The sequence below is a fragment of the Delphinus delphis genome, chromosome 13 (genome assembly GCF_949987515.2).
Source record: "Delphinus delphis chromosome 13, mDelDel1.2, whole genome shotgun sequence".
Classification (NCBI taxonomy): domain Eukaryota; kingdom Metazoa; phylum Chordata; class Mammalia; order Artiodactyla; family Delphinidae; genus Delphinus; species Delphinus delphis.
Window position 1 is genome coordinate 62,051,324 of NC_082695.1, and position 144,179 is coordinate 62,195,502.

At 41.0% G+C, this 144,179-nt stretch overlaps 3 protein-coding genes across 4 annotated transcripts; 1 reads left to right on the forward strand and 2 right to left on the reverse strand.

Moving 5' to 3' along the window:
* Positions 1 to 756: 756 nt before the first annotated feature.
* Positions 757 to 81,738, reverse strand: PSTPIP2 (proline-serine-threonine phosphatase interacting protein 2). Of its 2 annotated transcripts, none has more exons than XM_060028987.1 (14): positions 81,655 to 81,738; positions 30,935 to 31,035; positions 25,811 to 25,888; positions 21,490 to 21,524; positions 19,965 to 20,071; positions 15,185 to 15,247; positions 8,258 to 8,356; positions 7,631 to 7,676; positions 6,748 to 6,827; positions 4,383 to 4,481; positions 3,336 to 3,432; positions 3,136 to 3,217; positions 1,865 to 1,899; positions 757 to 814 (listed from the first exon to the last, which is right to left on the reverse strand). In XM_060028987.1, exons 1-14 carry the CDS (start codon positions 81,685 to 81,687, stop codon positions 765 to 767), a joined length of 1,005 nt encoding a protein of 334 aa, XP_059884970.1. In that variant the 5' UTR covers positions 81,688 to 81,738; the 3' UTR covers positions 757 to 764. The 2 variants fall into 2 exon arrangements, with proteins under 2 accessions (XP_059884970.1, XP_059884969.1); XM_060028986.1 differs by lacking the exon at positions 81,655 to 81,738 and adding an exon at positions 57,169 to 57,352.
* An 11,621-nt stretch (positions 81,739 to 93,359) lies between these two features.
* Positions 93,360 to 102,027, reverse strand: ATP5F1A (ATP synthase F1 subunit alpha). The gene is made up of 12 exons (XM_060028988.1): positions 101,886 to 102,027; positions 100,293 to 100,371; positions 98,856 to 99,025; positions 96,867 to 97,040; positions 96,613 to 96,779; positions 96,259 to 96,407; positions 95,788 to 95,939; positions 95,455 to 95,679; positions 94,841 to 94,948; positions 94,588 to 94,732; positions 93,709 to 93,859; positions 93,360 to 93,569 (listed from the first exon to the last, which is right to left on the reverse strand). Exons 1-12 carry the CDS (start codon positions 101,943 to 101,945, stop codon positions 93,488 to 93,490), a joined length of 1,662 nt encoding a protein of 553 aa, XP_059884971.1. The 5' UTR covers positions 101,946 to 102,027; the 3' UTR covers positions 93,360 to 93,487.
* Positions 102,028 to 104,571: 2,544 nt separating this feature from the next.
* HAUS1 (HAUS augmin like complex subunit 1) lies at positions 104,572 to 120,331 on the forward strand. The gene is made up of 9 exons (XM_060029539.1): positions 104,572 to 104,638; positions 105,428 to 105,602; positions 114,668 to 114,803; positions 116,174 to 116,308; positions 117,148 to 117,271; positions 117,667 to 117,732; positions 118,523 to 118,594; positions 119,049 to 119,096; positions 120,097 to 120,331. Exons 1-9 carry the CDS (start codon positions 104,609 to 104,611, stop codon positions 120,145 to 120,147), a joined length of 837 nt encoding a protein of 278 aa, XP_059885522.1. The 5' UTR covers positions 104,572 to 104,608; the 3' UTR covers positions 120,148 to 120,331.
* Positions 120,332 to 144,179: the final 23,848 nt, after the last annotated feature.

Genomic DNA, 144,179 nt, shown 5'->3' on the forward strand with positions numbered 1-144,179 from the left:
AGAGAAGGAAGAAAGTGGGGAGGGATGAAGGGAAAAGAGAGGAGGAACAGGTGGGGAGGAATGAGAAAGAGAGAAAGGAAGGGAGGAAGAAAGGAAGGGAGGGAAAGGAAGGGAGGGAGGGAGGGAAGGAAGAAGAGAGAGAGGAAAAAAGGAAGGTAAAAAATAAAAATAAACTCTTGGAGCTGCTGATGCCCCACCACATAGCCATCACTGCATGGTGTTCTGGAGAGCAGGTTCTACCTTTGAACACCACGTCACTTGATTTCCCACGTTCTTGCTCTACCTCCAAAATGAGCCGGGCCTCTTTCCATGAGAAAGAGAGAGGCTTATGAAATGAAGCAGACGTGATGACTGGCTGTAAAGACTACAATTTGTTTGTTGGTCAGAAAGGTATATATAGTTAGAGGATGAGGTTTTTTACGTCTTCAATATCCACTATCTTTTGCAGCAAAGTTCCTTAAATATTATAAACACACTTCTTAAGCAATTTGAAGACTTACATGCAAATGTAAATCATACTTTCTGATTATTTCTGTCTAATCAAGAAAACCATGGCTTCTGTCCTAACAGCTAATTGGCCGTAAGTCACAAAGTGGGTGGTTTTAGAGGAGTGCAGGCAAGTAATGTTTGATGTGCCCACTTCCAAGCACTGGCATTGTTTGCCTGCAGTGATGTTATAAAGAAGCTTCAAAGACTTCAAAAATACAATCACCAGTCTAAACACAACTTGATTCTGTGAAGATGAAAGGTTCTTACCATTGATGTTACTGATAGATCAAACTGTAGTTATCAGGCAAAGAATAATCAGGGTCATCTGCAAAGGGCAAAACACAGAGCAACATTAGTTAACATTTTTTCATGATAATATATTAGCCCTTTTCAAATCAAGGCATCCCACTCAGAGTCTGGTGACTGCCATTTTGTAAGAAGAAAATATATCTGGCAACAAAACCTACAAATAATAGTCATAACTACAAGTCAGAAAACATATTGGAAATCCCTATTATGATTTCTTTGCCATTTTTCAACCATGCCCAGATAGCAGTCCCCACAGTAAAATCACCTTCAAAAATGGACAAAAGTAAGTCCCACAGTACCAAGTGGTAATTATAAGGTAATAAGAAATCAATTAACTTAAATCCTTATCTAGTTCAAAGATGTAATTTCAGCCACTAAATTTTTCAGTCACTAAATTTTTGCCAAGATGCTAAATGCAGCCCAAGATATCTCTTCCCTCTTCCTTTGAACATAGATAGGCATATCTTTCTTTTATTCAAATAATAGGTATTTGTTGAGCACCTACTATGTGCCCAATACTGTGTTATGTTTTGTGACTGATTCAGGAGAAAACAAAGTGCCTGCCCTCAAGGATCTTGTAATTATCCAGGGAATACAAATTAACAAAAAGCACTAAGTGTGTGGTTCTCCCAGAGGTATCATAGGAGTTCAGAGAGAAAAAGAGACCAGGGTGCTCAGTGAAAGATCCAATTATAGGCAGTGTACAAAATACATAATATTAGGTTACATGTTTCCAGACATCTTCTATAAATTACATTTCTGTGTAATCCAAAGGAAACTGTATCCCAGTTTTGCTGTTCTCATGGTCCAAGTTGAAATAATCTCTTAGTAAGAATGCCTTATAAGTTTCTTTTGGTACTTGAGTAGCTGAAATCTCTTAGATAAGCTATAAAATAGACCACGAATTACCAAATTCCACTCTGTGACAAACAGTATTATAGTTTCTAATAATAGGTTCATTCTCTTGGAAATTTGATTCTATTTATTCCCTTCTTTCCTTTTATTTCAAAATTCTAGCTACTCAACCTTAAATAAAAGCTGACCTAAGATTTCAAACAGTCTTTACCTGGTAAACTTTTAGGAATTGGGAGAGGTCTTCTCCTGTAAGAAATGAAAACCAAAATCTTTCAGATAAGTTCTTGTTATTTTTCTAATTTTCTACTTCACTCTACAAACACTGCATGCTAATCAGATGGGGTTTCTGCTCTGGAGGGTTAAGAAAAGTTCAGAGGAAGCAAAAGCTCTGTAGCGCTGACCTCCTGGATCCAGGCTGCAGACGTTACATTATTCTGGGGAGCGGGACGCACAGAGCCCTGCCCCGCAGCCCAGAAATCTCAGTCATGTGGGCAAGAGTTCCTGATCACCTTGATAAAAAAAATGGGAAGTCAAACAGTTCCTACCTTGCTGTCAGGGTTAAAGGAACTAACTCAAAGTTACTGCTTTGAGCAGCGCTTGGCATTCTTAAACAGTGGTGATGAACTTGCACTTCCCCGTCAAACACTCCCTTATCTTTTTAAAAACTGGACTGAAAATTCAACAGCTTAGACTCCGAGGTGACTGTATGTGAAACAGAAGTTTCTCTTCCCTCAGGATCCTTTATATCAAGGCAGCAAACTTTTTCTGTAAAGGGCCAGATAGCAAATGATTTAGGCTTTTCTGGCCACACAGCATTTCTATCTCATCACTACTCAGCTCCAATGAGAAAGCAGCCGTAGACAGAATGGAAACAGATGAGTGCAGTCATCTTCTAACAAAGCTCTACATATGAACACTGATGTTTGCATTTCATGTAATTTTCACATGTCACAAAATAGTATCCTTTCAATTCTTTTCAACCATTTAAAAACATGAAAACTATTCTTAACTTGCAGGCCCTACCAAAACAGGTAGGTCAGATTTGACTCACAGGGGGCCAGAGTTTTCCAACTCTTGCTTTCTACAAGAAAGGTATAGGATTCATGCATGAGTAATAATAATTACACTCAAGCATGATACAATCCCCCTCGAACTATGACTAGTACAACCCATTTAACGTTTGTCCTAAAAATGCTATTGCCAAAAACCTAGCACTCACTAAGCAAATGCAATGGTAGAGATATGTTCTGATTCTAATACGTCCATATTAGAATTGGAACACTAAAAATAAAAATGTTCTTTAGAAGTACTTTTCTTTTCTTTTTTTTTTTTTTGGCCACACTGCGGCATGTGGGATCTTAGTTCCCTGACCAGGGATCGAACCCGCGCCCCCTGCAGTGGAAGAACAAAGTCTTAACCACTGGTCCACCAGGGAAGTCCCCAAAAGTACTTTTCTACATGTGAAAGAAAGCTGGATATTACCTTGCCAAGTCAGACCCTGTAGCCTTTCCTGGTGGGGCAGCATTCTTCTGGGGGCAGTAGAAATTCTCATACATGATGGGTGCTAGGAATGATCAAGACATAAAACATTAAGAGGCTGATGACTTCCATTCTCAATGATCTGTGACAAGAAGGACTAATAGAATTGCTTAATTAACCCCCCACCCTACAGCTCCATTCACCTGGTGGAGTCTGTCCAGTTTTGCGCTGATTCACAAAGTACTCAATGTCCTTCTCAATGCTGCACATTTCTAAACTCTTACGGACTTCTTCATACATCTAACAAAAAGAAGATAAATCAAGGTAGAGGTATATGTCCATAAAAATGGTGACACAGCTTATTAAAATAGGAGGTTTGATGAATGGCTGTTTTCCAAATTTTGCTTTGAAAAGAAAAAAGAAGACATTCCCAAGTCCTGGACTCAAATAAAGGGATTTCTCTGATGCATATCTGCATTTAAATTTTTTTTAAAGATGACAAAAAAATATAGATTTTTTTTTTGTAGCAGCACAGAAACCTTGGTGGAAAGATTTTTTTTTTTTAACTACTGATGGGACAAAGAAAATAGATACCAAGTCCCATGACCAATTCTACACACAAATGCAAAGACAATTGGAGAAAAGTTCTTCCAGTCAATCCTACTTGTTTTCTGGGTGTTTAATTATTCTTCTAAAGTGAATGTCCCATCTAAGCGAGGGTGGCTATTTCTTAGGAAAGAAAGTGGTGATAATTTGATTCATGTCCCCCTGAGACCTGGGAACCCATGACAATTGCTGTGTACAAGTTAAATCTGGATCACTAATGGCCCTGGAACACTGCTGAAGTAAATCCTGAGCCCTGGAGTGACCGTTAGCCCGGGCATGGCTCAGTCTGCTAGTCCTTGGTGCTGTCCTGGAGTGACCTCATTTCAGACCGGAGCAGTCTCTGGGACTCACATTCATTTTGTGACATCTCTGTTTTCCATAAATTAAACTGCATTTGGGTCTCCCTTCTCTGCTCTCCTGCTCTGACCCTTTATTTCTTAGAGAGAAAGTCATAGTGGTAAAGTGAAACAAGAGTCAGGCAGGTTAGGTGTTTATCTGGGTCCATACTCACCGTGTGGACTTGGGCCAGTCACTGTACCTACCTGGGCCTCAAATGAGGGGGGTGAACTAATAAATGTTTATGGTTCCTTCCACTCTAATGAATCTAATATGCAAAGCATCCTCCGTGGATGCCTCTGACTTACGTTATCGCTTGTGACACATTGTTGTGACAGCTGATTCATGTGTAACCACAGTGCATTCCGAAAGAAGTTTATTCGTTCACATTCTTGAGTCTCAAACACCTACAGAAACAAAACTACACGTACATATGCAGAGAAAGGGGCCATTTGTCTAGACTGGCTATGACTTAAGAAACAATTTCAACCTTGAATTATCTGTAAGCTTATTGTCCCATTTAGCGTACTCCCACCCACCGAGGAAGCTCATAAACTCTTACTCAGGCAAAGAATGCAAATGGATTCTAATAACATATTAACACAAATAGGACTGGATATAGTTCTGAAGGTAAGAGGTGATGATGAACCTAAACGTCAATGTTCTAACCTGAATTCCAGCTCACATTTCCAACTGCCTAATGGGCATCTGTACCTGGGCAGCCTGCCAGAGCCTCCAATTCAGAGTTGCCCTCCTTCTCACCCCCTCCCAGAATGAGTGAATTCAACTGGCAAGACGGTCACAATTGTTGAAGCTAGTTGATGAGTACATGGGGGCCCTTGCACTTGTCTTTTATCCTTGTGTATGTTTGAAATTTCCTTAATAAAAAAGTTGTTTAAAAAGTCACTGCCTGAACAATAGTTTTTGGATATAAGCAAATACAACTTATGGAAAATCAAACTATTCTATAAAGTGGATGCTATAGTATTCAACAGTGGATGTTATATATTAATGTATTTTTTAAAGGTTGACTACAAAACTATTACATTTTAAAGCTTCTTATAATGTAAAACTGTATACATATACAAGAGGAGAGAGAATAGCATAATGAATCCCCATGTACCCATCACCAGCTGAAACACTTATCCACTCACAACTGACTGTTTTACCTATTTCCCTACCAATGCACCTACTCCCTGGAGTATTTTGAAGCAAATACACTATTTCATCTATAAATATTTTATTATTCATATACAGTATATAAGTACTACATACGAATATTACATTATTTTTATTATAGACTATTTCACGTAGACAGAATCATAGAGACTGACATTAGGAAGACCCACATACCAACCACCCAGCTTTGTCAAAACTTTTGGCCATATTTGCTTCAGATTCTGTTAAAGCCTCTGTGTGCTTTCTTCAATCTCTACTATGTTCCTCCTCCCCCAGAGATAACCATTATCCTAAATTTTATCATTCTTATGCAGATTTTGACAATATATATGTATCCATAAGATGTATATGATATTGCTTTGCATGTTTTAAAACCATATAAAAATGCTCTTATTTCAGGCTTTTCCATTAGATTGTGGAATTAAGGAAGTAAAGCAGAAAAGAGTGTTTTAGGAGGGACCCACAGTTTCAGGTGCTAAAGACCGGTCAAATAAAATTAGAAACTGCAAAGGCATGCTGGACCTCACACCAAGGGGACCACTGGTTCCTCTGGGAGAACAGCTGCAGGGGAGCAGACCCCAGACACAGCCACTGGGACAGGCAGGACAATGAGGATGTGCAGGCAATTCCCCCAGGAAGCCTGGATGTGAAGAGAAGGGAGAAGCAGCAGTGGCAGGCTTGAAAGCTGGAAGGAGCTGAGGTGTGAATGATAATAAAAGTCCACTGTGAAAGGGAGCTGTGTGCAAGGGGGTGGGGAAAGCCAGCTGGAGGATCCTGAGCCCAGTGGTGGCAGAGCAGCCCTTTACCACTATCACAGGAGAAGGGAGGGTGGTAAAGATCAATAGTTCTCGTGCTTGAATTCACAGCAGAGTCACCTGCAGGACTTATTAACATGGAGACTGCTGCGCCCATGCCGAGGGTTTCTGATTCCAGAGGCCTGGAGTTGGTCTGAGAACCTGCATCTCTGCATCTCTAACAAGATCTGCATCTAACAAGGCAATGATGTTTGTACAGGTCCTGGGACCTCCCTTTGAGAACCACTGGTAAGGAAAATGTGTAGACAGGGTGACAGAAACTTGAGGAAGTTTCCAGGTTGTGTCTTTATTTTCTCTGGGTCATTGTGAGGCATGTGCTGAAAATGAGGGGGGCAATGGTGAAACAAAAGGTGTGAGAATAAAAAACTCTAGGTCAGCTCTCCTGCCATCTGCATTCCTCTGTCACAGAGCAAGTACAGGTGAGGCTCTCGATAGGAAATCAATGAATTAACTGTTAATTGATTCAGCTGCTTCATACCCGTGCGAATCAAACATCAGAGCAAGGCCATGAAGAGAGTGGGACAGCACGGTCAGGATCGGGAAGAAGCAGAAAGACAAGGTTTAGGGGAAAGCATTCCAATTCCTTCCACTCTCCACTTAAATTCCAGATTTCTAATTTGCCCTCAAGTAATTCTACAGAAGTAGAGGAAGGAAGACCCGCCCTTCGGGTTCCAGGTACCTCGCAGGCCTTGATGTGTTCGCTCTGCCACTCTTCACGGACCTTATCCAGAGTGTTGATGTGCAGCATGTACGCCTTGTCTGCAATGGAGGGGAGGGGCCTGGGTCTGGAAACTGGATGGGTGGGGGCTCGCAGACCCATGAAAAGTAAGCAAAGGTGGGCATCACGTTCTTTATAAAGAAAAACCAAGCAATTAGCCAGAAATGCTCCAAGGAAGGAAAAGTGAAAGCTGACAAGGAACCTCAGCCAGGGTTTCCTTCCACCTCTTACCATTTTCAGGAAAATTAAACAAACAATGAGGGGTGCAGAAAAGTGAACTACCAAGTTACTTCAGTTTTGGATTCAGAAACTTAAGCAACCACGGTTGTGAGAGGCTTGTCTCCGGCAAGAAACTGTGGCTGGGAATTAGAAGCCTTTGCAAACGCTTGGTTTGGATTTTAGACTTCAGTGATGACAAGGCCTCACGACTTGGTTGTTTCTTTCACAGCAGAGAAGAGTTATCAGGGCTGAAAAGGGGTTTTAAGATAGATGTTCCCAATAAATCGGAGTGAGCACCTGGTCCAAAGCAGCTGCCACTTGACCCCCCCCTCCCCCCCCCACCCCCACCCTTCAGTCACCTGTCAGGCGGCAAGACCTAAGGCAGCAATGGCCAGAAACCGCTGCCTCACTTGCTTCCTCCCACTCTCCCAGGTTCCCATATACTCCCTTCCCCTCTCTCTTCCTTCCCTGTTTCCCCCTCCGTCCCTTCTCATACCTTGTTAATCCTACTGTATATGTATACATTCACTATTGTATGGTATATAAAACTGCCTTTCTCAGACAGATTTAGGATAACATAAGCCCCACCACAATCCTCCCCCATCCTTGGGAGCAGACCCGTCACCTGAGTCTTCTACTGCAGTCTTTGAAGTTGCCAGTTTCACAAAAAGCTGTGAGGACAAAACAGAAACAAAAACAAACAAACAAAAAAAGAGGTCAGGAATGCTGGGCTAGGCTTCTAAAGGCAAAACAGATTTTAAAGCAATGACTGAGAAGAGACAAGTTGTAGTTCAAGTCTAACCTATATTTCTCTCATGAGTTAGTCATTCAACTTGCCCTCTAATCTTAACACCATTGGAAAATAGCCATCGAGCATCTTGCCCTACATCTTCCTAAAAACATATCCCTCCCTACCTTCTGATTGCTGATGATCTTATATCCAGATTTTATAAAATTAAATTTATAAAACACCCAAGCAGGAGGCAGCCTAGCTATAAAGAATACATGAGCTGAGTTTTGAAAAAAAGATGAAAACATCAGAACCCCCTCCCCTGTGGCTATGCTCCTCTAGCTCTTCCCCGACCCCCAAAATAGGACAAGGGTTTTTCTGGCTCCGAGGACTCTAATTGCCTGAAGGAGGGTATTGCCAGGAGCTCAGAGTGCAAGTCCATTTTTTATTAAGACTATTAATTGGCTTTAGCTTGATATATGTAAATCTCAGATTTTTCAGGCTGTCTGCTCTCCCAGGTACCTTTTCTTGTTGCTTCGGGTTCGCCACATTGGCACTCCGGTGGACAGCCTGCTCTGCTTCATCTTTGTCTCGGCATTTCTGCTCGTAGTTCTTCTTTGCCTTTGTAGTTATGAGCCAAAAGAGGATCAAAACAGATAAGCAGACGGTGACCCTAGCCCCCCACGCCCAGGAGAGAAGAGGGCTCACTGATTAGGGCTCTGATCACCACTAGACTGGGGGCACTCAGAGGACATGCTCTTTCTTGTCTATCTTTGGAAGGTCTCTCCAGCCCTTTTCCAAATCATGTATGTAGTGGTAACCTGATCAAGGAAGTAACGACTCCTATTTGGCAAAAACAAAGTACATGAGCTTTAAAAATTTACTGAAACAAAAGATGGAATTTGAAATAGGCAAAATCAAACACTTATGTAACTATAGGATGTGAATATGTAATATTCATAACCCTCAGAACTTAGATGCAATCACTTGGTCCTGGTAACTATAACTATGTTTCAGTATTCTAACGTGCCTCCTCATAGCATGTGGACAGTGGGGAGGGCATCAATCCCATCATTTCTGTAGCTCAAGGGTAGTCATGTTCCTTCTTGATTTATAGAATTCTGTTTTAGCCAGTTTAAAAGTAGGCCGTGGTCTCTCCTGTGCTACCATTACTATCAGCAGTATGAAAATAGTTCACAAACTACAGTTAGTGAATCAAATAATTTTCTGTTTCAACTCTTGAAGCAAAAACTTAACTTGTTCAAACAAAGCAAAGCTGTGAATCAGTTGGCTAATAAATAAAAATGATACTCCCCCCAAAAAATGCTTGACTAAGAATCAAGACACCTTTGCAGAGATGGTGTGTGCTCATCAAATATCTGACGTGCTTTCCTACATTTCTCAGCATCCCTTGCAGTTCAGTTGGGGTTAACCTTTCAGTAAACAACCTTATAATTCTCTCTGCTACACACACATAGAAACAAAAGTTGATAACTTTTCTTAATTACAAGCACATAAGATATTCATGCAACAATTCTTTTCTTATGCAACAATACACACTTCTCTGTATCAAGCATGAAGCCTGCAGCTGAACACTTTTTAAAAAAATTTTTATTGGAGTATTGTTGATTTACAATGTTGTGTTAGTTTCTGCTGTACAGCAAAGTGAATCAGTTATAAATATACATGTATATCCACTATTTTTTAGATTCTTTTCCCATATAGGTCATTACAGAGTATTGAGTAGAGTTCCCCGTGCCATACAGTAGGTCCTTATTAGTTATCTATTTTATATATAGTAGTATGTGTATGTCAGTCCCAATCTTCCAATTTATCCCTCCCCTCCTCTCCCTGTTGGTAATCATAAGTTTGTTTTCAATATCTGTTAAGTCTGTTTCTGTTTTGTAAATAAGTTCATTTGTGCCCTTTTTTTAGATTCCACATATAAGCAATATCATATATTTGTCTTTCTGTGTCTGACTTACTTCACTCAGTATGACAATCTCTAGGTCCATCCATGTTGCTGCAAATGGCATTATTTAGTTCTTTTTTATGGCTGAGTAATATTCCATTGTATATATGTACCACATCTTTTTTATCCATTCCTCTACTGATGGACATTTGGTTGTTTCCATGTCCTGGCTATTTGTAAATAGTGCTACAATGAGCATTGGGGTGCATGTATCTTTTCAAATTATGGTTTTCTCCAGATATATGCCCAGGAGTGGGATTGCTGGATGATATGGTAGTTCTATTTTTAGTTTTTTAAGGAACCTCCATACATACATTCCCACCAACAGTGTAGGAGGATTCCTTTTTTTCTCCACATCTTCTCCAGCAATTTTTTTTTCTTTTTTTTTTTTTGGTGGGGGGGGTACGCGGGCGTCTCACTGTCATGGCCTCTCCCGTTGTGGAGCACAGGCTCCGGACGCGCAGGCTCAGCGGCCATGGCTCACGGGCCCAGCTGCTCCGCGGCATGTGGGATCTTCCCAGACCGGAGCACGAACTCGTGTCCCCTGCATCGGCAGGCGGGCTCTCAACCACTGCGCCACCAGGGAAGCCCTCTCCAGCATTTATTGTTTGTAGATTTTTTGATGATGGCCATTCTGACTGGTGTGAAGTGATACCTCATTGTAGTTTTGGTTTGCATTTCTCTAATAATTAGTGATGTTGAGCATCTTTTCATGAGCTTTCTGGCCACCTGTATGTCTTCTTCTATTTAGATCTTCTGCCCATTTTATGACTGGGTTGTTTGTTTTTTTTGTTATTGAGCTGTATGAGCTGTTTGGATATTTTGGAGATTAATCCCTTGTTGGTCACTTCATTTGCAAGTATTTTCTCCCATTCTATGGGTTATCTTTTCTTTTTGTTTCTGGTTTCCTTTGCTTTGCTGTAGCTGAACACTTTTAATGGTTGTAAATACACACACATACATATATAAATGCCATAATTTTCTTAACCAACTCTCTACTGGTGGACATTTACCTTATCTCCCATTTTGTATAACATAAAAATACTCTGATTTTTATTTTGGGTAGTGTGAATTTACAGGTCAGATTCCTAGAAGTGTAATTGTTTTCACTAATTCATACTCCTATAAACACGTACGTGAGGGTATATAGCCTCATGCTCTTACCAACACCAAAATAAGACAATGTTTTTAACCTTTTCTAATACTAGAGTTGAGAATGTTGGCATATGCCTTGTTTTATTTGTATTTATTTCATTACTAAGGTGATATGTCATTTCTACTTCATGTCTTTTACCTACTTTTTTTTGGAGCATTCTTCATTTTAATTGATTTTTAAGAGTTCAGTCTATACTAGGAACACTAACTGGTTATAAATTATATAAGTTACTAATATTTTTTCCCATTTGTTATCACGTATAAGATGATATTTTTTTCTTTTGCTCTAAAGCAGTCTTAAATTTTTTTATACTTTTTTTTTTTGACTGCACTGGGTCTTAGTTGCCACACACATGATTTTTTAGTTGCAGCTTGCGAACTCTTAATTGTGGCCTGAGAACTCTTAGTTGTGGCACGTGGGATCTAGTTCCCTGACCAGGGATCAAACCTGGGCCCCCCTGCACTGGGAGTGCTCAGTCTTAGTCACGGGACCACCAGGGAAGTCCCAAAAAGTCTTAAATTTTAATGTCAGTTATCAATCTTTCTCTTTTGTGCATTGTTTTTTTAATATGACATATTAAGCACTTTTTCTCTGTTGTTACATAGTCCTCATAATAATATTTTTAAAGGTTACACAATTTAATCTTTCTCCATTTTTGTCACTAAATCATGTACATTGTAGTTTTCATTATAGGTAGTGAACACGGCAGTGCATTTTGTTTTTCTTATTTTGGATGATTTCCTAAAGATAGAGTCTTAGATTCTTAGTGTAAGATTGATGGGCTATGATCATATTTATGGCTCTAAAAGCATATCGTAAAATATCGTTTTAAAAGGTTATATGGGCTCCAGAGAAAATGGAGCAGATGTACTCTACCTTATTCCTCCACACAAGTATAACTAAAACCCCTGGACAGTCTACATAAAACAAACATAAGATTCTGAAAGGTGGAGAGAAGAAGGCAGATTAGCTGATGTCCTTGATCTCAGAGAGAAACCTAGAAGTGAATGCCCTGGGTTTTCTTTGGGCCTCTTATATCACAGAATGAATGCCAAAGCAGCAGACAACCAAGAAATGCCAGTGGACATAAACAAATAAAAAAAGCCCCAATGAAAACCTCCCCTCTCTAGCCAAAAGACCAGAAAAGGGGCAGCACAGCAGGACAGAAGCCTCCACGTTGTACAGCAGCCAAACACCACATAAAGAAACCATGCCCCCCTCCCGCCCACCACACATCCAGCAAAGGCCAAGTGGGGAGTCTAGACTTCCACCCTCACCAGGCTATAATGCGGTTCCCAACTCCCCTGCTGAGGTGGTATCAGAGAAGGACCAATAGGGGACTGGGACCTTCATCCCCACCAGGAGGTAACAAAGCCCCACAAGCCCCACACACAGAGCTAGTGGAGACTCTGTGGGGAGCCTGGACTTCCACTACCCCCAGCTGGCAGTAATGAGGTACACCCCCTCCCTGCTGCAGTGGTGTCAGAGGAAGTCTAATGGGGATTCAGAACTTTAATCAACCCCCAGTAGTAACAAGGCCACACTGACCCTATGGTGTCAGTGGAGGCCAAGGTGGGGAACCTGGCCTGGAACCCCTCATAGCAGTTATGTGGTGGCACTTCACCTCAGTTGCTCGAGTGGTGTCAGAGGAAGCCAGCTAAAATAGAAGGTTTAAATAAGATCCAGAGTCTTGCAACAGAATACCTAAAATGTCCAAAATCAATTGAATATCACTTATCATACCAAGAACCAGGAGGATCTCAAACTGCATGAATAAAGACCATCCATAGATGTCAACACCAAGAAGACAGAGATGTTACAATTATCTGACAAAGATTTTAAGGCAGCCATCATAAAAATATTCAATAAATATTTGCAAACACACTTGAAACATGAAAAAATAGATAGTCTTAGCAAAGAAAAAGAAAATCTCAGCAAAGAAACAGAAGATATAAACAAGAACCAAATGGAAATTTTAGAACTGAAAAATATACTAAATGAAAGGATGGATGTATGAATGGAAGAGATAGAAGAAAGAATTGGTGAACTGGAAGATAGTACAATAGAATTTACCTGGTCTGAAAAACAGAGAGCAAATAGGCTGAAAAAAAAATGAACAGGACCTCATGAACCTTTGGCACCATAACGAAAGATCTAACATTCATGTCCTTGGACTCCTAGGAGAGAAAGGTGGGCTGAAAAAGTACTTGAAGAAATAATGACTGATGAAAAGAATGAAATAATGCCATTTGCAGCAACATGGATGGACCTAGAGATTGTCATACTAAGTGAAGTAAGTCAGACAGAGAAAGATAAATATTATATGATATCCCTTACATGCGGAATCTAAAAAGAAATGATACAAATGAACTTATTTACAAAACAGAAACAGACTCACAGACTTAGAGAATGAATTTATGGTTACCGGGGGGAAGGATAGTTAGGGAGTTTGGGATCAACATGAACACACTGCTATATTTAAAATGGATAACTGGGACTTCCCTGGTGGTCTAGGGGGTAAGACTCCTCGCTCCCAATGCAGGGGGCCTGGGTTCAATCCCTGGTTGGGGAACTAGATCCCACATGCATGCTGCAACTAAGAGTCCACATGCCACAACTAAAGATCCCGCATGCTGCAATGAAGATTCCACGTGCTGCAACCAAGACCTGGCGCAGCCTAAATAAATAAATATTTTTTAAGAAAATAAAATGGATAACCAACAAGGACCTACTGTATAGCACAGGGAACTCTGCTCAATGTTATGTGGCAGCCTGGATGGGAGGGGAGCTTGGGGAAGAATGGATACATGTATATGTATGGCTGAGTCCCTTTGCTGTACACCTGAAACTATCCCAACATTGTTAATTGGCTATACTCCAATATAAAATAAAAAGTTTAAGAAAAAGAAAGAAAGAATAGCTGAAAACTTTCCAAATTTGGCAAAAGATATAAACCTACAGATTCCAGAAGCTGATCAAACCCCTAACAAGATAAAGCCAAAGAAATCCATGACAAGACACAGAGGTGAACTTCTGAGAACTAAAAAAAGAAAATATCATATCTTAAAGCAGAAATGACACCTTATCCATAAGAGAAAATCAGTTTGAATTACAGCAGCTTTCTTATCCGAAACTATGGAGGCCACGAGGAAGTGGCACAACATTTTTCAAGTACTGAAAGAAAAGAACTGTCAACACACAATCCTATACCCAGTGAAGATATCCTTTAAGAATGAAGAGGAAATCACTAAAGGAAAACTAAGAGTAGTTATCACTAGCAGACCTACCCTGAAGAATGGCTAAAGAAGTTCTCCAAGCAAAAGAAAATTATAAAAGAAGAAACCTTAGAACAGCACAAGAAAAAACACACACCAAGCAAAAAATCCGTAAATACAATAGTCTTCCTTTCTCTTCTGAGTTTTCTAAATTACTTTTGACAGTTGAAGGAAAAATTTTAACACTGTTATGGCTCTAAATGTAGGTAGAGGAAATAGGAAAATTATATTTCAATAAGGCTTTCTCTTTAATTGTGAGAGAGCTTTCCCCAGATTGCTCAAAACATAAAAGTTCTGGGAGTAATCATATATCAACCAACACCATTTCTGCATTACACTGACATCATTCCCTATTTATCAATCGCTTTTCAGGTGCTCTGCATCAAAGAATAAAAAATGCAGAACAGACTGCATACGCCATCAACATTGGTGACATTTTCTTTTTTGACAAAGTTACCAGATATGATGTCATAGTCATAGAATATCATGATGATACTTCTGTACAAAGATGGAGTCACAGATGTTCCAGTAACAAAGTTTCATTTTTAAGAGATTCATGAAAAGCTAGAGTAAGGTCCCCAGCAACTTCTCTTAGTTCTATCTTGTTAAGCATTTTTAAAATAAATTAAAGTAAAGGAGGCTTTTACTATTTGCAGATATCTTAAAACTCAATAAAAATAGGTAAGAAATCAAGATTCAAAACAGTCTTAACAGGGAAGAAGATTCAAAACAGTCTTAACAGGGAAGAAGCTCAAACCCAACAAGATAAAAGACATCATAAAGTATACATGTCCTGGTCTGAAATATTTAAGTTGACTTGCTATACCTTCCCAGGTTGCCAGAAAGATAACATCATTGTATTTCTTCTGTCTGATTTCATCCTCAACCTTTCCAAGGCCTTAAATAGAAAGTCAAACCACCAAAGGCTGTTTTCCCTAAAACACCTCACTAATGTTATTTTCAGGAATATGTTGATACATAGCACAGGATATCAGAAAATATCACCATTACAAAAAAAAAAAAAAAGGCAACATAGTGAGACTCACATCCATGGTTTTCTTGAATTGTAAGCTCTTTTGTTTATGGGCAGCATCCATTATAAGCTCCGTCTGTGCAGAGAGAACAGGCACTATTAATAATCAAAACCAATTGTTAACACCAGCTTATCTTGAGGGCTCAGTGTTCAACGTGGCTTATCTCAATTAGTCCTCACACAACCCAGAGGGTAGATGTGCTATTTATTATTACTCCCATTTCACAAGTAAGGAGACTGCAGCACAGAAAAGCTGAACAATTTGCCCACCTTTGAGCCTGGGTGGCCACTAGCCACTATTGAGAATCACTGATCATCTTAGAGTATCCTCATCAGTAAATCTGGAATCAAGGAACTTAGATTTTAAAACTTTGTTAAAGCACCATTTATATTTTAAAAGGGGTCTTTATTCTGTAAGCCTATGTCAGCACAGTTAAAGACTCAGAAACATTCACTTCTGTGGCATCTGTCAATGGCACGTCCTTCACCAGCAAGGAGCCCAAGCAGTATGAAGGGAAGAAATGCTTGTGGGACAGCTAAAAGAAGCTGTTCCCCTACTCTTTACCCCATCTAATCCAGGAAAGGTAAGCTACTCTTCAAGTTCACTTGGGAGCAACTTTGTTGTGGCTGTGATATTAATACTTTTATTAGTCAAAATAATGGAGCTAATAATAAAAATGTAGCTCTCAGACATAATAGTAGCTCCCATTTATTAAGCACTATTACGTGCTAAGCAACTTTCATGCATCACAACAACTGTGAGCACTCATCCCCATTTTCTTGACAGTAAACTGAGATGGATTAACTCACCCAAGGTAAGACTCTCAACAAGTAGCAGAGTTGGGATTTGGGCACAGCCAGACTCCTGTGCCCTTGTTCCTAATCATTATCCAAAACTATCATTATCCTTATGATAGCTCTTTAAAACCAAAAGGCCAAGAAATGCAATAATTCAAAATGAGCTATGGCATTGCTCTTATACAAAACTATATAATCCAAAATAATGTTGAAAATGATATTAAAAGATTTCTCTTTCTTCTGGAAAACTAAGATTTTGTCTGTTACCATAGCACACAAACATGGATGGATTTTCAAGATATCTGGATGGAAGGTTTGGGATGGTCTCACTTCAAATATGAACTATGTGGAATACACGAAACTCCCTTGGGGGAGCCCCAAGGGCCCCTCAGGGAACAGAACAGCCATCTTCCAGCCCAGATGAAATTGAGGGACCAGGAGGTAGCTAATGGTCCCAAGGAGGCTCCAAGGACATGAGAACAGACAGGGCTCCAACGTGACCCGACAGGGAAAGACTCATGGGCAGCTCCCTGCCATCAAAGACAGGGAGCTGTGTGGCTCACGTGAGCATCTATGTGCCTCTGCCAGGAGGGGCAGGGTTTATTCATAATAATAAACCCTGATTTTCCCAGGCTCCACAGAGCAGATCAATTAGCAACGTCGGTCCATCCGTGGTCCTTTCTACTCCGAATATACACACTGCCATTCTTCCTGTTTGGGAGCTGCTATTAATTTATAGTTTATGGCCCAAGCCAGGCCTCCTTATCTCCAAGTTCTACGTAACACCTGCTTCAAGCACCTCTCGCGTGTCTACAAAGTTCTACTTCACACCATTCTTCTCTCTGCCTTCAAAGATTCCTGGCACTTGTATGTCGGCAGGATCTTAGAAAGCAGCAGTCCAGCTCTCATCTGACAGGTATGATCCCCAGGGCCCATGAGGTGATATTGCTCAAGGCCACTCAGTGACACCCAGTCCAGCTCTGTCTGCTATACCACCTTGATTTAAGTCTCCTCATGTCCATACTCACTTGTAAGGTGGTCTATTCATGGTGACCCCAGAAAGTCACAAGTTCTCTTTCAGGACTCCTTTTTTTTTGACCGCACCATGCAGTACGTGGGATCTTAGTTTCCCAACCAGGGATCAAACCCGTGTCCCCTGCAGTAGAAGTGCAGAGTCTTAACCACTGGACTGCCAGGGAGGTCCCCTCTTTCAGGACTCCTTGGGGGAGTTTTCCTTCTAGGACTCATTCTTTCTGCTTAGACCAACTCCAGTAGAAATTTGATTATGTTTTGTTATCAATAACACAAAATAGTGCAAAAACACAATCCTCTATGCTATCAAGTGGGGAGAAGCAAGAGGGAGGGGAAAAGGAAGAAGAGATTTATAAATGACCCAAGTGACCCTGCAGTAAATTACTGACAGAGCTGCTGAGTGGTCTGTTTGTCTACATACATTCAGACTGTACTCTGAAAACTGGAAGTGAAAACCTGCGTGACCAAAGAGGTTGCCTTTGGAGACTGCTCTCGACACAGGCAGAACATTCTGCTGTGATCGTCCCTATCTTAATATGGGCACCAAAGGAGAGGATGACTGACCACATGCTGCCTTTGTCAGGCTTAGGACGTTCTGGGCTGGGAAGGAACTCCAGCACCTAAAAAGTCAAGCCTCCTGAGAGTGGCTCCGAAGATCCCTCTCTGCCTGCCAACCTCCAGGGGTGAGAGACTCCTCTCTCTCTGCCCTCACCCACACTGCCTTTCACTCTGCTGGCTTTAGCTTCAAGGTCGCTGCCTCCAGAAGGCCTCCCCAGACCTATAAATTAGGTTAAGTGTCCCCACTTCATGTTCAGCTGGCACCTTCACTTCCCTACCTTTTAAGGCTCATCACACTTTGTCATGATTATTGTCACGTCAGTCTCTCTAGCCATGCTCTATGCTGTGTGGGAGAGATGGCCATGGCCGCATTGGTTACCACCCTCAGAAAACAGTAGTTCTGTAAGTGGGTTCACCAAAACTTCTACCAGCCATTCCATCTGTACCTCCCCCGTCCCAGTTTGCTAAAAGAAACTAACTGATGGATTTCCTGGAAATGGCTTAATTTCCAAGAAGTGAGAGACCAGCGCATGCAGGGTTTGACCAGTGAAAATGAGAAGTTAACACTAACACATTTTCTGCAAAAGTTTGCTTTTTTTAAAAAAAAAGGTATCAATACAGAAGTGGAACAACCCAGAGTTCATTGCGACACAAGTAATTACAAATTTATTAATGAACTTCGGACTCTGCAAAGAAAGCTCAGAAGGTGTTTTCCTGCTCTTGAGAGCACACAATATAGGGAATTTGGGTGACAGTGGTGGAAGGAGCCCAGGCGCCTCTGTTGCTTAAGAGAATTCAGAACAGTTCTTCTAGCTGTGAGAACTTGGTCTTTGTAACCTGCTGGGAAGGGAAGTTTCAGAAGCCTTGCAAAATTAACAAAACTCTCCCTGAAATAACTAAGGCAACCGAGGGCACTTAATAATGTGAGGAAATGACCCTCTTCTCCTCTTAGGGGAAATCATGTGTGCAGAGACTCTGGTTGTCTAAGGCATTTTGCTTCTGAAAAATTGTAAATCCTTTGGAGAGGCAGGCAGGGCTGGCAATGTCAGCCAAAAAGAGTTTGACCGTCCAGTAGATGGGTGTAATATACATATTATTTTTGCTCTGAAAAGTACTTTAGGTCAGATGCACCCCCTCAAACCTCATACATGAAGCTTGAGTTTGTGTGAAAACACCTGACATCATGTTCCTTAACTGTTGGTTTCTACCCTTCCTTCCTATAAGAGGTATAGCAGTTAAGAGCGGCTCATGAAATGACAGTATATGTAAGGCAGTCAGGCTCTTAAGATAGTGCCACCCACTCTGAATGCCAAGTGGCCACCAAGGAAGCTGGAATTAGACTCTGATTTAGAACCACAGGCAAAGTTGCTGAGATTGAGGTAGGGGTAGAGCCAGTTGTTTACTGAATACACACTGCAGACTTCCAGACACTAAAGGGCCAAGATGAAGAAAGATGTCCAAAAAGTCCATGCAGAGCTGTATGGAGAGACCTGGGTGGGAATGTTTGGATGCCAAATAGGGAAGAGCTTATCCCCCACGTGAAGTTCATTCCAACCCTGGAGACCAGTCCAGAGGTTGGCAGTCCAGAGGTTAAGACTCTGTGCTTCTGGTGTGGCCAACAAATTTAAATAATTAATTAATTAAATGTAAAAGTTCTGGAAGGGCCCTATCTGGCTGCCAGGCCAACCTGAATGTACAAGTCTTTAAGGAACAAAACAGAAGGAAGTCAGAACAGTGGTCTAGTCTAAGGAACACTTTAATATAAATCTGGACTTCTTTTCTTGATGCCTATAACTTCCCAAATGTTTACCAGTTTTATTAACTCTTGTTCACTCCCATCTCCTTCCATATAATTGGCCAGATTAAACCCTATAAATGAAAAAGAGCCTGTAAACATCTGCTTTGAGGCCAAAAAGACTTGAATTTCCCAGGGCCTCAGTTTCCCTATTTGTAAAATAGGGTGGTTGGACGACATTATGGTCTCCAGGGAGAACATGGGTCCCCTCTACTTCTTATCCTCCCCTTACTGCCTTGTCCAGGAGGAGGAGTGTCGTCTGAGAACCTACCACCTTGGTAGCACATGCTAGACCCTTATGAAGACAGAGGGGTTCCCCTTTCCAGTCATAGTTTAAACAGTGGCAGCAGATATAAAAAGAAGAGGAAAGCAGGCTGGATCCCTGACTCTTACAGCAATTAAAAAAGAAGTGCCCTAACGTGCAAATGGGCACAGAGGCATCACCATCTAGACTGAGTGCCCGTATGGTTCCCAGTAAATAATCTCATAGGTTAAAAGAAGAGTGTGGGTGCTTGAGGGTAGGAAATGGGTCAAGGAGTTTAATGAACAAACAAGCCTGGAATTTTCTGCTGGAAGAATGGCAACATCTTAACACATACGTAAACCCAACCTTTTTTCGCTGTAACTTTTGCTTTTCCCTGAATTCTTCCATCTTCCTGGCCTCTTCTCTTAGAGTCTGTGCAAGCTGAATGTGACTTTGTGCCACACTGTCTATTTCTGCAAAAAGAATTAAAAAAAAAAAAAAGATCTACACATGTCTGATTTCAAACCAAAGAAACTATACAAAAAGTTTAAATACATACAAAACGCTAGGGCAAGTGGTAAAGTTAACCTGCTTCACTTGGTCACCAACATTTATTGAGCCCCTCCATGTGCCCAGCATTGCCCTGGCCACCAAGACCGAGCTGGCAAACCTTTAGCTTAGCTTCCTACCACTAACTGCTACTAACCTAGTGCATGCCCAGGGCCAGGGAGAAGCTCATGGAGCTTGCACGCTAGCACACATTACTAAACCCATTACAATTTCAAACTCGATCCTATTTCTCATTACATGACTCTGAGGTTCTTTCCATCTCTAAAATCTCATGAGCCCATAAGAAATTTATCTCTGGATAGAAAGATTATTGGTGTTTTTCCCTTTATTTTCTTTGTAATAAGCACGGCTTACTTTTTTAATAGAAAAACCGAAATGCTTACCTTTCTTGTTCTAAGAAAACAAACTGAAGATGGCATTAAAGCTAGAAAGACTGACAGATCTGACCTAAGAAAAAATTTTAAACTTGCGTGTGTGTCAAATAACCTTGAACAAGGTTAGAAGGTACATGACAAACTGGAAAAAATATTTGCAATTTATGTAACAAAGGGCTTTCACAAATCAAAATAAATATATATACTCCAGTATTTTTTAAATGGTTAAAAAACATGAAATTTTTAAAAAGATTGGCCAAATAGCCAGTAAACATTTGAAAATGTATTCAGCCTTAAAACTACTGAAAAAACACAAAGCTTTAAAACCCTGAAAACTATCACTTTTTACCTTTCAGTTTGGCAAAATTTTTAAAGTGTAAAAATTCTTGGTATTGGCAAGCATGGGGAAAAACAGCATTGTTGGTGGGGAAAAAATCAGTATCACCTTTCTGGAGGAAATGTGGCATTTTGTAGAATAAAAATATTTTAAATGTAAGAGTGAGACAGATCTGCATGAACTGAAACGGAAAGATGTCTAGAACCACTCAACTAGCTACAGAAACATGTTAAGCACATACTGTGCCACATTAAAGCCCTTAGCTTGGAAGCATGAAGAACAGAAGGACTTAAAGTCTTAAATTCTGAGTAACAGGCCCAGGGAATACTAGAACTGGACAGGACCCCTGGAAGATCAGTGCCAGGGCCTCACCCTGAGTTTGCAGTGTGAGAACCACTGCCCTACGTAAGTCAAATGTACATCATAACGTGCAAGTGTGGACCGTTCTCCAGCTCATTTCAACTCTGAAGGGCTATTCCTCACCTTAGGAGTTGCTCTGATTTTTTTTTTTTCACCCAGTATGAGATTGCTGTTCAAATTAAAACGCACCTTTGACGACAGACACAGAGCTTGCCAAAGACAGCAAATACATTTTTAAAGAATCACTTACGTAGCTTGAAGACGTCAAGGGCCCGCTTCAGGGTGCTTAAAAAAAAAGCACATATATAATTTCGGTTCTGGAAATTGGCTGTATAACCTTATTATAATGCCATTGTGTGTTTCTCCCAGCCCACATCTTAACTGATAGCCTACGGTCTGATCTTTGCCTGGGAGCTTGAGAAGACACCAAAAGATCAAGACTTCTTCAGTCCAGTTTCCTCTCTCTTACCCTTTCAGTCCCAGGCACAAGCATCATAAATGCTTCCCTGTCTACCTGGGTGGAGCCAGATGCCAAAATTCTTCATGCTTCATTTCTCCCAACAATAATATGGGAGTTATGGTCCCTTTCTCATAAGAATACCAGTCATTCTTTAAAGTATGGTAATTAGAAATATGAATACATAAAGGAAGGATTCAAACTGTGGCTCCTGATCACCTCCTTTTACATCCATTCTTCAATCAACACATACTTACTGCACATAAACTATGGGCCAAGGCATTGCAATAGATGTTGGTGATTCAACAGTACAAGACAGATATTGTCCCAGACTTAAGAGTCTTAACAGAGAAGACAGACATTAAACACATCGATTTAGTGTTCCACCGCTGATGAACAAACTACCACCAATTTAGCAGCTTAAAACAAGACACATTTCTTACCTCACAGTTTCTGTGGAGAAGACCAAACTCATTTTTCATACCTTCTCTCCGTCTCCCTGCGCCTTTCCCTCATAACCCATGGCTCCTCCTCCCTTATAGCTCGCCCTTGCCCATGGTTTTAGTTCACCCCCATCCTACACTTCTTTAGTAAGCCTCCTTTTAGGGCTTCCCTGGTGGTGCAGTGGTTGAGAGTCCGCCTGCCAATGCAGGGGGCACAGATTCGTGCCCCGGTCCGGGAAGATCCCACATGCCGCGGAGTGGCTGGGCCCGTGAGCCATGACCGCTGAGCCTGCGCGTCTGGAGCCTGTGCTCCGCAACGGGATAGGCCACAACAGTGAGAGGCTCACTTATCACACACAAAAAAAAAAATTTTTAAAAAAAAGCCTCCTTTTAAGGTGAAGTGGCCCTGGGGATTTTCTTGCTCACTGCCGCTTTCATGGAAGCATATCTCACTGGGCTCACTCCAGCCACTCAAGAAGGAATGGGACTTAGTGAAGTCATGGTCCCCCAGCCCCCAGCCACAACAGCATGGGATCATGGATCATATTCTATATGTATATATGTAGGTGGAAAGTTCTGCTATTTTGCAAACTAATAACCCTTGTATCTTCCAGCTGGCCCCTTCTTTTAGCTACACCTCATTTTTCTCACTCTGTTTATTTGTCCCAAAACAAAGCGTTCTTATTTCTCCCTGCCTTTTCTCACATAAACATTCCCAGTTATTACAAACACACTAAGCAGAAAAACATAACTGCACAGTCTCCATACACTTTATCCATCTTATGATACAATTTTTCAAGGAATGCAATGTACTAGAAAAGTGTCCATATCCAAACAAAGGCACAAGTGGCCCAGAAGGATGAATGAGCCCCACTGGGGAGCAGACTTATGACTGGAATTAGTGAGGGAGAAAGATGGCTATGGCTGCAGATACAACTAGAAGTCTTCCCCATAGTGAGCTGTGGAGTTGGAAAGTGACTTAGAGATAAAGTCTGTTCAGGGTCTAAAATTTTTCTCCTACCCTAAGTGACTGCCTAAAACACCACTAAGATAGAAGCCCCAAACTCCCTTTAGTTTGTCATCAGCTTTGTTGTCCCACACCATCACTTTATTGCTGTTTCCCATGTCCAAAACTGACGACAATCTGAGGATAGAATCTGAACCTTGGGGATGGTGTTCTCTCAACGTCCATGCCCTCTTCTCCCTGGTGTTCTCCTTAACTGTGGGAAAAGAAAATATTCTGCCACCTTTTAATAAGCACTTTGGCCTTAAACCCTAACAGGGCCCATCAGAAAGCCGAAGTCTCTCAAAGTGGTCGATGAGGTGAAAAAATCCTATTTAGTTCCTGGACAAACAAAGTCGTGCACTGTCATCTAGGGCACCTTCCTAAAGATCACCCTGGAGGTGACAAAAACAGAAGTACCTGAATGGCCTTTCACTTCCACCTTGGAAACACAGTCCCCAGGTCTCATATCCTGTTGCACCTTCCTCTCTGAGGAATTCTTAGAAGGAAAACTGACGGGCTTTCGTCACAGAAGAGAATGGCTCTATAGTCTCTTAATGAATTTACCAAGTTTAAGTCAAATGTGCAAGAAATATCACTTTGGATCAGACTCATTCTGCCAAATATATTTTTCAAGAAGTACTATGTGAGAGAATATGGCTATTTTCCATCACATCACCTAAAATTTTTTTGGATATCTTCCCAAATGGCTTATGCTTCTTTATGAATAAACAAGTTTTTGGATCAACTGACCCACTAATCTTCCTTGAAAGTATCTAAACCCTCCTTGAATAACAGTGAAACCTACCTAATACTATGCAATTCTGACCTCGAACATAGAAATGTTTTACATATTCAAAAAAGAAACTAAACCAAGCAGGAAAAGAAATTAATCCTTAAAATTTAAAACAAACAAACTTAACTATATATAAAACTGTTTACATAATCACACAGAAAATAGTATTTTACATGACCTTAGAACACAGTGTTCTTAGAGGGATATAAGGTCAAGAAGAACTGCAAAAAGAACTGCAAAGAAATGTTAAGTTTCATTCAGAAGTTTTATTGTTAGTAGCAGTTTAATATTATTATTTTGAAACATTTTACTATATATTGTCATATAAAGCAAATAATTCTGCTAATATTGTCAGGAACCAAGATTTTTCAGTGCAAGAGGAAATAAATATAAAATGAAAGAAGTTAAGTGAACTGTAAAGTTAATTAGAATTGGAAATATCAATATGAACTCAGGCTTCTAAAATCTGTCCCCTGAAACAGCCTAGAAACAGTGACACCTCTGTGACAATGACCAACTCTAGAACTCAGAGTTTCATCTCTAAATATGATTAATCATGAAAAGAAAACCTGGAGAAATATGTGGAAAAATAGCTGACTCCAGGTTTAAACACCAAAAAACTACATTAAGAAAATATGACAAGTATGAATAATTGTTAAATCTGGGTGATGGATTCACAGCCATTCATTACGTTTGTCTTTTTACTTTTCAGTGTGTTTTAAATTTTTTCATTTAAAACATCAAAAATATATAGAATATAATCAACAAACAAATTCTCCTTGTACTAATTTCCTCTGTCTGAGGGTAACAAGTTTTTAAGGTTTATGTAACTGTTAATATTTTAAATATCTCCCAATGTTTTCCTCCTCCTCAATAATCCAGTACTTTGTAGTCTGGGATAAGTGAGTGTGTGTGTGTGTGTGTGTGTGTGCGTCTTAGGATCAAGAGAAGAGAAGGGGAAGGGCAATGTCTTGTCTGCTCCCTGTACTACCTCTGAGGGGACACAGACCTCAGGGTGTCTCTGCAGCTGTCTACAGCACAGCCAAAGCAGTGTGCATGTCAGCATGAGGTGTGATTACATCTGCAGAGATCTTCAAAGGTCTGCCTAAACAATTTCCCCCTAGTCTCCCTCAGTATGCTATGTTAGAGAAGGAATTTAGAAACTTCCATGTGAGTAGGACTGGCTACATAATTTGTGAGGCCCACTGCAAAATGAAAATGTAGGATCCCTTGTTTATAAATCACTAAGAATTTCAAATAGTGACGGCAAAGAGCATTAAACCAATTACGAAGCCTATCTATGTGTGAGATCCTATACGACTGCCCAGGAAGCCAGCCCTGTATACGAGGGAGTGTGTTCCTAAAGTAGGCACCATGTCTGGCCATCTCTGTATCCTCAGAGTATTCAATGAATGATGGAAGAATAAATAATTGTGGTAAAGAAATCTCACACTGGTGGTGAGAACTATGAAATAGTGCAAAGAGAGTCTCTTGTAGCTATCACAAACTATGGGTGTGTTTTATACACACACACACACACACACACACATATATATACATATAAATAAAACAAGAATACCCTCTCTATTAAACTTCTAGCATAAAATTATGTATAATTCTACCTATAAAAAGTATATATAGGAAAGGTCTTCAAGGAAAATTTAGAAAATATTAATGGGTTATGGCTTCATAATTCATTTCAGCTTTCTTTCTATTTTTCTATATATTTTTCACAACTAGAAATAAAAAAAAATTAAAATTTTTTTTTCACCCAACACACTTCACCCTACTGGCCAGCTCTGCCTGCTGAAGTGCTGGGGGCTCTGAGTGGTATCAGCCAACCTAGAAACCAGAAAGAAATGTGGCACCTACTTGGTCTCAGACTGTCCACATGGCTTCTTCCTAGAGAGGCCGAGCAGATCTTTGCCATATTTCTCTTCAATTGATGCCCTAAAAGGAACATAAAAGAGGGTTATGAGTCCTTCTCAGGGCTGATTCTTATTTCAGACACATGGCACTTCCCTTGAAGGCAAAACTGTACCCTTGACAGTAGAAGCTCAGATATGACACATTTCTCTAAAATGTGAAACTCTCCTCTACAGAACCAGGAGGAACTGTAAAAGAACAGTGGCCTTCATCTCTAAGGTGTTCTTCTCCAGCAAAAAGTCTCTAGCTTGAATATTAAAGCCAGACCAAGCATGGCCCCTTGACCAATACTGGCTAGCACATTACAGAATAATTTTCAAAACTATGATCCATAATTTATATAAATAATCTATATAAATCTATATAGATATAAAACATACCTTTTATAAGTGGAGTAAAAGATATTTCCACGAAACGCTGCAATCCTAAGGCCCACCCCTCCCATCTTCTCTAAGAGTATCCTTTAACCAACCTATAGAGTTCCTCATTCATAGTCAATTCAAATACACAGCTAAACCATACCAAAGAGAGGGGAATTTCAGAATATAAACCCTGAAGTTGGCATGTCTCACAAGAACATCTGCTTGTTACTCGGTGTGGCACAGGTCTGTGTAAAGCACAAAACATCCCTCACTTCCCCCCTTCCCCTAGCCTCATGGCCCTCTGTCACCATCTCCACTTTGTGTCCCAGCCCCAGCCTTATCTAAACCCTTTAAGCTCATCTACCCCACTTTCTTCAAATTAAAAGAAAAAAAGTATATTATGAATACATTCTCACTGCAAAAGATTCACACAACACAAAGTCATATGGAATAAAACACAAAAAGTCCCCCTTCACGCTATCCCCCAATTCCACTCCTCTCCCCAGAGGGAGCCACTGCTAAGCTTGGTATGTACCTTTCCAGTTCTTTTTCTGCATTTACATAACTGTATCTCACAAATACACAACGGTTACATAATTGAGATCATTCTATTATTTGCTGTTCTGTTTTTCACCTAGTAATAAATACATCATATAGATCTTTCCTTATCAGTACATGCTAACCACCGTGTTCATAATATGGAGTTTTCCACAGTTCAGGGTCACCTATTTGTTTTTTCATTACTGCCAAAAAAAGCTAAATGAACATCCTCAGACAGACATTCATGGGCATCTCTGAGAATGTTTCTCTAGGCTAGGACTTCTGAGAAAGTGGATTTACTAGATCAGAGGAATATGTGTTTTAAATTTTGGAAAACAGTGCCAAATCGCCCTCCAAAAAAGCCTTCCCAATTTATATTCCCACCAAAAGTGTGTAAGAGTCCCATTCCCAGAAACCCTCCCCCACACTGGATATTATAATTCCTTTTTAATTATTACCAGTCTTTAGTGACAGACGTTAAAAAAAACTCTCATTTTAATTTGCTTTTCCTTGAGTTCTAGTGTGATTATGCATTTTATATATTTATTGGACATTTGTATATATTCTTCTATGAGTTACCTACTCACATTATCCCAATTTTTTTTTTTTTTTTTCTGTACGCGGGCCTATCACTGTTGTGGCCTCTCCCGTTGTGGAGGACAGGCTCTGGACGCGCAGGCTCAGTGGCCATGGCTCACGGGCCCAGCCGCTCTGCGGCATGTGGGATCCTCCTGGACAGGGGCACGAACCCGCGTCCCCTGCATCGGCAGGTGGACTCTCAACCACTGCGCCACCAGGGAAGCCCTATCGCAACTTTTTAACTGAGTGTTTTGCCTTTTTCCTATTATTTTGTAGAAGTTCTTTATTATGAATATCAATACTTATTCTTACATGTTATAAAGTTTCTCCCACTCTCATCTGTCCTTTCTAAATAATGACCTTATCCATTTTATTAAAATGATACATGCTCATTATTCAAAAATAAGGAAAAAGAAAAATACATAGAAGAAAGCAACAAACTGTCCAAAATTCCACCAACTAAAAATAATTAGTATTAACACCAGGTGATGATTGTAATGGACATTTCTTTATGCAGATATGCAGGCAGGAAGGATGGACAGACAGGCATGAGTAATTTTAAAAGAATGAGACTATATTCTACATGCTATTTAAAAATAAAGTATTAAGCCTGATTTTATTTAAATTTCACAGAAGAAAAGAAAACTGAAAGGAAGCTGAAGGAATTGCTGAATTTCAAATAATTGTTTCTTTGCCACAGGAAAAATTAATTCCTAAAATATCCTTCTAAAGCTAAAAAGGAGTTTATGAAAATAATTAAGGGGATTGAGACATTAAAATATTTTAATGACCTACTTCAGTTTTTGACAGTTTCAGATGTTTGACAGCCCGCCCGTGAAAGGATGAGATGATTAGCACTATCGTACCTCCACCTCCTCCTTGATAATGTTTACATTATTTTTACTTCATTTGTGTCTATAACACACTTTGTTCTCCAATCATAATTCCCCCAGTTGTGTAGTCTTAACTATTTATTAAAATGGATGTGATGCTCACTACCAGTCCTATTACCATAGCTTTTCCATCCCTAAGATTTGTATTTTGGTTCATTTCTTCACTTTGTGATCTTTTGGCTGAATTTCATCACTTTGTGACCTTTTGCCAAAATGGCTCAGAAGGGAGGGCATCAGTATTTCCTGAGTTCTTTCATATTTGAAACCATTTACCTGTGGCCTTCACATTTGAAATTATTATTTTTTACTTTTTATTGAAGTATAGTTGATTTACCAGGTTGTGTTACTTTCAGGCGTACAGCGAAGTGATTCAGTTATACATATACATATATCTATATATGTTATTTTTCAGTTTCTTTTCCATTACAGGTTATTACAAGATATCGAATATAGTTCCCAGTGCTATACAGTAGGTACTTGTTGTTTATCTATTTTATATATAGTAGTGTGTATCTGTTAACCTCACACACCTAATTTATCCTCCCCCCACCTTTCTCCTTTGGTAACCATAATAAGTTTGTTTTCTATGTCTGTGAGTCTGTTTCTGTTTTGTAAATAAGTTTATTTTTATCTTTTCTAGATTCCACCTGTGTTATCATAGGATATTTGTCTTTCTCTGTCTTACTTCACTTAGTATGATAATCTCTAGGTTGATCCATGTTGCCGCAAATGGCACTATTTTATTCTTTTCTACGACTGAGTAGTGTTCCATTGTATATATATGTACCACAGGTTCTTTATCCATTCATCTGTTGATGGACATTTAGGTTGCTTCCATGTCTTGGCTCTTGTAAATAGTGCTGCAATGAACCCTGCCTGGGGTGCATGTATCTTTTCAAATTAGAGTCTTCGTCTCTTCCAGATATATGCTCCAGAATGGGACTGCTGGATCATACGGTAACTCAATTTTTAGTTTTTTGAGGAACCCCCATACTGTTCTCCACAGTGGCTGCACCAATTTACATCCTTACCAACAGTGTAGGAGGGTTCCCTTTTCTCCACACCCTCTCCAACATTTATTATTTGTAGATTTTTTGATGATGGTGTGGCCTTTATATCTGAATGACAACCTCGCTGGTGTAATGAATGTTCTTAAACTTTCCCTCAGAACTCTGCTGAACTTGTTCCATTGGCTTCCGTCATTGAAGAGAAACCCAAGGCCATCCAGATTCCCTGCTGCTCATTCCTATTTCAAAAACTTGGTTCATTTCTTTCCTAGATACTTGAAGTATTCTTTCTTTAACTAAATAACTTAACCAGGATGAATGTTAATGTTGACTCTTAAATAATCATAATCAATATTGATTACTGTGTATCAATGTTTCCTGGTTTATAGTGTGTGTCCTTCAGATCTATTTAGTTCTTCTACATTCCATGAAATTTTTCCTGGATTCTCTCTCTGAATACTTTTATTATTCCCTTTTGGTAAATTTTCTACTTGGGATCAGTTACCCAGATTTTGGAGTGGCTTTGTCTATCTGTTCTTGAGTTTGGGGCCCTGGTTCTTTTGCTCTTTTTGACTTCATATCTTCCTTCCTCCCTCTCTCCCTTCTTCTCTCCCTCCTTTTTTTTGGCCGAGGTAATTTGCACGGCTGTTGCGTCATTTGGGTTTACCTTGCTCCTGGTACTGTGGGCAACCCTATCTACTTGCTCTGAAACCATGCGCGCGAATTCTCTTTTCTGCCCTTCTGATCTTATACAATACCTTCCCCTCACTACCATAGCTTGAGCAAGAATCCTGTGTTTTCTTGGGCCTCTACTCTTGGATTCTATTTCTAAATTTTTTGCCCACTCCTGATAATGTAGAGTGAAACACACCTGAAACTGACTCTAGTTGTAAAAAAGGATGCATTTTGGGCTTCCCTGGTGGCGCAGTGGTTGAGAGTCCGCCTGCTGATGCAGGGGACACGGGTTCGTGTCCCGGTCTGGGAGGATCCCACATGCCGCGGAGCGGCAGGGCCCGTGAGCCATAGCTGCTGAGCCTGCACGTCCAGAGCCTGTGCTCCGCAACGGGAGAGGCCACAACAGTGAGAGGCCTGCGTACTGCAAAAAAAAAGGAAAGGAAGGGAAGAGAAGGGGAGCGGAGGGAATCCTCTAAAGCATGCCAGATCCCCTCAGGCCACCAAGCCCACCACCCTGCGGAGCACCACTACTGGCACCTGCATCTTTCCCACCACCGCAGCTCAGTGGTCTCTGAGCCAGGCTCTGCCTCCCTGTCACTGCACAGGCCCTGCTTGCCGCCCTCCCATAGACACCTGGGTGTTCCTCCACAGACCAAAGCCATCTCTTCCTCGAGTTAAGGGACACTTCAAGATCTCCTCCTCCATGACGCTGGCCCTCCGTTTTTGCCAGTCGTCCCAAGCTCTCCTCTCCCGTGAGGTCTTTCAGTATCATATGTATCACAAAACTTAGTATTTTATTATATTTTGTTTGCTGTTTCATTCATAAATCTTATCTCTTGAACAGCTTCCTAAAAGCTTTAGGACAAAGATATCATTTACTTCTTGGGGATCGTTCCATAACTTTACAACAGAGGGTTTTGCGGACCATTAAAAACAAACAAAACCAGTAAACTGTCCTTGTCTGTGTGGGAGTGTTTTGTCCACCCTCTGTCTTCAGAGAGAAACAACATGTACCTTTCTTTTAAAAAGTCTTCAAACTCTTTGCAGTTCTTGCGGCCATTGTTCAGATGCTGGATGATGGTCTCATAGCCAATGCTGCTGAGGATGTCTGAACTCTGGTGAGAAAAACAACACTGTGTGAGACGGGGAGTGCGGTGACGGCAGCCCCGAGGCCTGAAGCGTGGACAGGGCAGGGCACAGGGAAGCTGGCCATGGGGAGTTGCTGAAACACTTACCTCCAAGGCACATGTGACCAAAAAGGACAAAATAGAAGAAGTTCAGAGTGCATGTAGCTATGGAAGAGTTTTTAAAATTATGAAACCATGGGGCCACGAAACAGGAAGGAAGTGACAGAGGACTGAGAGGCACATGGACGAGGGAGCTGGCTGGGCTTGGGGCCCCTCCCTGGGTCCCCACATGCCCTGATCAGGCCAGGCAGGGAGCAGGAACTGAGCCCCCTTCCAGCCTTCTGCTGAGTGACCCTCTATCCCACGGGGGGAAACTCAGTTACACCACAGGTCCATTTTAACCAGGGATACACAGTGTTCACTGTGTCCTCACACCTGTCACAGAGCTTGACTCTGACATCTCTTCCCAAAGCCAAGAAGCCTGGTGTGAGGGTCGAGGGCACTGTTGAGCCACGCCCCAGCATTGCGAGAGGGAGGCCGGCTTCCCGCTGCAGCAGGAAGCTAAGCCCAGCAGCCAGCAGGCCCCGATGGGCTGGCCCCACTTTGGGGGAAAGGAATTTTTTTAAAATTTTAAGCAGCCATTTATTCCTATTTTATTCTACTACGTGCTCTGGAGTTGGAGGAAGCTGCCTGAGTCTCCCAAAGCAGTAGTCCCGGATGCAGTATATTTTAAAAATCAAAGTGCCCTCAGCTCCCCAAACCAACAAATCAGGAGCTTTAAAGAATACCCCTAAAGTGTCCCCTAATGCGTCTGGTTTCCTGGTTTCTACCCTCCAAATGCATATAATAGGTGGTCTGATCCAGACTCCAGTCCCTTAGGGAGGTTGGTTAGGCTGCCACTGGGTGTGCCCTGGGGAGCTTTGAACTGACCCAGCCCCAGCCTAGCCTCCCTACACTCCATCTGCTGAAGAAGGTTCTTCTGTGCCATTGAGTGGGGGTGGGACCCCCTGAAGATACCTCTCTGCCCAGCCCTGGACACTAGAGAAGCAGGATTTCTCTCTTCCATTTGCTGCCACTCCTCATGGCCTGGCTGAGCAGACAGGGGTCCCAGAGAGACCCAGCAGGACCAAGGCCTGAGGCTGATTTCAACCTCAGAAACTTAACTAGCCATAACTCACACTGCATTTTAAAAAGTGGATTATTATAAGTATAATAAATTTTACACATGGGCATACAAATAAATCTTAGTTAGAAATACATTTAATTCTACGGGTTCTGGTTACTGTTTGAGGATAGATTTCGGCCTCGGGAAGCCTAGAGAAATAGCCTCCACCAAAGCTTCATTTCTCCACCCACCCCCTCCACACACGCCCTTCTGTCTCAGCGGGGTAGGCTTCTAACTGCCCCCCTGAAATGCGGTGCTCAGTGGCAACTCTAAGACGATGCTTACATTATCCCCTCCTGAATCTAAATTCAGTCCCTCCACCCCCGAGGTTTCTGGAAGCCTTTCCTGAGTAGCCCTAATGCTCCCTCTTCTGGACTCTCAGACTGTCCAGCTTCTGAATTTGCTGTTTGCTACCCACCTTGTGAGTAGCCTTGTTGGCCCAACACTACTGCAAGAGCCTGCAGCTTCTCCCAAGTCTCAGACCAGTCCTGCACACACACACACACACATCCAAAACATTTAGCTTAAGATTATGCAAACCAAAGGTCTACAGTAAAATTCTGTGGGATGTAAATGTCTATTGTGTTCCCAGCCAGATGCATTAGAAGAGAATGATGAAAACAAAGGCTCCTGAGTGAATGAACGGGTACAAAGGGTCAATGTCAATATTGGTTTGTGGACGGAAGTGCTTTGATCTTCCCAGAGAAGTACACTTAGGTTCTCTGTTTTTTGATATTCATTTGGAAAAGGTGGTTTCCTTTTTCTTAATTAAGGGTGTGGACACTCTTTGAACTGGGCAGGGAGGGTGGAGCTAGAACAAGATTTCCTGGAAACGAACCAAATCACCAGGCCTCCTCCTGGCCACCAGCCTTGAAAAACCACAACTGCTGCTTCAGAGGAGTGACTGGACTCCAGAGGCAACCAAGAAAGAAAATCTCCAAGAGAAAACAAAGAGTGCCTAAGTCCAAGAGCCAAGAGGCAACAAAGAGTGCCTAAGTCCAAGTGCCAAGAGGCAGGGGATTTGGCCTGGAAACTCCTTCCCACGCTACTCAGAAAGCACTGCTGAGAAGCTCTGACTGGCAGATGCAGAATAAGAGGGCCAAGCAGGAAAGAAAACTGTGTGAGCACCAAGGTGGCACAGCAGATTTGCCACCAAAAATGAGTATGCCAGGGCTTCCCTGGTGGCGCAGTGGTTGAGAGTCCGCCTGCCGATGCAGGGGACACGGGTTCGTGCCCCGGTCCGGGAAGATCCCACATGCCGCGGGGCGGCTGGGCCCGTGAGCCATAGCCGCTGAGCCCGCGCGTCCGGAGCCTGTGCTCCGCAACGGGAGAGGCCACAACAGTGAGAGGCCCGTGTACCGCAAAAAAAAAAAAAAAAAAAAACAGTATGCCAAACACATAACTCCATATCCTGCTTCACAGTAGCCCTGACTTCTGTCCCCTAGTTTTCCCATGCTGGTCTCTCCCCATCCTCCAAATGGGCAGTGTACATTTATACCTCAGGACCATTGCACATGATTTTCCCACAGTGGGAATGGCATTTCCTCCATCTTCACTTAAATCCCACCTCTGTTTCAGGGCCACTTCAAATCCCAAGTCCTCTCTGAAATCCTCCTCAAATAATTTGTCCTACAGTCTCCTCTTCCTCTTCAGAGAACCTGGAGTGTTTAATGACATCTCCTCTCATTTGGTTTTTATTATATATTATTTTGTGTCGTTAGTTAATATCTTTTAAAAATTAGTTAAAGCGTATCTGGATTATACCCAACCTTTATCATCCACAATAGCTCCTACATTAATGGTGCTTAAGAAATGTCTGTTAATTGTATGCCAACTACAGACAAGGTACTAAAAAGTTTACAGAGTCAGCATACGATGGAGTTCCTGTAATCAAAGAGACTATCATTCATTTTGGGAGTCAGTAAAAGACACACACATAAAACAAATGTGTATGCATAAAAAAAAATGAGAGACTAAAACAGAGTATAAAAGTATACAGAGAAAATATATAATGAATGAGGTGGAAAAGAGGAAAATAGGCTAGAGTCATCAGAAAAGAGAAGACGTAAGATTTAAATTGAATCTTTTAAAGTGACTGGAATTCACACGAGAAATCAGAAGACATTTCAAACCAACTGACAGTGAAGAAAACAACACATCAAAATTTATGAGATGCAGAAAAACAGTGCTTTTTCTACAGGGAATTTTCCTCTAGGGAAAATCTTCGTATAGGGAAACTTGTAGCTCCAAATGCTAATATTAGACAAGAAAAAAAGTTTTTAAAATTAACGACCTAAGCTTTCACTTTATGGAACTACAAAAAGAAGAACAAATTTAAATTTGCAGTAACTAGAAGAAAGGAAATAAAAATAGTAGAACACAATGAAATACAATAGAAATGGCCAAACAGGGACTTCCCTGGTGGTCCAGTGGCTAAGGCTTCATGCTCCCAATGCAGGGGGCCCGGGTTCGATCCCTGCTCAGGGAACTTGATCCCACATGACACAACTAAGAGTTCGCATGACACAGCTAAAGATTCCGCATGCCACAACTAAAGATTCCACATACCACAACTAAAGATCTCACATGCTGCAACAAAGATCCCATGTGCCACGACCAAGACCCAGCGCAGCCAAATAAATAAAAATAAATTAATTTTTTTAAAAAAGATAAATGGACAAACAATAAAGAAAATTGATGAAACCAAAAGTTAGTCCCTTGAAAAGCTTAATAAAATCGGAAAACCTATAGCTGGGTTGATCAAAAAACAAGAGAGACAGAAAGAAAAAACACAAATTATCAATGTCCTCAGTCTGACAAAGGACATCTACAGAAACCTAGAGCTAACAACTTAATGGTGAAAAGACTGAATACTTTCCTCCTAACAAGGAGGAAATAAAGCAAGAAAAAGATAAAGAACATACTTGTTGGAAAGGAAATAGTAAAACTGCCTTTATTTTCAGACAACATGATTGTATTCACAGAAATTTACTCCCCAAAATGACTAGAACTAATAAATGTAACAGCATTGCAGGGCACAAAGTCAATACACAGAAATCAATTATATTTCTATATACCAGTAGCAAAATCATTTAAATGGCATTAAGGATATAAAATATTCAGGAATATTAAATATTCAGGATATAAATATTTATTCAGGAATAAAATATTCAGGATATAAAATATTCAGGAATAAATGCTTAAATAAATTCAGGAATAAATGCTTAAACGGTTATACAATACAAGATTTCTTCACTGAAAATTACAATGTTTTGCTGAAAGAAATGAAAATAAAGGTAGACCATGTTTGTCGACTGAAAGAGTAAATATTGTTAAAACATCAATTTTCTCCAAATTGATCTACAGATTCAACACAATCCCATGAAAATCCCAAAAGTCTTTTCTGTAGAAATTTGCCAATTAGCCTAAAATTTATATGGAATTAAAGGACCTAGAACAAACAGTTTTTTTACATACCACCTGACTTCAAAACTTGCAGGGAAGTTATAGTAATCAAAACAGTACAGTACTGATCTGAGGACAGACAAGTAGATCAATGGAACAGAATACAACCTAGGAATAGACTCACATGTCAATTGACTTTCCAAAAGGTGTCAAAGCCACTCAGTGGGAGAAATGACAGTCTTTTCCACAAGTGGTCCTGGGACAACTGCATAAAGCTGGGGAGAGAAGAGTCTTTGCTCACTGCCCCCACTGCACACAAAGCACACACAATTAATGTGCGATGGGTCACAGACTCAGATGCAAAACCAAAATATAAAGTTTTGGTTTATTAGTATAGGCAAGTACCTTTGAGGCCTTGAGGCAGGAAAAGATTTCCTAGAGAGGACACAAAAAATACGAACTGCTAAAGAAAAAACTGAAAAACTGGACTTCATCAAAATTAAAAACCTCTGCTCATCAAAGGAGATTATTAAGAAAATTAAATGGCAAGCCACATGCTGGGAGAAGATATTCACAATACATATGTCTGTCAAAGGACTTGTAACCAGAACATATAAAGAACTTCAAATTAATAAAAATATAAGCAACCCAATAAAAACTGGGCATAATACTTGAACTTCATAAACACTTCATAAAAGATATTTCTTTGGCCAAAAAACTCATGAAAAGTTGCTTAACATGACAGGGAAATTCAAATTAAAGTCACAATGATATCTACTTCATGCCCACTAGAACAGCTGAAATTAAAAAGTCAACACTGAATGTAGGCAAGGATGTTGAACTATCAGAACTCTTATTCTGAGAGTGTGAAAATGGTACAATCATTTTGAAAAAAATGGGAATTTCTCAAAAAGCTAAACATGCACATATCATATGACCCAAAGTTCTACTCCAAAACATTTATCCAAGTGAAAGAAAAACATATGTCCACAAAAAGACCTCTACAAGAAGGTTCATAGGACTTTTACTCACAATAGCCCCAAACTGGAAACAACCCAATGCCTAACAGTCGATGGATGATAAACAATGTGTGGTATATTCATACAATGGAATACTACACAGCAATAAAAAGGAAAGAACTACTGACACTGAAACAACATGGATGAATCTCAAAAACATTATGCTAATGAAAGATGCTAGATGCAAAAAGTACTTACTGCATGATCCCGTTTATATGAAGTTCTAGGACAGGAAAGCAGTTCTAGGACTTACTTCTATGGTAAAAGAAGTAAGAACAGTGACTGCCTGAGTCAGGGGAGAAATTGAGGGTGGACTGGGAAGAGCCATGAGGGAACTTCCTGGAATGATGGAAACACATCCAATCAAGATCTTTCCATAGAGGTGTGAGTTGTACAGGAATATGCAGTTTTCAAAACTCGATCTGTGTGCTTCATCTTATGTAAATTATACCTCAAAAAATTAAAAGCCCAAAAAAAATTGATTAGGAGTCAGAAGAATAATGGGAGGGAGGCAGTCACTAGAAGGAACAGAGGTAGATAAGCCTTGAAAATTGATCCGGTCTTGGAGTCCCGGGTGAGGCAGGGAGATGAAAAAGAAGGAGGGGCAGATCCAACCACACAGCAACCTCCCAAAGACCCAGAATGTAAGGTTTAATAATGCTCAAATTATAAAGAGGTAAATAGCATTCAAGTTTTTTGTTTGTTTGGTTTTTTTTGCATTCAAATTTTAATCAGTGGATTAGTATTTTAATCATAAAGCCACTTAAGGGACTTCCCTGGTGGTCCAGTGGTTAAGAATCCGCCTTTCAATGCAAGGGACGCAGGTTCAATCCCTGGTCAGGGAACTAAGATCCCACATGCCGTGGGGCAACTAAGCCCATGTGCCGCAACTACTGAGCCCGCGCACCACAACTACTGAGCCCACGCACTCTGGAGCCCTCATGCCCGCAGCTAGAGAGAAGGCTGCACACTGCAGCGAAGATCCTGGGTGCCGCAAATAAGACCCAATGCAGCCAAATAAATAAATTAATTGAAAAAAATAAATAAAGCCACTTAAATTTCTTTAAGACAAAAATTTTGCCAGGTCCAGCAATGAGCACATGTGTGCCGCATCCAGGAGATGTGTGATCCAAAGAATAATAAAAACAGTCTTGCTGTGATGCCAGCGGCCAGTCCAGACCAGGTGGTGGTGTGGGTTCAGAGAAGGAAATCTCCGTGGGCTGCCTGGTGGAGGATAACTCCACTGCCGCCAGCTCCCCCAACCCACCCCTAACACTCAGGTCTGGTCTCCCTCAATCCAGGCACATGTACTCCTCCTTCCTGCCCAGCCCTGAGGCTCATGTTGCAGGGGCCTCTGAGAACTTGTTTCCAGAGACCTTTTCTACCATGTGGCCACTAGGCAGAAGGGGAAGGCAGAGGGGAAGCAAAAGATACCTGCAGCCTCCAAAGCCACCATCAGAATTATGGTGCTACCACCAGAGCATCCCCACATCCAGTTCTGTGCTGCACCTCACGTCCATCCTATCATGGCATCTGCTACACGGTTTCAGTTTCTCTAGATGTGGGCTCCAAGGACCACCTGTGCCAGAATCACCCAAGCAGCTTGGTAAACGGGCAGTCCCCCAGTTCTCACCCCAGACCTGCTGATTCTGAACCTTGGGTGGGGGAGTCGCCACTTCTTACACTCTTCCAAGGACTGTAATGCCGTTTGAGAACTGCTGCCATAGAAATTACAAAAGACGATAGAACAATCATGGCTCCTGCCTTGAGGAAAGTAGGATACTTGCATGTGAAACTAGAGAACACAGCAGAATGGGGCAGGAAAGAATGACTGTTAGTAAATGCAAAGGAGAAGAGGCCAGGGAAGACTCTCCATGGTTTGCATTTTATTTTATAACCTCCAATTTTGAGTAAAAAATGCAAATTGGCATTGGTGCCCTTTGGAAGCCGAGAGAGCCCCATTAGAATGGGGAGAAGGCACTGACCTTGCATTACACACAAAGGTTGAGTTTGTTTGAAGACTGGCCATGGGATGTGTTAATGTACTATACTTTGCATTAAAGGACCACAGTATGCTCCATATAAACACAGTGAGACAGGAGCTATTTCCACGTTTACAGCTGGAGAAAATAAGACACAAGGAAAAGGAGTTCTCCTTATCACTTCCTCCAGCCACAATGAAAGATCTGAACTCTCAACCAACAATATTATTCAAATCTCCATTATTTATTAAAAGCTATATGGCAACAGAAGACTTGGGATAAAGACCGAGGACTTCATTTTACCTCCCTCTGTTCTCAACCTTGATCTTTCTTTCCTATCTCTTTTACTAGAAGAGGTAAAACTAAATGGATCAAACTCACCTTGTCTGCAAATATGGATTGACTATTGTTAATTAATATTAATAATTCAGGCCAATATACAGTGAATGTTTGCTGTGTTCCAAATAGCATACCAAGTATTTTGCATGGGACATTTTGTTTAATTCTTGTAACAATCCTATGACGTAAGTATAATTATTATCTTCATTTTACAGGACAAGAAACTGTGGCTCTGTACTCTGAAACCACTCGACCACACAGCTTCTCTTGTTTGAGGATAAGAACCAAATCTAACTTTTTGCCAGTCAGCCTACTTCCCTACAGTTCTAAATGGGACATACGCAGGCTTTAACGCCACACTTGGGTGTGAGCCCTGGTTCTACCACACACAAGCTATGTGACTTGGAGCTAAGTAGCTCAATCCCTCCTTACTAGACTATAAAATGGGGGTATTGGAAGGACCAAATGAGATAATGTACTTTGAGTTTATCAAGTGCTTCACAAACTAAAGGAATTAAGGCAGACACATCAAGATTTTTCAAGACCAGGCCACATAAACAAAAAAGCATATGTGTTTGAACAATACAATTTTTTTTTTCACTGAAAGCAGACAACAGTGAAATAAATGTAGCTGTTAGCTATTCAAAAGTAAGTATGTCGCCATCTGAGGAAGCAGCTGGAAAGGTGTCAGGGATACCTCAGCAAAGGATATGGAAACTGCCATTTTCAGGCATGAAAAACCTAAAGTCAAAGTCATTACAGTGGTTGTGCCCTTAAGCCTTCTCTTAAGCAATAATAATGGATTGTGAAGGCAAGAATAAGACCCCACCCCAGTTCCCATGCCAGCCTTGTTCTACGAGCCCACAGCCCCAGCTCTGTCTAGACTGGATCCACACTTGACATTTTCACATGTCTAAGTGTCCCTCCTGTCAAGTCAGCAGGTCAATTACAAAGGCAACTCTACTCAACTGAAAATACTTTAAGTGAAAGATAAACCGGAGAAAGTGTGCAATGCAAAAACTCCACATAGGGAAAAAAAATGACTAGAAGGATGTGCACCCAAATGTTGAAAGCAATTCTCTTCTTAGCATGCTTCCATATTTTCTACATTTTCTATAATATCCTTACATTGCTTTTATAACCTGAAGTCTTTCTCCCTACGTCCATCCCTTAAAGATGGCAAATTGAAGTCTTGTTTCTCTCTCATCTGTTCCCAGGCCCCACTAAAATAAAAAATGATCCACAGCAACAGCAGAAAATAGGAAAGGGCCCAATGAGGAAGGTGCACATTTGTAGGAATTTCTGTAATATAAAAAATAGATAGGACTAGATGGGCAGGGTCAGAAGCCAGTATTCCAAACTACACAAAACAGAAGAAAGTCCACAAACATTCCCAGCAAAGCCCTAGAAAATCCCAAGCTCAAATCAGCAGGAGCTGAAACTGGAGCAGCCATGGAAATACCGGGAGGGTGTCTGTAGGACACCGAGAACCCAGCCAGTGCCCTGCCCCAGAGCAGCTAACTCTGAATTTTGTACCAGAGCCACAGCTGGTGAGGACTCCACCCTGCAGCAGGCTCCTCGCAAGGGCACAAAGACCAGAACGGCAATGGGGCACTGTCCCTAGGCACCATCAAAGCTTGCACACTAAAAATTGAAGGAAAAAAAGGTTCTGTACCATTATCAAGTCCTGTAAATACCCTTCACTTCCAGGGTAACACCTTTCCCACTTTCTTACTCCAGACAGAGGCAAAAATATCAGAAATTGTCATTATTTTTAGATTATATAATTATCTACTTGGAAACCAGAGATTATCAAGTGAAAAGCTAGGAACTGAATTAAATATTTTTTAAAAAATCAACAGTTTTCTTATATATCAATAATAACCACTTAAAATGTAGTTTAAAACACAAAATCCTATTCATAATGCCAATAAAACCTATAAAATACCTAGGAATAAGCCTTTTTGAAGGAAAAATATAAAACATTACTAAAAAAATACAAAGATCTCAAAACATTTAGAAATATATCCTAGTCCAAGATGGGAAAGTCCAATATTGGAAAGATTCAATTCTCCCCACATAACCTATCAAGTTAAAATAATTTCAATCAAGGGACTTCCCTGGTGGCGCAGTGGTTAAGAATCCGCCTGCCAATGCAGAGGACACAGGTTTGAGCCCTGGTCCAGGAAGATCCCACATGTCACGGAGCAACTAAGCCCGTGCGCCACAACTACTGAGCCCACATGCCACGACTACTGAAGCCCGCGCCCCTAGAGCCTGTGCTCCTCAACAGGAGAAGCCACCACAGTGAGAAGACTGTACACCACAATGAAGAGTAGCCCCCACTCACTGCATCTAGAGATAAGCCCACACACAGCAACGAAGACCCAATGCAGTCGAAAATAAATAAATACATTTCTAAATAACGATAATTTCAGTCAAAATCTTAATGGAATTTCTTTTTAAATTTAAGTTCATTCTAAAACCAACCTAATATGACCCAGCAATCCCACTACTGGGTATATACCCTGAGAAAACCATAATTCAAAGAGTCAGGTACCACAATGTTCATTGCAGCTCTATTTACAATAGCCAGGACATGGAAGCAACCTAAGTGTCCATCAACAGATGAATGGATAAAAAACAAATACCGTATGCTAACACATATATATGGAATCTAAAAGTAAAAAAAAAAAAAGGTTCTGAAGAACCTAGGGGCAGGACAGGTATAAAGACTCAGATGTAGAGAATGGACTTGAGGACACAGGGAGGGGGAAGGGTAAGCTGGGACGAAGTGAGAGCGTGGCATGGACATATATACACTACCAAATGCAAAATAGCTAGTAGTGGGAAGCAGCCACATAGTACAGGGAGATCAGCTTGGTGCTTTGTGACCACCTAGAGGGGTGGGATAGGGAGGGTGGGAGGGAGACGCAAGAGGGAGGAGATATGGGGATATACGTATACATATAGCTGACTCACTTTGTCATACAGCAGGAACAAACACAACATTGTAAAACAATTATACTCCAATAAAGATGTTAAAAAAATAAATAAAGCAAAGAAGAATTTTTTGGGGAAAAAATTTAAAAACAACCTAAAAAGAATAAGTGAATGAAAATAGACCCTAAAATGTTGAAAAGATGAATAAGTGAAGACTTACCCTACCATGCAAAAACGAGTATAAGTAATCAAAAATTTTCAAAGTACTATGTTATGACATTGAGAACTGATAATCAGGTAAGTAAAATACAAACAACAGTCCAGGAATGGCCTTATGTATGTATGGGGATTTAATATATGATAAAGGAAGCATTTACAACCAGAAAGAAAATGATGCCTTGTTCAATAAATATTATTGTAACAATGACTGTTCATTTTGCCAAAAACTAAATATAGAGCCCTTTCTAACACAGCACTCTAAAATAAGTATCTGATGAATTAAAGATCTAAACATGGAAATCACAAACGTGTAAAAAGAAAATATAGAATGTATATATTTTTAAAATATTGAGGTAAGAGATTTTTTTCTAAGTATGACTCCAAACTTAGAAGAAAAGACTAACAGATTAGCCTATTCTGAAAATAGGGTTTACCAAAATTGACACCATTTGAGATAGAAAGCTGAGAAAGGCCAATTTCCTTAGAAGAAACAGAGAAAGTAATCAAGGAGCAGAAAAAAGCAACATAACTGGATGTTTTTACAGGAGAATGGAACTCTACCGAATCTTCAGGAAAAAAAACATATTTCTAAGGTCCATAAATTGATCGGGAATGAAAGACAATGTATTAGTTCACTTTATAAAGCAAGTATAAAACAATACTTAAGCTCGATAGAGTATAAAAAAGAAACTTACTAATATCATTTATGAATATTAATCAAAAAGTACTAAATAAAATATTAGCAAAAATAATCCATTACCACATTAAGAAGAGACTATATCATGACTGAGTGGGACTTATTCCAAGAATGAAAAGTTGGTTGAATATGAGGAAATTTATTAACCTAATAAGTCATTTTAATAAATCAAAAAGAAAAATCATCTGGATAGCTACATGTAAAAGAATAAAATTAGAACATTCTCTAACACCAGATACAAAAATAAACTTAAGATGGATTGAAGACCTAAATGTAAGACTGGAAACTATAAAACTCCTAGAGGAGGGTGGGAGGGAGGGAGACACAAGAGGAAGAGATATGGGGATATATGTATATGTATAGCTGATTCACTTTGTTATAAAGCAGAAACTAACACACCACTGGAAAGCAATCATACTCCAATAAAGATGTTAAAAAAAAAGAAAATAAGAAAAAAAAAAAAAAGAAATACAAGGAAGACAGCAAATGCCAACACCACAATTCTTCCTCAGTAATTTGTCATCTTGTCTGTCATCTTAAAGGGTGCCCTATTATACTGTTCACATGCTGTATATTTGTTAGTCCTACTTTACAGAACATCACAATGGTTCTTTTGTTCTTTTATTATCTTATATATGTATTTGGCATTAAATTTGATATCATGAAAAATATAAAAATAAACAAATGGGACCTAACTTTCCTTTGCATGGCAAAGGAAACCATCAACAAAACCAAAAGACAACCTACTGAATGGGAGAAAATATTTGTAAATGATATGACCAATAAGGGGTCAATATCCAACATATATGAACAGTTCATACAACTCAACATCAAAAAAAAAAAACCCGATTAAAAAATGGGCAGAAGAACTGAATAGACATTTTTCCAAAGAGGAAATGCAGATGGCCTACATGAAAAGATGCTCAACATTGCTAATCATCAGGGAACTGCAAATCAAAACCACAATGAGATATCACCTCACACCTGTCAGAACGGCCATCATCAAAAAGAACACAAATAACAAATGTTGGCAAGGATGTGGAGAAAAGGGAACACTTGTACACTGTTGGTGGGAACACAAATTGGTGCAGCTACTGTGGAAAACAGTATGGAGATTTCTCAAGAAACCAAAAATTGACCCAGCAATTCCACTCCTAGGTATATATATGAAAAAAAACCAAAAACACTAAGTCGAAAAGATACACGCACCCCATTGTTTCTAGCAGCATTATTTACAATTGCCAAGATATGGATGCAACCTAAGTGTCCATCAACAGATGAATGGATAAAGATGATGTGATACACACACACACACACACACACACACACACACACACACACACACACACAACAAAATATTATTCAGCCATAAAAAAGAATGAAAATTTTCCATGTGCAGCAATGTGGATGGACTTGGAGGGCATTATGCTAAGTGAAATAAGTCAGAGAAAGACAAATACTGTATGATATCACTTATACACTTATATGTGGAATCTAAAAAATACAATAAACTAGTTAATATAACAAAAAAGCAGACTCACAGATACAGAGAACAAACTAGTGGTTACCAGTGCGGAGCAGGAACAGGAGAGTGGCAATACGGAGATGGGGGTTGGGAGGTACAAATTATTAGGTATAGAACGGGTTGCAGGGATGTGCTGTGCAGCCCGGGGAATATAGCCAATATTTTTTTTTTCTTTTGCAGTACGCGGGCCTCTCACTGTTGTGGCCTCTCCCGTTGTGGAGCACAGGCTCCGGACACGCAGGCTCAGCGGCCATGGCTCACGGGCCCAGCTGCTCCATGGCATGTGGGATCTTCCCAGACCGGGGCATAAACCTGTGTCCCCTGCATCGGCAGGCGGACTCTCAACCACCACGCCACCAGGGAAGCCCTATAGCCAATATTTTGCAATGGCTATAGATGCAATGTAACCTTTGGGAATTGTGGATAACTATGTTGTGCATCTGTAAATTGTATGGCATTATGCAACATCTATACTTCTAAAAAATAAAATTAAAAAAAAAAGAAAATCATGACTTTCTCCACAGACGTAGACTGAATAATGGACCCCAAAGATACCTAGGTCTTAATCCCTGGACTCCATGAATTTTATCTTTTATGGAAAAAGAGTCTTTGCAGATATGATTAAGTTAAGGATATTGAAATAGGGAGATTATCCTGGATTAGCTGGGTGGGCCCTAAATGCAATCACAAATGTTCTTCTAAGAGACAAGCAGAGGGAGATTTGACACAGAAAAGGAAAAAGCATGTGACCATGGAGGCAAGATTGAGTAATGTGACCACAAGCCAAGAAACCCCAACAGCCACCAGAAGCTGGAAAAGATGAGGAATTGATTCTCTCCTAAAACTTCCAGAGGGAGTGTGGCCCTGCTGACACTTTGATTCCATCTCAGTGAAACTGATTTGGGACTTCTGAACTCCAGGACTGTAAGAGAATACATTTCTGTTGTTTTAAGCCACCAAGTTTGTGGTGATTTGTTACAGCAGTCGCAGGAAAGTAATGTAAGGCCAAAAAAGATTTTGACAGTATTCAACACCCATTTCTGATTTTAAAAGAAAGTCAAGAAAATAGGAATTGATGGTACTCTCTTAAGATGAATATACTGAATATATATTCATGCCCATATCTCCACTACTTTATACTGGAGGTATTAACCAATACAGTTTGAGAAGATAAATCAATTAGAAGCATAAGAGTAGGAAAAGAAATAAAACCATCTTTACTTGCAGATAATATAATACAAATAGAAAGATTCTGTCATTAAAATGTCAGTTCTTAGTTAATTTTAAAACGCAATGCTGGGGAATTTCCTGGTGGTCCAGCGGTTAGCACTCGGCACTTTCATTGCAGGGGCCCTGGTCCGGGAACTAAGAACCCTCGAGCCACGCAGTGCAGCCAAAGAAACACAACATAATATTATCCCAATAAAAATACCAACAAGTAATTTTTTTTTTTTTTTTTTTTGCAGTACACGGGTCTCTCACTGTTGTGGCCTCTCCCATTGCAGAACACAGGCTCCGGACGCACAGGCTCAGCAGCCATGGCTCACAGGCCTAGCCTCTCCGCGGCATGTGGGATCTTCCCAGACCGGGGCACGAACCAGTGTCCCCTGCATCGGCAGGCAGACTCTCAACCACTGTGCCACCAGAGAAGCCCCAACAAGTAATTTTTTACATAGTAAACAAAGTTCACATGGAAAACATAAAAATACAAAAATAGCAAGGAAAAAACTGACAAAAGTTATGAGGGAAGCCAGCCCTACCAGACATTTAAACATATTATAAATGCTATATAATTAAAACAGTGTGGTATTGGTGCATAAATAGCCACACAGACCAGTTGAATGGAATATAAAATCCAGAAATAGACCCAAGTACACAGAGAAATTTAATATATGCTAAAGGTAGCTTCTCACATCACTGGGGCAAAAATGGAATTTTTCATAAGTGGTTCTGGGACAACTGTTAGCCACTTAGAAAATGATAAAAATAGATCCAAACCCCAAACTATATACAAGAAATTCAAAATAGATCAGAGATCTTAATGGAAAAACATGAAACCACACAAGTACTAGAAGTAAACATTCAAAAAGGTTTTCTAATCATAACAAAATCCAACTGCAATAAAAGTTTCATAAATTTTATCACCTACGGAATTCCCTGGCAGTCCAGTGGTTAGGACTACACACGTCCACTGCAGGGGGCATGGGTTTGATCTCTGGACGGGAAACAAAGATCCCGCATGCTGCAGCATGGACCAAAAAAAAAAAAAACTTGATCACCTAAAAAGAAAAACTTTTCATAGTAAAAATAACAATTAAGACACACCTCTTAGATAGCCTCATCCACCAGAGGGCAGACAGCAGAAGCAAGAAGAACTACAATCCTGCAGCCTGTGGAACTAAAACCACATTCACAGAAAGATAAACAAGATGAAAAGGCAGAGGGCTATGTACCAGATGAAGGAACAAGATAAAACCCCAGATACACAACTAAATGAAGCAGAGATAGGCAACCTTCCAGAAAAAGAATTCAGAATAATGATAGTGAAGATGATCCAGGATCTCAGAAAAAGAATGGAGGCAAAGATCGAGAGGATGCAAGAAATGTTTAACAAAGTCCTAGAAGAATGAAAGAACAAACAAACAGAGATGAACAATACAATATCTGAAATGAAACTACACTACAAGGAATCAATAGCAGTATAACTGAGGCAGAAGAATGGATAAGTGAACTGGAAGACAGAATGGTGGAATTCACTGCCATGGAACAGAAAAAAAAAAAAAAATGAAAAGAAATGAAGACAGGGCTTCCCTGGTGGCGCAGTCGTTGAGAGTCTGCCTGCCAATGCAGGGGACGTGGGTTCGTGCCCCGGTCCGGGAAGATGCCACATGCCACGGAGCAGCTGGGCCTGCGAGCCATGGCCACTGAGCCTGCGTGTCCAGAGCCTGTGGTCCGCAATGGGAGAGGCCACAACAGTGAGAGGCCCACGCAAAAAAAAAAAAAGAAATGAAGACAGCCTGAGAGACCTCTGGGACAACATTAAACGCAACAACATTCTCATTATAGAGGTCCCAGAAGGAGAAGAGAGAGAGAAAGGACTAGAGAAAATATTTGAAGAGATTATAGTCGAAAACTTCCCTAACATGGGAAACGAAATAGCCACCCAAGTCCAGGAAGCACAGCAAGTCCCATACAGGATGAACCCAAGGAGAAACACGCTGAGACACATATTAATCAAATTAGCAAAAATGAAAGACAAAGAAAAATTATTGAAAGCAGCAAGGGAAAAATGACAAATAACATACAAGGGAACTCCCATAAGGTTAACAGCTGATTTCTCAGCAGAAACTCTACAAGCCAGAAGGGTGTGGCATGATATACTTAAAGTGATGAAAGGGAAGAACCTACAACCAAGATTACTCTACCCGGCAAGGATCTCATTCACATTTGATAGAGAAATCAAAAGCTTTACAGACAAAAGCAAAAGCTAAGAAAATTCAGCACCACCAAGCCAGCTCTACAACAAATGCTAAAGGAACTTCTCTAAGTGGGAAACACAAGAGAAGAAAAGGACCTACATAAACAAACCCAAAACAATTAAGAAAATGGTCATAGGCACATATATATCAATAATTACCTTAAACGTGAATGGATTAAATGCTCCAACCAAAAGACATAGGCTTGGTGAATGGATACAGAAACAAGACCCATATATATGCTGTCTACAAGGACCCACTTCAGACCTAGGGACACATACAGACTGAAAGTGAGGGGATGGAAAAAGATATTCCATGCAAATGGAAATCAAAAGAAAGCTGGAGTAGCAATACTCATATCAGATAAAATAGACTTTAAAATAAAGAACGTTACAAGAGGCAAGGAAGGACACTACATAATGATCAAGGGATCAATCCAAGAAGAAGATATAACAATTATAAATATATATGCACCCAACATAGGAACACCTCAATACATAAGGCAACTGCTAACAGCTATACAAGAGGAAATTGACAGTAACACAATAATAGTGGGGGATTTTAACACCTCACTTACACCAATGGACAGATCAACCAAAATGAAAATATATAAGGAAACAGAAGCTTTAAATGACACAACAGACCAGATAGATTTAATTGATATTTATAGGACATTCCATCCAAAAACAGATTACACTTTCTTCTCAAGTGCACATGGAACATTCTCCAGGATAGATCATATCTTGGGTCACAAATCAAGCCTCAGTAAATGTAAGAAAATTGAAATCATATCAAGCATCTTTTCTGACCACAACACTATGAGATTAGAAATGAATTACAAGGAAAAAAACATAAAAAACACAAACACATGGAGGTTAAACAATACGTTACTAAATAACCAAGAGATCACTGAAGAACTCAAAGAGGAAATCAAAAATTACCTAGAGACAAATGACAATGAAAACACGATGATCCAAAACCTATGGGATGCAGCAAAAGCAGCTCTAAGAGGGAAGTTTATAGCTATACAAGTCTACGTCAAGAAACAAGAAAAATCTCAAATGAACAATCTAACCTTACACTTAAAGGGACTAGAGAAAGAAGAACAAACGAAACCCAAAGTTCGTAGAAGAAAAGAACTCATAGAGATCAGGCAGAAATAAATGAAATAGAAACAAAGAAAACAATACCAAAGATCAATAAAACTAAAAGCTGGTTCTTTGAGAAGATAAACAAAATTGATAAACCATTAGCCAGACTCATCAAGAAAAAGAGGGAGAGGACTCAAATCAATAAAATTAGAAATGAAAAAGGAGAAGTTACAACAGACACTACAGAAATACAAAGCATCCTAAGAGATGACTACAAGCAACTCTATGCCAATAAATTGGACAACCTAGAAGAAATGGACAAATTCTTAAGAAAGGTATAACCTTCCAAGACTGAACCAGGAAGAAATAGAAAATATGAACAGACCAATCACAGAAGAGGAAATTGAAACTGTGATTAAAAATCTTCCAACAAACAAAAGTCCATGACCACATGGCTTCACAGGTGAATTCTATCAAACATTTAGAGAAGAGCTAACACCCATCCTCTCAAACTCTTCCAAAAAATTGCAGAGGAAGGAGCACTCCCAAACTCATTCTATGAGGCCACCATCACCCTGATACCAAAACCAGACAAAGATACTACAAAAAAGAAAATTACAGACCAATATCACTGATGAATATAGATGCAAAAATCCTCAACAAAATACTAGCAAACAGAATCCAACAACACATTAAAAGGATCATACACCATGATCAAGTGGGATTTATCCCAGGGATTCTTCAATATGTGCAGATCAATCAATGTGATACCCCATATTAACAAATTGAAGAATAAAATCCATATGATCATCTCAATAGATGCAGAAAAAGCTGTTGACAAAATTCAACACCCATCTATGATAAAAGCTCTACAGAAAGTGGGCATAGAGGGAACTTACCTCAACATAATAAAGGCCATATATGACAAACCCACAGCAAACATCATTCTCAATGGTGAAAAACTGAAAGCATTTCCTCTAAGATCAGGAACAAGACAAGGATGTCCACTCTCACCACTAGTATTCAACATAGTTTTGGAAGTCCTAGCCACGGCAATCAGAGAAGAAAAAGACATAAAAGGAATACAAATTGGAAAAGAAGAAGTAAAACTGTCACTGTTTGCAGATGACATGATACTATACATAGAGAATCCTAAAAATGCCACCAGAAAACTACTAGAGCTAATCAATGATTTGGTAAAGTTGCAGGATACAAAATTAATGCACAGAAATCTCTTGCATTCCTATACACTAATGATGAAAAATCTGACAGAGAAATTAAGGAAACACTCCCATTTACCATTGCAACAAAAAGAATAAAATACCTAGGAATAAACCTACCTAGGGAAACAAAAGACCTGTATGCAGAAAACTATAAGACACTGATGAACGAAATTAAAGATGATACCAACAGATGGAGAGATATACCATGTTCTTGGATTGGAAGAATCAATATTGTGATAATGACTATACTACCCAAAGCAATCTACAGATTCAATGCAATCCCTATCAAATTACCAATGGCATTTTTTACGGAAGTAGAACAAAAATCTTAAAATTTGTATGGAGACACAAAAGACCCCGAATAGCCAAAGCAGTCTTGAGGGAAAAAAATGGGGCTGGAGGAATCAGACTCCCTGACTTCAGACTATACTACAAAGCTACAGTAATCAAGACAATATGGTACTGGCACAAAAACAGAAACACAGATCAGTGGAACAAGATAGAAAGCCCAGAGATAAATCCACACACCTATATGGTCAACTAATCTATGACAAAGGAGGCAAAGATATACAATGGAGAAAAGACAGTCTCTTTAATAAGTGGTGCTGGGAAAACTGGACAGCTACATGGAAAAGAATGAAATTAGAACACCCCCTAACACCATACACAAAAATAAACTCAAAATGGATTCAATACCTAAATATAAGACCAGACACTATAAAACTCTTAGAGGAAAACATAGGAAGAACACTCTTTGACATAATCACAGCAAGATCTTTTTTGATCCACCTCCTAGAGTAATGGAAATAAAAACAAAAATAAACAAATGGGACCTAATGAAACTTAAAAGCTTTTGCACAGCAAAGGAAACCATAAACAAGATGAAAGACAACCCTCAGAATGGGAGAAAGTAGTTGCAAACAAATCAACGGACAATGGATTAATCTCCAAAATATATAAACAGCTCATGCAGCTCAATATTAAAGAAACAAACAACCCAATGCAAAAATGGGCAGAAGACCTAAATAGACATTTCTCCAAAGAAGACATACAGATGGCCAAGAAGCACATGAAAAGCTGCTCAACATCACTAATTACTAGAGAAATGTAAATCAAAACTACAATGAGGTATCACCTCACACCAGTTAGAATGGGCATCATCAGAAAATCTACAAACAACAAATGCTGGGGAGGGTGTGGAGAAAAGGGAACCCTCTTGCACTGTTAGTGGGAATATAAATTGATACAGCCACTATGGAGAACAGTATGGAGGTTCCTTAAAAAACTAAAAACAGAATTACCATATGATCCAGCAATCCCACTACTAGGCAAATACCCAGAGAAAACCATAATTCAAAAGGACGCATACACCCCAATGTTCATTGCAGCACTATTTACAATAGCCAGGTCATGGAAGCAACCTAAATGTCCATCAACAGATGAATGGATAAAGAAGTTGTGGTACATATATACAATGGAATATTACTCAGCCATAAAAAGAACGAAATTGGGTCATTTGTTGAGCCGTGGATGGATCTAGAGACTGTCATACAGAGTGAAGTAAGTCAGAAAGAGAAAAACAAATATCGTATATTAACGCATGTTTGTGGAACCTAGAAAAATGGTACAGATGAACCAGTTTGCAGGGCACAAGGTGAGACACAGATGTAGAGAACAAACATATGGACACCAAGGGGGGAAAGCCGCGGGGGGATGGGGATGGTGGTGTGTTGAATGGGTGATTTGGACTGACATGGATACACTGATGTGTATAAAATTGATGACTAATAAGAACCTGCTCTATAAAAAAATAAATAAAATAAAATTCAAAAATTAAAAAGAAAAAAAAAGTAAGTTGAACTATATGCAGCATGATCCTATAAAAAAAGAATAAAATTAACAACATAAACATAATTGAAAAAGTTAGAGAATATAAAATGTAGCAGAATAACAGTTAAAGTACTAATATATAAATAATTCTTTGAAACTGATTGAAAAGAACCCAAAAATGGGCAAGAAATATGAACAGATGATTTACTTTGGGTGTATGTGTACCTTAAATATATAGAAAAATATACAAGCTCACCCATAAAAAAGAGAAGTGCAAATGAAAACAACTGAAATACCATTTCTCATTCATCAGAATGACAAAATTAACAAGTGTGACAACACATTGTGTTGACAAGACTGTGGGAAACAGCCACTCTCTTATATTGCTGGTGAGAATGAAAATTGGTTCAAACTTTAGGAGAGGAAGTTCAACAATATCTAACCAAACCACGTATGTATTTACCTTTATCTTTTTTTTAAGATTTTTTTTTGATGTAGACAATTTTTAAAGTCTTTCTTGAATTTGTTACAGTATTGCCTCTGTTCTGTGTCTCAGTTTTTTGGCCTCGGCGCACGTGGGATCCTAGCTCTCGACTAGGGATGGAGCCCACACCCCCTGCATTGGAAGGCAAGGTCTTAACCACTGGATCACCAGGGAAGTCCCTGTGTTTACCTTTTGATCCAGCTATCCCACTTCTAGGAATGTACCCCTAAAGATACACCTCCAGCAAAACCAAAATACATATGCACAGGTTATTCACTGCAGTACTGTTTGTAACTGGGAAATTTTGGAAACAACCTAAGTGCTCATATATAGGAGAGTGCTTGATAAAATATGGTACATCCACACAATGAAGTTTTATGCACCTATGAAAAAGAATGAGGAATATCTCTAAGAACAGATATAGCATGATTTCCAGTCTATATTTTAAAGTGAAAAAAGCAAAGGGCAAGTTTTTATACCATAGAAATTGGCAAAGGTTGCAAATCCCAGTTTTTATCCACTGGAGACCCAGTTGTTAACCATTTAGCAGCACACCACCTGAAGGGATTGGGAAATATAGCAAGCAGGGTAAGGCTAGAATAATCTTGTGACATTGGAATGGAACTGGAGGTATCATTATGCATACATACATATATTTCCTTACTCTGTCTGCTGAGAGAGCCTAGAAATATGACATGTAGGGTCAATGAGCATAACTAGAGCACAAATCCTGGTTTCTAAATACTATTCTCTATGAAAAGGAACCTGGGCTCTTTGGAGAAATGGAAGATTCCAGGACTGGGGCAAAAAAATGTCATACTAAGCCTGTAACATCCTGTGCCAGAAAGCATGGAAGTGCTCAAAGAATGATGGGGATATTTCAAAAGGACACAGGATCCAGGATAAGAGGATCCAGTTTAAAGGGGATCCCCACTGTCCAAATCTAGGACAATCTGAGCATCAAGATAAATTATTGTATAATAGTAACATAATCCATTGAACAAAATAAGAATCCATAAATCCATACTAACAGAGAAAGAGAGAGACAGAGAGGGACAGAGAGAGACAGAAAGAGAGAGAGGCTCTTCCTTCCAGTAGAATGCCAACTTTATTATGTAGATGGAATTAGAAAATCACCACACAAGGACTTGTACATGAATGTTCACAGTAGCTTTATTTGTAATAGCCAAAAACTGGAAATAACCCAAAAGTCCCTTAAAGGTCAATGAATATACAAACTGTGATATGTCCATAAAATGGAATACTACTCAGTAATAAAAAAAACAGACTATTTACACACGGCAACATGGACGAATCTCAAAATAATTATGATAAACGAAGGCAAAAAAAGAGTACTTGTTGTGTTCCAATTACATAAATAACAGAAAATACAACTAACCTACAGTGACAGAAAGCAGATCAGTGGTTGCCTGGAAGAGGACTGATGAGGTAGGAGGCATTTCAAAGGGGCAAAGGAAAGTTTGGGGGTGATGGATATGTTTACTATCCACTATCTTAACTGTGGTGACAGTTTCATGGGTGGAACACACATGTCAAAACTTATTAAAGTGTATACTTTAAACATTAGCAGTTTATTATATGTAAATTATTCTTCCATAAAATTGCTAATATTCGAAAATCACTATTTAGGAACCATCCTAAATAGTTGATTAAGAGTAATAATTGGGGCTTCCCTGGCGGCGCAGAGGTTGAGAGTCCGCCTGCCAATGCAGGGGACACGGGTTCGTGCCCCGGTCTGGGAAGATCCCACATGCCGCGGAGCGGCTGGGCCCGTGAGCCATGGCCGCTGGGCCTGCGCGTCCGGAGCCTGTGCTCCGCAATGGGAGAGGCCACAACAGTGAGAGGACCACGTACCGCAAAAAAAAAAAAAAAAAAAAAGAATAATCAATGGATGTTAAAACTAATGGATGAAAGTTTGAGCAAAGTGGTATGTTTACATATTTTCAAGTATTTTCCTGTAATTACAAAGAGGAAAGCAGTAATTTTACAGTGGAGAAACCTAGAAAACACCACTGGAGTAGGCTGAATAATGACCCCCTAAAGACGTCTACAGCCTAATCCCCAAACCTGTGAGTACGTTTCCCTACGTGACAAAAAGGACTTTACAGGTGTGATTAAATTAAGGATCTTGAGATGTGGAGATTATCCTAGATTATCCAGGTGGGCCCAGTGTAATCACAGGGCTCATCATAAGAAGGAGGCAGGAGAGTCAGTCAGAAATGTGAAGAAAGGTGCAGAGGTCAGAGAGAGAGATTTGAAGCTGCTGTGCCGCTGGCTTAGAGGAAGGGACCACAAGCCAGTGAGTGCAGGCAGCCTCAAGAAGCTGCACAAGGCAGAGGCTCTAGAGCCTCCAGAGGGAACCAGCCTTGCTGACACCTTGATTTTAGCCAAGTGAAACTCATTTCAGACTTCTGACCTCCAGAACTATAAGATCATAAATTTGTGCTGTTTCAAGCCTCTAAACTTGTGGTAATTTGCTACAGCAGCAACAGGAAACTAACACAACAACCTTAACCAAAGGGTCAAAGTTAACACAACCAGTAACAGGACACATAAATATCACATGCCCCTGATATTGAGAATAACACAGCATCACTTCTGTGTAGCTCATGCCAAAAACAGCTTGAATCTAATCATAAGGAAACAGGCAAACTCAAATTGAAGGACATTCTACAAAATAACTGTCCTATGCTCTTCAAAAATGTCAGTCATAAAGAACAAAGACTGAGGAACTGTTCCAGATTAAAGAAGACTGAAGAGACCGGACTAAATGCAACACAGAGTCCTGGATCAAACGAAATGTTTTCTTCTTTAGTTATAAGGACATTACTGGGACAATTTAAATAGGGTCTATATGCTAGCTAATAGTATTATATTATCATCATACTGTGATTAAGCAGGAAAATATCCTTATATTAGGAAATATACAATGAAGTATTTGTGGATAAAGGGAGATCATGCCTGCAACTTTACTTTTAAGTGGTTCAGAAAAAATAAATGTGTGTGTATATATTTTATGTGTGGATAGATACACAAACATCTATATGTATGTGTGTGTACATATATATGTATATGTATGTGTGTGTGTTTTATATATATATATAGAGAGAGAGAGAGAGAGAGAGAGAGTAAGAGAGAGAGAGAGAGAGAGAGAGAGAGAAAGAGAGAAAACAAAGTATTAACATTTGAGGAATCCAAGTGAAAAGTAAATAGAAATTCCCTGTACAATTTTACAACTTTTCTGTAAATCTAAAATTCTCTTTCAAAGTTAAAAACTTCCCATAACAAAAGACACTCTAAACAAAGTAAAATGACAAATTGAGAAGAACATAAATATTTATTTATTAAATTTTTTTTTATTTTTATGGCTGCGTCGGGTCTTAGTTGTGGCACGTGGGATCTTTCGGTGTGGTGTATGGGCTCTTCGTTGCGGTGCGCGAGCTTCTCTCTAGTGTGGCATGCGGGTTTTCTCTTCTCTAGTTGTGGCGCACAGGCTCCAGAGCTCGTGGGCTCTGTAGTTCGTGGCATGTGAGCTCTCTAGCTGAGGCGAGTGAGCTCAGTAGTTGTGGCACACGGGATTAGTTGCCCTGCGGCGCATAGGATCTTAGTTCCCTGACCAGGGATCGAACCCACGTCCCCTGCATTGGAAGGTGGATTCTTTACCACTGGACCACCAAGGAAGTTGCAGAGTAGAGCAGAAATATTTAATCAAGGATTAATGTATACAATGAGCACCTAAAATCAATCATATAAAGATGAACAACCAATTTTTTTCAAATAGCTAAGAGATATAAACAGACAGTGCTCTTAAAAAGAAAAACAGGGACTTCCCTGGTGGTCCAGTGTCTAAGACTCTGCGCTCCCAATGCAGGGAGCCCGTGTTCAATCCCTGGTCGGGGAACTAGATCCCACATGCATGCCACAACTAAGAAGTCTGCATGCTGCAACTAAAGATTCCGCATGATGCAACGAAGATCTCACACGCGGCAAGCAAGATCCTGTGTGCTGCAACTAAGACCCAGAGCAGCCAAATAAATAAATAAATAAATGGATAGATATTAGAATAAAGCAGAATTACACATAGAAACATAAGAAGATATTCACAATATATTGTTACAAGAAAACTGAAAGTTGCATATATGAGCCCATAATAGGTGAACTTATATATGTTAAGAAAAATGTATAACTTCATTATATATAACAGCAAAGAGAAAAGTCTAGAAGCAGACATACCTCACATTTACTAGTGGCAACCTCTATTTCTGAACTGATTGGATTCCTATAACAAAATTGGACATAAAACTACAAAAAGTTCATATTTTACTAAATACAGATTAATTCATATTATGCATGGTGAGATCATGGCTTTTTGAAAGACGATTATCCCTGTAAATTTAACAAAGAAGGCATAAGATTTAGAAGATATCAATGTTCAGAAAGTTGGCTGTCTGACATTACTCATCTAACCTTTAACATGATCCAAATCTCACACACATGTGTGTGCGCACACACAGACACACACACACACAACCCTCAGGGCCACGAGACATTTGACTTACAAATCCCCTGGGAGAGAAAATATGAGAATTGAAGATAGGTGTTTTAATTCATAGGGAACACCAGACCACCCCCAAGAGCACTGCTAATGTTAGTGCTACGGCTTTTCTAGTTAATAAAAATAAGTTAAAGGTTTGTAGTTTACCCTGAGAGGTGCATGACTATACACATCACAGGGTAAAAACCAGTGATGTGTCAGTGCCCAGAAATACAGACCCCAAAGTCCTCTTCCTGGTCCACGGCATTCCAGAGAATTCCCAGACATGCCCAGGACACTGTCCAGGCCTGGGAGGCAAGCAAGTACCAGGAAGAGGTTGCACCTGAAACTGAAAGTAGGTCCTCAAATATGGGACCAACAAAATCCAAGGGAACGACAAACTCTAGCAGTCCCGCCAGGAAAGGCAAGAAAGCAAGCCAGTTCAAAAACCAAATGTACTGCCAATCCTGCCCAAAGCAAATACAGCCAGGAATCCAAAGTAGGTCAAACCCAGGGGAATGGCCACAGTGACTGCACCAGCTGACTCGTAGCCCCTCCTACTCCCGGTGGGAAGTTTGGGCCCAATCCAAAAACATTCCCAACAGCCTCTGACACGCTTCATATCACACCCCCACTGCGATACAATTTTAAAGGGCTTTAATCTCTATCTACTACCCTTCTGGTTGACCCACCAGGCAAACTGGGTACTCAAAGACAGTGAGTTTTGAAGTCTTAAGACAATACATAACTGTGAAGATTCTTAAGTGGTCTCATCCCTGCAAAATTCACAGCTAGGATGCATTTCACAGTGGCTAACTGGCACACCTCAACTTAACTCCTTATCCTGTACTCAAGTAATCCAGATATTCAATTGCCTGGATCTTTTTCTGAGACAATTTATCTGAAGTAAAGGAACTGCAAGTTAATAGAAAATATTTACTGTTAATAACTTCCTTAAGGTAAAACCTGGCCTCAGTGCATTCATTCCTGTTCAGTTTCCTCCATCTTATCTATCTCCATCTCTGAAACCCCAATGCTTAATCAGAAAAGTCCTCAAGAAAAATTCCCTTATATTCTCTGGACTTCGATTATCCAAAGCAAAATTAGACTTATAATTTCTAACAAATTTTGAACCAAAAATGAATCAGGGTCAATTATCAATTGATCAGAAAGTATTGCTAATCAGAATATCCCATTTCCTAAACAGTCTAGGTAATCGAAGAGTCTGTTTACTCTCCCACAGTGTTTCAGCCTTGGCATGCTGGTGTATCAGAAGACATCTTAGAGCTCAAGTAATCTCTGTCCTTTAACCAATGAAGAAACTGAGGCCCAGTCATAACATTCTTTTCTTTTTTAAAAAAAATAAATTTATTTTCAGCTGCGTTGGGTCTTTGTTGCTGCACGCGGGCTTTCTCTAGTTGCCGCGAGCGGGGGCTACTCTTCGTTGCGGTGCGCGGGCTTCTCATTGCAGTGGCTTGTCTTGTTGCGGAGCACGGGCCCTAGGCACACGGGCTTCAGTAGCTGTGGTGCGCGGGCTCTAGAGCACAGGCTCAGTAGTTGTGGCTCATGGACTTAGTTCCTCCACGGCACGTGGGATCTTCCCGGACCAGGGCTCGAATCCATGTCCCCTGCACTGGCAGGCGAATTCTTAACCATTGCGCCACCAGGGAAGCCCCCAACATTTTTAACTCAAGTAGAAATACATAAATGCAAAAAGTGTTACTCAACCAGCAACATGCAAATAAATGCAATAATCTCTAAATTTGCACATCAGGCTGATTAACTTTGATCCTGAGGAATAACATTTTTTTCATTCCAGAAATCACTCATCCTCTGTCTCAGTGATTCAGCTTTCCCTGACCCCTGAAATATGTGACTCTTGGTTCTACTTGTTTCTACTGACTATAAAATAGACAATTTGGGTTGACCTTGAGGCTTTTTCAAAGTTTTAATTTAAATTTAGTTAAGTTGTAGGTTTAGTTTATTTTTAGTTTCATCACTGCCATTTCACTGAGGCCAGCCCAAGTTCAGTATATTTAGGGTTTTCTGTACTTCCTGTCCATGAAATTTGGGAATGAGAATGTTTTCATATTCAAATTTCAGACTTATGTGTGAATTAAATGTCAGGATTTTAGAAGCGAATAAAAAGTAGTTCTTCCAGTACATGTTCATCTGAGTCCACTGCCTTTTCTCCTTTTCTAACTCACTGATTTCTCATCCAGCTTGATCCAGTGAACATCTTGCATGAATTTGGAGCACAGAGGATATTCAGGCATATTAGATGTGAAACACATGTTAAAATGACATTCAACTGAGCTGGATCTGACTCACTGAAACTAAATCTCAACTAAATCAAGTTTAAAACTTATGTCCATGCAAACCTACACACAGATGTTGATAGCAGTTTTACTCATAACTGCACAAAATTGGAAGCAACCAAGATGTCCTGCAATAATAGGTGAATGATAAACAAACTGTAGTACATGCATACTATGGAATATTATTTAGCAATAAGAAGAAATGAGCTATCCAGCCACAAAAAGACATAGGAGAATCTTAAATGCATATTGCTAAATGAAAGAAGTCAGTTTGAAAAACCTACATACCGTACGATTCCAACTATATGACATCCTGGAAAAAGCAAAACTATGGAGACAATAAAAAGGTTGGCAGTTACCTGGGGTTCAGGGGAGGCAAGGAAGGACGAACAGAGGATTTTTCAAGTTAGTGAAACTATTCTGTATAATACTGTAATGGTGGATACATGGCATCACACATTTGTCAAAACCCATAGAAAACGCAAAGTGAACCTTAATGTAAAGTACAGACTTTAGCCAATAATACTGGTGCAGCAATTGTACACACTAATGCAAGATATTCAGGTGGACCCAACATTAATCACAAGAGTCCTTAAAAGAGAGAAGCAGAGTGATGTGATTGCTGGCTTTAACAATAAAAGAGGGCCAGTAGCCAAGAAATGAGGGCAGTCTCTAGACACAGGAAAAGGCAAGGAACAGATTTTCCTCTTGAGCCCCCAGAGGGAATGCAGCTCTGCAGACACCTCAACTTTACCCCAGTGAGATTCCTGCCATCCAGAACTGTAAGATGATAAATTTGTGTTGTTTTAAGTCACTGAGTTTGTGGTAATTAGTTGTAGCAGCAATAGGAAACTCATACACTCTATTTCCTTCACTGCTGTCACCAAGATCCTTAACTGTATGATACGTGTATTTGGCCACCATGGGATTCACAGACTAGAATATAAACTCCTAAAATCTCGTGTCATGTCTAGCACAGAGTAGGTGCTCAGCAAACACTCATTAAAGGCAAGATTTCTCACCCCAACCCTAACAGGTATCATCATCCAGATGTTTCAGATGCAGACACAGAGACTCAGAGAGGTAACATCACTAGCCCAAAGTCACACAGCAATAGCATACATAGCCGAACAGAGATTCAAAGCCACATTCACCCAGTGCCAAAACCGGTGCCACTGGGCCCTGAGGATAATACTGTGGAATTAGCCTCATGAGAGAAGTACAGAGATCCCTGTGGGGGCACAGAGGAGAAGCACTGTCAGGGCTGGTAAGACCAGGCCTCACAGAAAGGGAGACATTCTGGAAGACTTGAGGAGGAATTTTCTAGGTGGAAAAGCAGGGATGGCGGTGGTTATTTTTGTTTAGGTAATTTGAAATTTTTTTGTCCATTAAGTAAAATTTAGGACCCATGGGAATGGGAGACTAAGGAAAGAAGAAGTTTAAAATGTAGAAACCATTAACAGAAGCTCGTTTGGGGCAAAAGTTCCCTAAAACAAGCTCCCTCTGGGTGTAGGGCCTTGGGGCATATGGGTCTTTGAAGCAGACTTTCTTTCCCTTTCTTCCTCTGAACCTTGCAGTTTAGGGATGCCTAAACCTGTGCTGTCAGCTGACTACCCTGTCATAAGATAAAATCAGACTATTCCAAACTTTTGCTGCAATGTACACCTTTCTGCGTCAGCACTTTTTTCATATTTGGAGTATTTCCTTAGGCTTGATTGTCAGGAGAGGAATTATGGTGCCAAAGCCTATGATTGTTAAGACTAATAACACATGCAGCCAAATTCTTTCCAAAAAACTCTACAGTGTTCCCTGTCACCAGCGATGACTAGGAGTGCTCACCTCCCTGCATCTTCCCCAGAGGAAGGCACTGCACTTAACACATATTTTTTTTAACTTGCTAAATGTGACAGGTGAAAAATGTAATCTCAGTACTGTTTTAATTTGGATATTTTATTATTAGTGAGGTTGAACATTTTCCATATTTTTACAATATTTTCACTTTTAGATCTTCACTTATGAATTGGAAAGATCACTATTAATACAGTACAAGGCCAAAAGGTGGAGAAAGCACACAGATAAACAAGTTTCTACTGCAAGGGAAAACCTGATCTTTTTTGGCTACATCTTTCTTGTTGGATAAGTACCTAACTGAGCCTTAGGTGGGCTTCCTCCCAAGCCTGGCTTCTGCAGGAGCCCCCTCTCCCACACCTTCCCCTCCTCCTTCTCTCTCTGCAGCAGAGATGTGCTCCACGCTCAGGAGACCTTCTGTGAACCCACAGCTCCAGCAGCCATGAGGGAGCTGAGAGAACAGAGAATCCCGAGGCTGTGCTGGGTCCACTTTCTATCTCCTCACCAACATGAAGCTTGTAGCTGGTCAGGGAATTCCCATGGAGCCCCACGTATGTTCTCCCAGCTTCCCTCTCCCATCACTCCCAGCCCACCCCGAGCCAGGGCCTCCCTTCTGCTGTGAACTGCCCTTTCCCAAAGTGCTTACCATTTCCAAAGGATCCCTTCTACCAGGGAGGACCCATTCCAACTAGGGTGAGGCAAATAATGACAGGACCACGCAAATACAAGATTTTCTTTAAAATTTTGTTCATTGTGGGGTTTTTTGCATTAATTTTGATTTTTAAAAATACTGCTTTAAAGTATTATTTATCTTGATTCCTGAGGGTTTAGGGCTTTTTGGCATCCCCTTAAATGTTATGCCCAAGGCAAGTGCCTCACTCTAATCCTGGTCCTGCCTTCCTCCCACCAGCAGGGATGCCTCTGTCCAACCAGGACCTCCTTCAGTCACATTAAGGTGCAAAGAACTCAGCCACTACATTTCTTGGGTGGGGAGACTTAAAACTGTTGTAAATTTACAGAATATCTGATTATCCTACAGTGAACACACTAGGAAAAAAGAACATCAAAATCACCCATAATCTTGAAAACCAGAGATGACTTCCATTTACATGCTTTTAAAAAACACAAAAATGCTGAGTTGAGGGGAGGAGCAGCTTTATAATCTGCTGTTCCTTACAAGGATCATAAATATGCTTCTTCAACAGCTATGTGGACAAGCTATACAAGCATATGTCTACTGCAAAAACCTCCAGAAACTTACTCTATAACTTACCCCTGGAGGTTGGGATTTGAGGCGCTGAGGGAAGGACTCTGATGTTTTAAGTTTTCTTTTCTTTTTTTTTTTTTTTTTTACTATATATGCACCTGTATTGTTTTGCTATTTTACAATGAGCATGTGTCACATGTCTACTTTTAAGAATACCAATAGGGACTTTCCTGGTGGTCCAGTTGTTAGGACTCCATGCTTCCAACGCAGGGGGTGTGGGTTTGATTCCTGGTTGGGGAACTAAGATCCCACATGCCATGCGGCAAGGCAAAAAAAATTTTTTTTTAATTTTAAAAAATACCAATAGAGGGCTTCCCTGGTGGCGCAGTGGTTGAGAGACCGCCTGCCGATGCAGGGGACATGGGTTCGTGCCCCGGTCCAGGAAGATCCCACATGCCGCGGAGCGGCTGGACCCGCGAGCCATGGCCACTAAGCCTGCGCATCCGGAGCCTGTGCTCCGCAACGGGAGAGGCCACAACAGTGAGAGGCCCGCGTACCACAAAAAAAAAAAAAAAAAAAAAATACCAACAGAAATTAAAAACAAATGACTCATTGTATCTGCCAACTGGTTCTCTGCTTACAGGGCAGATGGCAAGGAGAGGTGATGGTGAGGGTCTTATCCTTTCACCAGTGTGTGTGGGAGCAGGAGGGGGTCTCCCCTGGACCTGAGGCCCCCAGTCAGGTGGGGCCCCCTTCCCCTCTAAGGGGAAAGCCTTGGCCTTGGCACAGGCAGGTAATGAGGCCCCTTCCCTGCAGGCTGGTCCGTGTCCCTCTGGGTTTGATACTTTTATTCTACGGCCTAAACAGGTGTACTTCTTCTTTTAACAATTTTTTTCTTGTTAAAAACCTTTTAATTCTTTATTTTAAAAGTTACACTTATTGTATAAAAATGGAAAAGTACAGATAAACTTTTGAAAATAATTATATTTTTCATGTCACATGAAATCCCAGAGAAAACAACAGTTAACATTTTGCTGTACAACTCCCAGATATTTTCCTAATGACACATGACTATGTTTTCATATTTTTTAAATAAAAATGAGGTCTTATTTTACAAATTAGTAACTTTTTTAACTTAATGTATTATAAATACCTTTCTTGCTGCTTGTTTTAAATCATAATTTTTAGGGATTAGGAACTATATTTCACTTGTTCTAACAATTCCTTAAACTTTTTAAAGTGATCTCCACTCATCATTTTCATTAATGATCTCAATTTAAAATATTAATTTAACTGCAAAAAACACTACAATATTGCCATACTAATACATTACTGACAATTCCACCTCTTCCATCTGAGACACAATGGCCCTAGGATTGGGCTGGCCAGATAGTATTATCATCATTGCACAATAGGAAGCTCAAGCCCAGAGTGGTTAGTGGGTGGCTTCCAGCAACCCATTTAGTCTGAGGCAGAGTGGGGTACAGACCCCAAATGATATGTAGCCCCAGCCGGGAGGGATGTGGCTACCCTTGACTGCCAGCCTCTCCCTCCCTACTTCCTGTTCTCTCCGAATCAATAACAATTCCAGGGCTTCCCTGGTGGCACAGTGGTTATGAATCCGCCTGCTAATGCAGGGGACACGGGTTTGAGCCCTGGTCCGGGAAGATCCCACATTCCGCGGAGCAACTAAGCCCGTGCGCCACAACTACTGAGCCTGCGCTCTAGACCCCGCGAGCCACAACTACTGAAGCCCACGCGCCTAGAGCCCTTGCTCTGCAACAAGAGAAGCCACAGCAAAGAGAAGCCCACACACAGCAACAAAGACTACCCCCGCCCTCAGTAACTAGAGAAAACCCGCGTGCAGCAGGAAAGACCCAAAACAGCCAAAAATTAAATAAATGAATAAATAAATTAAAACAACAACAACAATTCCATCTGAATAGCTGAAGTCTTGTTCACTCAGCCTCTCTCGGGGCCCCTGCCTTTCCAGGCTTCCAGCTTCGCCTTCAGCAACTGCCCCCCCCCCACACACACACACACAGGACTCATTTATTTGCCCTCAGAGAGCAGACAGGCTCGTAGCTTGCTGAGCCTTTGGGCTCTGGGACCTTTTGTTTAGTTTCTGCAGAAGGGGCTGTGTGGCTCACAGGCAGGTGCCTGGACCTGCAGCATGTCTCCTCCCTGAGAGCTGAGGATGCCCAGGAGGAACATGCGGGTCCCTCATACACAGACTCCCCAGGAAAGGGCAACAACAGCCTAGGTCTTCCAGGGAGAGGCCTGCCGGCCAGGAAGTAGCCCTGAGCCATGGCTGGTCAGAATCAAAGCTGACCACTCTTCTGAGCAGGAATTATGTGGGAATCCTGATTAAACAGGTAGGTGCTAACATAGGACAGGTGGATGAGGAAGCCTGAGCTGGGGCAGATAGCCCACAGAACTGGTCAACTGTCCAGATCTGGCCATCAGTAGAGAAGCTGTCAAATGCCTGAGAGCTTAGGTCTTTCTGTACCCTTAGTTCAGGACCTGACTCTCAGGATCAAGAAAGCCATGTCTGTGTTTGACAACAGGGTGTAGCCTCAGAGGAGCTTCTAAGAGGTGGGGCAACCAAGGCCTTGAGCAGTGAAGGAACTGTATTTGTGGCCATTTATGAACCCATCACTTTAAGCAGCTATTCTTTAAATAGAAAAAGTAGTGTTCAAACAGGAGTGGAGACTCAGCAGTGCAGGGCAAGAGTGGAGAGGAAAGATGGTGGTGACTATTTTCTCAGCATTTCAGCTGGCATCCATCACGCAGCAAAACTAAGCCTGAAAATAAACTAGGCTCCGGCCCCTCAGAAGGTGGCCAGACTATCAACTGTTTTCACTCAAGCAAGATCTTCAGGTACAGGTGGAGTCTCAGTCCACCTACCCTAAGCAGCTTATTCAAGTACTTCTTCTAGCCCTGTGCCATGCCATAGCCTCCCTTGAGGTGATCTAGAACCACAGATTTCCCCATCTTATCACGTACCCGGTACCATCTCACCACTTTTTAGGGACTGGTACCCCAACTGAGCCTGCCCCATAATCCTGCCCTGCTAACCCACTCATTGCAGCATGAGGAAAATAGATGAACCTGTTTCCAATCAGTGTGTTTGCCCCTTAACAAAAGTGTAGGCCCCCCGAGGGCAGGGATCAATCTTCTCCTGACTTTACAAGTCCACACACATCTCTGGCTTCTGCCAATGTTCTAACACCTAAGGGTTCATACAGAAAGACAATTAAATACTGAGTAAAACTCTACCATTAAAAAAATATCAAAAAAAATAATTGAATGTTTATCAAGCTTTCAGCATGCAGAGGAGTTTTTAAACCTTGACGTGCAATAGATAAAATTACAAAAGATTAGCTCCACGAACTTCACTGTATAAAGTGTTTTCAAAATACATATACATATTTAAGTACAATGATCATTTTACAGATGAGGATACTAAGCTTAGGAAGGTTGAGTAATTTGAACAAGGGTACGTCCCTCAGCTTTAAAGGAGCAGAGCCAGGATTCCAACCCAGGAATGTCCACGGCAAAAGCTTGAGTGCATGAGGAACGCCCTTCACTACTGCATGCTAGTTACTGGAGGCTAGAACGTGTGAATTACACACACAACTGCGTATACACATACTCATATATACAAGAATATACATACAAATATTTGTAGCAAATGACAAAGAATATCTTTATCATTAAAAAAAACTTATGTAGATTTATGAGTAAAGCATGAGGAAGGAAATAAAACCATTTGTAGAAGGGGAAATACAACAAGAAAATAAACAATGTTCACTCTCCCTGTTGATAAAAACAGAAATGAAAGTTTAATAAGGCATCTGTTTTTGCTTATTAAACGGGCAGGGAAAAAACCACACTGGCCATGGCTGATGTAGTAAAACTGATTATCTTCACATATTACTGGGGACACTGAGAATGTGTCTGCCCTTTAGGAAGTCAGGTTGGTTCTATATATCAAAAGTTTTTAAACGTTTTTAATGTCTGTTAATAAACCCTATTTTCAGTCATTCAACAACTATTACTGTGAACTCATTATGTACTAGGCATTAACCCAGGTACCGCTCAAGGAGCCAGACAGACGTGTGGGCTCTGACACTGTGGGTGGCCGTGCCAGCCCTGGAATGAATGGCTGGGGATTTCGTGTGCGAGATAAACATTGTCTTTGTAGAGGCCACTGTTGTTTTGGGTTTTTCTGTTACTCATGGTTGAACCTAATTTTATATAGAAGGTAAGTGAGCTTTTACCAGCCGGTGTCTGATTTCTTAATGGAGTAGGAGGCAAGATCATCAAAACAGAGGAAGAGGGCTTCCCTGGTGGCGCAGTGGTTGGGAGTCTGCCTGCCGATGCAGGGGACACGGGTTCGTGCCCCGGTCTGGGAAGATCCCACAAGCCGCGGAGCGGCTGGGCCCGTGAGCCATGGCCGCTGGGCCTGCGCGTCCGGAGCCTGTGCTCCGCAACAGGAGAGGCCACAACAGTGAGAGGCCCGCATACCGCAAAAAAAGAACAAAAGAAAAACAGGGGAAGAATGTGGAAGGTAAGTGGAGGTCTGAATGGAGAGGAAAACAAAAGCAAACAAACGGAAAAGAAAGTAAGAGGTGTTGGTGAGGATGTGAAGAAACAGGAATCCTCTGCACTGTTGGTGAGAATGTGAAACCATACAGCTGCTGTGGGAAACATGTGGCAGTTCCTCAAAAAATTAAAAATAGCATTATTATATGATCCAGCAATTATACTTCTGGGTATATACCAAAAGAATTGAAAGCAGGGTCTTGAAGAAATATTTGTATACCCACGTTCATTGCAGTATTATTCACAATAACTAAAACATGGAAGCAATTCAAATGTCTATTGATGGATGAACGGATAAGCAAAATGTGGTATATACATACAATGGAATAATATTCAACTTAAAAAGTAAGGAAATTCTGGGCTTCCCTGGTGGTACAGTGGTTGAGAGTCCACCTGCCGATGCAGGGGACACGGGTTCGTGCCCCGGTCCGGGAAGATCCCACATGCCGCGGAGCAGCTAGGCCCGTGAGCCATGGCCGCTGAGCCTGCGCGTCCGGAGCCTGTGCTCCGCAACGGGAGAGGCCACAACAGTGAGAGGCCCGTGTACAGCAAAAAAAAAAAAAGTAAGGAAATTCTGACATATGCTGCAACACAGGTGAACCTTGAGGACATTACACTAAGCGAAATAAGCCAGTCATAAAAAGACAAAAACTCTATGATTCCACTCACATGAGGTACTCAGAGTAGTCAAAATCACAGAGACAGAAATGTAATGGTGGTTACCAGGGGCTGGGGGAAGGGAAAATGGGGAGTTACTGTTTAATGGGTATAGACTTTCAGTTTTACAAGATGAAAAGAGTTTAGGGGATGGATGGTGGTAATGGTTGCACAAGAATGGGAATGTATTTAATACCACTGAACTGTACACTCAAAAAAGGCTAAGGTGGTAAATTTTATGTTATGTGTATTTTATCACAACTTTTAAAAAATGTGGTAGCAGACTAAAAAAGGCAACAAAAATTAAATATGTGGAATTCAGTTGCTTGGCCCCTGAATATTATGTATTGTACAGGGGGTGGAGGGTGGGGTGGTGACTCTTTAAACATCAAGTAGCTGAGACTTCAGTGTTCATTTATTCACTTGTTAAACATTTATTGAGCACATACTCTGTTCTCGGAACTGTGTCAAGCTCTAGGGACACAGAGGTAAATAAGAGAGAAGTTGACCGTAGTCCACCAAGGAAGGCAAACAAGGAAAGATGGTTAAACATAGAGTGATAAGTATATTGTTAGAAATGTGCAACAGACTTGCAGAGAAAGTCTCCTCCCCAAGACCTGGAGGCTGGAGTAGAGGTCAGTGCAAAGGCTTGGGAAGGGAGCCAAGCAACACCTCCCACCAACCTCCCTGACCCTCAATCCCCCTGGGGTGCAGCAAGTAGTCTTGTGTGGCTGCACCTCACAGAGTGAATGCTGAGGGTGTGAGGCAAGGGTCAGCCATCCTCTGTCACTACAACTTTTCTTATTTTTTATTCTGTGTGTGTGTATCTCCCTCTCCTAAAATATAGTTGTAAAAACAGTGATGTCACTGAGGTATGTGGCACTTACTACCATTCTTGGGGATTTACAAAAGCACTTGAAACTGGAAACTACCCCTATAAACAAACAGTAATATGTTTAAAGAATGAACAGTGATCTATGAAAAAATATTTAAGATCATTGCAGCCTTTAAAAAAAGAAGAAAAAACAGTAAGGAAATATAGCATTTAAACACCTAAGAATACTCTTTTGCTTTACTTTCACAAATATTTAGCTGTGATCATTTCTGTTAAAAAAGAAAGTCTTCACTTGGTTTCTAATCCCCTAATGCAGTCCAGTGTGACTTGGTTAGTGCTAATGCAACAGCCATATCTGACCGGTAAGCTGGGAGGCTATGTAACAGTTCCCAAAGATAGATTCTCATGAATGTTACGGGTTCATGCACTGGGGTTTAAGTTGCTCTGTGCTGCCCTGAGCCTCCTTACACATACAGATAGTGTAAAGCATTTAAGGCAAGAGCATTAGGGTCGACCGGGGAAAAGCTTTCCCCTTCTCATGAAGAACAAACCCCTATCACACGTGTTAAAATCCGCTGCTTAACCTTTGTCTAACCTTCAGCCCAAAACTCACAAAAGTAATACAGCTAATCCCAGAAAGCAAGTTTAAACAAACAAGCCAACAGTCTACTGTGTCTTTAAAAAGCCTACTCTGCCTACTTTCCTCACACGCATGCTGTTTGAGAAGCAAGAAGCCCCTGATTCTGAGGGAGGTTCCGAAGCCCTTGTTGGAGGCTGTGAGACCCACAGCAACTATTTGAACAGTGGTGTCCAAAGTATCTGGTTTCCTGCTGCCTGCCTTTTCTGGAGTGAGATCACATAGCTCTGCAGTCTTCATGGATTTTCACAACATATAAGAGTTTTAAAATTCCTGGCAACCATATCTTAATTATTCTCATTTATCTAGATGGAAAATTCTAATAGTTCTATATTTTTAAAAATTACAATGGCTATCATTCTATGAAGCTAACCAACAGTTCCTACTCTTACTTAAAGCTCCTTTTTTGTCAAAGCTGGAGATTTCTAGCATAGGCGAGGAAAGAAAAATGTTAGCCACGTCTTACTCAGATGACCTTTTCATTAACACTGAAACTTAGATGATATTGATGCTGTAACAAAACATGTACCAAAATGGACAATCTGATTACATTTAGGAGATAGTAAATGAGAATTACAAATATTAATTTCAAAATTACCTATTAGCTGTACAAATAGAGGTACTTTGGATATTGTACATATTTGGAAGTAACAATATTTTGCTTTCACTGGCTGATGACACCTATAGTTGCCTTTACCAGAAAAATCCATAAATTAACATGCAACCATTTACACTTATACCAAGTTTGTACAAACCAAGTCTTTCTGACTTTAGAATTAACTTTAACTATGTGTATTTATCTGTGCCTGTGTTCCCATAATGGGTATCTGAGACACCAAACTCAGAATTCTACATTCACTGTGTAAGTCCAATCTGAATAAACTGTTTGTGGGGAAAAAAAAAAAACCTGATATAGTGGAGCATTAAAAAAAAGCCTCTGATAAAGATGAATAATGTCCCCTCAAAAACAGGAATTAGAAAGACCAGGAAGAGTACTTCTGCTGTCAGTGTCCTTGTTCCCACAGTGAGCCAAAGCCATCCCCTGCCTCAGCAGGAGACCCTCCAACACTAGCAGACAGCAGAAGCAAGAAGAACTACAATCCTGCAGCCAGTGGAACAAAAAACACATTCACAGAAAGACAGACAAGATGAAAAGGCAGAGGGATATGTAGCAGATGAAGGAACAAGATAAAACCCCAGAAAAACAACTAAATGAAGCAGAGATAGGCACCTTCCAGAAAAAGAAGTCAGAATAATGATAGTGAAGATGATCCAGGACCTCGGAAAAAGAATGGAGGCAAAGATCGAGAAGATGCAAGAAATGTTTAACAAAGACCTAGAAGAATGAAAGAACAAACAGAAATGAACAATATAATAACTGAAATGAAAACTACACTAGAAGGAATCAATAGCAGAATAACTGAGGCAGAAGAACCGACAAGTGACCTGGAAGACAGAATTGTGGAATTCACTGCCACGGAACAGAATAAAGAAAAAAGAATGAAAAGAAATGAAGACAGCCTAAGAGACCTCTGGGACAACACTGAACGCAACAACATTTGCATTATAGGGGTCCCAGAAGGAGAAGAGAGAGAGAAAGGACCAGAGAAAATATTTGAAGAGATTATAGTCGAAAACTTCCCTAACATGGGAAACGAAATAGCCACCCAGGTCCAGTAAGCACAGCGAGTCCCATACAGGATAAACCCAAGGAGAAACACGCCGAGACACATATTAATCAAACTGGCAAAAATGAAAGACAAAGAAAAATTATTGAAAGCAGCAAGGGAAAAATGACAAATAACATACAAGGGAACTCCCATAAGGTTAACAGCTGATTTCTCAGCAGAAACTGTATAAGCCAGAGGGAGTGGCATGATATACTTAAAGTGATGAAAGGGAAGAACCTACAACCAAGATTACTCTACCCGGCAAGGATCTCATTCAGATTCGATAGAGAAATCAAAAGCTTTACAGACAAGCAAAAGCTAAGATAAATCAGCACCACCAAACCAGCTCTACAACAAATGCTAAAGGAACTTCTCTAAGTGGGAAACACAAGAGAAGAAAAGAACCTACAAAAACAAACCCAAAACAATTAAGAAAATGGTCATAGGCACATACATATCAATAATTACCTTAAACGTGAATGGATTAAATGCTCCAACCAGAAGACACAGGCTTGCTGAATAGATACAGAAACAAGACCCATACATATGCTGTCTCCAAGAGACCCACTTCAGACCTAGGGACATATACAGACTGAAAGTGAGGGGATGGAAAAAGATATTCCATGCAAACGGAAATCAAAAGGAAGCTGGAGTAGTAATACTCATATCAGATAAAATAGACTTTAAAATAAAGAACAAAACAAGGAAGGACACTACATAATGATCAAGGGATCAATTCAAGAAGAAGATATAACAATTGTAAATATATATGCACCCAAAATAGGAACACTTCAATACATAAGGCAACTGCTAACAACTATACAAGAGGAAATCGACAGTAACACAATAATAATGGGGGATTTTAACACCTCACTTACACCAATGGACAGATCAACCAAAATGAAAATATATAAGGAAACAGAAGCTTTAAATGACACAACAGACCAGATAGATTTAATTGATATTTATAAGACATTCCATCCAAAAACAGCAGATTACACTTTCTTCTCAAGTGCACATGGAACATTCTCCAGGATAGATCACATCTTGGGTCAAAAATCAAGCCTCAGTAAATTTAAGAAAATTGAAATCATATCAAGCATCTTTTCTGACAACAACACTATGAGATTAGAAATGAATTACAAGGAAAACAATGTAAAAAACACAAACACATGGAGGCTAAACAATACGTTACTAAATAACCAAGAGATCACTGAAGAAACCAAAGGGGAAATCAAAAAATACGTAGAGACAAATGACAATGAAAACACGATAATCCAAAACCTATGGGATGCAGCAAAAGCAGTTCTAAGAGGGAAGTTTATAGCTATACAAGCCTACCTCAAGAAACAAGAAAAATCTCAAATAAACAATCTAACCTTACACTTAAAGGGACTAGAGAAAGAAGAACAAACAAAACCCTAAGTTAGTAGAAGGAAAGAAATCATAAAGATCAGAGCAGAAATAAATGAAATAGAAACAAAGAAAACAATAGCAAAGATCAATAAAAATAAAAGTTCGTTCTTTGAGAAGATAAACAAAATTGATAAACCATTAACCAGATTCATCAAGAAAAAGAGGGAGAGAACTCAAATCAATAAAATTAGAAATGAAAAAGGAGAAGTTACAACAGACACTGCAGAAATGCAAAGCATCCGATGACACTACTACAAGCAACTCTATGGCAATAAATTGGACAACCCAGAAGAAATGGACAAATTCTTAAGAAAGGTATAACCTTCCAAGACTGAACCAGGAAGAAATAGAAAATATGAACAGACCAATCACAGAAAAGGAAATTGAAACTGTGATTAAAAATCTTCCAACAAACAAAAGTCCATGACCACATGGCTTCACAGGTGAATTCTATCAAACATTTAGAGAAGAGCTAACACCCATCCTTCTCAAACTCTTCCAAAAAATTGCAGAGGAAGGAACACTCCCAAATTCATTGTATGAGGCCACCATCACCCTGATACCAAAACCAGACAAAGATACTACAAAAAAAGAAAATTACAGACCAATATCACTGATGAATATAGATGCAAAAATCCTCAACAAAATACTAGCAAACAGAATCCAACAACACATTAAAAGGATCATACACCATGATCAAGTGGGATTTATCCCAGGGATTCTTCAATATGTGCAAATCAATCAATGTGCTATACCATATTAACAAATTGGAGAATAAAATCCATATGATCATCTCAATAGATGCAGAAAAAGCTGTTGACAAAATTCAACACCCATCTATGATAAAAGCTCTACAGAAAGTGGGCATAGAGGGAACCTACCTCAATATAATAAAGGCCATATACGACAAACCCACAGCAAACATCATTCTCAATGGTGAAAAACTGAAAGCATTTCCTCTAAGATCAGGAACAAGACAAGGATGTCCACTCTCACCACTAGTATTCAACATAGTTTTGGAAGTCCTAGCCATGGCAATCAGAGAAGAAAAAGACATAAAAGGAATACAAATTGGAAAAGAAGAAGTAAAACTGTCACTGTTTGCAGATGACATGATACTATACATAGAGAATCCTAAAAATGCCACCAGAAAACTACTAGAGCTAATCAATGATTTGGTAAAGTTGCAGGATACAAAATTAATGCACAGAAATCTCTTGCATTCCTATACACTAATGATGAAAAATCTGACAGAGAAATTAAGGAAACACTCCCATTTACCATTGCAACAAAAAGAATAAAATACCTAGGAATAAACCTACCTAGGGAAACAAAAGACCTGTATGCAGAAAACTATAAGACACTGATGAACGAAATTAAAGATGATACCAACAGATGGAGAGATATACCATGTTCTTGGATTGGAAGAATCAATATTGTGATAATGACTATACTACCCAAAGCAATCTACAGATTCAATGCAATCCCTATCAAATTACCAATGGCATTTTTTACGGAAGTAGAACAAAAAATCTTAAAATTTGTATGGAGACACAAAAGACCCCGAATAGCCAAAACAGTCTTGAGGGAAAAAAACGGAGCTGGAGGAATCAGACTCCCTGGCTCCAGACTATACTACAAAGCTACAGTAATCAAGACAATATGGTACTGGCACAAAAACAGAAGGATAGATCAATGGAACAAGATAGAAAGCCCAGAGATAAACCCACTTACCTATGGTCAACTAATCTATGACAAAGGAGGCAAGGATATACAATGGAGAAAAGACAGTCTCTTCAGTAAGTGGTGCTAGGAAAACTGGACAGCTACATGGAAAAGAATGAAATTAGAACACTCCCTAACACCATACACAAAAATAAACTCAAAATGGATTCGAGACCTAAATGTAAGATTGGACACTATAAAACTCTTAGAGGAAAACATAGGAAGAACACTCTTTGACATAATCACAGCAAGATCTTTTATGATCCACCTCCTAGAGTAATGGAAATAAAAACAAAAATAAACAAATGGGACCTAATGAAACTTAAAAGCTTTTGCACAGCAAAGGAAACCATAAACAAGACGAAAAGACAACCCTCAGAATGGGAGAAAATAGTTGCAAACGAATCAACGGACAATGGATTAATCTCCAAAATATATAAACAGCTCATGCAGCTCAATATTAAAGAAACAAACAACCCAATGCAAAAATGGGCAGAAGACCTAAATAGACATTTCTCCAAAGAAGACATACAGATGGCCAAGAAGCACATGAAAAGCTGCTCAACATCACTAATTACTAGAGAAACGCTAATCAAACCTACAATAAGGTATCACCTCACACCAGTTAGAATGGGCATCATCAGAAAATCTATAAACAACAAATGCTGGAGAGGGTGTGGAGAAAAGGGAACCCTCTTGCACTGCTGGTGGGAATATAAATTGATACAGCCACTATGGAGAGCAGTATGGAGGTTCCTTAAAAACTAAAAATGGAATTACCATATGATCCAGCAATCCCACTACTGGGCATATCCCCAGAGAAAACCATAATATAAAAAGACGCATGCACCCCAATGTTCATTGCAGCACTATTTACAACAGCCAGGTCATGGAAGCAACCTTAATGCCCATCGACAGATGAATGGATAAAGAAGTTGTGGTACATATATACAATGGAATATTACTCAGCCATAAAAAGGAATGAAATTGAGTCATTTGTTGAGACATGGATGGATCTAGAGACTGTCATAGACAGTGAAGGAAGTCAGAAAGAGAAAAACAAATATCATATATTAATGCATGTATGTGGAACCTAGAACAATGGTACAGATGAACCGGTTTACAGGGCAGAAGCTGAGACACAGATGTAGAGAACAAACGTATGGACACCAAGTGGGGAAAGCTGCGGGTGGGTGGGGATGGTGGTGTGCTGAATTGGGCGATTGGGATTGACATGTATACACTGATGTGTATAAAATTGATGACTAATAAGAACCCGCTCTATAAAAAAATAAATTAAATTAAATTAAAAAAAAAAAGTCCAGGAAGGATAAGAATGGAGGTCTAATCATAATATACTACTTAGCTTTAAACTAAACAATCTTTACATGCTGTGGGAATTCCCTGGTGGTCCAGTGGTTAGGACTCCATGCTTTCACTGCCGTGGGTCAGGGTTCAATCCCTGGTGGGGGGAACTAAGATCCCACAAGCCGTGCGGCCAAAAAACAAACAAACAAAATAAAGCAATCTTTACATGCTGTGACAACATAAATAATGTTTATATTGTTTTTCATTATAAGTCTTTTGGAAATATTTGGATATTTAAAGAATGTGCTTGCATCATCTAGATTTTTTTAAGGCTTGTTAACAAACTTTTGTTTCCTCTTTACTTGTTCAGATTTTGTTTTATATATTTCAATAAGAATTTCGTATTTTCCTTAGAAGGTAGGCCCCATGCCTCTTATTAAATTTTAAAGAAGCTAAAACAAGAAAAAAGGATTTTGATAATTATTTTAAAGATAGACCCCAGTGGCTGCTCTAGGAAGAATGAACTGGAGGGGGCAATCGTCAATGACTTTGCCTTGCATTTTGCCACCAGGCAGGACAATAGCCCTCCTGGTGTGTTTCTAGGGACTGGTTTCCAAGGGAGAGGATTAAAAAAGAAAAGCAACAGCCTATACATTGTATGAAATAGCACATGGGAAAAAAAAGAAAAGCACATGGGGGGCTTCCCTGGTGGCGCAGTGGTTGAGAGTCCGCCTGCCGATGCAGGGGACACAGGTTCGTGTCCCAGTCTGGGAAGATCCCACATGCCGCGGAGCAGCTGGGCCCGTGAGCCATGGCCTCTGAGCCTGTGCGTCTGGAGCCTGTGCTCCACGACAGGAGAGGCCACAGCAGTGAGAGGCCCGCGTACAGCCAAAAAAAAAAAAAAAAAACCACATGGTGTGATAACCTGTTTTCTTCTTTGTTTATTTAAGAAAAAAAGCACCCTCCCATACTGCATAGAGAAAAGTCAAGGAGCAAAGCCAGATACAGTACCAGCTCAAGCTCTGGTTATACCCAGAATGACCAGATTCCAAAGTGGCCAGAGGTTTGAAGCAGAGGGACAGCCCTGGGTGGCCAGGGGCAATGAGCAAGCTCCTTCCCCTGGTCACTCACCAGGCAGAGCAGAGAGGCCACACCCACTGCAGGTGTTGGGGTGGGAAGAGTGCAGGACAGACAGTAGGAAGCTGGTCTGGGCCAAGAGCCGTAAGAATCAGGAAGACCAGGTCAAAATATAAGGGTCAGGCTGGGCCTCACACCCTTGTGAGGAATGTGGGGCTCTCCTGTGGCAGGACATCTTGCTCTTCTGGAGCAGGTTCTACAGTCACCTGTGCATGGCTACATGGATCACAGGCCAAAGGCTGGGACTTTCCCTCTGCGGCCTCCTTCCCTGGAGCCCTGGAAACCACATCCATGGTCCCCGTCTTATTCCGACAAGGTACCACCAACATTAACCAGAATAAATAACAGCACCACTTAGCCACATGACTGCTGGGAGGGAAACAGCACACAGGCGTTGTGTCCGAGTCAGGCAAACTTGGTTGGGGACGATCCCAGTTTTAAAGAACACTTGAGTATTCTCTTTTCAAACAAATCCACCTAAAGGTTCCTTTAACTAAACTCTCCATGGGGCATTTGAATAAGATTATTTGTAAAGTATGCGCTTACTTATACCTTTTCAGGAACATCTACGTAACCATGGGTCTCTCAACTTTCATGGAACATTCCTCTCCTGGCCCTGTGATGGCTCCTGTGAGGGTTGAATCCCTACATCTCTGCCTCTCTTTCTCTGACCCCTCTCTCTTCCTGCCAAAATACAGGTAGTCACCAAGAGTGCTTCTCTGGGGACCTCTTATCTCTTGATTCTTTCTCCTCAAGTAACTGTCACCCATTTCCTTTGTCACCTCTGTGCTGATAATAGTTGACAATCACAAGTGCTCACTATGCGCCAGGCACGTACTAAACTCTGCTTTAATCCTCACAACAGTCCTAGAGCGCACACATTGGTATTGTCCTCATTTTTCTACATGGAAAAACTGAGTATGGGAGTTGAAGTAATCTGCCCAAGGTCACCCAGCTACAAGGGGCAGACCCGGGATTCAAACCTGGCCAGGCCACCTCATAGTCTCTGCTTCTGCACGTTATGCTGTTCCGTGCACTCTCTTGCTTGGACACCCTTTCCAGGGTACTGGGGCCATCTCCACCAGCCCCTCAAACCCAGAATGTTGACATCAGAGCACACTCACTGACGTGTTTGTACTGGTTGTTAAAATATTAAAATACCCCCAAACCTTGCTGTCTGGCACCCTGTTCCTTCCCCAAGACCTCCCCATACCCAGCAACCCTGGCATGGTCCTGGAGGGTGGGGGCCGGGTGGGGGGGTTCAGGATGCTCCTGGCCTGCCTATTGTCAATACCGCTTCTGCTTCCTCTTCCTTCCCTCCCCACAAACCAGTTCCTCATCTGACTTCCTTATTTCTGGGGTCCGCAACTCATTTTCCTGTTCACCTTACACACAGCTTCCTTCAAGCTCTCCTTTCCTCTCTCCTACTGCCCAGCTTCAATTGGTGACCCTGTCCTGTGGCTCTGACTTCTTCTACCCTCTGCCATTCCTCTCATCTGTCTCCTCCTGTCCCTTCCCTATGATTTCCATCCTGGAACAGACCCTTTCTACCCCTGGTCCAGTTTTCTTCACTCCTGCTAGACTCTCCCATCCCCTGACCCCTTTGCCCTCTACATCCCTGAGGACACGCATTCAAGACCAAAGCCCACCCTCCCTGCCGGCTTCCTAATGAGGAATCTACCTTCAATCCAAGAGTATGGTCTTAACCGCTGCAAATGCCACCTCTATACAGAGAAGGTATTTTCTTAAATATTTATTAAATTCACTCAACTGATACCCACCTTGTTTCCAAAGTTTTCTACCTTATGTAATCACAACCTTCTTGTCCTTGAAGCATGAAAGTTATTGCCATCTCCTCAGTGATAACAACAGCCTTGCTCCCCACCCCCACCCGAGAGTGTGAGAGCATCGCAGGCAGCCCCTGAGGTCTCCAACAGTTTCCCTTCTGCCCCTTTTCTCCCAAATCCAGGCTGACTGTCCCATCTCCCTGATTCCTAAGCCCACATGCAAAGCACCATCGCAGTTCTGGGGGCTCAGTGGATGGTGGGAGCCAGTGCAAACCTCCCAGGAGCTCATGGTTGGAGCTGAAGGAGAGCAGGTCTATGCAGAGTCCTGCTCCACTATTTAATAGCTCTACAAACTTGGGGAATGTTGCTTAACCTGTCTGCCTCTCAGTTTCCTTATCTGTAAAATGGGATACTCAGTAAGGGTAGTTGTGAGACTTAATGAGTGGTATGTGTAAAGTGTTTAGAACAGTGCTTGCCACAGACTCTATACACAGTAATATTAGCTATTACTGTTTTTATTATTTGACATAAAGTATAGGAAATTAGAGATGGAAGATATCTTTGCAAACTATCTCTCAGGATCGCATATCTTCTGAAAGTAAAAGCTCAGAGGGGAAAAAAAGAAAGTAAAAACCCAGAAATTTCTCTGCCTTGGACCTTCATCCTACCTCTAACTCCCAACACAGATCTCACGTCTCCCCCCTCCCCTAACCACTCCTGCAAGTCTGCACTGGGAGGAGCTGGGGGGCTGCCTTCCTATGGCCTGGGAGACCTCTGAGGATGGAGGCCGCAGCTCTCACCCCACTACATACCCTGTCAGCCTTACAGATCCACTGTACTCATTCAACCACTATTTGCTGAGAACCTACTGGCATCAGCCTGTGCAAGGGGCAGTGGCATTGAAAGCCAGCACAATAGCTGTCCACAAGGTGCTCACATGCTTGTAGGCCCCAAACTCAAAACCATAAACTGACAAATGCTATGAAGGAACAGAACATGTGCTATTGGGTGCAGTCAGGAAAGGCTTCCCTGAAGAGAAGACACTGAGCAGAGATCTGAAAACTGCATGTTACATTATTATTTTTTTTAATTTTCAATTTTTTATTTTTTCTTACATCTTTATTGGAATATAATTGCTTTACAATGGTGAGTTAGTTTCTACTTTATAACAAAGTGAATCAGTTTTACATATACATATGTTCCCATATCTCTTCCCTCTTGCATCTCCCTCCCTCCCACCCTCCCTATCCCACCCCTCCAGGCGGTCACAAAGCACTGAGCTGATCTCCCTGTGCTATGCGGCTGCTTCCCACTAGCTATCTACCTTACGTTTGGTAGTGTATGTATGTCCATGCCTCTCTCTCACTTTGTCACAGCTTACCCTTCCCCCTCCCCATATCCTCATGTCCATTCTCTAGTAGGTCTGTGTCTTTATTCCTGTCTTACCCCTAGGTTCTTCATGACACTTCTTTTTTCTTAAATTCCATATATATGTGTTAGCATACAGTATTTGTCTTTCTCTTTCTGACTTACTTCACTCTGTATGACAGACTCTAGGTCTATCCACCTCATTACAAATAGCTCAATTTCGTTTCTTTTTACGGCTGAGTAATATTCCATTGCATATATGTGCCACATCTTCTTTATCCATTCATCCGATGATGGACACTTAGGTTGTTTCCATCTCCGGGCTATTGTAAATAGAGCTGCAATGAACATTTTGGTACATGACTCTTTTTGAATTATGGTTTTCTCAGGGTATATGCCCAGTAGTGGGATTGCTGGGTCATATGGTAGTTCTGTTTGTAGTTTTTTAAGGAACCTCCATACTGTTCTCCATAGTGGCTGTACCAATTCACATTCCCACTAGCAGTGCAAGAGTGTTCCCGTTTCTCCACACCCTCTCCAGCATTTATTGTTTCTAGATTTTTTGATGATGGCCATTCTGACTGGTGTGAGATGATATCTCATTGTAGTTTTGATTTGCATTTCTCTAATGATTAATGATGTTGAGCATTCTTTCATGTGTTTGTTGGCAGTCTGTATATCTTCTTTGGAGAAATGTCTATTTAGGTCTTCTGCCCATTTTTGGATTGGGTTGTTTGTTTTTTTGTAAGAGCTAACACCTATCCTTCTCAAACTCTTCCAAAATATAGCAGAGGGAGGAACACTCCCAAACTCATTCTACGAGGCCACCATCATCTTGATCAGGAACAAGACAAGGTTACCCACTCTCACCACTCTTATTCAACATAGTTTTGGAAGTTTTAGCCACAGCAATCAGAGAAGAAAAGGAAATAAAAGGAATCCAAATCGGGAGAGTGTTACACTTTGAGGGGAAGAAAGGCAGGTCTCTGTACCCTGCTTTTTCCCACAATGCCTGTCATGGGACCCAGAAGTCCTTTATTCTACCCAAAGAACTCCCAGGCCTCTTCAAGGGGACAGCTGCGAGGTTGTTCACCTTCTCTGTGAAGCTGAGGGGGGTGGGGGTTGGGGGCGGTGAGCTGCACCCTACAGGTGGGCAGTGTCCCAGGAGAACCTCAAAATCTCCAGGAAAAGGGACTTCACAAAGCAGGGTCTAAACTGTGTCCCGAAGGTTACAGGGCCAGGTTTCTCTACCCAGCAGCTCTAGATAGGGGCCAGGAACCTGCTAAGCAGCTATGAGGCTGAATGGGGGACAATCAGGGTCTCAAGTAAGGAGCTGGGGCGGCTTGGCAGCAGTGGGTTAGTCTGGAGACGTGCTGACTTTCTGCTCCTGCCTTAAAGGGATGAGGGCGGTTCCTCCGAATGAGGGGGTACAGACCCTTGAGGGGCACCTGCGCAGTCAGATGACGGGGGGAAGACGACTGGACAGAGGGAGAGGGGCAGGCAGAACTGCTGCCTCCTGGTTGGGCCCGTCCTCGGGCTCAGATGTCCCCACCACCTCGCAGGGTCTCACACACGCACCAACCTCCCCCTGGGCGGGGGCAAAGACAGGGAGAGGCTCAGGAAGCGGAGCTGCAGAACCCGGCAAAGCTTCTGCTAGATAACACCTCTAGGGTTGTCTGCCGGGGCGAGCCGGGAGCTAATGGGGCTCGGACAGGGTGTACGTTTCCGCGGACCTGGAAAAGCCGATCAGCCTGGCGAAGTTCACCCCACGTTCTGCGCCCCACGTCCCCCCAAATCCGCTCACAGCGCAGCCTCAGGGGCCACCGGCGACTCTCCCCGGACGGGTGACTCCTCCTTTTGGGTCTCGGTTTCCCCATGAGATGAGGGGGTAATGTCCCGACTCTAAGGCTACACCCGTCAGCAGTGTTCCGGGGCGCGGGCGGCCGAGGGGGAGCCTAGGAACCGGATCCCGGGGACCCGCGGGCGCGCGGTGGGCTGGGGGAAGCGCAGAGAGGGGCCGGCGGCGGTGCCTCCCCTCGCGTTCTGCCCCGGAGCACTGGGCAGGCGCCCACGTCTCCCCTCGGAGCCCCCGTTCCCGAGCCCGGCGATGGGTCGCTTACCCCGCCGACTTACCCAAAAGTTCCCCTTGAACAGTGAGCCCGTCATGGCCGGCGCGCGAGGAGAGGAGAAAGCCAGAGCAGGCGCGCTGCGACGCGGACTGTCAGGGCCAGCGGCGCGTCCCGCCCCCGAGTCCCGCCCCCGCGCCTGCCCCGCGCAGCCCCGCCCCGCGCCGCTAGCACCCGGCACGCCGCACTCGTCCCGCGCGTAACGGAGGGACTGCCCGCGGGTTAGAGCCCTGCGGCGTCAGCCTTCAGTTAGTCAGCCCTACATTCCCCCTCCTTCGGGAGGCCTTTAAGGATTGGAAGGAACCGGTCCTGTCGCCTCCCCAAATTCGGCTCCGTTCCTGCCCACAAGCCCCCTCCTCCCTCGACCCAATTCCTCACGGAGAAATCCAGGCTTGCGCGGTGGTGGAAGGAGCCCCCGCCGGATCGGAGGTGGTCGCGGGGACACCGCGTCGGCTCTGTGAAGCCTGAGCACTGACAATGCTAGCGGCCGCGTCAGGTGTGGACGCTTCATCTAGTCAAGTGCAGGACCCCAGAGGCGCCCGCCACAGACAGACAAGCACGGTTTAGTCTCAAAGTCATGGAAACATCACTGATACTGTTTCCGCTTGACTCTAGGTCCCTCAGTGGGGTCCTTACAAGGCATCCGGGAACTCAGCTCCTCGCGACCCTTCCGCATCTTAGGACCCAGACCCAATACCCTTTTCCACCAATCCCATTCCAGAAGTAGGAGCCCGAACTTCCTTCCTCTCCCTCCACTTTCGTAACATCACACACTCACAAACATAACCCAGGGCAAGTCAGACCCATCCGGGCTTTGTAGTAATGCGGCACTCTGGGACAAAGTACTGCCCTGTGCTACATGCCCTGAACCAAAACTGAAGCCCAGAGGCTGATTGACTTGACCAAGATCACAGCGTATTTAAGGTATGAAGAGCTCGGTTACAGCTCTTCCAAACAGAATCAGAGCCCAGGATAGAGGCCATTTCTGGGACAGATCCATTCAAGGAGGGAAGGATGAAGGTCAAGGGTGCCAGCCCAGAACCTCATGCCTGGAGAGGCAAGCTTTGCCTCTGAGCAGGTTCTAGCTTGGTCCAGAGCGAAAGGACAATTGCTGGGGTGATACGAAGGACAGCTGGAAGATTCTGCCTCGTAATACCTAGCCCCCTCCCCTGTGATGAAATCCCACCAGTAGAGTCATCGCAACAACAAGGATAGAGGGGTGGCCTCCAACCCTGGGTCACTCCGAGGACATGCATTCATTCATCTTGTTGTTCATCTCTTTGTAAAGCAGTTAGGTTAGAAGGAAGAAAGGGAAGCCTGACAGCATCATAAAGGGCAGCAGAGGCCACAGAGGGCACCAGGGGGACAGGCTAAACAGCAGGAGGGGTAAGAAATAGTGACAACTAGGGAAATGAAAGACGCTGCAGTGCCACAGGCAGCATCAAAGCTTTTTCCTGGGAGTTTTGAATATTTTGCAACAAATATTTTAAATACAATTCTAATTGTCTAAGTTTTCATTTTTAACATTTTTTTAACATCTCACGGAACATTGTACTTGATTTTCGTGGCTCAAGCCCAGTCCCCTGGATTTTAACTCTCTTCCACCACCCGGTGGCAAGATTGCAAAGTGCAAATGGTTGTCCGCGCTGCCAGAAAATATTCCTCATTCATTCATTTATTAATAACCTCATCACCTGGACAGGTGTTGGGAGTAAAAAGACAAGTAATATCTGTACTATATCCAAGGGTCTATAACAACTTGGGGACATTTTATTAATGAAATTAAATAACACTACTACAGCAACAATGGAATGATGAAGTTTAATGATCAATACATTTAAGATAAACCACTATTAATGTTTTGGCATCTCTTCCAATAACATACATTTGCATGATTGAGCTCTTACTGTACATAAAATTTTGGGTTTTGCTTTTGTAACTTAACAACATTTCATTAGTATTTTCTAAAGTCCTTTAACACACTTTTCCTAACAAAGTTTGATAGCACCTGGTGCGGGCCAAACAAGACAGATACTCTTTCATGTAAAAATTGAAAGTCTCTGTGAAGAGAAATTTGGCCATGGCATCAAATTTTTGTATGTATGTATGTATGTATGATTTATTTATTTGTTTGTTTGTTTGTTTGCCGCGAGGCTTGCAGGATCTTGCAGGATTGTTCCTGACCAGGAATTGAACCTACACCCTCAGCAGTGAAAGCAGAGTCCTAACCACTGCAGTGCCAGGGAATTCCCTAAATGCTCCTGTGTTTTGACCCAACAATTCCATGTTGAAGAATTTACCCTCCAAATATCCTTATGTGTGCCAAGTGAAGTATGTACAGTTATTTATAACAGCATGGTTATTCTGCCAAAGATTTTAAAGAACTAAATGTCATCAGTGGAGAACTAGCTCAATAGATTGTGATACTGCTATACAATGAAATCATATTCAAGCATTAAAAAAGCGAGGAAGCTGTGTTTTGATATGGGACAATCAACAGCTATTAAGTGGGAAAAAAAAGCAAAACAAACTGCCATTGGGTGAGGAGGAAAAAGAATAGACACACGTTTTAAATGGGTTTCTTTGATAGGGGGATGGGGCAGAGGGGCATAGGCGGGAAGACCTACTTTTCTTCATGCCCTCTGGACCTCTGAATTTATACAAGGTGAGTTTATTTCAAATCCCCCCAAAATTAAAAAGAAAAATCTTCAGTGTCATTTTTTAACTTTTGCGTTATTTCCTATCAAGTGGATATATCAATACTTCCTTAGCATTTTCTTAATGCTTTTAGAAATATTACTGTGATAAATATCTTTCATATAAATTTTTGTTAAAATTCTTCATAATGGAATGTTCATAGCAGCACTGTTCACAATAGCCAAGATATGGAAACAACCTAAATGTCCATGGACAGATGAATGGATAAAGAAGATGTGGTACATATATACAATGGAATATGACTCAGCCATAAAAAAGAATGAAATAAATGCCATTTTCAGCAACGTGGATCTAACTAGAGATTATCATACTAAGTGAAATACGTCAGAAAAAGACAAATATATGATATCACTTGTATGTGGAATCTAAATGACACAAATGAACCTATCTATGAAACAGAAACAGACTCATGGACATAGAGAACAGACTTGTGGTTGCCAAGGGGGAAGGGTTTGGGGGAGGGATGGAGTGGGAGGCTGGGGCTAGTGGATGTAAGCTGTTATATATGGAATGGATAAACAACAAGGTCCTACTGTGTAGCACAGGGAACTATATTCAATATCCTATGATAAACCATAATGGAAAAGGATATTTTAAAAAAGAATGTATATATACGTATAACTGAATCACTTTGCTGTACAGCAGAAATTAGCACTGAAAATCAACTATACCTCAAAAAAAATTCCTCATAGTTGCATTACAGGTTAAATAATATAAACATTTTTAAGGTTTTGAAATAAAACTGTCAAATTGTTTTCCAGAAGTTATGGAGAAAAAGGAGGCTTCCCCAGAAGGAAATAGGGATCTTTTCCCGGAAATAGGATAAATGGATGATGAGCGGCAAAAATAACAAATGCCCACTAAAATCACCAATTTTCCTTCACACTTTAAAAAAACCGGTCTGCATTCCTCTTCCTCCCCTCCACCAATTCCTCTTAGCTGTTCCTTCTTGAAACACTGCTTTCTTCTCGTCTCTGCTCTCCTCACAAAGCCACATTTCCCTATCACAATTAAGTCCCAAATGCCCCTGTGTGGTCAAGACCCTCCCTACCCTGACCTTTCCCACTTCACTCCCCGGCTTCCTCCCCTCTCCTCACCCCAGGCCAGTCAGGCTTTTCTGCCATCCCAACTTTGCTCCTCTTTTGCAGGCTGCCTGGGTGCTGCTCTTCTTTCTGCTCAAGTTCCATCTCACTTCCCCACCTTCTCCAGCCCTCAGTGTCTTCTCACTTCTTGCATTTCTAGAAATCGTCATCCTTGTCACACAAACTAGCCCTTAATGAAATATAATTTATATCCTATGTTCTTCTCTAATTTCTGTTCCTCTTGGATAGCTTACCTCCCCAAGAACACTGAAAAGCACCTCAAGATAAGGATATTTTCTCAAGTACTCTCATGGATTAGACAATGATGGAGCCAGCCAGGGAATTCAATAAGCTCTTTCTGATCATCAACAGCAGAACCAATTTTTACTTCAGTTCCCATAGTCCGATCCCTTCCTTCCAGGAGACGGGAGCAAACCTGGCCAAGGAGGTAAAGCCAGGATCTGAGGACCAGGACCTGGCCAAGCAGAGGCCATGGTACAAAAGCAACAGAGGGCAGGAGTAAGCTGTGTTATTAGGTCTGCCAAGTCAATGTCAAAAGCAGAGAGGATGGATTTCGTCACCAGGATTAGAAGCTGAGTAGACTGAGGAATGGAACAGAGGGTCAGAACAGGACAGGAATAGAATACAAAGGGAAAACTTCCAGGAGGAGGCTTCAGTGCCCAAGGGCTACTAGCTGCATGGATCAAAGCAAGGGTTAGGGTGAATACCATTGTTGGGGCCCAAGGCAGACCACCCGCAAAGTATGCCTCAGTGGCATACTGATTTTGAGTTAAAGTTATTTAAATTGCAAATGCAAGAGGGACACTTGACCATCCTGTCTCCCTGAAAGCAGGAAATAAATCTCCCATTTGAAAGGTGCCCTCCCAGTACTAGGAGGTTGAAATACATCCTTATCACCAGAGATATGGAATTCAGGGCCAAGAAGCCTGTATAAACAAAACTTGTTACTGTAATTCTTTCATCTACTACCCCAAGCCCAAACTCTGTTTAGACTCACTTATTAAGCACCCAAAGCCTAAGTTTCTTTGTCCTGACAATTCCTATCAAATTTATTCTTTGTCTAAAAATTATAGACACCACCCCTGGTGGTGCAGTGGTTAAGAATCCATCTGCCAATGCGGGGACACGGGTTTGAGCCCTGGTCGAGGAAGATCCCACATGCCGTAAAGCAACTAAGCCCGTGTGCCACAAATACCGAGCCTGCGCTCTAGAGCCCATGAGCCACAACTGTTGAGCCTGTGTGCCACAACTACTGAAGCCCGCATGCCTAGAGCCCGTGCTCCGCAACAGGAGAAGCTACTACAAGAAGTCCGCATACTGCAATGAAGAGTAGCCCCCACTCACTGCAGCTAGAGAAAGCCCACGCGCAGCGACAAAGACCCAATGCAGCCAAATATAAAAATAAATATATTTAAAAATAAAAAGTATAAAAGTTGCCTGCTTTAGCCACTTCTTATATCCCATTTCTGAGACTTCCATGTGCACGAATTAAAATTTGTTACTTTTTCTCTTGTTAATCTGTCAGGTGTCAATTTTATTAGTAGGCCAGTCAAAGTGGGGGAGGGGAAAATTCCCCCTACTCAACACCTAAATTAAGATTGGAATTTTCGTAAGTGAAAGTGAGTGAGGTAAGGAACTCAGAGGATCTGTTCCTGGTCCAAGTAAAGATGGAAAAACTTTGATATTCACTGTCACAAAAGACAACCTACTGCATGTGGGGCTTTTTCATCAAAAGCCACCATTTAAGAGTGAAAAGCAAGCTAAAGAATAGGAGATGAAATTTCTAATACATTTATCCTACAATGAACTCATATCCAGTATGTGTATATATACATGTATATGTGTGTGTGCTTTTTTATATATATATATATATATATATATATATAAAACTTGTAAAACTAAAACCGAAATACCAGGACTGTTTCTAGGGCTGGGGCAGGAAATATACAATATAAGGTAAGCATGGAGCATTTTGCAGTACCAGAAAGCCCACACGTACACATACACAATTGAGGGCATTACAAAGGGGCACCGGAGCCAACTGAAAGAGGCCACAATGGCCAAAGCTGGAACAATTTGAACAAAAGTAATGTAATACTGCATTATAACCCAAAGTATAAAATAACTATCCAGGAATTCGTACTGATATAAATAGGTGACTGAATACATAAAGGATATATAAATCTTCTGTGCATAATTCCAAATAATTTATGTTGATGCTCCACCTTCAAGGAGGTGAGTAAAACTTCCCATCCCTTCAGTGGAAGCTATGAATAGTCACTTCCTCCCAAAGAATACAATATGGAAGGAGGTGAGGGGAGAGTAACCTTACAGTGGAGAAGCCTGATAAACAAAACCTCAGGTAGGTGATCAAGATTAACATGAACAGTCATAACTCACATTGACAGTATGTACCCTTGACATCAGGTGATAAGACTGGTAATCTACCTCTGTGGTCTTTCACCTAAAAACCTATAATCCTAGTCTAATCATGAGGAAAATATCAAAGTGAAAGACATTCTATAAAATACCTAATTACTATCCCTCAAAACTTTCAAGGTCATTACAAACAAGGAAATCTAAGAAACTCACAGCCCAGAGGAACCTAAGGAGGCATGATGACCAATGTAGTAACCTGGATGTGAAACTGGAACAGAAGAAGGACATTAAGTAAAAACTAAAGAAATTCATGGTGTGGGGGGGGGGGGGAGTAAAAAACGAAACACCTAAGGAAATCTGAATAAAGGATGAACTTTAGTCAATTATGATGTATCAATATTGGTTCATTAGTTGTGACAATATACCATACTCCTGTACTATCATGATGCTGCCTCAGCTCAGAAAGGCATTCAGGTCAGCTCCAGTTCAGGGGCCAGAGCTGTGCTGGGCTCGAGTTGATACCTTGGCCAAATAAAATAGGTTCAGACAGAAACTTGTATAAACCACCTTTCTAAAATACATCTTTATGGTTAATAGGATTTGATTTAACTGGCTAAATGCAGGACCCCTGGAGAGCACAAGTGAGGTCAGTATTGCAGGTTGGTCTTGCGATAATTATTGTTTTAAAGATGCCTGTGCAGAAGAGGCAGGCCTGGGACTGCTGCTATCTTGAGAAAAGCCTGCTTGCAAGATTAGCCCTTGACTAGCATCTAGGAACCTGACTGGTATTCAGTTCCAACACAGATATAAAAATTTTGTGCCTAAACTGTTTGTACAATGTGACTTATGCTGAATACCTGTTTCCTTCCAGGAGTCTGGAATTTTAGTACATGCTAGGCAGAAGGTACCCATGTGACTAGCCCCAATAAAACCCTTGGACTGGGAGAGGACTAGAAAGCTTACACCTCGTTTCCTCCATACATTACTCCAGGAGCATCTTCCCATTGCTGATTTTGCAATCTCTGGTTCATACTGATATGAGATGGAATGCTTTCCTTGAGAAAATGCCAGCTAGTCAATGTAGAGAAGAATTATAAAACCACCACTTTACAACTCCCAATGTTGTAACTATTTCAGGCAAGAATCAACAGATCCCAAAACCATTCAGTGAAAGATGCTGGGGAGATAATTAGGGAAATTTTATTAAGGACTGCATATTAGTGAATCAATGTTTGTCTTCTTAGGTGTAATAGTGGTATTGTGGTTATAAAGATGAATATCTTTATTCTTAGGATATAGACGCTGAAATGTTTTAGCTCAAGTGTCCAAACTGTCAGGATGCCTGCAACTTACTCTCAAATGGTTCACCAGAAAAATGAATAAACGAAGTAATGAATGAATAAAGCAAATGCATCAAAATATTAACAACTGGTGTATATGGATAAAGAGTAAATGGGTGTTAATTGTACTATTTTTTCAACTTTTCTTAGGTCTTCATAATTTAAAAAGAAAGTAAAGAGGGGACTTCCCTGGTGGCGCAGTGGTTAAGAATCCACCTGCCAATCAGGGGACACAGGTTCAAGCCCTGGTCCAGGAAGATCCCACATGCCGAGGAACAACTAAGCCCGTGCACCACCAACTACTGAGCCTGCGCTCTAGAGCCTGTGAGCCACAACTATTGTGCCCGCGTGCTGCTACTGAAGCCCAGGCACCTAGAGCCCCTGCTCCGCAACGAGAAGCCACTGCAATGAGAAGCCCGTGCACCACCACAGAGTAGTCCCCACTTGCCGCAACTAGAGAAAGCCTGCGCGCAGCAACAAAGACCCAATGCAGCCAAAAATAAAAAATAAAATAAATTAAAAAAAAATACTAAGTCAGAAAAAGACAAATATTATATGATTATCACTTATATGTGGAATCTAAAAAATAACACAAATTAATTTATTTACAAAACAGACTCACAGAACAAACTTATGGCTACCAAAGGGGAAAGGGAGGAGAATTAATTAGGAGTATGGGATTAACAGATATATACTACTGTATATAAACAAGGATTTACTGTATAGCATATACTACTGTATATAAACAAGGATTTACTGTATAGCATAGAAAACTATATTCAGTATCTTTTAAAAACCTATAATGGAAAAATCTGAAAAAAAAAAAACTGAATCACTCTGCTGTATACCTGAAACTAACACAATATTGTATCAACTATACTTCAACCCACTAAAAAACATGGGCTTCCCTGGTGGCATAGTGGTTAAGAATCCACCTGCCAATGCAGGGGACACGGGATGGATCCCTGGTCTGGGAAGATCCCACATGCCATGGAGCAACTGGGCCCATGCACCACAACTACTGAGCCTACACTCTAGGCCCACAAACCACAACTGCTGAGCCCGCATGCCTACAGCCCGTGCTCCACAACAGAAGCCACCGCAAGAAGTCCATGCACCACGACGAAGAGTAGCCCCCACTCACCACAACTAGAGAAAGCCCGCACACAGCAACAAAGACCCAATGCAGCCAAAAATAAATAGATAAAATTTAAAAGTCTTCCTCTGGCCAAATGCCAATACGAGCTCTTTTCCAGCTCTACCAGTAGGTAGTCATTTTTAATTCAAATGGCATTTTGTACTGGTTACTTACTGCATCTTATTTGTATTTCTAGGTAGTAGCTGCACAGTATTTACAAAGTCATCATTGTATTAAACGTCTTTTGTCCCACTCCCTAACCCTAGATAAGTTACTGAAAGGATCCTTCTGCCTTGCTCACTTTGTACCTTTCTTTAGTGTTCATCTCATAGTTGATACTCAATAAACTAAGCACTATTTAAAATATGCCTATCTTGGGCTTCCCTGGTGGCGCAGCAGTTAAGAATCCGCCTGCCAATGCAGATGACGTGGGTTTGAGCCCTGGTCCAGGAAGATCCCACATGCCACAGAGCAACTAAGCACCCCTGTACCACAGCTACTGAGCCTGCACTCTAAAGCCCACAAGTCACAGCTACTGAGCCCGCGCACCAACTACTGAAGTCCATGCACCTAGAGCCCCTGCTCCACAAGAGAAGCCACCGCAATGAGAAGCCTGCGCACCACAACGAAGACCCAATGCAAACAAAAACAAAATTTTAAAATTTATAAAAAATATGCCTATCTTAATATTTCTAGAATTACAGACTTTATTATCAAGAGACCTTAAAATACATATCTGAAAGCCATAAAACCTCAAATTTCAAAGCTCAAGTACCTTTTCAGACGTTCACCATTCCTCTATAAGCTGTACAAAAACCATTTTATGATAGGCCATTTGGCTGCCGCACAAGAAGGCCATTAATCAGAGTATTCAGGCCTGCCTGTTCAGAACAGCCAGGTGAAGTGCCCCATCACATTAGTCTCTGAGTGGTTAAAAAAAAAATACATTTGAATCTTAGAATTTGTTGCTCCTGGTTCACTGCTGCAATAGAATGGGCTGGGCTTTAGCTCAGTAAAATCAGGGAAAGGGCCATACAGCTTAGAATTCTTGACATGTTCTAGCACAACTCTTTATTTACATGAACAAAAACTTAAATGACTTACCAAATTCATACAGCTTATTGACAGTAGAAACTAAAATCTAAATGACCAGACTCACCAAACTTTTCATAGGGCACATCTGCTCTTTTAGTATCAGTATCATCTGTCTATCATTAGACAAATTAAACTAGTACTTCTATTTATACAGAGAGCCTACCGAGACTGAGAAGAACATAAACATTTTGGCTTTCATCAGCTAATAAGTCACATAAGCAAAATTTCTTTATCTCAAGTCATAATCTGCTTATATTGTAATGACAGAGGATTATGGTAGGGTGGGTAATGTGAGTGTCCACATGAAAAATTCTCATCTATTTGGTGAGATCAATAGATCACACATATAATATAAAAGCGGCATAATAAAAACTGCAATATGGAGGTAACTGACAAAAGAAATAAATGAAGTTAGTTGCTTTAAGAGAGCAGAAAGTTGGGGGTAGACAAGCAAGAGATTGCCATTTTTCATCAACAGCCCTGTCTTGAGTTTTTGATTCATTAAATTATATACCTGTGTTAATTTAAAAATGAATAGAGCCCAGAAAGTCACAGGCATGGGTGAAATTTAAATACAACACACATATGGCAGTTTAAGTGGGGAAGAACCATTTAATAAATGGAGCTGAAAAAACTGGATATACATATGGAAAAGAATAAAAAACGACTTCTGACCTCTACACAAAAATACAACTCCAAATGGATGATGATGGTCAATCTTTTATGTCAGCTCAGCTGGGCTATGGTATCCAGTTTTTGGTCAAACACCAGTTTAGACATTGCCGTGAAGGTTTTCTTTTTTGGCCACGTGCCACTCAGCACATGGGCTCTCAGTCCCCCCCCCAACCAGGGATCGAATCTGCTCCTCCTGCATTGGAAGCACAGAATCTTAACCACTGGACCGCCAGAGAAGTCCCATGTGAAGGTATTTTTTTAGATGATTAACACTTAAAAAGCAGCAGACTTTGAGTAAAGCAGATTACTCTCCACGTGGGTGGGTCTCATCCAGTTGAAAAACCTGAGGTCCACCATGGAAGAAGGAATTCTACCCCCAGATGCAACTGTTCCCTGGGTCTTCAACCTGCCCATCTACCCTTTCAAACTTGCCAATCCCATAATCTCTCTATACAGCTATGTTTATGTTTTATTTCTCTGGAGAACTCTAATACTGAATTAAGCTCAGATGACAAAGCAAATCTTTAGAACTCTTAGTAGAAAATATAGTTATCTTTCTGACTGTAAAAATTTCCTAAATAAGACCAAAAATACTAACCATGAAAACTTGATCACTTAAGAACTGCAGCTTATAAAAGGTACGTTAAAGCACACAATGAGAAAATATTGACATGTTCACAATTTTACTCTGATACCTCCTTTCTCAATTTTTGTCCTAATCTTTCACTCTTCACTTAGCTTTTTATTTCCTTGACAATTTTAGTTGCCCTGTTCTTTTCCTGCCTACAGTACCTCTTTATGCAAATTAGTCTTCTGGGAAGAGAAGTCAATCAGACTTTTCAACATTATCAAATATGAACTTTGCCACATATATACAGTTAGTGAATTTCTTTTTAATCAATCACAAAGCACTCTAGAATCTTACAAAGAACTCAGTCTCGAATATTATGTGGGCCTGCTAACTTTATAATAATCAAGTAAAAAAAGCTAAGAAACATGTTTACCAATTCCTCAAAGTATAATCTCCATTCTTTTTAAAGAATCTATAGGGCTTCCCTGGTGGCGCAGTGGTTGAGTCCACCTGCCGATGCAGGGGACATGGGTTCTTGCCCCGGTCCGGGAGGATCCCACATGCTGCGGAGCGGCTGGGCCCGTGAGCCATGGCCGCTGGGCCTGCGCGTCCGGAGCCTGTGCTCCACCACGGGAGAGGCCACAGCAGTGAGAGGCCCGCGTACCGCAAAAACAATCTATAGAAAGCCACCAAGCAATAATGGAACCTTTATTTTAATGTGATTACTGTACATCTGAAGTATTGCAATAATCCTTTTATAAATGGAACAAGAAGAAACAATGACAAAACCAATCTGGCATTTGATGTGAATCCACAGGAGTTTAAGCTTCAAACCCAGCCAAGAAGTTTGTTACAACCTCTTTCATCTTTGCATCTGACTCTTCTGAGATCTTTCCATCAGCCCTATTTTGAAAACAAAAGCAGATCAGTTCTGACCTGGATAAAAATTCAATGACTAGCTTAATTACAGAATTCAAAAGAATTTTAACAAGACTTTACATTTTAAAGCTTACAAAAAAGAAGACATCAGTTGTGTTCATACCTGATTTTGCCCAACAGGGTTTGATGTTGGCTGATAACATGAGACAAGAAAGCATTCTCAAACTTTGTGATCTTGCTGGGCTCCAGCTTATCAAGATACCCCCTGACACCAGCGTAGATAACAGCCACTTGCTCTTCAATAGCCATGGGAGCTGAAAAGAAATAAGTGAGTTGCTCAACAAATAAATGCCATGTTTCCAAAGTCAGAGAAACTTACTTTTTCCACAAATTATTAACACGTGTCTACAGATTGCCTACTTTCACAAGTGGAAACTCCACATCAGTACTCCTTCCCACCTCCCCACCCTGAATCAGTTTTTTCCTCATAATGGTAAGCCTTGAAGTGTAACCTCTGAGCATATTCCATGAGCACTGTATATCATCCAGCAGCATTTATATTCTTTTGGGTATAAATAACTTGCTGAAATTTTATAGCAAGGTAGTACACACTAACATTTTTTTTTTTTTTTAATTTTTTTTTTAGGCCGCACCCGCACAGCTTGCAGGACCTTAGTTCCCTGACCAGGGATCGAACCCAGGCCCTTGGCAGAGTCCTAACCACTGGACTGCCAGGGAATTCCCGACACTAACATTCTTTTAAATCTGCCAAATTCCACAATCATATAGCCAAGAGGGCGATGGTGGGGAGGAATGGAATCTACTATGTCTTAACTCCCAAAAAAGGGTATTAGTACACCTTTCCTCACATTTACATTCAAATGGTAAGGACTGTACTTTAATTAACACAGGTATCAATCACATTCAAAAGACAATATCTCTGATCAAAGATTAACAGCACATATTCTTATAAGGAGCTATGCGATATTCCCAGGTCCTAACACACAGTAGGAACTTGACCAAATGGAAAAGTACAACTCACAATACTGTCCTTGCTTCAGCAACTCAGTCAAACGCACACCACGACTCAAGAGTTGTTGAGTGGCAGCATCGAGGTCAGAACCAAATTGGGCAAAAGCAGCAACCTCACGATACTGAGCCAATTCCAGTTTCATGGTACCTGCCACCTAAAATACAGAAATGGTTAATTCACATGATACAAAAATACTTACCTCAATGACACAGACCACCATACACTTTGATTTTTAACCTAATGACAAAGTGATGCAAATTACCTGTTTCATGGCCCTGGTTTGGGCAGCAGATCCAACACGGGATACAGACAAACCAACGTTAATGGCAGGACGGATACCTTTGTAGAACAATTCTGTTTCCAAGAAAATCTACAATGTAAGGAAAATACTCACGCTTATTAGCAGGCCTAAAGAAATCAACTATTTTCAAAATTAAGTCATTGTAGCAAATGCTGAAGCCAGGAAGAATGCTAAATGTCTTATAGTAAAGAGCTCCTCAAATCTTTCACAACCCAATCAACCTGCATATTCTATTGCTGAGATTAGGAAATGTGAGTGAGATGAGAAAAGAACAGGTATCATATCTATATTGAATCTTATACAGGTGAAGTGGTGTGATTTCTCCAGGATTTGCTTCAAAATTATACAGGGAAGAGAACAGTGGGTAAAAAGAAAGCAAGAATGAAGTACACTATACCACGAATTGATAAATGGGTGCGATATGTGGGCTTTCATTATACTATTCTCTTTACGTTTGAGATTTTCCATAATGAAAACTAAAAAGCATTTAACAAATTAGTTCAAAACTACTAATCTCAACCAATGCCTTCAAATCATCCGAAGCTTTCACACTTATTTAATCATAAAATCAATACCTGTCCGTCAGTGATGGAAATGACATTCGTTGGAATGTAAGCAGACACATCACCAGCTTGTGTTTCTATGACTGGTAAAGCAGTCAAGGAGCCACCACCAAAAGCATCGTTCATTTTGGCTGCTCTCTCTAGCAGACGGGAGTGTAGGTAGAACACATCACCAGGATAGGCCTCACGACCAGGGGGTCGGCGGAGCAGCAGAGACATCTGACGGTAAGCAACAGCCTATGGTATAGAAAAGGGTTGTGAAGTTCACCTATTAGACAGAAGCTACATTTGTCAACTACCACTGGGGCACTAACATACAGAGTCTAAAAATACATTTCATTTGACCTGTTTGGATAAGTCGTCATAAATGATCAAAGCATGTTTGCCATTATCCCTAAAATATTCTCCCATAGAACATCCAGAATAAGGAGCCAGGTACTGAAGTGGGGCAGCATCCGAAGCAGTAGCTGAAACCACAATGGTGTACTTCATGGCATCTGAGAAGAAAATAAATTTTAATTTTATATGGTTATCAATACTGTGATTTTAGATTAGAGACTAGAATAAAAATTATCTAACTGCTTTACTACTGTGACTTACTATTAAAATTATCCAAATAGCTTCTACTTCAAAGAAACTGACAGAACCTTAAGTTAGCTGCTGTTTTTTACTAGTTTTTTACATATTACTTTTGTATTGATTTATATTAGAAACTTCAGCTCATTAAGGAGTAATTAAAATCAGCCTACATTAAGCATAAGCTATCCTAAGATTAGCAGCATCCCAGATAACAACGAGACTACAGTTCCTTAATACCTGCATCTGTAAGTCTCTTCACCAACTGGGCAACAGTGGATCTCTTTTGACCAATAGCAACGTAGATACAGTATAGCTTCTTCTTTTCATCAGTTCCATCATTGAATCGTTTCTGGTTAATGATTGTGTCAATAGCAATTGACGTTTTGCTTTGAAAAGAGAAAATAAACATAAATATTACTAAACACTTCAAAGGATCCCCCAACTTAAATTTCACTCCTCTTCCTCTTCCTCCTCACATCACATTCTACTCTCTCCTGGATATCCAAAGTATTTACCATTCCAAGCCTAAAAGTAATCTTTCCACAGAGCAAATTTTAGTTAGAACTTTTCAACAAGCTATCAAGTCTTTACCCAGTCTGTCGGTCACCAATAATCAGCTCACGCTGACCACGACCAATTGGCACTAAGCTGTCCACAGCCTTAATGCCAGTCTGCATTGGTTCCCGCACAGAGATTCGAGGAATGATCCCAGGGGCTTTCAGACCAACTCGCCTTCGGGTCTTGGAACCAATTGGACCCTGTTAAACGATAAAAAGAAACCCCAGACCAATCAGTTTGGCTCTTTGTTAGAAGCTACAACCACATCTAATAAATGTTAAACCTACCTTTCCATCAATGGCATTACCAAGGGCATCTACTACACGACCCAACAGCTCCTCGCCGACCGGAACATCCACAATAGCCCCAGTTCTCTTCACAATATCTCCTTCCTTAATTAGTTTATCATTTCCAAACACAACAACACCAACATTGTCAGGTTCCAAGTTCAGAGACATACCCTATACAAAAGACACAATTGAATACCCATGAAGCTTGAGTGGCACTTCTTCCCATATACCTACACTACATATGAAAATAGAGGGAAAGAGTAATATTGACTTTTCAGATCTGGTTTACTCGTGAGTATTTTTCCAACGAAAAATCTTCCTTAGTTAAGACTTCTAAAACAGCAACACGTTCCCTTGAATAATTATAGGTTAGAATTATAAGCCTAAGAAGCACCTTATCACATCCTCTAAGAACTAAAAGCAGCAAAGAAATTGAACAGTTTAAGCTTTTTCTACTGCATTTCCTTTGCCTATGGTTTTTGAACTGGGTGCCAGTATGAAATAAAGCGATGCAGGTCAACTGGGAATTTTAAGACATGCTTGATTCACATCTGTGAGAACTCCATGAACAATTTTTAAAAACTATCTAGTCAGAACCTGTACCCATCAGGTTAGTAAAGTTAGATTAAAAGCTACTTAAATCAAGAACAAATCTATATAATATGACAGTGCTGGGTCATCTCTCATCATTACAATCATATTTCAAAATGGTAAGACTTTAGGTCCCTAAATCACAACCAAAGCAAAAAGGCTAGTCCAGGAACTGACTCTGGTCAATAAATGAAGCTCTGGAGAATTACTTACACTAAATACAGAGGAATATCATGGAATATCATCACAGGTACAAAATCTTTAGTCTGAATATCTGATGTTCAACAGAGTAGTCACTAATCACATGTGACTATTTAAAATTTAAATTAATAATTGCCCTGTTGGGACCTCCCTGGTGGTACAGTGGTTAGGAATCCGTCTGCCAGTGCAGGGGACACGGGTTTGAGCCCTGGTCCAGGAAGATCCCACATGCCGCGGAGCAACTAATCCTGTGCGCCATAACTACTCAGCCTGCACAGGTCACAACTACTGAGCCCACGCAGCTAGAGCCTGTGCCCTGCAACAAGAGAAGCCACTGCAATAAGAAGCCAGTGCACCGCAATGAAGAGCAGCCCCTGCTCGCCACAACTAGAGAAAGCCCATGTGATGTGCAGCAACGAAGACCCAACACAGCCAAAAAAAAAGCTAAAAGGAAATTCAGTTCATCTATTTCAGCCTAACCTCTCAAAGATATATACACTATAGATGAGAGGTTAAATTCTTAGCCAAGGTCTGAGAGCTACTGATAAAACTTTCGGCTCCATAATTAGTCTTCCACACCAACAGGCTCTTTTTCCACACTGGACACTACCAAGCAGACCAAGAAGATCTTTCCCCCTGTGTGATTAGTGGATAATCCTACTGCCCCTGGTCCACCTGGATATCATGCTCTGCTTTCATCAGAGAACCCGTGACTCCTACAACTTTTCTCACCTTACTGCCCAACTAGGCTCAATCTAATAGAAAAAAGTAGACTTGTATCATTAGAGAGCTTGATAGCTACATCACTAGCTCACTTTTCAACAATAGATCCACTCTTACTAGAAATACAAAGTCAGTGGCTTTCAACTTTTCACCGGAAATGAATTTAATTAAAATTATCAAATGCTTTCGTATAGGATGACTTGAACTTCTCAAAATCTGGGTGAAGATTTACTCAGTTTTACATTTCAATGCTAATGTTTACAACTTATGTGTAAATCAGTCCCTAGGGTAAAAAGTTTGATTAACAAAAAATTTATTTTTTTCACAATCTATAATAATGACAAACACAAACAGTGAAGCAGATTCAGATTCAAAGTTAAAAAAAAAATCTTACACAACCTCTGAATTACCAAATGAATTAACTGAGGAGACACCAATGTTAAAACATCAAAATCTCATTTTATAATTCACCTTTAAACCTGAAGAAAACTCTACCATTTCTTCTGCTTGAACATTTCTCAGCCCATGTACACGGGCAATACCATCACCAATACTTAAAACACGCCCAGTCTCTTCAAGGTCAACAGAGGTATCAGCTCCAAGAATACGCTCTTCAAGAATAGAGGACACCTCAGCAGTGCCTATTAAGAGAGGACAATTCCATTACAAAAAGAGCCTGGGCCAAAGACCTTTTCAAAACTCATTTCCCTAACAATATATAAACTAGAGTTGTGATCATAATAATTAAATTGCATTCTAAAACATAATGTCCAACATTCTTTTCAAAAAAGCTTGATACCTACCACTATGAAAATGAATCCAAGTGACTGAGAGAAAACTTCACGAGACAAATGTAAACCAGATTAAGGAGCTAATCAAATTAAGCAATACCCTTAAAATAAACATTTCCTATCTTGTAATTCTTTGGTTTAATCTCTAGGAAATCTGTATTTATGTTAAAATTTGAATATAACTCAAACTAAACTCTATAAAAAGCATATTTTTAAAATGCAGTGTATTTTAAAAAGCAACTCTTTGGGAGTTCTCTGGTGATCCAGTGGTTAGGACTCTGTGCTTTCACTGCTGAAGGCGCAGGCTCAATCTCTGGTCTTGGAACTAAGTTCCCGCCTCGCAGCCAAAAAAAAAGGGCAACTGTTTAACAAAGTGTAAGTACAGGTATCCCCCTCTTTTTGAAAGTTCCATTTATGCCATTTCACTTTTACAAAAAAGGGTAATCGCTTCTTCACACTTTAGCCATTTCAGCTAAGGAAAGGTTTCATTAGAATGTTCCACTTTCAAATAGTGGGGAAAACCTGTAACTTTTCCTTTAAAAGGATACAGGTACTATTCTTCATCTCAGCATGTGGGAGATACCTAACTTTATTTCAAATGCACATCTCAAAAGAAATTCCCCAACCTACAGCATCTTCCTAAACTTACCTCCTCACCTCTCTATCGCATTTACAATGTGCAAATTCAGACTGCCAGGTATAGCTTACCAATTATTGTCTTTGAAAAACACAGAGGTAAAAATTACCTGTTTTTTTTCAGTGTTTTTTAGGAGAGGAAAAGATTCATAGATCAGAAACGGTGCCCACCACCTGACATATACTTTGTTTCCACCAAAGGAGCATTCATTATGAGAAAAAAAAGAACCTGTACTAACATCAAAAGAGAAATACATAATTATAGTTCATTTCACTAGAACAAGAGACCCTACCAAGACAGGGCTAAATGGCTCATTATGGGTTAAGAATCTGAGATTCCATAGTAACTAAAATTGAAAGAAAACACTAACTAATGGAAAAAACCCAAAACATCCACAATAGGTATGTAACCTACGTAACTTCATTTTTCACTTAATCGCAAGGTAGTAAGTGTGGTGTAGACACAGAATTAACAACTTACCAGTCTTCTGAAGACGAGAGTTAGAGGCATGGAGGTTCCTTACAGCAATGAAGGATGACCCCAAAGCATTTTTGGAGACCTAGTGCAAGGATTTTTTTTTTAATTTAATTTTTTAAAAAGCCTTTATAAAACTAGCAAGCTTAAACAAACGCAGGCTTGGCCTGATCAAATTATCAGCGTAAATATTAACCACCTGAGAAAGCACTTTTGATCTATGTGAAAATTTATTATGCAGCTCCTGGTACACAATAAATATGCTAAAAAAAGCAGAGCATATTTTAAAAAGCAACAGCTAACAAAATATCTTTCTTTTTAAAGGCATCAGATAATATTATTTTGACTTTAGATATATTTCAATTGAGTTGTGGAAATTCTCAATTTGATAAACTGCTTCCTAAAAGGGGCAAATCTCAATAGATTTTCTATTTCAACCTTAAAAATAAAAAGCCTGTAAATGTTAGAGTTTGATTAGAAACTAAGAGATATGGCACATGCACTTTTTAAAAAAAAATGCCAACAAATGTCAACAAAGCTTGCAGTAATCTGGACCCCTCCTCCTTCAAGTTGAAACACTGTGGTTGGTCAATGTCAATTCTGAAGACACTTCCTTCTATAGGACCTGGATGAAAATCATTAAAAATGTTTTGTTTTTTTTTTTTTTGCTAACAGAAATCCAAAACGGTACCAAAGGTGGTTAGGGTAGTAAAATGACCAATATATTTATTTCACCTCCCAAACTGAGATTACTCTTAAAATGAAAGAACAAGTAAAAGTGTTTACACAGGACCTAAAAGTTATTTCCGTAACTCCAAGTGATATTAGTAATGAAGGGCACTGACCTCCACAGGTTTTTTCCAACCTATGTTCCATTTTATTTTACTTGATTTCTCAAACACTAACGATTCCTCAAGGAATCTTAAAACACGTCAAAGCACCACAAAGGAAAATCTGCCTGACTAGGACAATTTAGAAGCCAGCTCCTCTGCTGTCAAGGTATCGGCCGCAGTGAAATGCATATTTGCACCTGTACGGTGTTTTCATGATCGTTTCACTATTCAGCACTAAGAGACCGCCTACTGAAGCATTCAGAAAGCCACCTTCATTTATTGATGTCCTCTGAACCGACCTCGGGGAAGAGGTGGAAGCCTGGGGCCTGCTGACCTTCAATACAATGTCAGGCTCCCCAAGCTCGCTTCAACCAGGCCTGACAACAGTGCTCTGACCTTCAACGAGGAAGACCCGGAGAACCAGCGGGACCGAACCTCGCCGTTTCGCAGCAGGCCTCAGAAAACTAGCGCCCCAGTCCTGACCTTCACTCAAGGCCTCTCTCAGACAAAGACTGGAATCCTCCGGAGGCGCCATCTCTGGATAACACGAAGGTCACTGCCTCCCCTGCAGCACTCGGCACCCTCCCGCACGGGGCGACCAAAGGGCCCTTCCGCCGCCAGCCCAAGACAGCCCGAGTGGCCAGCGGAGCAAGATGGCGAGGGCCGCCACAGCCCCTCACCCTCCGCGCAGAAAGAGCGGCCGAGCCCGTGCATCACCACCTACTGCCGCCGAGCCCCCTCCCTGCCGCCGGGACCCCGCGCTCACCAGCCCGGCCCGCCGAGGGAGGGCGCGGGCCACGGCCGCGGCGACGCGCACGGATAGCATCTTCGCTGCTCTTCCTCAGGTGCTTTCTCCGCAGCCGCAGCCTCTGGACTGACTGGGACAAAATGGCCGAGCTGCGAGGAAGGTCAAGGCGGCAGCACACGTGACCCGGAAGTACCGCCCCTCCCCCGGACGCGAATCTGCCGGTAATTACTTTTTTTAAGTATCGTTTTTAGATTTGAACCTCCAAATGATTAATTAGACCTTTTGCCAGCCTCGGCCCAGGCATTGGTTACCCATTTACTTTGATCTTTCGCGTCGACCTTATGGTTGCCCTGGGCGACCACATGGGTAGCGGAACCGGCCAAGAAGCAGTTACCAGACCGCATCCCGGCAGGGAAATGATGCTGGCGTCACCCCGTCCTGGGGCGCGGCTAGCTTGACCGTCAGGGGGGTTGATTGTGGCGGGTCCGAAGCTACAGCTATTAAACCTTGGTGATGTAGGTGCAGTAAACAGTAATTTCAACTGGGCGGTTTGGCAGCAGAGCGTTTCCTGCTGGGAGAATTAACGCGGATTAATCCGCAGATCGCTGGCTAACACTCCAGACCCTCTGAGTCAAAAACTGGGGGCAATCTGAATCTTTGAAAAGCATCCACACCATGCTAGATGATCTGATAAGCACTCAAATTGGAGAATCGCAGTTCTTTTAGATTCGATCTAAAAGAATCCTGTTTGCGAATTAGAGCAAATTGTTTTAAAAAAAAAAAGTATAACGAGCATGGGGACCTCCCGGTGGCGCAGTGGTTAAGAATCTGCCTGCCAATGCAGGAGACATGGATTCCAGCCCTGGGCCAGGAAGATCCCACATGCCACGGAACAACTAAGCCCCTGCACCATGACTACCGAGCCTGCGCTGTAGAGCCCACAAGCCACAACTACTGAGCCGGCGTGCTGCAAATACTGAAGCCCACGTGCCTAGAGCCCGTGCTCCGCAACAACAGAAACTACTGCAGTGAGAAACCCGCGCACGACAATAAAGAGTAGCCCCCACTCACCTCAACCAAAGAAAGCCCGCCTGCAGCAACGATGATCCAACGCAGCCAAAAATTAATTAATATAAATAAATAAAAGAAAATAGGTTTAAAAAAAAAAGTATAACAAGCACAAATTCTAATAGAGTGGTTGCCAATCCTGAGAAGAATGGTCCAGAATCAAAAGTCTCATTCGAGAGTGGGCTAGGGCTCAATTTTTCCTCTACAAGCAACTAGTTTCATGACAGTAGGGACTTTACTTTTTCATTTGAAGTAAAAGGGAAATGATGAAAATAACTTTCTATACCAACCCAATGAAATCAGGGCGGGACTTTTGTTCCTCCTACAGATTTTTTGGTGATATTGAGATTTTTGTGATATGTAGAGAATTTGGCGTGGGTGGGGGGATGTTGGGTATTTTGTGATAGTGGAGACTATTAACGTTGCCTTCACTTGCGGCTGTACTAAGAAGGATCTTTCAGCTTCATCCACCAAATCCTGGTTTACACAAAACCTTAATTTGGGTGGGGCATATAAATATGGGTTATAACAGTCATCTCCTAAAACAGCTTGCAAATACTATATGGCCATCAATCCCTTTCTCTAATATTCTACTTTCTTTTCAAGATGAGCCATGGATACATACGACAGTCCTCCTGGAAATTAGGTGTAGGAACAGGTAAAATTTTGGTTTGTAAAAACAAAGTTCAGGAATATTTTGTAAAACTTGTAGTGATGAAAGTGGACAAAGGGCAAAAAGATAACTTTCCCCACCACTTATCTGGAATTTAGTTAATGAGCAGATACATATTTAACCAAAACAAACAAAAAAAGAATAAGAAAGCCATACAGTATGGTGCTGGCTAGTTAGTTGAATTTCGTTGAAAAGTTTAATCATTTAAAATAGGCATATGACTTAGGAAAAAGATATTTGGTACTAAGTTATCCACAATTTGATGTTAAACCACATATCACAGAAAGCTAAGTACATGGTCTACGTTTCCTAATGTAACAGTATACTACAGGAGGTTGTGGACAGCAGCATGGTATAACCTGAGGAGACTGAAACACCCAATAGGAGTCAGAACACTGTGGTCAGATTCCAGCTCTACCACCTCATCTTGGTCAAGTCATATACTCCGAGTGTGTGGTTTTAATGTGAAAATAGGTAAAATAATGTGTGTCCATCTATTTTACAGGATTCCTGTGAGAATGAAACAAAAATAGGAAAACACAGAAAACTATACATTCCCGTAGAAATATAAAGAACCTCTCATGGCGTTAACTACAGAGTGATGGAAGGAGAGAACTTTAGGAAACGCAAGAAATGAATGCAAGAATGGCTGAGTGGCAGTGCCAGTGCCAGCAGTTGTATGCCGTTTTAAAACAGTCTCCAGCACATTTAGAAAGAAAAAACAGCCTGGCTCTAGGCAGCTTTAGTTCTCGTTCTGGAGGTGATAGCATGGAGAGCGCAGAGAGCTGCGAGGTGGTAACGGAGGAGAGCCTTGCAGTGCTGAAGCCTTGGACCAGCCTAGTCCAAGGGCTCAGCGCCTGGAGTCCTAGTAAAAACTACAACTCCCAGAAATCCCGGGCCCCAAAGGGGGCGTGCCCAACGGTGTGCGGGCGGGGTCGTCAGAGCAAGCGGGGCGCTTGTCCCGCGAGAAGCTGCTCGAGAAGTGGCGGGAGTGGCGGCTATGGAAGCGCTGGAGGAGAAAGAGGCGCAGGTGATGGGGCGGGAGCGGGGCTTTGCGGCATCCCGGAAACCGCGTCTTTCATACACCCACCCTGCCGGCGGATCTCCTGGGCACGCCACTTTTACTTTGTTTTTCTGCTGGTCCATATCTAGCCCCGCCTTCAAGATCTGTGAGCCTCCCCGCCCCACCCTCCTTAGACCATCGCCCCCCACCCCCACCCTTGGAAAGGGAGTTTCCCTTCCTTCCCGGCCTTCCCTGCCAGGATTCGAGCTTGGAGAGGGGTTGAGGAGAGCCCCCTGGTACGAAACCTACCCCTGGAGACTGGAGGGGGACTTCTGAACCCAAAGTCAACTTCCAGCCAAGCCTAGCCGTTCACTGCTGCTTCCTACCAGAATTTTCACACCAGACCTGCTTCAGTGTCTCGCATCCCAGCTCTAGGAGTTTCCTGGCATTGCGAGTCTTGTGGTGTGTTGAGGACAACCCTTTTTTCAGACTTTGCAACTGTAATAATGCCTTAGCACCTGCATATTGAGGTTTAAAGTTATTCGAGTGATGTAAAATATTAGCCTATACTGCTTTCGTAGCTTTGGGAAAGGATAGATTGTTTTCTGGTAGTTTTATCTATTGTGCTTGCTCACTTTTTATTTCCTGACATCTGGTATCTCTCTCCCTAAAGACAAATTAGGATGTGAAGTAAGTAGGATGCCAGAATATTCATGGAAAGCATTTCCTTTGCTACTCATCACTTCTTGGCCATATTTTCTTCATGCTATTGCAAAAAACAAGGCTTACAAAATTTGTATCCCTTGTAATGGTTAGGTTGCTGCCTGGTTGAAAAAAATATTTGGAGATCATCCCATTCCACAATATGAGGTGAATCCGCGGACAACGCAGATTTTGCATCACCTTTCAGAACGCAGCAGGGTCCGGGACAGGGATGTCTACCTGGTAATAGAGGACTTGAAACAAAAAGCAAGGGAATATGAATCAGAAGGTGAGATTAATTCCAGAGTGTTGAATGAGATAATAACTAGAGGTAACCAAATTGTTTAACACTGAAGTATACAAGATTGATTTAGTGTAGACTACTTGCCAGTTTTGCTTCTTTATTTTACCCAGATTTGTCTTACACTGTGTTGTTATAGTAACTATCATAAATTTCATTATAGTATATATTTTATTGATACTCTGATGGTGAAACAGTAACCCCTAAAAGATAAGAGTCTAAACTTATTAGCCTGACATATACGATACCTGTGGTTTTTCACTTACATATCTTTTGGTCTCTTTCCAGTCTCCATGCTTTAGTTATAATGAGCCATCATGACACCTGAGGTGGCAGCCATGAACTGTGACTTGAACAAATCACTCTGTTGCCATGTATTCATGGGACTGCATGAGAATTTTCTGCTGTGCATATGTAGTTTAAAAAAGTGTATTCAACACATCCATTGTTTTTATAACACAAACCACAAAAATAAAGATTGGGAATATACAAAAGAGGAAAGAAGTGAGATCTACGTTTGCCTACACTTAAGCAGGTGTATGGCATATGTTACATATGTTGTTTTGAATGTAGAGCAATTTATATTGTAAATCTATTGCATATGTGCTTTTTTCCAGTTTTCTTTTAAAACATTAATATGCAGTAAAGTGACTTTTTGTTTGGTGTACTGTTTTAACACACATGGATTCTGAGAACCACCCCCACAGCTAAGATGCAGAACAGTTCTGTCACCCCCAAACACCTCCCCTGTGATGCTCCTTTGTAGTCATACTCTCCCGTATGCCTTTAAACTTGTTTAAATTTTAAATGATTTTGTTTTAGTAGTTATTAAAATAAAGTATGGAGAAAGGGGCTTTGAGTCCAGAAAAATCTTATTTTGCAAGAGCTTTCTTTTTGTCTATACTATTATGTAATGAAAATTCGAATGATTTTAAAAGTAAGATTATTCATGGCTGTCCTTGAGTACTTTTTTTTTTCCTTGAGTACTTTTTAGGGTGGCATATATTAAGTAGCAAATGTTTCTAGTAATACATACAAAATTTTGACTATTTTCTGTACTAAAGTATCCAGAAGAGCCCTGCCACCATTGATATCTTAATGCTACACTTCATGTGCTTTATTTTTTTCTTAAAATATTTATTTATTTAGGTTGCGATGGGTCTTAGTTGTGGCATGTGGGCTCTTAGTTGCGGAATGTGGACTTCTTAGTTGCGACATACTCTTAGTTGTCGCACGCATGTGGGATCTAGTTCCTTGACCAGGGATTGAACCTGGGCCCCCTGCATTGGGAGCGCAGATTCTTACCCACTGGACCACTAGAGAAGTCCCCATGTACTTTATTTTTTTTTAATTAATTAATTAATTTATTTTTGGCTGCATTGGGTCTTCGTTGCTGCGGGTAGGCTTTCTCTAGTTGCGTTGAGCGGGGGCTATTCTTCGTTGCAGTGTGTGGGCTTCTCATTGCTGTGGCTTCTCTTATTGCGGAGCAACAAGCGGCTCCGAGCGCAGGCTCGGTAGTTGTGGCACACGGGCTTAGTTGCTCCGCGGTATGTTGATCTTCCTGGGCCAGGGCTCAAACCTGTGTCCCCTGCATTGGTGGGAGGATTCTTAACCACTGTGCCACCAGGGAAGTCCAACCCCCTCATGTAGTTTATTTTTTCTTTTTTTTTAAGATATTAAGATTATTTTTATTATTTAAAAAAAATTTTTTATTTTTGGCTGCGTTGGGTCTTTGTTGCTGAGTGCTGGCTTTCTCTAGTTGCGGCGAGCGGGGGCTACTCTTCGTTGCGGTGTGTGGGCCTCTCATTGCGGTGGCTTCTCTTGTTGAGGAGCATGGCCTCTAGGCACGCGGGCTTCAGTAGTTGTGGCATGCAGGCTTCAGTAGTTGTGGCTCACGGAGCACAGGCTCAGTAGTTGTGGCGCACGGGCTTAGTTGCTCTGAGGCATGTGGGACCTTCCTGGACCAGGGATTGAACCCATGTCCCCTGCATTGGCAGGCGGATTCTTAACCACTGCGCCACCAGGGAAGTATCCCCCACCACGTCCTTTAATTGTTACTCCTCTTTTCTAAGTTTTTCCTCCTTTTAGACAGCAAAGCTGTCAAGCAGAGAACAGAAAATTTATGGAACCTTGTAACAAATATAGATTCATATACACTGTTAAGGAACTCCTGCTTCCAGAGTTTCTAAATTTTGAGTAGTGATACTCTATAGCCCCCAGGACTTGAATGACTTTTGAGCAAAAAATCATTTCTTTGATTTAGTTTTTATTTCTGCACAGTACAGTTCTTTGCAGCACGTAAGATTGGAACATTTTGGAAATATTTTCAGGAATTGGGAAAGGATGTAAAAGTTTTGTATGAAGCCTTTTTTTTTTTTTTTTTCCGTTACGCGGGCCTCTCACTGTTGTGGCCTCTCCCATTGCGGAGCACAGGCTCTGGACGCACAGGCTCAGCGGCCATGGCTCATGGGCCCAGCCGCTCCGCGGCATGTGGGATCTTCCCGGACCAGGGCACGAACCCGTGTCCCCTGCATCGGCAGGCGGACTCTCAACCACTGCGCCACCAGGGAAGCCCTGTATGAAGACTTTTTAATCGTGACAAATACAGATGAAACTATTGAAAACATTCATTCTTTATACTGCCAATTCTTCAGTTGAGGAGGAAAATTAAAAGAAATTTCCCTAGCTAGAACCTCCAATAAAATGTTGAATAGATGTAGACATCTATTAGAGTAGACATCCTTATCTTGTTCCTCATCTTAGAGGGAAAGCATCTAGTCTTTACTGTTGAGCACAATGTGAGTTGTGGGTTTTTTGTAGATGCCCTTCCTTCCGGTTGAGGAAGTTTCTTTCTATTCCTACTTTGTTGAGTGTCCATATCACGAAAGAGTGCTGGATTTTGTCAGATGCTTTTTCTGTCTATTGAGATGATCATATGACTTTAGTTTTTTATTCTGTCGATATGATGTGTTACATGAATTGGCTTTCAGACGTTAATCCAACATTTATCCATAAGATAAATCCACGTCCTCATGGTGTATAATTTTTTAATAGGTTGCTGGATTCAATTGCTAGTATTTTGTTGAGAATTTTTGCATCCATATTTATAACAGATAGTGGTCCGTAGTTTTCTTTCCTTTTAATATGTCTTTTTCTGGTTTTAGTGTCAGGATAATATTGGCCTCACAGAAACAGTTGAGAATTATTCCGTCCTTCCTATTTTTTGGAATAGTTGATGAAGAATTGGTATTAATTCTTTATGTAATCTATAGAACTCAGTGGTAAAACCATCTGGACCTGAGCTTTTTTTGTGGGTAGATTTTGATTACTAATTCAGTCTCTTTGCTTACTGTAAGTCTATTAGATTATCTACTTGTTCTTGAATTAGATTCAGTAGTTAGTGTCCTTTTTGGAATTTGTCCATTTCATCTATCTAAATTTCTGGGTACAATTGTTCATAGTATTCCTTTATAATCCTTTTTATTAAGTAGGTAGATCAGTGGAATGTACTGTCTTCTGATGCTAGTAATTTGAGTCTTTTTTCTTCTTAGTCAATCTAGGTGAAGGTTATAGCACAGGAAAGTCTGCTCTCTCTCTATATATATATATATTTAAGGAAATAACAGTCACCTGATATTCATAGTGGTGTGCTTTATAGTTTATTTTATTGCCATTGTTTTAATTTTTTTAATATTTATTTATTTGGTCATGTTGAGTCTTAGTTGCAGCAGGCAGGCTCCTTAGTTGCGGCTTGTGGGCTCCTTAGTTGCGACTTGCCGGCTCCTTAGTTGTGGCATGCAAACTCTTAGTTGCAGCATGCATGTAGGATCTAGTTCCCCAGTCAGGAATCGAACCGAGGCCCCCTCATTGGGAGCATGGAGTCTTAACCACTGTGCCATCAGGAAAGTCCCTCTGCTCAATATTCTGTAATAACCTAAATGGGAAAAGAATTTGAAAAAGAATAGGTACTCTACATGTATAACTGAATCACTTTGCTGTACATCTGAAACTAACACAACATTGTTAATCAACTATATTCCAATACAAAAAAAATTTTTGTTTTTAAATCTAGGTGAAGGTTTTTGAAGTATGTTGAGCTTTTCAAAGAACTAGCCTTTGGTTTTAATGATTTTTTTCTTCTTTTTAAATCTATTTTATTAACTTTCACTCTGTTCTTTATTATTTCGTTCATTTGGCTTGCTTTAGGTTTAGTCTGCTCTTCTTTTTTAAATGTTTTAAGCTTAGGCTATTGATTTGAGATCTTTCTTCTTTTTTAACCTAGGAATTTACAAGTATAAATTTCCCTCTAAGCACTGGTTTAGGTGCATCCCCTAAGTTTTGGTATGTTATGTCTTCATTTTCATTCACCTCAAAGGATTTGATTTCTTTTTGACGCATTGGTTATTGGGAGTATGTTGTTTAATTCCACATGTTTATGAGTTTCCCAAATTTCTTTCTAATTTCTAATTTCATTCCGTTGTAATGGGGGAATACTTTGTATCATATGACGGTATTATCATTATAAAATGTCCCTGTCTATCTCTAGTAACATTTTTTGTTAAAAAGTCTATTTTATCTGATATTAGTATAGCCACTTCAGCTTTCTTGTGGTTGCTGTTCGCATTATATATCTTTTTCCATCCTTTATTTTCATTGCACGTTGCTCTATTGCACTTCACAGATATTGAGGGGTCCTTTTTTACAAATTGAAGTTTTGTGGCAACCCTGTGTTGAGCAAATCTATCATTTTTCCAATAGCATTTGCTCACTTCGTATCTCTTACATTTGGGTAATTCTCACAATGTTTCAGACTTTTCCATTTCTCTCTTCCTCTCCTTGGGCCTCCATATTCCCTGAAACATAACAAATTGAAAATAGTCCTATTAATAACCCTACAGTGGCCTCTAAGTGTTCAGGTGAAAGGAAGTCACATGCCTCTCACTCTAAATCAAAAGCTAGAAATGATGAAGCTTAGTGAGGAAGGCATGTTGGAAACCAAGACAGGCTGAAAGCTAGGGCTCTTATGCCAGACAGTTAGCCAAGTTGTGAAAGCAAAAGAAAAGTTCTTGAAGGATATTAAAAGTGCTACTCCAGTGAGTCATTTCCACTTTCAAGTCATTCTTTAATAAATACATTTCATAAGGCTATAGCTGGCATAGATAGTGATTCCTCTAATGGATCTGGGCAAAGTAAATTGAAAACCTCTGGAAAGAATTCACCATTCTAGATGCCACTGAAAACATTCGTGATTCGTGAGAAGAGGTGAAAATATCAGCATTAGCAGGAGTTTGGAAGAAGTTGATTCCAGCCCTCATGGATGACTTTGAGGGGTTCAAGACTCCAGTGGAGGAAGTAACTGCAGGTGTGGTGGCAATAGCAAGAGAACTAGACTTAGAAGTGCAGCCTAAAGATGTGACTGAATTGCTGCCATCTCATGATAAGACTTTCATGGATGAGGAGTTGCTTCTGATGGATGAGCGAAGAAAGTGGTTTCTTGAGAAGGAATCTACTCTGGTGAAGATGCTGTGACGATCGTTGAAATGACAACAAAAGATTTAGTATATTACATAACTTACTTGATTAAAGCAGTGGCAGAGTTTCAGAGGATTGAGTCCAGTTTTGAAAGAAGTTCTTGGGTAGAATGCTGTCAAACAGCATTGCATGCTACAGGGAAATCATCTGTGAAAGGAAAAGTCAAATCAATGTGGCGAACTCTGTTGTCCTATTTTAAGAAATTGCCACAGAATTGCCCAGCCTTCAGCAACCATCACCTTGATCAGTCAGCAGCCATCAACATCGAGGCAAGACCCTCCACCAGCAAAAAGATTATAACTCACTGAAGACTCAGATGTGGTTATCATTTTTTAGCAATAAGGTATTTTTAAATTAAGGTATGTACATTGTTTTTTAGGCATAATGCTATTGCACACTTAATAGACTACAGTATAATATAAACATAACTTTTATATGTCCTGGGAAACTAAAAAATTCACGTGACTCTCTTTATTGCAATATTTGCTTTATTGCAGTGTTCTGGAACCCCAGTATCTCTGAGTTATGCCTGAATTTGTATCTCTGAATGTGAAGTGTGTCTCCTATAGACAGCATGTAGTGGGATCCTATTGTTTTTTTCAGTCTTATAATATCTGCCTTTGGGTTGGATTGTTTAATGCATTCCCATTTAATGTTATTATTGATATAGTTGTATTTATATCTGCCAATTTACTTTTCATTTTCTATATATTACATCTTTTTTTGTTTCGCTATTTTTCCCTTATCGCTTTCTTTTGCATTAAGTAAATATTTTCTAACGTAACATTTAAATTTCTAAAGTGATTTTTTACTCCTTTTTTTTCAGTTCTTTTTAGTGTTGCTCTGAGGTTTGCAAATAAATCTTACCAGCTCAGCTTCATATTTGTACTAGCTTAATTCCAGTGAGATAGAGAAATGTTGCTCCTGTGTAGCTCTGTTCCTCTTTTCCCCGCTTTTGTGGTATTATTGTTACACATATTACATCTAATAATATTATGGACTCAACAGTATACTGTTATATTATTACTTAACCATCTGTAGTCATTTCCTTAGCCCTTTACACCTTTACTACCACCACATCCTTTGTGTTGATACATTTCTATAACCCAACAATACCTTATATAAATATTATTTTATCCAATTGCTTTTTAAGTCAGTTAAGAGAAAAATGAAGAAAAAAATGCATTTATGCTCTTTATAATTCTGCATTTACCTTTAAGGTCTGGTGACAATGAAATTCTCTCAGTTTTTGTCTATCTGGGAGTCTTCATTTTGCATTTATTTTTGAAAGAAAGCTTTGCTACCTGTAGGATTCTTGCTTGACAGTTTGCTCTTTGAGCACTTTGAATATGTTATCCTGTTGCCATTTGGGCTCCGTTGTTTCTGTCAAGAAGTTGACTGTTAATCTTACTGAGGTTTCCTAGTATATGTCATTTTTCTTTTGCTGTTTTCAAGATTTTCTCCTTGTCTTTTTTTTTTTAATAAATTTATTTATTTATTTATTTTTGGCTGTGTTGGCTCTTTGTTGCTGCACACGGGCTTTCTCTAGTTGCGGTGAGCAGGGGCTAGTCTTCGTTGCAGTGCACGGGCTTCTTATTGCAGTGGCTTCTCTTGTTGCGGAGCATGGGCACTACGCGTGCAGGCTTCAGTAGTTGTGGCACACGGGCTCAGTAGTTGTGGCTCACAGGCTCTAGAGTGCAGGCTCAGTAGTTGTGGCACACAAGCTTAGTTGCTCCGTGACATGTGGGATCTTCCCGGACCAGGGCTCGAACCCGTGTCCCCTGCATTTGCAGGCAGATTCTTAACCACTATGCCACCAGGGAAGCCCCCTCACTGAATTTTAATAGATTTTCTTGAACAGATGTTTCTTCATTTGCTGTTTGTCCTTAGGAGCATTTCCAGAAGCTTTAAATGGTTGTGTTTTGTTTTGGGGGGTATATCTTTGTTTTGCTTTTTGGTTTTTTTTTTACAATTTTCACCAGTTTCACTGGAGTGTAGGTGAGCAGAGCTCCTCACACTGTTATGTTGGAAGTCAGACTCCTGGTGGATTGATTTTTGGCAAAGATGACAAGACAATTTAATGGAGGAAAGAATAGCCTTTTCAGTGAACAGTGCTGGGATAGGTGGATATCCACATGTACAAGAATGAAATTGGACCCTGCCTCATAACATATATAAGAATTAACTCAAAATGAATGAAAAACCTAAAAGTAAGAGCTGAATCTAAAACTCAGAAGACAGCATATGTGTATATCTTCATAACTTTGGATTTGGCAATGGTTTCTTAGCTATGATACCAAAAACACAAGCAACAAAAGAAAAGTAGGTAAATTGGACATCATCAGAATTAAAAACTTTTGTCCTCAAAGGATACCATCAAGTAGATGAAAAGACAGCCCACAGAGTGGGAGAAAATATTTGCAAATTGTATATCTGATAAGGGACTTATATCTACAATAAATGAAGAATTCTTACAACTGAATAATAAATAGACAACCCAGTTAAAAATGGATAAGGGAGGGAATTCCCTGGCAGTCCAGTGGTTAGGACCCCACGCTTCCACTGCAGGGGCCCAGGTTCTATCCCTGGTCAAGGAACTAGGATCCCATAAGCTGCGGCCAAAAAGAAAGGTTAAGGGATATGAATATACATTTCTCCCAAGAAGATATACAAATGGCCAGCAAGCACAGCATCATTAGCCATCAGGGAAATGCAAATCAAAACCACATTCCACTTCACACCTACAAGGATGGCTATAATCAAAAAGACAAGGTCTTGGATTATCATTTTACCGACCATTATTCAGTTCTATGAATGATCACTGTGCAAAAAAAATAAATAATACAGCTGTTGGTGAAGATGACACTGTGGAGAAATTGGAACCTTCATACATTTCTGACAGGAATGTAAAAATTAGTAGCTTTGGAAAACAGTCTAGCAGTTCTTCAAATAGTTAAACATAGAGTTACCATATGACCAGTAGTTCCACTCCTAGTTATATACCCAAGAGAAATGGAAACATATGTTTATGTAAAAACCCATACGTGAGTGTTTATAGCAGCATTATTCATAATAGCCAAAATGTGGGAGCAATCCAAATGTTCATCAATGGATGAATGGATAAATAAAATATGGTAAATCTGTACAATGGAATATTATTCTTCCATAAAAAAGGATGAAGTACTGACTGATACAGAACGGATGAACCTTGAAGCCGTTATGCTAAGTGAGAGAAACCAGTCACAGAGGATCACATATTATATGATAACATTTATATGAAATGTCCAAATTAGGCAAATGAATAGAGATAGAATGTAGGTTAGTGGTTGCTAGGGCTTCATGGGTTGGGTAGCTGGAAAATAATGACTGAGGAGTGTGGGATTTCTTTTTGGGGTGATGAAAATGTTCTAAAATACTTTAGGTGAGTGGATTATATGTTATGTGAAAGATTACAATAAAGCTGTTAAAAATTAAAGCAAAACAAAGATCTTAGTCACCATAAAACTCTTACATCTTTTCAGCTAAGCATCTTCAAGACCTTCTCCTGGAGAGTGTGAATTTTTCCCCTGCCAATCTCTCTAGCACTGGTTCCAGGTATCTGAATGCTTTGGTTGACAGTGCTGTGGCCCTTGAAACAAAGGATACCTCACTAGCTAGGTAATTCTTGTGACAATTTTAATTTCTGCAGTCATATACACTGTAAGGTCTTGACCTAAGGAGCTTTTGTTTCTCAGGGTAATTCTGTATAGGAAATTAGCAGTGTATGCAGAAATACTGAATTTAGTTAACTCCTTATCATTGCTAGTGAGTATGTATAATTACTTCAGATAAACTTGGTATTGGTTAAATTTTAGTGTTTTCTTCTTTCAGGATTAGGTTTGTGAAGGCTGGTTCTCATGTATATTTGAAAAGTGATTAGGTATCACATCATTCCGTATAAACAGTAAAAAGAGCAGTAGGCTAAATCATCTGTTGAGCATAGAGTAGTGATTTTTGGTTATGTCCCTACCCTATTGGATAGAGTAGGTTAAAGACCTTCAGTTCTTTGTGACAGGCATTTCACCTATATAATGACATTATCCTTCTAACAACCTTAAGAGGAAACTGAGGCTCAGGAGAGGTGAGTTAAATAATTTCTCTGAGCTAGTAAATGGCAGGGTTGGGATTCAAACCCGGTCTGACTCAAAAGTCCATAGGACTATCACTGTTGGCTGCATCTTAGCTAGGACTACTGCTACAACTTATAATCAGAGAATTATATGGCCATTCTGCTTAACTGCTAATATAAGAGCTTGGAATATATGCAAATATATATATATAAATATATATACACACACACACTTAAATAGTAGAGTTTTAGATATAAGATCATGTGGGCCGTATGGCAGCAGAAATCTAGACTTGAATTAAGTCAATTCAGCAGTCAATTAAGTCAATTCACCAAATACTAATTATATCCTAGGCATATAATCTATATAACTCTTTATGTAACTACCTGTCTCCCTCTCCCTTCCTCCCTCCCTATATATATGTGTGTGTGTGTGTGTGTGTATATATATATATATATATATATATATATATATATGTTTGTGTGTGTGTGTGTGTATATATATATGTATAGCTATACATATAGGCACTGGGGAAGCAGAAATGAATAGAATAATGAGTGCCAGCAAGTACGGTCTCTGCTCATGGTAAATTAACGGAGATGGACATGTAAAATTATAACAGAGTATGACAGCTGCAATACTACAGTAATGTACAAGCTGTAGCTAGGAAGCACAGAGGAAGGAGGAGTAAATTCCAGAATGGGAGTAAATCTTATTTGAGTTTTGAAGGACAAATGGAAATTTGCCAGCTGAAGAAGGTTATTCCAGACAGTGAGAACAGCATGTAAAATAGTATAGAGGTATGAAACAGCATGGTTAAAGAAGAATCCACATAGAAATAAAATCAGTTTTAGAAATGAGGAATAATTGTAATTATTGTCTTTAATGTCCATTTACGTGACTAGATTCTTCTTTTAGTTTTATCCCTGCAGTGAATGATTTGACCTCTGATCTTTTTTGCACCAAATCCAAAAACGAAGAAATCAAGCTTGAATTGGCAAAACTTGAGAAAAATCTAACTGCAACTTTAGTATTAGAAAAATGTCTACAAGAGTAAGTAATTGAGTTGGAAGTGGTGACAATTTTTATTATAAAGGCAGTAACAGGACATTAGTTTGGGCCATAGATATGATTTAAAACAACACATTAGGAAATTGGAAGATAAAATGTTTTTTTAAGTAGAAAATGACTTGGGTGAAGGTAGGAGTGGTTGAGTACATATTTTTACCTTCTACTTTATACAGTTTCTTTTTTCTCTGTTTTACAAATAACCTGTTTATAATTTTCAAAATGTATGTGAATTTTTTTTTTTTTACTTATAAACTATGGTGCAACTTAAAGTCATGTTATATTTTGTTGCCCTTTCTTACTAGAGCTCTGGTATCCCTCTTGATGCTTTGGACCTTCTTTAGGTCCCTGTAGCCCCAGAGATTAGATGCTGGGGATCAGGAGTATGTGTATGCACAAGTAATTTACTGGTGTGTAAATTTATCCAACAAATATTGACTATGTATATGCAAAGCACTGTGTCATGTCACATTTAGGAGAGAGGACTTTGGGACCTCCATAATTCAAATTGACTTTAGGATCTGTTAAGTCACTTTTTTGAGCAGCAGATCTACTTTCTCCAAGAATAATTGGCATAAATTAATCTTAAAATTATTTAGTATTCCTTGAGGAAAATCCCAGATGGCAACATGGAGGGAAAGATGACCTAGAAGGGTGCTTGGTAGCCAGTCTGGGATATAAAATTTATGGTAGAAAATCCAGCAAGTGTGTTATCTCCTCTTGATACTCTTGACTAATCCAGAGTTGAATCGAAGAAGTGGTAGAGCTTCCTTTTTATAATAATTTCACTGAGAAGAAAATGTTCTCAACTTCATTTTTTAAAGGGATCTCAAGAAGGCAGAGTTGCATCTGTCTATGGAAAGGACCAAAGTTGACAATCGTCTTCAGAACATGGACTTCCTAAAAGCCAAGTCAGAGGAGTTCAGGTCTGGAATTAGAGCTGCAGAGGTTTGTATGAAGGACTGAATATATTTAGCTCGCTTCAGACTTACTTGCAACTTTCATCCTCAGAAATAGGCAGTATTGTTATTCCCTTTTTACGACCAGGGAACTGCGTTGAAGGCGGGTAACTTGCCCAAGGTTACACAGCTACTTAACAGCAGATCCCAATTCAAATGCAGGCTGCCAGGCCCGGAAGCTCAGGCTCTTAAGCACTGCCCCCATCTTGTCACAAATCTCTGTCTGAAATGACTCGCATGCAACATAAAAGTGCTTAGGAGCAGGTGTAGTCCTTCATCTATGATTTATAGCTTCTCTTTACTGTGTTATATATTGAAAATATTTCATGAGGGTCACTTGCAAAATAATTTTTTAAACTGAACTCCCTGTTTTTGTAATTGTAGGAGCAACTTTCAGCCAGAGGAATGGATGCTTCCCTGTCTCATCAGTCACTGGTAGCACTTTCAGAAGTACGCTTACTTTAACCCAATTTAACTTTCTTTAAAATGTTAGTGCACAATCTACTTTTCCATTTGTTTCTTTTTAAAGAGCTTTATTCACTATTGACCTGATTTATTTTCCTTTACCGCTGTACTTTATGTTCACCAGTATTTATATCTTTATTACTTGTTTATCTATATATCTTCTTCCATTTGTTTGGTTTCCTTTATTTATTACTATATGCTAGAAACTCTTTGCTGGAGTCAGTTATATGTTATTGATTTATTTATTGAATGAGTGTATCAAGGGACTATGTGCTAACCACCTAGGTCCTCCTCTTTATTCTCTTTCAGTTAAACACAGGTCCCATACTCCTGTAGAATGCAGTTCTGGGGTTTTAGATTGTATAAGGGTTTTATCTTTCATGGGAAGAGGGAGAAATGAAAGGTTTTGTTTTACTTTTTTTTCTTAAGATTTTTTTGTAGTTTGATTTTTGGAATTTAAAATTGGCAATTCATAAGTATGTATTTGAGACTCTTAATTATTCCCTGATGTTCTGATTCCTCTTAATTACATTGTTTTGTATTCCTAGGCAGCATACTTAAATCTTATTCTTAATAAATGGGAGTATAACTTGCCTATTTTAGCATCTTCTAAGGATTGTTTCCATTTGTTATCCATTTATCTTTGAAACTCTTTATTTGATACATTATTTAAACTATCCTAATGTTAATGCTTTGTCATGTTTTATTTCAGAAATAGACAGTGTTTAGTTGCATTGTGAATATCTCTATTACTCTGTGTTTTTTTCACCCCCAGAAATTGGCAGAACTAAAACGACAGACTATACCTTTGAAGAAAAAATTGGAGTCCTATTTAGATTTAATGCCGGTAATTATTTTTATGAAACAAACAAACAAAAATGTTCCTCTTTTCCACCTTTCCCCAAGGGCACTAAATGATCATGAAAATACTGGGTCCATGTTTAAGGATTTAAAATCTATGCTGAGGGACTTCCCTGGTGGTCCAGTGGCTAAGACTCCATGCTCCCAATGCAGGGGGCCCGGGTTCGATCCCTGGTCAGAGAACTAGATCCCACAAGCCTCAACTAAGAGTTCGCATTCTGCAACTAAAGATCCCACATGCCACAACTAAGACCCGGTGCAGCCAAATAAATATTTAAAAAATAAATAAATAAAGTCTGTGCTGAATTTTAGTATTGTATGTACATTGGATATACTTTCTACAACATTTTTTGCCTTTTGAAAAGGATTGTTACATTCTTTTTCCCCTTGCATCCTAGCTGAGGCAACATAACCTTCCTTATTTTATTTTCCTTTAAAAGAATCCATCTCTTGCTCAGGTGAAAATTGAAGAAGCAAAGCGAGAATTAGTAAGTAGTTCCATTTTTTCCTTCCGATTTTTAAAAAATAAATGCTGACATAGCTAAAGCTCCCTTTCTCCTCCTCCTTTCCTTTCTACTCAGAGGTGAGCCACAGTCCCAGACTTGCTGTGTATCATTACCATGCATCTTTTAATACTCTTATGGCATATACGTATCTTTTTTTTTCATAAAAAATACATAGTGGTCTTTTAAAATTTTGTATAGATTTTCCTGGATGGAAAAGGAGGGTTGAGAGACATAGAATATTCTAGGCAGAAGGAATTAACAAAAGCATAAGAGCTGAAAAATGGAGGACTTTTTCAAGCTTCAGCAAGTGAAGCAGTCCAGCTGCTTAGGAGTATGCAGTGGAAGATAGGGCTGAAGAAGGTCAATTGGTTTATGAGATGAAGGACCTTAAATATAAAGAAGGTTGTTCTTGGAGGCTGTAGGGGACCACTGAAAGTTGTTCTGTGTTACCTTGTTTTTTAAGCTAAAGAAAATGTGATAAAGGTTATGCTTTTTGATCAGGCCAGTTGTTTAAGAAGATTTTTCTGGAATCAGTGTATAGGGTGGATTGGAGGAGGGAAAAAGAAAATTGCAGAAACTAGTTGGCCTGTTTAGGCCAGATAAGAAGTAATGAGAACAGTGGCAATGAGATTGGAAAAGAGTGATGTGAGAGACATTGCAGAAGTATGTTGTTTAAGGAGTAAAAGTCAGAAAAATCTATTCAAGTATCACTGCAGTCATTCACCTCTCTAAAGGTTCCCCCCCACCTTTTAATGTTTAATAGCATCAGGAGTCTGAAAACTTTTGGGGTGTGGGAAGTGGGGAGATATAAAAGCAAGGGGAATATCTCAAAGAATATTTAATATTTTGTAATCGTATTTTAAAAAATTTCTGTTTCAATGTTTTTCCTTTTTGCTTCCCGTATTTTAAATAACATTAGAAGTTAGAGCACCTTCTTTATGTCCTTATTTATAATATTTATGCTGTTTCTTTCTTCCTTTAGGATACTGTTGAAGCTGAACTTACAAAGAAAGTAAACATGATGGAACTGTGACCAGAGCCAAATAAATTTCATCTTAACAAAGTAAACTGAATAGGACTTTAAAGCATTATTTCCTCATGGCATTCCTTACACCTTAATTTCTGTGTTCTTAGATGAGATAATAATGTCATTATTGATAGAATAGTGGTTTCTGATTGTGTATTAAATTTTTATGCTCAAATACAGTTTTCGTATGAAAAAACATTGGTTTTCTATGCTGTTGGTGGTTAAATGTCCTTCAGTAGTTCTCTTAGGTGAACTGTGACTGTTGTCCTGCAGTCGCTCACTAGGTCAGCTAAGTGAAAGGGAAAGGCTCTGCAACTTCAGTTATGTTTCTCCCACACCCCCGATCAGCTTACCTGCCTACCTCCAAATGTTCATATATGCAGGAATTTGGTTTATGAAAAAGATGACCTTTTAAATCAGTCGTAGAGAGATAGGTAATTCAACACATGGTGCTAGATCTGTACTTCACCCCTTATATCAGGGTAATTTCAAGGGATCAAAGATTTAAATATTTTTCTAAAAAGTTAGTAAAAGAAATCATGGAGGAGTTTTAATGTTTTGATTTTTAAATAATCACAGAGTCAGAAACTTATGACAAATCCAGGAGCCATAAAAAAACGATTGACGCAGCTCTATTTACAATAGCCCGGAGATGGAAACAACCTAAGTGCCCATCATCGGATGAATGGATAAAGAAGATGTGGCACATATATACAATGGAATATTACTCAGCCATAAAAAGAAACGAAATTGAGCTATTTGTAGTGAGGTGGATAGACCTAGAGTCTGTCATACACAGTGAAGTAAGTCAGAACGAAAAAGACAAATACAGTATGCTAACACATATATATGGAATTTAAGAAAAAAAAAAAATGTCATGAAGAACCTAGGGGTAAGGCAGGAATAAAGACGCAGACCTCCTAGAGAACGGACTTGAGGTTATGGGGAGGGGGAAGGGTGAGCTGTGACGGGGCGAGAGAGAGTCATGGACATATACACACTAACAAACATAGTAAGGTAGATAGCTAGAGGGAAGCAGCCGCATGGCACGGGGATATTGGCTCGGTGCTCTGTGACAGCCTGGAGGGGTGGGATAGGGAGGGTGGGAGGGAGGGAGACGCAAGAGGGAAGAGATATGGGAACATATGTATATGTATAACTGATTCACTTTGTTATAAAGCAGAAACTAACACACCATTGTAAAGTAATTATACCCCAATAAAGATGTTAATTAAAAAAAAAAAAAAAAAAAAAAAACGATTGAAATGTTTGAAAATTTTGAAATACCAAAACTTCCTGTATGGCAAAATCTTTCATAAATAAAATCAAACCATGACAAATGTAGTGTAGAGAAGAAGAGAGATTTTTCACTATGTAGCTTTTTGGACTTCAAAAAATTTTGTACCAGGGAATCAAGAAGCAATTAGTTTTTTAAAGATTATCTAATTGACCTTAAAAATTTCCCTCTTCTCCTTTTCCACAAATATATGGCTAAAGACATTTGTATTTCCTTTTTTGGAGACTGTCCATTTCCTTTAGCCATTTAGGTATGGTGGTTTGATCTTTTTCTTAACAGTTTAAGACAGCTCCTGATGTGTTAGCTATATTTGAATTGTAAATATTTTCCAAGTTTGTCGTTTGTCTTTTAACTTAATTGCAGTGCTTTTGGTAAGGTAACTTGGTAGGTTGACTGTGGAAATAACCACCATAATTCTTCCCATGCCTGCGCACTCACCCTTTGTATTGTGACCTTGCTACTTTTCCGTTGAGAGGTGGAGTCTATATCTAGCAAATATTAGAAAAACAGAGGATTAAAAACTGGTTGTGTGGGACTTCCCTGGTAGTCCAGTGTTTAAGAACCACCTTCCAAATTAGGGGATGCGGATTTGGACCCTGGTCGGGGAACTAAGATCCCACATGCCATAGGGCAGTTAAGCCTGTGCACCACAACTAGAGAGGAGCCCACACACCACAACAAAGAGCCTGTGCACCACAACTAAGACCCGATGCAGCCAAATAAATAAAATAAAAAACAAAACAAAACTGGTTTTGCATTGGATCTTGCCCTCTCTTACTGCTCTAGAATTCTGAGACTATCATGTGAAGAAGCCTGGACTATTGGAGGATGAGCTGAGACAAGTAATTCCAGCTGAGCCCTGTTCCCACCCCAAGACCAAACAGGCTGCCAATACTGCCAAATATGGGAATGAGTCCTTCTTATACTGTCCAGCCCCACTTGAGCCACTAGCAGACTGCAGAGATCAACCACACTGACGCAGGCTAGAAGCCAACAGAGTCAACCCTTAGAATCATGAGAAATAAGAAATGATTGTTGTTTGAAGCTTATTTTAAGTTTGGGGCTGGTTGTTAGCTGCAGTAGCTAGTTGATAAAATAGCTTTTGAAACTTATGTTCAAAGAAAAAGGAGAGCAAAAAATGTACAATATAAGAATCAAAAAAGAGGGACTTCTCTGGTGGTCCAATAGGTAAGGCTCCATGCCAGTGCAGGGGGTCTGGGTTTGATCCCTGGTTGGCGAACTAGATCCTGCATGCGTGCCGCAACTAAGAGTGCTTGCCACAAGTAAGAAGTCTACATGCTGCAACTAAGACCCGGCACAGCTTAAATAAATAAATAAATAAATAATCAAAGACAGAGGCAAGCTAGATTTGGCTCACAGACTGTATTTGTCAACTCCTGCCCTACAACAATAGCTATAAAAGGAAAACAAAGAGGTATAGCTAATACATCAATTGTGGAGTTAGCATGGAATCATAAAAAATGCTCAGTCCAAAAGAAGTCAGGAAATGAAAAAAAAGGAAAAGATGAGACAAATAGAAAACAAGATAGTAGATTTACACACAACCATATCAATAATCGCATTAACTGCAAATGATTTAAGTACTCCAGTTAAGAAGCAGACATTGTCAGCTTGAATAAAAAAATCAAGACAGTTAAATGCTGTCCCCAAGCAACCCACTTTAAAGATACAGGTAGACTGGGCTTCCCTGGTGGCGCAGTGGTTGAGAGTCTGCCTGCTGATGCAGGGGACACGGGTTCGTGCCCCGGTCCGGGAAGATCCCATATGCCGCGGAGTGGCTGGGCCTGTGAGTCATGGCCGCTGAGCCTGCGCGTCCGGAGCCTGTGCTCTGCAACGGGAGAGGCCACAACAGTGAGAGGCCCGTGTATCACAAAAAAAAAAAAAAAAAAAAATACAGGTAGATTAAAAGTAAAATCGTGGAAAATATATACAATGTAAATAGTAACTAAAAGTTTACAGTAATATCAAAATAGATGTTAGAACAGGAGATAAAGTTGTACATTTCATAGTGATAAAGAAGCCAAAATCATCCAATGGGGAAAGAATAGTCTTATGGTGCTGGGACAATTAGATGTCCAAATGCAAAAAATAAAGTTGGACCCTTAGCTCACAGTGTATATAGAAACTAAAAATGAATCAAAACCTTCAATATGAGCTAAAACTATAAAACTCTTAGAAGAAAAGTTAGAGACAAGTCACGATCTTGGATATGACAAAGGATTCTTAGATATGAAGCCAAAAGCACAAGCAACAAAAGAAAAAAATAGTTAAATTGGACTTTATGAAAATTGAAAACGTTTGTGTTTCAAAGGACACCATTAAGAAAGTGAGTAGGCAATCTACAGAATGTGGGGAAATATTTGCAAATCATATGTCTGATAAGGGACTTGTACCAGAATCTATAAAAACTCACAACTCAATAATAAAAGACAAATAACCCAGTTAAAAATGGGCAAGGGATTTGAATAGACATTTCTCCAGTCTAGATATATATGAATGCCTAATTAGCACATGAAAAGATGCTTGACATTAATTATCAGGGAAATAAAAATCAAAAACTCAGTGAGACACCATCTCATACCCACTAAGATGGATAGAATAAAAGAGACATAATGACAAGTGTTGATGAGGATGAGGACAAATTGGAACCCTCATACACTAATGGTAGGATGGTAATATGGTACAGTCATTCTGGAAAACAGTTTGGAAGGGTCTCAAATTACTAAATATCGAGTTACCTTCTGACCCAGCAACTCAACTCCCAGCTGTATACCCAAGAGAAGTGAAAACACATGTGCATACAAAAATTTATGCATGAATGTTTGCAGCAGCATTATTCATAACAATGCGAATGCCCATCAATGGGCAAACAATGTGGTATAGCCAAACAATGGAATATTATTTAGTCATAAAAGGAATGAAGTACCCAGACATGATACAACATGGATGAAACTTGAAACCGTATGCTAAGGGAAAGAAGCCAGTCACAAAAAATCACATATTGTAGGATTCCATTCATATGAAATGTCCTGAAATATATAGAGATAGCAAATGATGACTGAAGGATGAGGGATAGGGGGTAATAGCTAAAGGGTACAGAGTTCCTTTTGAAGTAATGGTTGCAAATGTCTGTGAATACTTTGAAAACCATTGAATTATATACACTTAATTTTTTAAAAGATAGCTATTATTATTGGCTGCATTTGGTCTTTGTTGCTGTGCGGGGACTTTCTCTAGTTGCAGCAAGCAGGGGCTACTGTTCATTGCAGTGCACAGGTTTCTCATTGCAGTGGCTTCTCTTGTGGAGCACGGGCTCTAGGCGCGTGGGCTTCAGTAGTTGCAGCACACGGGCTCAGTAGTTATGGCTCACGGGCTCTAGGGTGTGTGGGCTTCAGTAGTTGTGACACGCAGGTTCTAGGGTGCGCAGGCTTCAGTAGTTGTGGCATACAGGCTTAGTTGCTCCGTGGCATGTGGGATCTTCCCAGACCAGGGCTCGAACCCGTGTCCCCTGCATTGGCAGGCGGATTCTTAACCACTGTGCCACCAGGGAAGTTCTATATACACTTTAAGTGGGTGAATTGTAGGGTAAGTGAATTATATCTCAATAAAGCTGCTGAAGAGAAGGTATACAGATTAAAAAGGAAGAAGTAAAACCATATTTATTCACAAATGGAGTTAGTAAAGTGAGCATCCATGCCAGAAAGGTAGGAAAATAAGAGCAAAATAAACCCAAAGAAACTAGCAGGAGGAAATAATGAAGATATGAGCAAAAATTAATAAAACAAAATAAATATAATAGAGAGGATCAACAAAGCGAAGAGTTGGTTCTGTAAAAAAAATAAAGCAAACTAGAAATCTGCCGCGTCATCTACATTTTTTTTTTTTTTTGGCCGCGCCACGCAAAACGTGGGATCTTAGTTCCCCGACCAGGGATCAAACCCGCATCCCCTGCATTGGAAGCGTGGAGTCTTAACCACTGGACCACTAGGGAAGTCACTCGTCTAAATTTTTAAGTGTATAGATATAGCATTGTTGTTTATATCCTCTATTTCCAGAATCTGAAGTGAATCCCCTTTGGTTACTTGTTCCAGTAGGACTGGGGGTTTTAAAAAAGGGCTGGTCTAGGAAGCCAGGAAACCTGGATACAGAGGGCAAAGAGAAATAGACTAGGTCATGGAGGAGTCAGGGGCATGGCTCAGGCTGACAGTCCGCCCATTTGTAGATGTGCCAAGAAGGATGTGAGGTGTGGGCAAGCAAGCATCTAAAGCAGCCCCTAATTAAACCTTCTTGCTCTAATTCCATTTCTAGGTCTCTAACTTGCATATTTCTTGGAAATATCAAATATACCCATATGTATGGCTGTGTGTGTGTGTGAGAGGGACCTCTGTTCTTTTGTCTCTAGTTCTGACTGCATGTCTGTCTATGAGAACCACACCCCTACCCCTACATACTTCTGCATTTATCTCCAATGAACAAAGACACTCTTGGATAATCACAGCAAAATGATCAAATTTAGGAAATTTAACATTGATAAAATTTTATTATCTAATATATAGTCCATACTCAAATTCCTCCAGTTGTCTCAATGTGCTTCGTAACAATTGTTTTTCCAATCCAAGATCATACATTGTATGTAGTTGTGTCTGTCTTAATCCAGTTTTTCATATCTGACTCTGACCATTTTGCCTTTACTGTTTCATTAGACCCGCATTTCTAGGTCTATGAAACTCCCCCCCACTCCAATACAGCTGTCTGAGCAAGTCCAGTCAGGGTGGCACAGACCTAGGGACCATTGCATATATAGGTCCAAGCCCTGCAGAGTCACTATCCTTTGCCCGAAGTTCTGCCCTGTGGGCAGGGGAGGGGGAGGTGCTGTACTGTCAATAGATTTGCCTTTGCCTATACTAAATTAAGAACTCATGACCTTGGCAGGGGCTTGAGTTACCAGCAGAATGGGATTAGCTCTTACAGCTTCGGCTCCTTGTGAAACTGAATATTGGGTAAGAAGTGCAGCTTGAATGAAAAGATGCTTCTCATCAAATGTGTCTGAAGCTTTTTTTTTTTTTTTTTTTTTTTTGCTGTACGCGGGCCTCTCACTGTTGTGGACTCTCCCGTTGCGGAGCACAGGCTCCGGATGCGCAGGCTCAGCGGCCATGGCTCACGGGCCCAGCCGCCCCGCGGCACGCGGGATCCTCCCGGACCGGGGCACGAACCCGTGTCCCCTGCATCGGCAGGCGGACTCTCAACCACTGCGCCACCAGGGAAGCCCTGAAGCTATTTTAAGAGAACACTGAGGATTGTGTGTGGATGTCCTTGGAGCCTGTTTGGTTGCCAGGGGAACTTTTTCTTGTGAGTTATCACAGGAGCACGTGACAGCTGGCTCACCATAGTCTGGCTCTGACCCTGTGCCAGGACAGCTGATGCCCGGGCTTTGATGACACACCACTCAAAAAGGCTGCTCTGCCAGCTTTATTTAGTACTGTGATGCATGGATGTCCTCTTATTAGCACAGCTTCCTCTCACACTGTGCAGGTTTATGTTTTCAGGTTTATCTTACAGTGATCAAATCTCATATTTACAGTTTTCTTTCAATTCTGCAGCAACAGTTGTGGGCTGACAGCCTGCCTCCACTGCGTTGGGAGGGAGAATTGCTGTATTTTCCACAGCATGTTCAGACACTAAGCATAAAACCTGGCTCTTATACTACCTGGCAATGTGACCTTAAAGACATGTAAACTTAGGTATCGAATGGATATAATAGTCGCCCTACCTGCCCTGTTATTTGTTCTTTCACTTACTTATTAACAAATTTTATTAAGTACTATGTGTTGGGTACTGAAGCCACAAAGATAAATAAGAATTTCCCCTCAATCTCAGAGAGGCAGCTTATACATTTACAGAATATCAGATGGGAAGTGATTGTTCAGTCCAAATTTTAGTCTTATAGACAAGGAAATTGAGGCCCAAAGAAATAAAATGACTGCCCAGATGTCACACCCAGTCACTGACCGAGTTGGGATGGGACCCCAGATTGCTTATTTCCCAAACCAAAGATCTTTCCTCTGTATCACCTACTTTTGGCTGAACCGTAATAAGTCTCAATTTCCCTGCTTAGCTTTTTTTAAAAATAAATTTATTTATTTATTTATTCATTGCTGCACGCAGATTTTCTTTAGTTGCGTCGAGTGGGGGCTATTCTTCATTGGGTGCACGGGTTTCAGTAGTTGTGGCACGCAGGCTCAGTAGTTGTGGTGCATGGGCTTAGTTGCTCCACAGCATGTGGGATCTCCCCGGACCAGGGCTCGAAGCCATGTCCCCTGCATTGGCAGGCAGATTCTTAACCACTGTGCCACCAGCGAAGCCCTCCCTGCTTAGCTTTTAACTACTTTAGAAATGTAGACTGGGGATGCCCAAGCTCCTCAAACGTTAGAAAAAAAATATTTCCTTAAAAAAATAACAAAAAACTCCAAACTACTTGTAACCACAAAAGTAATACCTGTTTATTACAAATAATTCCAACAATTCAAAAGTATATAAAATTTGAAGTTTAAGCTCTTTCCTTCTCCTAGCCCCAATTCTACTTCCCAAGAGTAACTGACTACTTATTCTCTGCTATCATTAGAGTGAATCATTCTAGACTTATCTGTGCAAATCCAGCATGTACACGTATATATTATTTTAATATTTATTTATTTATTTGGCTGCGTCGGGTCTTAGTTGGGGCATGTGGGATATTTATTTGTGGCATGCAAACTCTTAGTTGCAGCATGTGGGATCTAGTTCCCTGGCCAGGGATTGAACCCGGGCCCCCAGCATTGGGAGCACAGAGTCTTAGCCACTGGACCACCAGGGAAGTCCCCACATATTTTTATATTCTTTGTAACACTGTAGTATTTCAATGTATAGATATATTATACTTTGTGACTTTCAGATGGCTCCAATTCAAAATACTTTATAAACATCAAAAATCATCAGATATTCCCTCCCCCTTTAGGGTTGTAAAATTAGTAACCAATGATTGAGAAAGTATACAATAACAAAAAGCTAATATTATTCAGAAATTAAGACTTTTTATATCAATTTGAACTTATTCATCAAACAGCAGCTCTAGATATTTGAAAAATAGTTGTTATATATGTGTGTGAGATATGGTATATATTCAGCCTGAAGGTTTTTCTGTGTGTATGTATAGATTTTGGGTCCTTTTGATAACTTTGTTGCCCCTGTCCCATCCCCTGTTCCTTTGTTAGGGGCCACTGCTCTAATGCTGCCAAGGATCATTAGCACAAGTTTATACTGTAGTACCAAATGCTCTCTATTGGCCAGCAGGTCCCTCTGAGTCATTGTGTCGGTTTTGAGTTGCATTTAGCTGCATATAACAAAAAACGCAAAGAAATGGCTTGTCTCTTTCTTGTAAAATGCCAGAAGCAGGCAGTTCAAGGTAGAGATGGGGACTTCTCTAGTCATCAGGGAAATTGGCTCCTTCTTTGTGGTTCACATGGTTTTAGCACTGGTTTCTATCCTCAAGGTCACTTCACAGTCATATACTGGCTGCTGTAGCACCAACTTTCATGTCTACATCACTTTGGACAATCCTACCTGCAAAAGGTAGGGGGCTGGAAAATGTAATGTTTTTATGGGCACATTGTTGCACAGAATAAATTTGGGTTTCTATTCGTTAAGAAAGAGTGAGAATGAGGATTAACAAGTAGGGACTTGTAGTTACCCACCCTAATTACGGACAAAATTCTTTTACATACCAGTCCTGGGTTAAATTTTCTTTTAGCTCCCATTCTCTTCTTTGCGGAAATAAGATTTCCTTTCTTTTTATTCAGCTTTGTCACTTTTCTTTCTGCCATTTTTTGTTCTAACAATGCTCAATTATTCTTTATCTTCCAATTGGAGACATCGAGCTCCCTTCTGTTGGTATTTATTTATTTATGGCTGCATTGGGTCTTCCTTGCGGTGCGTGGGTTTCTCATTGCTGTGGCTTCTCTTGCTGTGGAGCATGGGCTATAGGCATGTGGGCTTCAGTATTTGTGGGCTCAGTAGTTGTGGCACGTAGGCTCAGTATTTGTGGCTTGCAGGCTCTAGGGTACAGGCTCAGTAGTTGTGGTGCACGGGCTTAGTTGCTCTGCAGCATGTGGGATCTCCCCGGACCAGGACTCAAACATGTCCCTTGTATTGGTGGGTGGATTCTTAACCACTGTGCCACCAGGGAAACCCCTGTTTGTATTTTTAAAGTAAATCTTTTAGAGATAAATGTGAAATGGATGAGTAAGCAAGTCACAGAACTGTGGATGATTAGTAATGATGAAATTATTAGAGGGGAGATTATAAGAAAAAAAAGCACATAAGTTTGGAATTTTGTAAATGTGAGAACATCATTAATGAAAGGTATAGACCATAGATAATAGTAGATACAAACTCATGTAAATTTAGTTCAAAGTTTTTGGTGCAATATAATCTAGAATACTGGGTGAGCAATAAATTTGGGCATTACATGTGACCTAAAAATAAATAAGTAAGTAAGTAAATAAGTAAAGTAACTCTTTTAAAGAATAATTTCTCTCTTCAACTCTAGGTTTACAAATATATATTATTCTTAAGTAACTTTTTTTTAGAATTTATTTATTTATTTATTTTTGGCTGAGTTACGTCTTTGTTGCTGCGTGTGGGCTTTCTCTAGTTTCGGCGAGTGGGGGCTACTCTTCGTAGTAGTGCGCGGGCTTCTCATTGCGGTGGTTTCTCTTGTTGTGGAGCACGGGCTCTAGGCGTGCGGGCTTCAGTAGTTGAGGCTCACGGGCTCTAGATCGCAGGCTCAGTAGTTGTGACGCACAGGCTTAGTTGATCCGCGGCATGTGGGATCTTCCCGGACCAGGACTCGAACCCATGTCCCCTGCATTGGCAGGCGGATTCTTAAGCTCTGCGCCACCAGGGAAACCCTAAATAACTCTTTTTGAAGCAGAGTACATATAGCAAAATCATAAGGGTATATAGCTTGATGAATTTTCACAAGGTGAACACACCCATGTGCACATCACCCAGATTAGGTTGTGTACAGAATATCACCAAGGGGCCACTTCCATATGCCCCGTTCCAGTCATTACTCTCACAAAGGTAATGAAAATCCCAACTTCTGTCAGGCAGATTAATTCACCCTGTCTTAGAACTTTAAGTGAATTCATACCGCATGTACTCTTGTGTCTAGCTGTTTTCACACATTATGTATTTGACCTTTGTCTACAATGTCGCATATTGCAGAAGTTTGCTTATTTTGATTGCTTTAGAGCAGTGATTCTCAATCGGGGGGGTGGTAATAATCCCCCCAGGAGACATTTGGCAATAGTCGTAGACATTTTTGGTTGTCACAACTAGGAGAGTGCTACTGTCATCTAGTGGGCAAAGGCCAGGGGTGCTGTTAAATATACTACAGTCTTCACAACAAAGAATTATCTGGTCCAAAAGAATTATCCGTGCCCTACTTTAGAATACTTCATTGTTTTATTTATCCATTCTACTGTGGATGGACGTTTGTGTTGCTTCCATTTGGGGTTCTTATGAATAAAGTTGCTATGTATGTTCTCATACATGTCTTTTGGTGCACATATGTTTGCATGTATGTGAAGAATACACCTTGAACATGTGAAGAATACACTTTGAACATTTGATATGTTCAAATTTAGAAAATACTGCAAAAACAATCCCAAAATGATTGTGTTAATTTGCGCTCTCACCAGCTGTGTGTGAGTTCCAGTTGTTCCACATCTTCATAAATCCTAGGTATTATCATTTAATACCATTTTTTGGGTGGTATTTAAACCATTTTTGGGGTGGTATTATCCCCCTTGTAGTGTTAATTTGCAATTTCTTGATGACTAATGAGGGTGGAACATTTTCACATGCTTGTTGGCTATTTAGGTACTTTATTTTGTGAATTGCCTGTTTAGTCTTTTGCCCATTTTTCTGTTAGGCTGTTTGCCTTTTTCTTCTTGGTATGTAAGAGTTATTTATATCTTCTGGATATGAGTTTTTTTTATCAGCTATAAGTATTGCAAATATCTCCTCTCATTCTGGGACTTGTCGCTTTACTCGTTTAATAGCAGCTTTTGATGAACAGAATTAATGTTAATATCCAATTTATCAATCTTTCTCTTTTCATTAGTGCTTTCCACCTTCATTTTAAAAGCTGTTTTCACTGGGTTTATAGTTATAGGTTAGCAGTTATTTTCTTTTAACACTTTATTTATTTATTTATTTTTAATATTTATTTATTTATTTTTGGCTGCATCGTGGGATCTTTTGTTGCGGCGCCTGGGCTCTTTGTTGTGGCACACGGGTTTCTCTCTAGCTGTAGCGCACAGGCTGCAGGGCGCATGGGCTCTGTAGTTGGCTCACTAAGCCGCTTTGTTGCCCCGAGGCATGTGGGATCTTAGTTCCCCAACCAGAGATCGAACCCGCATCCCCTGCATTGGAAGGCAGATTCTTAACCACTGGACCACCAGGGAAGTCCCTTAACTCTTTAAATATATAATTCAAGTATTTCCTTACTTCCATCATGTATTAGTTTTCTATTGCTGTGTAACAATATTACAGCTAACTTAGCATCTTAAAACAAAACACATTTATTATCTCACAGTTTCTGGGGGTCAGGCATCTGGACACAGCTTATTCGGGTCCTCGAGAGCGCTACAATTAAGATGTTGGTCAGGACTGGGTTCTCTTCTGGGGCTTGACTAGGAAAAGGATCCACTTCTCTGTTCATTGAGTCTGTTAGCCGAATTCAGTTCTTGAGGTTGTAGGCATACAGGCAGCAGTTCCTTGCTAGCTACTAGCTGAGGCCACCCAAAGTCCCTTGCCAAATGAGATTCCCCAACATGGCCACTTACTTCTCAAAGCCAGCAAGGGTGATAAGACCTCAGTAAGAGGGGCACCATGATCTTATGTAATATAATCATGCAATCTCATAATTAACATAATGTACTCACACACGTAATCATGTACATCTTGTCACCTTTGCCTTATTCTGTTGGTTAGAAGCAAGTCACAGGCCCTGCCCATACTCAAGGGTGGATGAGACAAGGATGTGAACACCAGGAGGCAAGGATCACGGGGGACCCCCTGAGTCTATACACACATTTCTGCTAAGAAGTCACCTGTGTTAACATGGTTCATTTGAAAGTAATGTGTGTATTTTTTTCTGTGACTGCTTTTGGTTCTCAGCAATCCTATGATGTTCTAAGTGTGTTTTTCTTTGAACTTCTCTTAATTAAGGATCATAGAACTTCTTGTACTAGTGGCTTGATATTTTTCATCTATTTGGGAAAATTCAGCCATTGTGTTTTCAAGTACTGCTTCTGCTTCATTTTCTCTCCCCTTTCTGGTACTCCCAATTACCTAGATGTTAGACTGTCTCACTGTAGCTCATATATCATACATGCTTTTCTGTATTTTCCATTCTTTTTTTTCTTTCAATTTTTTTCCATCTTTTTTCTCTCCTTCAGTATGGATATTTTTACTAACCGATCTTACATATTACTAATCTTGTTCTTAATCTGCTGTTAGACACATCTATTTCATTAAGTTCAGTTATTGTATTTTTCAGTTTATAATTTCCATTTTGTTCTTTTTAAAAAACATGTAACTTCCAGTTCTCTGGTGAAGTTCTCCATCTTGTCTTTTCTTGAACACATCAGTCACATTTACCACCTCAGTTCAAATCCTTTTATAGGAAGCAAACATCATCTCACAATCCTGATATCAATTGGGCTGTGAGGTAATACATCCATCAGTACGTATATTTATAACTTACAGACCTCAGCAACACTTTGACCATATAAAGTGCAAACACTGTAATTCATCTTTCATCTTCCATTTTATTATTCACATAGGACGCCAGTGATAACACACCCATTCACTTCAACACTGGCTAGATGAAAACCTAGTGGGAAAACCTCTAAGCCCTTGGTTCATCTAATAAAATCATTGCCCAGGGAAGAAATTCTGGATGGGAGGTACCCAGGCTTGCTCTCTGAGCAACAGTGTCTATTTGGAATAAAATGGATTTCTCAGGAAAATTCATGAATGAGAGTATGACAGCGGCCTCTGGATGGCCCCAACGACCCCTGCCTTCTGGGATCCTCTGTGTTGTCTACACCCCTCCCTCTGAGTGTGGGCTGAGCTTAATGACTTCATTCCAACAAATAGGACTCATGAGGCACAGTTATGCTAAAACTTTCTTTGTTGTTTGGCTGATATTCAAAGTTAACGGGGTGTCTTGTATTTTGTTTTATTTGCTAAACTGGCAACCAGTGTGTATTCTCCACTGATAATGTCTCCAAATCAGAATTCCAATTGTGAGTAGCCAATGGAAGTAGCCAATTCCAATTGTGAGTAGCCAACTTTGGTCATTTATGCAAGTAAAAGTAGAAAGAAATTAGGTTTTGGACTTCCCTGGTTGTCCAGTGGTTAAGACTCCACGCTTCCACTGCAGGGGGCATGGGTTCAGTGCCTGGCTGGGGAAGTTCTGCATGCCGTGTGGTGAGGCCAAAAAAAAAAAAAAAAGAAAGAAATCAAGTTTTGAACCTAGTCCCTAATTGCATTCTCTCATTGTTCTAATACTTTTTTAGTTGAATCTCTTGGCTTTTCCATATATGTAATTATTTCACATGCAAATAATGATAAATTTACTTCCTCCTTATCAATTTTGGTTCTTCTAATTTTTTTCTCAGGCAGTACTATCATACCAACGTGGTAACAGTAGTAACAGCAAAAGTTTTAGTAATTGTTAATGTGTAATGGACTATCACAAATGGCATAAAACAATCATGGATTCTGTGGGTGAGAAATCTGGGCAAGGCACCGTGAGCATTTTTCATCTTTGCTCCTTACTATGTGGAGCCTCAAGTTGGGCAGATTTAAAGGCTGGGGATGGTTAAAGAGCTGAGGGGCAGAATCACCAGAGGTGTCTTCAGTCACTGGCCTGGCAGTTTTTGCTGGCTTTGGCCTGAGTCTCAAGCTGTCAGCCTCTGGGTAAAACACTTACACATGACCTCTCTGTATGGTCTCTTCATGATGGCTGGTTTGGGCTTCTTTCTAATATGATAGCTGGCTTTTAAGAGAACATTTTGGGCTTCCCTGGTGGTGCAGTGGTTGGGAATCCGCCTGCCAACTCAGGGGACATGGGTTCGATCCTTCGTCCAGGAAGATCCCACATGCTGTGGAAAAACTAAGCCTGAGCTCTCGAGCCTGCGAGCCACACCACTGAAGCCCGCGTGCCTAGAGCCCGTGCTCCGCAGCAAGAGAAGCCACCGCAATGAGAAGCCCGCGCACCGCAACGAAGAGTAGCCCCTGCTCACCGCAGCTAGAGAAAGCCCGTGTGCAGCAATGAAGACCCAACGCAGCCAAAAAAGAGTGAACATTTTAACAGAGCAAGCAGAAGTGTAATAGCATTCTTATGATCACCTTTGAATGTCACAAAGCCTCACTGCCATCATTACTGTATCAAAGTCCACCCACAGAGTCAAGAGAAAGGGACATAGACTCCCTAGCCAGTGGGTGGATTGTCAGGATTACATTCTAAGAGGAGCATGTGGGATGGAAGATATTACTGTGGTCGTCTTTGGAGAATACAACCTGCTAAAAGGAACAGCTTTGCTGTGTTGCTGAGTTGAGTGGAGATTCTTCTACTAAAGGGGCTTTACCTTTAAGCCTGGGTTCAGATTTATTTATTAACATGTCAAGGAAGTCCCTCTATTCTGAAATTATTGAGTTTTTAAAAAATAAATAATAGATGGTGATTTTTTTCAAATGCTTTTTCAGCATCTATGAAGAGGCAGTGAAATAAGGTAAAAATGAGTGAGGTTGTGGTTGCTCCGTTTGAGGCAGGTCTGCAGTTCATCCATTCATTCAGTATGTTTCTGAGCACTTACTGTGTGCCAGACACTTTGCTAGACACTAGGATGAAACACTGAACTCAAACAGAAGTGGTTCCCAGCCCTCATGAAGTTTATAGCCGAAACGATCCAGATCCAATTAACTGCCTGATCTGGTTTTTGTGCCAGCAAGCACAGAAAAACTTGTCCCCTTCTGCTCTCCTACCCTAATCCCAAACAAACTCAGTAACCGGATCAGCAGTTCTCTCATTCCTGTGACAGGAATCTCTTGTCTGGATTGTGTTTGAAGGACATTGGGTATTTACATATATAATTTTGGCCACCAGGGGGCAGTCATATTTTAAAAATAGTTTCAAAGGGGAAGAAAACGGGCAAACCCATTCCTTGAAAGGCTAGCCCTGGGGTTCTGGGGCCAGAGTCAAAAATCACATGGTGGGATTCACTCCAACGGGGACACAGCACAGCACTGTCCCACTTCAGGCCTGCAGATTGCACCAATTTGTCATGAGGCCCCGGCGCCTTGAGTGGAGGATGATGTAATGAAACCTGACCCAGGTTGTAATGAAGTAGATCAGAGGGTCTCCCAAACCAAACACTTCAGAGGAAGTTAACTGCACAGGAACTCCTGGAGGGAGAGGCCTAGAGCACCTCCCACCCCCATCACCTTTCAAGTCCTCCCTGAATAGTGAGCATTTACTAAGCACTATCTATTCAGCTGCCCGGTCTGTATCGGGCGGGAGAAAAGCAGACGTTCTGGCTACAAAGCAAGGCCTCGCTTGCACAACATTATGAGAGAGCAGTAAGGACAGCCGGAGCCAAACAGAGTCCAGTCAGGAGTCCCCCACCACGCCCCCCGGAGAAGCACACAGAGCACCCAGGCCCCCAGCTTCTCCAGGGGCAGCATGAGCCCTTACCCTTGGGGTCCTGCCAGCATAGCTGTGCTTCCAGGAGCTCCAACTCTTCTCTGTTCTCTCTGTAGCCTAGGGTGAGGCATCTATTTCCAGTGTATTGATTTGTCTTATTTTGGTTTTTGCTTGTGTCCAAAGTGGTTTATCAAAGCCCCACATCCCTTCCCCATCTGGGGCTGGAGCAGCTTTGGGAACAGAGAAGCAGGAGAGACTCTCAGGCTGCTTCCCCACCCAGCCTCCCCCTGTTAGCAAGGCTGTTGCCCCAGAATCATAGCCCTGCCCCTCCCTCGAATAGAAACCAATTGCTCTTATCTAAGTTTTACGAAAAAGCTTCGAAGAGAAAAAAACAGTTCGAACGAACTAGGCCCAAACTGGCGGAATAACTATAGCTCTTCGTAATGCATTACCAACTAAATGACACACCCACAGGCGCCGTGACAATTGACAATTGCCATGACAACTACTGGAAAAGCCCATACCAGGGCTGAAAAGGAGAGTTGTATCAGTACCAGGTCCAAATCACACCCTTATTCTCAGATAATTCATTAATACTCCTCCCACTCTTTCCAAATCCCTCCCTTTTACTTGATCCTGCTATACTGTATATTTGGTGTCTCTGCCCTAACTGGGTTGAGAAGTTGATTTCTGAACTAGGTTCCTGCCTCTCCATTCTTTGGCCATTGAATAAAGCTTGTGCTATTCCAGTCTTAGCGTCAGTTTTGTTATCGGCTGCACAAATGCGATTGGAAGAAGAACCTCCCTGGTTGAGACAAGGGGTCTCAGCCTGGGCTGGAACCCCAGAGCAGGTCCAGTCAACCAATTTGGTAACACCCCCACCCCTAAGTCAATGAGTGCAGAGCCCACTTGAATGAGAAGAAGGAAAAAGGAGGAAAATGGTTAATATCTTAAAAATATTCTCCATCCACAGGGTTGTGAGAATGCACAAATCTTAGCCCAAATCTGGTGTGAGCAGGAACTCAATGAGTGTTAGTTATTAGATGTCTACAATCCCTTACTGGAATTTCCGAAGCCCCAAAGCTCTAAAAACCTAAAACTCTTTCATAATTCATTTGGCAAAACCCAATCTGACCTGTACTTATTTTGTGGCAAAACTGCATCTGAACCACCATGCAGCTAATTTTGGTCTACATGTACCACTTGGTGTGAGTAGTCATGTTTCACTGCAGAAATCCACAGTGTTTGATTAGAGTCCTGTCCCAGACTGCACCATGGGTGCTGTGAGTCTAAGGTGTGGCTGATTGTCTTTTTAAAATCTGGAACCATCTGAATCCTGAAACATAACTGGTCCCTGAAACCTGTTTCTGTATGAAACCTAGGTTCTATATCTTATTTCTGCTTTTATCTAGCTATGTGACATGTCATGTGGTGACCCTAAGCTCCACATCTCCTGCATTTATTCCTGCCCTGTAAGATCCATGCCCTTTGAGTGTGGGCTGGACCTGTGACTTGCTTCTAACTAATAGAATATGGCAAAGGTGAAGAGATTTTGAGGATGTAATTAAGATCCCAAATCAGTTGGTTTTTATTTAATCAAAGAGGAAATGATCCTAAGTGGGCCTGACTTAATCAGGTAAAAGCTTTAAAAGAGGGACTGGGCCCTCCCTGGGGCCAAGACTCTCTCACGTGTTGGCTTTGAAGAACTTTCCATGCTGTGAAAAGGCCTATGGAGAGGCCATTGGCGAAGAACTGTGGGCAGATTTTAGTCGCTGAGAGCACTTGGCTGACTACCAGCAAGAAAAAAAAGACCTCAGTTCTGCAGCAGCAGGCAGAGGAAGTCTGTCAATAGCCTGAGGGAGCTTGGAAACATCTTTCCCCGCTTGAGACTCTGATGAGATGGCAGCCCAGTTGATACCTTGATTGCAACATATCAAAACTCTGAAGCAGAGGACCCAGCTAAGTCAAGCTCAGACCCCTGACGTATGGAAACTGAGCTAGTAAGTGTGTGTTGTCTTCATCCACCAGATCGTGGTTGTTGGTTATGCAACACAGAGAACTAGCACATTAGAGACAGTCCTTAACCTCCATGAGCCCCAGCTGCTCATCTGCAAACTGGGGAAATGGGTAGACTAAGGTCACATCTAGGAGTCTCTCCGGCTGTAGCTTTTGGAGACTCTCTGAGATGCTGGGTGCTTTGGTTTGGGCAGAAGAGATAATGGTCCTTTAGTGGGTGAGCAGATGTGAGGCAGGGGGCTGTGGGTTCCAAAACAATGCACAGGCAGAGAAAATGCAGACAGCTGAGGACTCCCCCTGAGTCCCTGGTGACCCACCTCCCAGGCTGGACACTGCCCACAGCTGGCACCACTCCCGGCTGCAGAGACAATCGTCTTTCAAAAGCAGGAAAAACAAACATCCTCTTTTCCCTGCTCTGTAAGGGAAGCTCCAACACACTGGACACTGCCCCATCTCTATCAGTTTAGTAAGGGCAAAAGTCCATTCCCAGCAATCTTCATCTCAAGACACCTAAAGCTCTTGGGCTGGTGGTCTCAGGACGGGGAACTCGCAGGGAGCTGAGTCAGGGAGGGCGTCAGGTTTCCTGTGAGTTCTTGGCAAACCTCTGAAGAGGGTAAGCTTTTACTTCTGTGTTTTCCCACTGAGCCCACTGGCCATGTGTCCTTGCTTTCTACACTCCTGCCTCCTGTCACAGGGGCCCCAGACTACCAATGTGCCCCAGAGGTAGAGCAGCCTTCCCTCCTGCAAAGACTCACTCAGACACAGCTGACACTCTCATTTCACTGGCTGAAGCGATGGTCCCTTATTAAATTCCTTGGGGGATGACCTCATTAAGCCTTGTTATGGGTCACTTCTATTTTAGGGAGAATAAATTTCCTGGAATCTTTCTATGGACATCTAGTTAATTGAAACCTGAAGTAGGGGTTGGGGGAAGGGTGGGCACGAGTGAGGAGGTGGAGGAAGCCTGAAAGGGTGAGGAGTGGGGAGCTGGTTGGAAGGAGGACACAGGGGGTACGTATGAGGGGAAACGATAAGGAGGAAGACACAGGCCGAGGAGAGGGAGGGAACACAAAACAAGCATCCACTGCAGCCTGATCTGCTGAGATAGCCTCCTAGCTGCCTCGCAGGCCTCCGCGCTCAACCCTGCCCAGACACGTGAGTCCAGACCAGCGTGATACGATAAGGGCCTAGGCCAGGATATGGCAACAGAGATGGAAAAGAAGGAGATATGAGAGAACTTGGAAACAAATTTGATATAGGGCTGGAGGAGAGGAAAGAACCCAAGATGACCTTGAAAGATCCTTGCAGAATGGGGAGAGGTGCCAGAGTACGAGTCCAGTAGAGACCTCAGGTCAATGCCAAGTCCAGGGCTCTATTGTTTGAAGAATCCCTCTTCATCCACTTCTGAAAAAGCGACATTTCCTGTCTCCAGTCTTCTGGCTCTTCAGCCATTCATGCATGCACGCAGCTAACGTGAATTCAGTACTTACCAGATTGGACCCAGGCTGAGGACTGGGCAATGCAAATGTAAACATACTTCTTAGGCCAAGTGACTTGAGTCCATTCAGAGCAGTTAGCGACTCAGAATCTCTTTTACTTCAATTCCCTCTTCAAACAGTTGTGCTGATCCTTAGGATAGGTGCCGCAGAGAAGCGGATATAAAGAGGGAAGAAAGTTTTGTGTTGGGGACCTTAAAGTCAAGTGAACTGTGGCATGTGACAGTGCTGGAAGACAGGTGACCACGAATTAATTGTGTGGCTCTTGGCTGGACTCCAACCAGGCCTGGGTTCTTTCATCTGTAAAAGGAGGGAGTATGGTTAGATGATTTCTGAAAACTCTCCTACCTTTGTTTTATGCTTTGTTTTTGATGTGAAAGTGTTATGAAAAGTTTGGTTTCTACATAGATGTGATGTAGTCCTTTATTTCAGAAAACAATAATAATGTGAGCACCCACAGAGGGATGTGGGGTGTGACCTGGAACTCTGTTCCTCACTCCGGTGCGTCCATATGGAGGGGGCTTCATTTGAGCCACAGTCCCGGTGTCGCTCTTCGAAAGAAAGACATCTGACAGCAAAGTTTGAGGGAAGGACCTGAGCAAGCTCTGCTAAAACCAGCTGTGTACCTGTTATGGGCTGAATTGTGTTCCCCCCAAATCCATATGTTGAAGCTCTAACTCCCAGGACTTCAGAATGTGACTGTATTTGGAAATAGGGCCTTCAAAGAGACAATTAAGTTAAAACGGGGTTGTTGGGTTGGGCCCTAATGTACTATGATTGGTGTCCTTGTAAGAGGAGATTAGGACACAGACAATACTGACTGAGGGGTGACCATGTGAAGACACAGCAGGGAGGAGGCCAACTGTAAGCCTCAGAAGAAACTGAACCAACAGACACCTTGATCTTGGAATTCTAGACTCTAGAACTATGAGGAAATACATTTCTGTTACGTCACCAATCTATGGCACTTCATTGTGGCAGTCCCAGTGAATTGACATATCACTCTAGGGCCCCACTGCAGAGAGGGTATATTCTGGGCTGCTCACCAGGCAGTAACTCCACTACTTGGGGGAAGGGCTGAGGTTGTCCAGTCTGTCGACAGGGGCCGTGACACATCATGAAGTCCGTGGGTCCTGCACATTTAAACCGTGTCCTCCAATCTAGCTTTTATTTATCATAAAGTTGACACTTAAATGTTCACCTGTTGCCTGTGTCTTATTTCTCAACTGGTTCCAAACTTTTATGTTTTTTTTGGTTCCAAACTTGAGGAGAGGGAGAGAGAGGGTTATTTATTGCACCTCCATCCCCGAACCTAGCAAGAAAAAGGAAAGAAAAAAACCATCTCAGACCATGTTACGGATAAGTCTTCCCTGGGGATTTTGTTCTTTTTTCTAAACTCCTTGTTCACTGTTGCCCTCATCACTCCTGAATGAGCATTCTGACTCCGGCGGCCGGGCCCACACATTCCCAGAATGGCTTGGCTCTTTTTTTTTTTTTTTTGCGGTATGCGGGCCTCTCACTGCTGTGGCCTCTCCTGTTACAGAGCACAGGCTCCGGACGCGCAGGCTCAGCGGCCATGGCTCACGGGCCCAGCCGCTCTGCAGCATGTGGGATCCTCCCGGACCGGGGCACGAACCTGTGCCCCCTGCATCGGCAGGCAGACCCTCAACCCCTGCACTACCAGGGAAGCCCCCAGGATGCTGTTTTGACATATTAATTTGTGTGTTTCTTATAGTATTCTGCCTGCCCCTTCCATTTCAAGTAGACAGCAAGGTTGGTAATTTCTTGTTTCGTGATTCAGGTTGGGTGCAAAGCAGAAGGAGGTTGAGGTCAGTGACTCTTGTCCTCTGAAAAAAATCTAAGCTCACTGGGTTTCATGTGTGTTGTAGGGGGATGGGAGATGGCCTTTGAGAGAGAAGAAATCATAGGGGCCTGGAAGGTAAGAGAGGTGTGGGTGATCTCATCCCTGCACAGCCGTCCATGATGGAGGTGGCCCATCCTCCTTTGTGGAGTGGGAGGCCTTTGAGGATCCAGCCTTGGCAAAGATTTCTCCCCATGCATAACATGGAAAGAGACCCCAGCTACTGCCCACCACTGGGCTTTGGCAAATGACAGATCTGTGTGGATGGGAGACTAGACCCTATCCTAACTTTACAGGCACTTGTGGGTCCTGAGTGGGGAAGGGAAATGAAGCTTCAGCAATGACTGACATGGTCTTTCCTGCCAGGAGGGGGACTTAGAGTAGAAATTAAATTGGTTTATAGGACATAAAGAAAGTGAGCTGGGGGCTTCCCTGGTGGCACAGTGGTTGAGAGTCTGCCTGCTGATGCAGGGGACACGGGTTCGTGCCCCGGTCCCGGAGGATCCCACATGCTGCGGAGCGGCTAGGCCCGTGAGCCATGGTCACTGAACCTGTGCGTCTGGAGCCTGTGCTCCACAACGGGAGAGGCCACAGCAGTGAGAAGCCCGCGTACCGCAAAAAAAAAAAAAAAAAAAAAGAAAGTGAGCTGGCTTCAGATGGCCAACAGGCCCATGAAAAGATGCTCAACATTGCTAATTATTAGAGAAATACAAATCAAAACTGCAATGAGGTATCACCTCATACCGGTCAGAACTGCTGTCATTAAAAAGGCTACAAATAATAAATGCTGGAGAGAGTGTGGAAAAAGGGAACCCTCCCTCACTGTTGGTGGGAATGTAAGTTTGTACAGCCAATATGGAAAACAGTATGGAGATTCCTCAAAAAACTAAAAATAGAGTTGCCATATGATCCAGCAATCCCACTCCTGGGCATATATCCAGACAAAACTATAATTCAAAAAGATACATGCACCCCTCTGTTCATAGCAGCACTATTCACAATATCCAAGACATGGAAACAACCTAAATGTCCATCAACAGATGAATGGATAAAGAAAATGTGGTACATATATACAATGGAATACTACTCAGCCATAAAAATGAAATAATGCCACTTGCAGCAACATGGATGGACTTAGAGATTATCATTCTAAGTGAAGTAAGTCAGAAAGAGAAAGACAAATACCATATGATATCACTTATATGTAGAATTTGAAATATGATACAAATGAACCTATCCAGGAAATAGAAACAGACTCACAGACATAGAGAACAGACTTGTGATTGCCTAGCAGGAGAGGGGTGGGGGAGGGATGGAGTGGGAGTTTGGGGTTAGCAGATGCAAACTATTATATAGAGAATGAATAAACAACAAGGTCCTACTGTATAGCACAGGGAACTATATTCAATAACCTGTGATAAACCATAATGGAAAAGAATATAAAAAGAATGTATATATATATATATATATATATATGTATACCTAAATCACTGCTGTACAGCAGATATTAACACAACATTGTAAATCAACTATACTTCAATTAAAAAAAAAAGACTCAAAAAAGAAAAGAAAAGGAAAGAAATTGAGTTGGAGGACTAGATTATCATCCACTAGAGGGAGTTCCCTGGTGGTCCAGCAGTTAAGACTCTGTGCTCCCAATGCAGGGGGCCCAGTTTCGATTCATGGTCAGGGAACTAGATCCTGCATACATGCCACAACTAAAGACCCCGTGTGCTGTAACTAAGACCTGGAGCAGCCAAAATAAATAAATAAATAAGTAAATAAACATTTTTTAAAAAAAGAAAAAGAAAGAAATGAATTCTGGATCCTTTGTTTAGGTCCTGATATGTTGCTTCCCCTTCCCCATCTTCCACTCCAGAATTTTTTTTTCTTTCGGCCTAACCGCATGCTTGCGGGATCTCAGTTCTGTGACCAGGGATTGAACCCTGGCCATGGCAACGAAAGCCCAGGGTCCTAACCATTAGGCCACCAGGGAACTCCCAGGAAATTTTGCTAAGGGCTGAACTGGCCCATAATTTACTTCATCATCACCTTATCTGTTGCCTGGAATGTGGCAGTTTGGGGAGTGTGTTATCATTCTTGAGACTGTACAAGTGCCCTCACAGTAGCCTGGGGCAGCCCCAGAAGGAGAATCTTTCAGCCAATGGATGTTTCCTGCCGGAGACTAAAGGCCCCAGTGGGGAAGGTTCTTCTATTTTCCCCTCAATGAGGTGGAGAGTGGAGCAGCTGGAGGAGAAGCTCCCCCAGGGGTGTGTGGGGGGACTGAGGCCGGTGGGGTGGGGGGTGAGGGGGAGGCTGTGCAGGATGGGAAGATCCCTCCAGGGCGCACGGTGCTGGGGACCATGAGACACACAGATCTCTCTCCATGCTGAGCCACCTCCAGCCCAGTTAAGACTCCTTAGAAACAGCCAGCACCTCTCTTCTCTCTTTAGCCCCACCTTGTCCCCTCTGCTCTCCCCGCCCTCCATGCAGCGACCAGGTTCCCCAGGAGCAGTGTGGTGAGGGAATCTCTACCTGCTCCCTGGTGGTCGGCCTTGGGGACATACCGTCTGGTGGTGGGGAGGGGAG

Bases quoted from the DNA above. Each gene is read 5' to 3' on its own strand.
- PSTPIP2 (XM_060028986.1), bottom strand. From the start codon at position 57,288: ATGTCTGGGAATTCTCTGGAATGCCGTGGACCAGGAAGAGGACTTTGG. The intron at 21,525-25,810 runs GTAGGTGCCACA...TTTTTTTTTAAG, and splicing joins TGTGGACAGTCTGAGACCAA to CACCCTGAAGCGGGCCCTTG. The intron at 815-1,864 runs GTAAAGACTGTT...TGCCCTTTGCAG, and splicing joins AATTCCTAAAAGTTTACCAG to ATGACCCTGATTATTCTTTG.
- ATP5F1A (XM_060028988.1), bottom strand. From the start codon at position 101,945: ATGCTATCCGTGCGCGTCGCCGCGGCCGTGGCCCGCGCCCTCCCTCGG. The intron at 95,680-95,787 runs GTCAAATGAAAT...TCTATACCATAG, and splicing joins ATGACGACTTATCCAAACAG to GCTGTTGCTTACCGTCAGAT. The intron at 93,860-94,587 runs GTGAGTTGTACT...ATTTCTTTTCAG, and splicing joins GCTGAAGCAAGGACAGTATT to CTCCCATGGCTATTGAAGAG.
- HAUS1 (XM_060029539.1), top strand. From the start codon at position 104,609: ATGGAAGCGCTGGAGGAGAAAGAGGCGCAG. The intron at 117,272-117,666 runs GTTTGTATGAAG...TTGTAATTGTAG, and splicing joins CTGGAATTAGAGCTGCAGAG to GAGCAACTTTCAGCCAGAGG. The intron at 118,595-119,048 runs GTAATTATTTTT...TTCCTTTAAAAG, and splicing joins CCTATTTAGATTTAATGCCG to AATCCATCTCTTGCTCAGGT.